This window comes from Lacerta agilis, chromosome 3, assembly GCF_009819535.1.
Source record: "Lacerta agilis isolate rLacAgi1 chromosome 3, rLacAgi1.pri, whole genome shotgun sequence".
Lineage (NCBI taxonomy): Eukaryota > Metazoa > Chordata > Lepidosauria > Squamata > Lacertidae > Lacerta > Lacerta agilis.
This window is the reverse complement of record NC_046314.1, coordinates 16,968,241-17,111,905: the sequence shown is the minus strand read 5'-3', so window position 1 is coordinate 17,111,905 and position 143,665 is coordinate 16,968,241. Positions and strand designations below refer to the sequence as shown.

General features: G+C 43.4%; 4 protein-coding genes and 2 long non-coding RNA genes across 8 annotated transcripts; 3 read left to right on the top strand and 3 right to left on the bottom strand.

The window, feature by feature from the left end:
- The first annotated feature begins 59,947 nt into the window (after positions 1–59,947).
- LAPTM4A (lysosomal protein transmembrane 4 alpha) lies at positions 59,948–76,830 on the top strand. The gene is made up of 7 exons (XM_033142921.1): positions 59,948–60,231; positions 69,021–69,141; positions 71,002–71,078; positions 71,169–71,291; positions 72,290–72,385; positions 74,346–74,444; positions 76,376–76,830. The coding sequence occupies exons 1-7, from the start codon at positions 60,133–60,135 to the stop codon at positions 76,448–76,450; spliced, it is 690 nt and encodes a 229-aa protein (XP_032998812.1). The 5' UTR covers positions 59,948–60,132; the 3' UTR covers positions 76,451–76,830.
- A 3,682-nt stretch (positions 76,831–80,512) lies between these two features.
- Positions 80,513–90,581, top strand: MATN3 (matrilin 3). The gene is made up of 8 exons (XM_033142920.1): positions 80,513–80,968; positions 82,896–83,465; positions 84,058–84,180; positions 87,732–87,854; positions 88,442–88,570; positions 88,659–88,793; positions 90,253–90,366; positions 90,497–90,581. The coding sequence occupies exons 1-8, from the start codon at positions 80,758–80,760 to the stop codon at positions 90,550–90,552; spliced, it is 1,461 nt and encodes a 486-aa protein (XP_032998811.1). The 5' UTR covers positions 80,513–80,757; the 3' UTR covers positions 90,553–90,581.
- Positions 88,654–99,082, bottom strand: LOC117043355. 2 transcript variants are annotated; one of them, XR_004426180.1, is made up of 3 exons: positions 98,897–99,082; positions 90,345–90,504; positions 88,654–88,765 (listed from the first exon to the last, which is right to left on the bottom strand). It is a non-coding gene; the product is annotated as an uncharacterized LOC117043355 (long non-coding RNA). The 2 variants fall into 2 exon arrangements; XR_004426179.1 differs by lacking the exon at positions 98,897–99,082 and having other exon boundaries at positions 90,345–90,536.
- Positions 99,083–99,150: 68 nt separating this feature from the next.
- Positions 99,151–103,363, top strand: TTC32 (tetratricopeptide repeat domain 32). 2 transcript variants are annotated; one of them, XM_033142919.1, is made up of 3 exons: positions 99,151–99,269; positions 100,093–100,247; positions 103,023–103,363. In XM_033142919.1, the coding sequence occupies exons 1-3, from the start codon at positions 99,190–99,192 to the stop codon at positions 103,148–103,150; spliced, it is 363 nt and encodes a 120-aa protein (XP_032998810.1). In that variant the 5' UTR covers positions 99,151–99,189; the 3' UTR covers positions 103,151–103,363. The 2 variants fall into 2 exon arrangements, with proteins under 2 accessions (XP_032998810.1, XP_032998808.1); XM_033142917.1 differs by having other exon boundaries at positions 99,151–99,329.
- Positions 103,364–104,841: 1,478 nt separating this feature from the next.
- LOC117043351 lies at positions 104,842–117,604 on the bottom strand. Its single transcript, XM_033142916.1, has 19 exons — positions 117,482–117,604; positions 116,559–116,705; positions 115,991–116,062; positions 114,977–115,144; positions 114,783–114,879; positions 113,564–113,781; positions 112,541–112,694; positions 111,509–111,717; positions 110,601–110,718; positions 109,584–109,789; positions 108,702–108,819; positions 108,181–108,347; positions 107,991–108,091; positions 107,783–107,913; positions 107,637–107,687; positions 107,138–107,526; positions 106,122–106,215; positions 105,813–105,938; positions 104,842–104,970 (listed from the first exon to the last, which is right to left on the bottom strand). The coding sequence occupies exons 2-18, from the start codon at positions 116,703–116,705 to the stop codon at positions 105,847–105,849; spliced, it is 2,532 nt and encodes an 843-aa protein (XP_032998807.1). The 5' UTR covers positions 117,482–117,604; the 3' UTR covers positions 104,842–104,970; positions 105,813–105,846.
- Positions 117,605–118,563: 959 nt separating this feature from the next.
- On the bottom strand, positions 118,564–119,089 carry LOC117043352. The gene is made up of 3 exons (XR_004426178.1): positions 118,965–119,089; positions 118,804–118,871; positions 118,564–118,675 (listed from the first exon to the last, which is right to left on the bottom strand). It is a non-coding gene; the product is annotated as an uncharacterized LOC117043352 (long non-coding RNA).
- Between the last annotated feature and the right edge of the window lie 24,576 nt (positions 119,090–143,665).

Genomic DNA, 143,665 nt, shown 5'->3' with positions numbered 1-143,665 from the left:
ATTGTCAGCTTGTTCATATAGCCTTTCCGCAAGGGTAACCAAGCGCGTCTTCCTCATTATATTACCAATATATGAGGCTGCACCGTGCGAGGCTAGCAATAGGGGGTCAAAAAAACAGAAGACCTCTCTTCCCGCAGCAGCAAAAAAAGGAAAGAAAGAAAAATAAAACTCATGCCACCCACCCATCCCAAGAGACCAACTTGAAGATCTTCCCGGTTCTTTATTCACTGCAATATCCATTTTGAATGGCATGGAGGGATCTAATATTGCTTCCAAATGTTTTATTGAAAAGCCATGCGTACAGGAGACTTTCGTTTGTATGAGATCAGCGTGTCAAACTCCAGCTCCCAGCCAAAAAATTATGCCAGTTTCGTGTGAGCTGATCTTTATCTCCTACAAAGAGAAATTATAGTAAAATAGGAATGATTGCCACTCTTTATACTGCAATCCTAAGCATGGTGATTCACAGGTAGGACCCTCTGAGCTAGCTCAGTGAGGTTTTCTCATTGAAAAGTCGGTTCATAATACTAATACTACTACTACTACTACTAATAATAATAATAATAATAATAATAATTTATTATGTATACCCTGCCCATCTGGCTGGGTTCCCCAAGCCACTCTGGGTGGCTCCCAACAGAATATTAAAAACACGATTGAACATCAAACGTTAAAAACTTCCCTAAACAGGGCTGCCTTCAGATGTCTTCTAAAAGTCAGATAGTTGTTTATTTCCTTGACATCAGATGGGAGGGCATTCCACAGGGCGGGTGCCACTACCAAGAAGGCCCTCTGCCTGGTTCCCTGTAACCTCACATCTCACAGTGAGGGAACTGCCAGAAGGTCCTCAGAGCTGGACCTCAGTGAACGATGGGGGTGGAGATGCTCCTTCAGGTATACTGGGCCGAGGCTGTTTAGAGCTTTAAAGGTCAGCACCAACACTTTGAATTGTGCTCGGAAACGTACTGGGAGCCAATGTAGGTCTTTCAAGACCGGTGTTATATCATCCCGGCGGCCACTCCCAGTCACTAGTCTAGCTGCCACATTCTGGATTAATTGCAGTTGCTGGGTCACCTTCAAAGGTAGCCCCACCTACTATTAATTCTACTACAGTATTACTACTACTAATAATAATTGATTTCTTATTTCTTATTGTAGCCTTATAGCACAATCCTATACATGTCCATTCAGAAGTAAGTTGCACTAAACTGAATGGGGTTTGCTCCAATGTAAATGAATATAGGATTATAGACGTTTGCACACTAACCTGGAGAAAGTTCAGCTGGAAACAGTAGGATTTACTTCTGAGAAATATACACAGAATACTGGTAGATGCTGTTAATCTGTATTCTTCCATACCTTACATTTGGAACATGTATACACACACACACACTCCAACCAATTGGGAGGTACTGAGTTTCAACCCTATATCTTCCAATCACCAATGTAAAATCTTAGATATTTGAATATCCAATTAGAATGCTATTGATATTTCCCTATTTAATTTTCCTATTTGCACAGGAGCTTACAACGCCTATTGAGGTTATATGATGGTATGTGTTTTGGATAATAAGGAGTTTCAAGTAAACCAAGTTTTTTTTTAAACTTTAAAATTATATGTATATTTCTGGAGAGGGATAGCTTTTAAATAATACCCGATTTCTAATTTTCATTCTTTTGCTCCATAAGTCTCTGAGATTTTGCTCAGGTTCTTAAAAGGTGTTCATACTCCCTCTCCCCTCAAACTATGACCTTCAAAATAACTTCAGATCATGAAATTGTTGGCATTGCATAGTAAATCTTTGCCAGGATAGAGTAGGATGAAATTCTGGGCAGTAGAAGTGATTTCTGAGACACAGAGTGCCCTCAGGCTACACACCAACTGGGAGTTGGGCATGCTATAGTTTGTAGTGCAATTCTCCAGCCAAAGAATGTATAAAAAATGCATTTATTGGGGTAAAACGTGCATAGAAATACATATATTAGTGGAAATAACATTCCAAAAAGTGCACTATATTTGGTAAAATTACATACCAAATATATATCTGTATGTTAGGAGAAATTTGCACTAAATGCTGATTATTTTTCCTGGGGAATTTTTTTTAAATCACAGACTGATGTTCAGAATTGAAAAACGAGACACTGAGAGAATCTGACATGGGCAGATTTCCCCATCCCTATGTGCAGAGAGTTGGAGAGCATGGACTACTTGTGGGGTGACCAGAGGCAAAGGAGGACTTTGCGAGAAGGCTCCTGAGAGGAGATTCCAGAAGGTGACACTTCCCTTGTGCCAGCGGCACTACGAGAGGGCAGGCTGCACCTGTTGACATTTCCTCTGCAGCAACAATGAAAGGTGTGTGCAGGAGCCCCATATTTTACTGAAAGCAGGAGTCGCCCTAATTCGAGTGAGCCCAGGCCCATGCTTTGGGGAAGAGCCCTGCAGTGGGGAATTCCCCCGTGGCTTCTTGAAACACAATCGCTCAGACAGCAGGAGCCACTCTCCTTCTTTTCCTGATGAACTACATGGCATGAAAGACAAGAAGGGGCACCTGGGTACGTGTTTGGGCTCAGACTCGGATGCTGTGGGAAGGCAAGCACAGCAAAACTATAGGATCTGGTTTAGGACACTATGTCAGCTTTCAGCATCCTGAAAAATCTCAGCTGTCTTCGTCAAGACAAATGTCTGCTCCACAAGTGAGCAATCTTTTTCTCTCAGGGGGAATCTGTTGGGGGTGCAGGAGACACATGCCAGAGGTGGGTGGGGTCAGAGCCAGTATTCTGAATTAATTGATCTGGGGTGCCGACCAGTTTGCTTCAGTTCCCACTACGGCTACCCCATATTAGAATTCCCTGGCCTATGGAAGAAGTCAGTCCAGACCAGGGGTCGGCAAATTTTTTTAGCCATGGGCCGGTCCACTGTCCCTCAGACCTGGTGGCGGGCCAGAGAAGCGGCATGGGGGGGAGCTGGAAGAAGAGACGAGGGGGGCAAGTAGTCCTCCTGCCCACCCCCCCAGTCCCAGCCTCAGCCGCTGCACTTACCTTGCCAGGGGCTGCTGCCACTGCAGAAGGAGCTTGTCCGCTCCGCTCTCTGGCCCACAGGAGCACCAGGGCGGTGGTGGCAGAGGGAAGATGAGTGGCGTGAAAGGGCTGGCTCTGGAGAGGGGCTGCTTAAAATGGCGCTCAGACAGCTCAGCCCAGCTCCCTTCCTCCTCTAGGCAGGGCGGGGAGAACCCGGGAGGAGGGAGGGAGGAGGCACCGCCGAGGTTTGTGAGAGGGAGAGAGGGGGGAATGGAATGGCACTGGGGGGGGGGAAATGGCCAGCCCGAACAAACAGAATCCCCACGCCGATCCACAGACAGTCCGTGGGCCAGATCCTGAAGGCAATTGGGCCTGATCCGGCCCGTGGACCTCAGACCCCTGGCCCAGACCCTCCAAGTGTCCCTATTTTACAGGGACAGTTCCAGGTTCACAGAAGCCATCCCAGTTTCTGATTTGATCCCGGAATGTCCCACTTTTCCTTAGGATGTCCCTATTTTCATCAGAGAAATGTTGGAGGGTATGGAGTTATCCAATCCCCGAACCAAGGAGATAAGTAACTAGACAACTTTTAGAAGACATCTGAAGGCAGCCCCGTATAGGGACGTTTTTGGGGGGAGTGGGGCAACAGAAAAATACAACTACTGTCTTGCAAAGCAAGTGAAAATAGCGCCTTTCTGACTTCAGCATGCTATACACAGACATATGCACACACATGGCAGACAGCAGGAGGAACGCCTTTTTTTAAAGGCAGGAAAACTAAGAAATGAACAGGAAAGAGGTCTGAGAGCAGTAGGGCAGAGGGTGGCATTGCTCACCTGGCTTCCTGATACCATGTGTTGCTACTGGTTACCATGGGGGAGTGAGGGCTGAGGCAGCGGGGACTTCGACGCAGTGCTGATTAATTTCTTTCCCTCATTAATACAGGTCTCAGAAACAAGCTTTTCCTGGTGCAGCCTTTGTCCTGTTGATGGATTTGAGTTGTGGACTCAGTTCTTTGCAGAGCAAACCTACCTGTCTGGGCCCTGCAGAGAGGTAGGTATGGGAGAAGCATGTGGCGCCAACTAAAGGTGAAGGCAGACACTGCAACCAAATGGAAAACTTGTTCTCCCTGTGTTCAGTCCAACAGTACTTTCTCCTTCCACGCTGGAGCTCTGGAAAAACGGGTTCCCCAAGGCTGCAGCACAAGCCAGCTGCAAAGAGCACTGATTGGCTGCTGACAGTGATGCCATTCCTAAATCTCCTCCCAATTCCCAGTTTTGCACTTTTTCTTTTGGGAAAAAAATGTAGGATTTTTTTGTGGAGGGGAGTTATTAATGTGTGGGGGGCACAGATCTGACATACTTCCAGCATTTTACTTTATCTTAAAAGAAGGCTACCTACCCGATAAATAGAAATAAAGGCAAGTGAAATAAACTCGGAGTCAAGTGTGAATTTCATGCTCTTTATTCAGCTCATAGTAGTGAGGAATGCAGTTCCCCCAAAACGTTTGCTTTATATACACTATTTACACAATGGGGCCCACGTGATTGGCTAATTCCGGGATACTCCTGTATGCCAATCGGAGTGCGGATTCACTTCCACCTGGAGCTGGATTGGGTGGCTCCTGCGGACCAATCAGACTGCTGCAATCTCAATCCTATTGTTCTAGGACCAACCAGACTGCTGCATTTTGGATCCTATTCAACTCAGTACATAACAGCTAGATTTATGGCTGAAGCAGGGTTTGCAGATATGTATGCCATTCAAACGGTGAAGCTGGGAAGAAGCCGCATTCAGATCATGACTAATGGACCCACTGTGAGTTTTCTGTCGGGGAAGAGCTGTAACTCAATGGCAGAAGGCTCAGTTGGTAGAGCTTGAGACTTGTAATCTCAGGGTCATGAGTTCGAGCCCCATGTTGGGCCAAAGATTCCTGCATTGCAGGGGGTTGGACTAGATGACCCTTGTGGTACCTTCAGCTCTATGATTCGATGATTAAACCTCCAGCATCACCAGATAGGTGATGGAAAAATCCCCCATCTGTTACCATGGGCAACCGCTGCCATTCTGTGTAAACGATGTTGAAGTAGACGAACCAATGTTGTGATTTCTATGATATTTGAATTATGCCTATCTGTACTCCCAAAGGGCCAATCAATCATAACTCACGAGAGCAAAACAGGGGAAGTGTTTCCTAATGCTCTTCAAACTTCATGTTCGTATCCCAAGGTTAGAAGGTTAGCATTTTGCCAGATTGGATAACCTTGAGCAATATTTTGCATAGTGCAACCACCCTGTGAGTTGTTAAAAAGAGACAGAGAGAACACCCTTTACCATGTCTGGGAACAACTTAAATCAGGTTTTCCCACAAGTGAACATACCGGCTTCTTACAGCTACCCTGTCACCTGGATAGGTATATTTAGAAGGACAGAAAACCCCACAGTTTACCTGTGCATCATTCTGTTAGTCCATAGGAGTGTGTGTGTAATGGCAAGAGCATTATTGACGGCACATTTTCAGCCCATTCTCATATGGTCACATTCTTTTTATACAATGCCACCTGTTTGAGTTAAAGATAAATCAGTGCCTTTTTTTTTTTTTAAAGGAAGGCAGGGGTTTGGCAAGCAGACTGGAGCGTGCTTTCAAAAACCCAGAGACAGATGCTTTGAGGCAGAGCTTATTTTTAAAAGTGCTAGGTTGTGTTTTTTTTAACTTTATACCGCTCAGGACCCCGTACAATTAAGGGTTGCAATATTTTGAAGAGCAAAAAAGAGGACACATTTGCCGACTTCTCCTTTTAACTGTGGGTGTAAGGTGGTTCAGTGGTTGCCCGTGAGAAATCAGCCAAACGCAGAACTTCTAAACACTAAGTTCTTTATTGTGCAGATATTTACAGTGGAGCTAAAATAAAGACGTCCAGCTCATCCCTCTGCAGCGTCCGGGAATGTCTGTTTCCGGTTCTTAGCCCAACATAAGAGGCGCGGGATCCTGAACCCCCGCCTCCCCCTTCTACGCCCTTCCTCTCTGCCCAAACGGGGCGACGGAAAGGGTTCCTCTCCCCCTCTTCCAGCTTGGTGCTGAGGCTCTCCATCCCTGCCACAGCCCCTGCTCCGACTTCCTGCCTCCATCTCCCCATCCCCACTGGAAGAGCGATCGCTTCCTCCACTCGAGGACGACAACGAACTGCTCAGAGGGGACGGGGGTTCCCTGTACTGCAGACGCCCTGGGATCGCTTCCCGCCGCGGTGAGGGGGGTTTCCTGACAATGGGTGACCGTGATGGCTCTCATTTTGCATACCCATGAAAAAGAGGACATGTCCTGGAAAAAGAGGACACATGGCAACTCTAGGATCACCTTTCCCCATATGAACCTGCCTGGACCCTGAGATCGTCACCCGAGGCCCTTCTCCAAGTGCCACCTGCAGAGGTCCAGAGGCTGTTCATAGAAATAAGAAGCCTTTTCTGTAGCAGCTATGAGATGCTCTTCCTTGAAAGGCCAACTTTGTCACCGTGTTTGTTATGGGGCAGGCAGACAGTGCTGGTGCCGGGTGCCGGGCACTGGTATTTTTCCAGAAGGTGCTGGAACTCACCCTGAACATCTCCCTCGTTCTCTTAGAATGGCAATGGTGCCCACCTGAGAGGTGCCAGAACTGAGTTCCAGTGAGTTCCAGCTGTGCAAAAGTCTGCTTTGTGGGGAGGCCTCCCTCAACACCCTAACCTGAACGAGGCAAAACATCCAAATTATCTTAGGCTCCATCTTATCTTCTTGTATACTCTATGGAAAGGTTAGGCTGGTGGGGTCCTCTTCTGGGCTTAAGACCCTGGCACATGTCAATGCTCCTTTGGGAAGGATAGAAATTTAATGCTCACAGGTGTTAAATGAACTAGCTCAGGGGTCCCCAAACTAAGGCCCGGGGGCTGGATGCGGCCCAATCGCCTTCTAAATCCGGCCCGCAGACGGTCCAGGAATCAGCATGTTTTTACATGAGTAGAATGTGTCCTTTTATTTAAAATGCATCTCCAGGTTATTTGTGGGCCTGCCTGGTGTTTTTACATGAGTAGAATGTGTGCTTTTATTGAAAATGCATCTCTGGGTTATTTGTGGGGCATAGGAATTCGTTCATATTTTTTTTTCAAAATATAGTCCGGCCCCCCACAAGGTCTGAGGGACAGTGGACTGGCCCCCTGCTGAAAAGGTTTGCTGACCCCTGATCTAGCTATTTTCCTGGAGTCATGCAGTGATGCAGTACTCGAAGCCCTAGTGATGAAGTCGACTCTACACTACACACAAGGCTTTGAAGATGACTCTTTTACTTGCAGGATGGCAACCATTACAAGCAGTATCATACACATATACTAAGTCCAATGCAATGTGTTTCACTCCCTTGAGCCCAAGAGACGGTCTTCTTGCTTCCAGAACTCCTTTGTAGCAGTGCATAAATTATCAGTCCATATCTTGTCTGTCCTCACAAACTCCTGCAGACACAGCATCTACTTGAAGTTTCCATAGTCAGCAAAACAACGGCTTAACAGCCAGCCAACTTCCAACTGCCACCCTTCCTATCTATGACACACGCACACATTTAAAGGGATTTAACAAATTAACAAGGCAATGATCCAGCATTTCCGTGACCTTAATTGGAGTCGCAAGATTTGCATTCCCATGACATAAGGTTTCTTTTCCCGCAGTACAATTTACTATTGGTAAAATACATTTTCCAATAAATATAGCACCACCAGAAACGTTAACGTTAAAACCCAGTCTGCTCACTGCATACTCCTTCTGCAGAGCCAACTTCACCTGAGTTCACCATTGCCATTTGCCTGGTGTAAACTCGGCTGGGTTGCTGACTTCAAGGGGTGAAATCATTGGCAACCGAGACTGATGAGTTATCTGTACTAAGCTCATCTGTGTGGCTGGTGGTCCTCTGCAGATAATGTGAAGCAGGGTGTAGCAATTTGAGCACTTGACTAGGACTGGAGGTTCAACCCACATCCTCAGACTTTAGCCTAATCAACACTCTCAGCCTAACCTACCTCATAGGATGTCAGGGACTGGGCAGAGGAGGAAGGGTGGAGACGGCCTCCCCATCCTGACCCTTCCAGGGAGGAGGAGGAGGAGGAAGAAGAAGAAGACAGTATAGATTTACAACCGGGGTTTGGGGGAGGTTGCAACTCAGAGACAGATGGGGGGGGAGTTGGGAAATTGTGGAAGAGTCAGAGCAGCAGCTGGCTGACACGTCATTAGAAAGCATTCAAGACCCTCCATCTCCCACAACCCGGTGAGCCTTAAAAGTAGGAGAGCAAAGAGCTCAAAGACAGTAGTGACACCCGTGGAGGAGGTGAGGAGGATGACGAATGAGGAAGTGGAAGAGACGGAGGAGGGTGGAAATTCACTCGGGACAATGCCATTATCCAAGAGGCTGGGTTCTATAGCCTCTCTCTGTAAAGACTGAAATTAAAAAAGGACTATAAGAAACTTTTCCTTGTCGTTATACTTCCCTGGGCAAGCAGCCGGGAGCTGCTGACAGCATCCTGACATAGGGCTATTATGAAGATAACAAGGGGCGAAAGGAGTTCATTGGAGGAAAAGGGGATGTAATATGTAATAAATAAATAATGGGATCTGTAGGTTGCAGTCAGAGGAGCAAGGGTTCACCCGAATCCTGGTCCCACCCAAGCTTGACACGTCCCATGGGTTAATTTTAGCACGTTGCTTAATGCCGAATGACTCATTTGGGTCACTTGGCTTAATGAATCATACAACCGCAGCAATGAGAATAGAATGAAAATATGAGTGGAGTAGCTGAAGAAAGAAAAATGCAAGTTGGAATCCTCAAAAGAGCAATCGAAGAGACTTTGAAGGAGGTGGCCATCGACAATACAGTGGAACCTCTACTCACGACCACAATCCGTTCTGGAGGCCCGCCCTTCTGACGAAACAGGTCACTGGGAGAGGCACTGCTGTGCGCAGGCGCGGGTGGCGATTGCCCCCTTCTGCACATGCGCGAACAGCAATTGCTGCTCCTGCGCAGGCACGAACGGCGGCAAACCTGCCGGTTACTTCCGGGTTTGCCGTGGTCGCAACTTGGAACGTCCGTGAGTGGAGGCAGTTGTAAGTAGAGATTCTACTGTATTATTGATCCGTGTGCTTGCTGTTGTAGGAACTACTAAAGTTGTAAGCACCTACCCAACAGCTTCTGATAGTTTGGTAACAGGCAGTGCTTTTTTTTTCAGCCGGAACTCGCCGGAACTCAATTCCGGCACTACTCAGGTGGGTGGCCATTGCCATTCTAGGAGAATGAGGGAGGTGTTTGCGGTGACTTCTAGAAAAATAGCACTGGTAATGGGTAAAGGATTCTATGTGAACCAGGCCATAGACATAGACACATAGTGCAGGGATGAAGAGGCTAAAGTAAGAAATTTAAATTTCACCTTTGTACAGTGGGCTATCTTCTGGACATATTTGCATACCCCTCTCTATCATCTATGCAGGCAGAAAGCCTCAGGGTGAAAAGCAGGGCCAGGGTGGAGTGTAGCTTGGAAGCATCCCAAGAGCCAAATAGAAAGACCTAGAGGGCCATATTTGGTCCCTGGGCTGAGGTTCTCTACCCTTCCCATAGTGCCTCCCTGCTCAGAGCCAACCCACAACATTTTGCTGCCTGAGGCATATGACAAGACAGCACCCACCCCCCAAAATTCAATGTACTGACATTTGCTGAATCTTCAACACTGGTGACAGGAAAGCATGCTCTGCTGCCCCTGAAGGCAGTAGACTAGTTTAGCCAGTGTTGGGCAATCTACATGATGCATTCTCCTCAGACCTCCAACACCTTACTTACTCCAACAACAGTTATTGGGCTTATCCAGGAGGACGATGAATCTGTGTATAGACAGGAAGTAGACCATCTTGTTTCGTGGTGCACCAAAAGTAATTGATTTCAGAAGGCACTCTTCCGTTCTGCCACCACTTTCCATTCTTGGTAACATGGTTGTAGTAGTAGAGTCCTTTAAGTTCCTGGGCTCTATAATTTCTTATAACTTAAATTGGTCAAGCAACATCAATAGTATTGTTAAAAAGGTCCACCAGAGGCTGTATTTCCTGCGTCAACTAAGGAAATTTAAATTGTCCCAGGAAGTGTTGATCCAATTCTACAGAGGCATCATTGAAACTGTTCTCTGTAATTCTATAACAGCTTGGTACGGTACAGCCTCCAAGAGAGACAAGAAAAGGCTCCAACGAGGTGTACGAATTGCAGAAAGGGTAATTGGTGTTAGCTTGCCTTCAATAGAGACAATTTATGCTACCCAGTTAGGAAGAGAGCAGAGAGAATTGTAGCAGATCCTTTACATCCCGGTCATCATCTGCTTGATTTACTTCCATCTGGACGTCGCTACAGGACTTCATATACAAAATTGGCCAGGCACAAGAATAGTTTTTTCCCTTGTGCCATTAAATTGTTAAATTCGTAGTTGTATAGCTTAAGGGGAGGTAAAATATGGGTGGGGTTTCTTTGCTTCTTTGTATTGTGAGAGGAACAGTGTCTGTATGTTTACATTGCAATGTAGCCGAAACAAATTCCAAGTATGTTGGAAAATGTACTTGGCCAATAATAAAAATTATTCCTATTATTATTATTCCTATTATCCCTATTACTCTCCCTCACTCCTCTTCCATGTTGGCTTCTGTATTTTCATTTGGGAAGGGGAGAAAGTCAACATTCGACAGCATCTGACAAGCTCCGAATACTGACTCTCCATAGCATTTGGTATATTTCACATTAACCTCAGTCCTCCCTTTAACTAACCTGCAAATACTCTTCTGGAAAGGTGGAAACCCCCAACCATCCAAGCGCTTGAATGCAAATTTCAAAGTTTGGAAAGCGTGCAAAATTTCAAAATTCCGTTCCAGATTTGGCAAATGATTTGGCAGATACTCTGTTCATCCAGTCTTTGGTTCAAAACATCAGTGCAACCCTCAGATTACCCTCCTTCCTAGCGCAAATAAATAGTACATTATGCCTCTCGGGCTTGAAATGTTCAGTAGCGCTAAGATTTTAATGAGACAAAGGGCTTTTGTTGAAAAGACAGGTTGGACTTGCTGCTCTTTCACTTCTTTCCTTGGTAAGAAAACATTGCTGGGACTAGGGAGGATATTTCAGCGGGTGCTCACTCGTTTCGACAGGTTTTCCTGGCTGCTGAGTTAATGTGTGCTCAGGCTGAATTTCAACCTCTGCACAACTGGAAAATTTAGCCATGGGATAATTCCTCACAAACAAATTACAGGGCCTGAATTGGTTCCCATCAAAAAAAAAAAAAGAAAGAAAGAAAGGAGGAAGGGAACCTCGTCAATGGAAAACATTGTTAACCTTTAAAAAGAAAGAAAGAATTGTGATGGGAAATACAACATCCACCCTCACAGTATATCTAAGAAGAGAAGAAGAGTTTGGATTTGATATCCCGCTTTTCACTACCCGAAGGAGTCTCAAAGCGGCTAACATTCTCCTTTCCCTTCCTCCCCCACAACAAACACTCTGTGAGGTGAGTGGGGCTGAGAGACTTCAAAGAAGTGTGACTAGCCCAAGGTCACCCAGCAGCTGCATGTGGAGGAGCGGAGACGCGAACCCGGTTCCCCAGATTACGAGACTACCGCTCTTAACCACTACATCACACTGGCTCTCTAAGAGATGAAGGGCTTCAACTTTTTACAGCATCCCTCTGAGGTAGGGAAGCATGCTTGTTCCCTTTTATATGAGATGAGCGGGAATTGGAGGCAGTGAGCCTATACTGTATTCAAAAGGTGGAGAGAGAGAGAACAGACATGCGTCAGATTTTGCTGAGTAATTTAGGACCATAACAAGAGGAAGAAACCCTTGGCAGTTCCTGGGAAGTTTTCTAGTTAAAATGTATAGGCGTAACTAATGGCAGGCGGGGTGGAAGATGGGATGGAGTGGAAAAGGTCTACCTCAGCACCCCAAAAATTATGTACATCGGATGACACATAATCATTTCACCATTACCACCACCTGCCCCATCAGGCCATCTTTGTGAGGACTGCTGGGATAGCTCAGTCGGTAAAGCATGACACTTCTAGTCTCAGGGTCGTGGGTTTGAGACCCACCTTGGACAAAATATTCCTGAATTGCAGGAGCAGATGACCGTTATGGTCTCTTCCAACTCTACAATTCTATGATTCCCCCCCAAAAGTCCATTTTAACTGTTTTGCAGGGGGATCAGGGCCCACTGGGGTGCACTCTGGGCTTTGTCCAGGGGTCAGATGTGCCCAATATATCGAGTCCTTAGAAGTGCTATGCAGTGACTGAACTTATATTATGGAAGATGTGCAGGCTGCATTCCTGTGCATGTTCACTTGGAAACAAGTCTCACAGCATTTGGTGAGTGGGCCTAAATTTGTAACCATGAAAAGCATCATTCCTCCAGGTAATGTTTCTGTATACAGAGGTCACATTTATGCAGCACTCAGAGAGCAATTCATTGTAATTATCTGATGAAGAAGAAGAAGAAGAAGAAGAAGAAGAAGTGGAGGAGGAGGAGGAGGAGGAGTTTGGATTTGATATCCCACTTTATCACTACCCGAAGGAGTCTCAAAGCGGCTAACATTCTCCTTTCCCTTCCTCCCCCACAACAAACACTCTGTGAGGTGAGTGGGGCTGAGAGACTTCAAAGAAGTGTGACTAGCCCAAGGTCACCCAGCAGCTGCATGTGGAGGAGCAGAGACGCGAACCCCGTTCACCAGATTACAAGTCTACTGCTCTTAACCACTACACCACACTGGCTCTCAAAAGTGAGGCTTTTGATTTAACCTGGCCCTTCATTCTATTTCTAAGCTTGTTCCTTGGTTGGTTGGGTTGCGATGAAATAACTGTCCGATCCTGAGGGATTAGGGTGAAATTTTGTACACATGTTCAGAGCAACAATTTGTTTCAAGGGGAGGAGAGAAAGTGCAGAAATGCCATGAAACGTTTTCCTTAAAAACGCCGACACCAGAGTAAAAATGGGTGGGCGCATTCAGGACACCATTCTGTGTTTCAAGTTCTGCTTGGCAAAATACAATTCAATAGCCAACTTGGAGGCTGCGATATCAGAATAGAAATTGTGAGTGGTGGTGGTGGTGGAGGGACATACGCAGGACTCTATCAAACCTTTCCAGTTTGAACCTTGCTCAGCCCATCACTGACAGCTTCTTTCAATCACGCCAGGGTGTAAAAACCACAATACAGTATCTTCACTGACATCTGAGGCTTGAAAAATAAAACATGGGAACCAGCCAGCATGCTCAATGGTCGGAGGTTACGGGAGCTGTTGTCCAGCAACACTTAGTACTCCCCAAAGAATTCCGTCAAGCTTTTTTTAAACTGATTTTACTGATGGTCCTATGATTCAGTTGGTGCTGTTTTTATTACACGTTTGTCCAATTTGGGTTTGTATGATATTTTTTAATTTAAAAAACCCCTGTTTTATTGTAAGCTGCTGCAAATGTCCTGCAATGTGCAAAATAAAATAAAATGAAGGAATAAAGATCATGTGAACATTGATAGCATAGCGTTTTTATTTGAAAAATAGTCATGTGACAGTAGAAGGAAATCCCTCAAACACTGTGCTTTCCTAGTTTGTTTTTGAAAAGAACTGTAATAGGAAGAAGAAGAAGAAGAAGAAGAAGAAGAAGAAGAAGAAGAAGAAGAAGAAGAAGAAGAAGAAGAAGAAGAAGAGTTTGGATTTGATATCCCGCTTTTCACTACCCGAAGGAGTCTCAAAGCGGCTAACATTCTCCTTTCCCTTCCTCCCCCACAACAAACACTCTGTGAGGTGAGTGAGGCTGAGAGACTTCAGAGAAGTGTGACTGGTCACCCAGCAGCTGCATGTGGAGGAGCGGAGACACGAACCTGTTTCCCCAGATTACGAGTCTGCCGCTCTTAACCACTACACCACACTGGCTAGGGAGAAGTGTGGCTCTTGTTTTTCAGCCTTCTCTAACCTGGTGCCCTCTTAGGATTTTAGATTACTACTTCCAACTGTCCCAACCAGCATAGCTATATATGCCAAGGATATTATCCATGCAACAAAGCTGCTCGCCTCCACCTTTCCATTCCTCCCCCCCCCCCTGGGGGTATCAGCATTACTCTGAAATTAGACGCAAATTCAGATTCTGATGTAATCTTCTGCAATTACCCTTTCCTCTAAAAATACTTCTCCGGAAGAAGTGAGAAGTAAAAAAATGCACACAGACCTTCCCTCTGCGAAATGTAAACAGTGTTTCCCCTTTGACCCTGTCTTTTGGCCACCTTTGGGCCAGGGAGATCAGCTGATCTGCTTGGCCTTACATACAGTACAACCTCTTCTGTGCGAGTAAAACTAGGATGTTGTGATTTTTAAATGGCTGCTTCCAGTATCCTCAAGCAGGCCTGGTTCCTTGAATTGCTCCATTTGGAAATACTGCCCAGGGCCTGTTAGCATGTCACACTTCATTGTGGGCTGGGGGCTGGGGGAGAATCTCCATGCTACTTTCATCTGGAGGTACAAAGTAAGAACCTATTGATCCGAATTGGATGTATAAGTTAATATATCTGCAACCTCCTGTAAAAATTGAGTTGCAGTCTAAGAGAGCAGACCATTTACAGCTTAGGAAATGCAGTTGGCTCCAGTTTTATTTTTAACACAATCATTTTTTTCATGGCATTGTTTATTTTGAAGCTGTTATGCCTGATGGTTCATTTGGAATATGTCACAAATGGACACAGATGTCTAGATATTGCGTTGTTATCTGAAGGCAACTTTATTTAAATTCATGGGATAATCTTTGCTTTTGACAAGTAATATTCTTTACATCTCGGTCAGCTGTCAGTTGTCCAGATGCCATTTTAAAGGGTCCCCCCCCCAATTTCTTTCCATCTGACAGCATTATTTCTTTCCATCTGACAGCATGATTAGATTCTAGTTTCTGTTGTCATGATGCAAGAATGTCCATTTGCTGCCTTCTGATGGAAAACATACACAAAGGATATTTTTGCATGCCACCCCAATCTCCACGCAGTTCAAGTTTCCAGGGGTTCCAGGCACTTACCCAGGGAGGGTTTGTGTTTACTTCAGAATCAGGCACAGCAGAGACTGTGGTGGTTTATTTACACATATATACAACCACTGAGCCTCTTGGGCTTGCCGATCAGAAGGTCAGCGGTTCGAATCCCTGTGACGGGGTGAGTTCCTGTTGCTCTGCCCCACCTCCTGCCAACCTAACAGTTCGAAAGTATGCCAGTGCAAGTAGATAAATAGGTACCGCTGCATCGGGAAAGTAAATGGCATTTCCGTGCGCTCTGGTTTCCATCAGGGTGTCCCGTTGTGCCAGGAGTGGTACATGGCCCGGAAACAGGGGTTCGCAGCATTAATACCCCAAGAGTGCTTTGTTTTGTCCATAGCCACGGACTTGGATTTAAACAGAAATCAATCATCACTCTGACTCTCTCCAGCTTCCCAGTCTGAAGCTTTTCTTTCAGCTTCTAGCTCACATCACTCAATTCTCTGTTCTCAACTCTGCCTTTGTCCTGAGGGAGGGGACCTCATCCATTTGCCATCTCTCATTTGTTCCTTTGTTCCTCTCATCTCTTCCTTTGTTCCCGTAATGGCCCATCACCCAGGCTATCGCCTCACCTAGCTATTCCAAGAACATAGAAGTTGCCTTATACTGGGTCAGTGCATTAGTCCATCTAGCTCCGTATTGTCTACCTTGACTGGCAGTGGTTCTCTAGGGTTTCATAGAATCATAGAATTGGAAGAGACCACAAGGGCCATCCAGTCCAAACCCCTGCAAAGCAGGAAACACCATCAAAGCATTCCTGACAGATGCCTGTCAAGCCTCTGTTTAAAGACCTCCAAAGAAGGAGACTCCACCACACTCCTTGGCTGCAAATTCCACTGCCGAACCGCTCTCACTGTCAGGAAGTTCTTCCTAATGTTTAGGTGGAATCTTCTTTCTTGTAGTTTGAATCCATTGCTCCATGTCCGCTTCTCTGGAGCAGCAGAAAACAACCTTTCACCCTCTTCTATATGACATCCTTTTATATATTTGAACATGGCTATCATATCACCCCTTAACCTTCTCTTCTCCAGGCTAAACATACCCAGCTCCCTAAGCCGTTCCTCATGAGGCATTGTTTCCATTGTTTCGGACAGGGGGGTCTCTCCCAGTCCCACCAGGAGATGCCAGGAATTGATAACTTTGAGCTCTGCATGCAAAAATATGTGTTCTGTTATTAGTCAATGATCACTACTAGTGATGGACAAATCTGTAAATCTGAAAGCCATCTAACCCACCTTAAAGGTAAAGGTAAAGGTACCCCTGACCATTAGGTCCAGTCGCAGACAACTCTGGGGTTGCGGCGCTCATCTCGCCTTACAGATGACCTATTCATTGTGCATCCTGATTCGCGTGTGCACAGTTTATGCAGAGTTTAAATCAGATGAGCCTAAACTGAGCCTTTGTTCTGATTAGTTTTGCTGGGACGTTACATGAATATTCCTCCTGCTTTCCTTCTGGTAGGCTGTTGGGGTGCTTATACATCTTCCTGTTAATCGTTCCTTCATTCCATCTGTTTCAATACCTTTCCTCATCCCTTTCAAAACCGTGAAAAGTTCCGTTGTTGTTTTTAAAGTGGGTTCATTCTGCTGGGGAACAGGGGGATTTAATCCACTTTAGTTGTGTAAACTTCCAAGATCCAGTGTGTGTTTAAATCCATCCTACAAAATAGTGAGAGTCTGGTGGGTACACTTCAAGTGAATGTCCACCAGCTCTACATCTTGTAACCAGGCACTCCATATTCATCAAATTACATCGTAGCAGAGTGAATGTAAATAAGGATAAAGAATGCAAGCTTTGAGATATACTGATATGGAAAGTAACAGCAACAATATTAATCTGGATTGCAACTTATTGTAATGGCTGCATTGTTATCTTCAAGGCACAGAGCTCTCCCTAGTGATAAGTACTACAATGGCCAGCTTTCTCTCACGCAAGGAGTTGCTCCACCTAAAATAGCTGTTACGGGAGTCAGGGAGCTAATCAAATGCCTCTTGCAGCAGCCATCAGTTTGTACATGTTGATTGGCTCGATCCCATAGAAATTTTGGGGGATCTTTGATCACCAAAGAGCCTTGGGTGGCATTCATCTAAGTTTTACTCAAAGTGGTCCCTTTGAAATTGACAAGCATGATTAAGTTCAGCCATCAATTTCCATAGGTCTACTCTGAGCATAACCTAATTAAGTGCCACCCCTTCTGCACATCTGAGTACTCTTTGACTTCTGAACAAGAATCTAGCATAATGCCTGGATAGCTCAGGTGGTTAGAGGATAGCTCACTTGTTAACAGCAAGGTTGCAGGTTCGAACCCCATATGGGACAGCTGCATATTCCTGCATTGCAGTGGGTTGGACTAGATGACCCCCAGGGTCCCTTCCAGCTCTACAATTCTATGATTCTGTGATTTGTGTTCAGGTTTGCCAAATAACTGACCCAAATCTTCCTCCAGGTTTCCTCAAGCCTTTGCCACAGACACAGGGTTGAAAGAGGGGGACCCTATGGCTCTCTCCTTCCTTGTCACTTGCCCAACAGGCCACCACAAAACCACTTGCTCGTGAGAAGGCCCATGACCTCCTGAGTAGCATTGTAACATTTGCAGCATTTTCCAGGCACTGCCTTCGCCTCCGCCTTCCCCAGACTCGCAGCAGCATGCCAACAGCCGATGATGCTATCCTGCCACATTTCAGAGAGGCGGGAGGAGGCAAGATGAATGGGCCTTGGCATATCAGGGTTTGGCTTCTTTCTGCATCTGTGTAACTGGAGCACACCGTGGGCAGTAATTGCCGGGGAGGTAATGCATAAACATCACTCACAGAATGGAAACCACAACCGAGGTGGCCTTGGCATGGCTTCTAGATCAGGCACTGGAGCATGAGTTATGTTTGTCCTGCAGTAGGTTAACAGCCAAAATGAGGCTTAGAAAAAGAGTTTCCTAGGGCAAAATGAATACAAAACCATTTATCACCACTGTGGTTTCCAACACAGCCCTCTGGTTCTCCCCAGTAGACAGCTCTCCTGAATGTTGGGCCTATTCCTTTTTACTTCATAACTATGTGTACATGCCATACATTTCAAGCACATTTCAAAGCGCATGGCTTTCTCCAAAGAATCCTAGGAACTGTAAAGTAAAAGTAAAGTAAAGGAACCCTGGACGGTTAAGTCCAGTCAAAGGCGACTATGGGGTTGCGGCACTCATCTTGCTTTCAGGCTAAGGGAGCCAGCATTTGTCCACAGACAGCTTTCTGAGTCTTGTAGCCAGCATGACTAAACCGCTTCTGGCGCAACGGGACACCGTGACGGAAACTAGAACACACGGAAATGCCGTTTACCTTCCCGCAGCAGTGGTACCTATTTATCTACTTGCACTGGTGTGCTTTCGAATTGCTAGGTTGGCAGGAGCTGGGAACAGGAGCTGGCGCAATGAGAGCTCACTCCGTCATGGGGATTCAAACTGTCGACCTTCCAATTGGCAAGCCCAAGAGGCTCAGTGGTTTAGACTACAGCGCCACCCACATCCCGCAAACTGTAATTCACTCCTTGCAGAGTGACGATTCTCAGTAGTTTCAACAAATGACAGTATGCAAGATTCTTTGGGGGGAGGGGGTGTCATGTGCTTTTAAAATGTTTGGGATGGAACATTGCACAAATACTAAGGTTCCATCAGAGCAAGATTTTTTGCTTGCCATAAGGAATGGTCTCCACTCTCTTCCATGTGCTGTTTTTTTTTGGGGGGGTGGTCTTCCAGCCCTCCAGAGTGGATTTGGAGAAGGCATGGAGGGGTGAAGAATGGGGTAAAGCCCCATTCCACTAGTGGGAGAACTTGAGCTGGCTTCTGCTAGCACCTCAGGTCAACTGAGTCTGGTCCATGGCGTGTACACAGCCTAGGATAACATTGGGAATTGGTTATAAGTATTTCGACATGTGTGTGTATACTGTGTTTTCTTTCAGCCTTCCTCTATTGATAAGAACATGAGGGCAACGTCAGTGGATGGAGCCAGCTGCCTTAATACAGCTGATACTGCTTCCCTGAAAGGTAAATCTGCAGTCCTTTGTGTTTTATCTCGAAGTATACCTTTACACAAACAATACCGAGCATGGGAACACAAAGAGCAAAGAGGAGGTGTAGAATGGAGAAAGGAAAGCAATTTCTGGTGCCTTGAGTTGGGAGAGGCCGCTCAGCGAAAGCTGGCACAAGTCACAGAGCCTGAGGGCTGTGAAACTGCAAAGGCGGAGCCATATCCCTTCCAGACTGAGCACAAGAGTCGTGGAACGAAATGAACACCTGATGCGGAAGAAAAGCAATGCTACATATCGTGGGGGGTGAGGGATCTTTCACAGCTGTATGGGATGTGCATGTATTGTGGACTTTAAAATGGAGAATGGAGGTCCCAGTGGAAAAAATGCAGTAGCCATTTTGCATTCAGGTGCCCCTATTTTCCAGGGACAGTCCTGGATTCACAGAGCCTTTCCCAGTTTCGATCCCAGGATGTCCCGCTTTTCCTTAGGACGTTCCTATTTTCATTGCAGAAATGTTGGAGGGTTTGGAATTATGTGACACACACCCTCTCCGGGGCCAAGGAGATAAGACATCTGAAGGCAACCCTGTATAGTTTTTATTATGTTTTTATATATGTTGGAAGCTGCCCAGAGTGGCTGAGGCCACCCAGTCAGATGGGTTTGGTATAAATAATAAAATTGTTGTTTTTGTTGAATAGAATGACCCTATTTTCCTTGGAGAAATGTTGGAGGGTATGTGGCTGGTGCCCATTTGGACTGGTGGGGTGGAAGCCAGGGAGGCCAACAGTAGGTGGATCCAGAGCCCAGGTGCGCCAGGTTCCACCCAACTTTGTGGACACCTGGCGTGTGCGTGTGACGTCACACACAGTGCATGACATCACAAGTCGTTGCTGCAGCAGAGATGGTGCCTATTCCAGAGCCAAAGACAGGAAGAGGCAACTAATTCAAGTTTTGCCCCCGTCTTCCTCCCTGTTGTGCTTGACAAAGGGGAACACTGAGACTTATGAAAGAGGAAACAGACCAGCACTGCTACCCCTTGGATCAGCTGCAAATATGAAGACTGCAGATGAGGGTTGGCTGAGGACAGACTGAGGTTGATATGCCCTAATGGAGCAGCTTCCACTGTTCAGGTTTAGCCTACTGCAGAAAAAAGGGGCCCATTGCAGTAGATGTGATGACAGTGGACCAGTAGGGGGTGTTACATTTTTTGACTCTCATATTCCAAAGCTCAGAGGTGCTAAAAAGTTATAACATGATTTGGATATTCGAAAAACATTTTGGTTAAATTAATGATTTAGCTTTGCTTGGTACGTAAAATGAGTGTGGAGTTGCATAGAAATCATTAAAAAGGATATCAAATAACATCATCATCACCATTATTATTTAGCATTACCTGACATTATTTAGCTAAATTGCCACTCCACCACCCCTGCTTCAAAGCTGCTATTAGAATTGAGAAGTGCTCTGGGGAAAACAACAAGTCCTAGCTTTGTACGCACCTCTCAATATTCCCCACTTCTCTGTCTCATGGCCTTCATATATAATGCATTGACTTTGTTTCCATTTTCCTTTCATATTACGAAAGTTATGAGCTGTGTCGGGAGTCACCGGCGTGTGTCAATAAATTGCATGGCCGTCTTGTATAACTTAAATAAGTAAGACGCAGCAGCAAGGTGTTTGCTATGGAACCGTTTAATCAGCATTTTCCATAAAGAGTAACATTATGTATATCTGTGGCTAAGCTGCCATCTTGCCAGCCTTGGGTGTATGCACGACAGGGCATGATGCAAAACCCTTTCATGGGCAAGACCAGATAATCCTCAGCCTTTGTGATGGAGTGGAATGGCAACAGGCATAAATAAATGCATCATTATTCTAGTGGGAGAGGTTATTTACTTAGGCTAGACATTCAAAGCCATTACTGGATACAGAGGAATAAAGCGTGAGATGCAAATGTAATTAACAAGTGGGTGACTGTATCATCTTATGACCATGCGCAGGGAAAGCACATAATTGCACCAGTACAAATAAGTGCAGGCATGGTTTATGACTCAGACGGGATTGGCTAACACATGGGAGCATGATGCGTCTTTGAGAATTGCAAAACTGCCTGAATTTTGCAAGCAAATTTTCAAAGCCCGTTTGTTGGATTTTGTTTGCATCAGGGTGGAGGAAACGTGGTGGCGATGTATTCACCGTAAGCTACCTATAGGGGTTTTCAACGTGGTTTAAAACACAACAGTATGATCTTTGTGATAAACAGTTGGCTTCAGATATTTTGAATGCTTACGGCGGCAAGGTTGCATGAAGGAAATGGCTCGGACGATTCTTAAAACGGCCTTCACGTTCTCTGGACTGTTGCTGTCTTAACCGCCCAACCCCAAGGGTTGAGTCACACATATGTGAACATCTCTTGATATCTCACCACACAATGTCTCATTCTGGACTAGTCTACACATGCAGCAGAATAACATGAGGGTGAGATGGTAGAATGGACTGCACCACTTTCGACTTGGGGGGGGGGAGAGTGTTGTAATATTTTTTTTAATGCTCTCCTGCCTAGAGGTTAAAAAAAAAAACCTCAGTGCAAACAGAAAACTAGTAAAGCAAGGAATGAGCTTAACTGGAAATTTCCTCCCTAGTGTGCCAGCGTGTTTGTTGTTGTTGTTTTCTTTCAGGGATTTTTATTACTAGGACTTTACTGAAATGCAATTTCTGCCCAATTTTTTTTTCTAATTTGAGGTACCAAGATGAACATCCAAAATGGGGAGCTGGATTTCAGGAGGGCAAAAAAAAAAAGTGCCACAATTTTCCGGCCTGGATTGGCTCCCAAAGTTGCTTACAATTAACATGCACTTTAAAAATGCAATAATAAAAGGAATGTGTGGCAAAATCTCTTGGTTCCTAGCATCTGAGGACATGGCCCGTACCTAGGCTCTTCCCTCCAGAGGGAAAGGTGGAGAAGACGTTGCAAGTGGGCTTGCTGGTGGTAAGAATACCAGGTCGCAGAAGCAGCCCCTTCGCTCATTTGCAGGATCTCTTGGCTATTCCATATATGCAAATCATGTCATAGCCAAAGTGATTATTATTATACTATTGTTGTTATTTGTCTCTGTCCATGGACTGCAAGAAGATCAAACCTATCCATTCTGAAGGAAATCATCCCTGAGTGCTCAATGGAAGGACAGATCCTGAAGCTGAGGCTCCAATACTTTGGCCACCTCATGATAAGAGAAGACTCCCTGGAAAAGACCCTGATGTTGGGAAAGATGGAGGGCACCAGGAGAAGGGGACGACAGAGGATGAGATGGTTGGACAGTGTTCTCCAAGCTACCAACATGAGTCTGAACAAACTGCGGGAGGCAGTGGAAGACAGGAGTGCCTGGCGTGCTCTGGTCCATGGGGTCACGAAGAGTCGGACACGACTAAACAACAACATTGTTATTATTATTTACTGAATTCGTTGGTCGCTTTATCTTGCCCAGGGCAACCCAAAGCAAAACGCAACCAATGACCAACATAGATGTATGATGTCTCCCTTGATGTACAAGGGGAATGGCATGTGAAAGAGCAACAGAAGGAAAGAAAGCTCGAGCACAATTGAGACAGCATGGGGAAATTGCTTTGTGTAAACTGTGGCTTTTGTGGCACTGCTGATTTTATTTTGTGGTTTTGCCCTCCTGTTTTAGTCTTTCAGTCTCACTCTCTCTCTCTCTCTCTCTGTGTGTGTGTGTGTGTGTGTGTGTGTTTCTTATTTATTGTTATGATTTTCTTTATTTGCAATCTGCTCCTCAGGCAGACAAGAAGTTATTTTATTCTTTATGCATGTGGATACGTACATATATGGCTGAGGTGGGGGACCCGATTGGGCCCGTAGATGGGCAAGGCTGCCCACATGTCAATCACCTGATGTCACATGGATGCCAGGCATTTGTTGTTGGGACTTCAAAGCACCATTCAGGGCTCATGAAGAGTGCAGAATGGTGCCTCAAAGGGCCATTGGTCAGCAAGCTTGAACACACCACCCATCAGCTGATGGGCGGTGGCTTCATTCTGCAGCCAATGCATCTGCATCTCTGCCTGTCACATCATATGTGGCATCAGGTGTGGGCAAGGTTTAGGGGAAACACCCCTGTAGAACAAATTGGAAACCATGCTGGGTTCTGACCCATGGGCAGAGGTTCCCCGAATCTGTGTGTGTGTGTGCGCGCGCGCATGTTATCAATATCTGTATCTAGATCTAGATCACACTGTATGTCTACAAGCACAATCCAATAATAAGGTACAAGATCCCTGCCCAATACCTACCTCTCTAGGCTTGAAGAAGCAGGATGCATAACCCAAACAATTTCAGGAGGCAATGAATCATCTTCTATAAGCATTTAATGAGCTGACAGTCACATCTTCAAATTAGTACTTCATCCTGAAAGCTGAAAGGAAATCAAGAGAGGTATGTCAGCGACTTGCATTGCATGACCTCTGGTTCCCTGGTGCCTTCTTCCCAAAGCCCAGGAAGCTTTTGCCTGGCTTAGGGAGGGAGGCATGAATGGGTTTCTACACATTCAATCTTGTTGCTTCAGTCTAGCAGATTATTATTTATTTTTTTTAATGAGCAGAGGAGCTCCCGTTCACATGAAGATATGGGACAACTCCTTCCAGTGAAGTAAACAGGGAAGCCTGCTCACACAAAACCTCCATGCTTACCTGCTGTATATATGAAATTAGCTTAAAACCTCGCAGAATTCTAGCTCCGTGGTGAGAGAACATGTCAGTAGGAAGGTCCTTGCCCCAGCCTTGGTATATGCGGGCCCAATATAAAATACACAAAACCGTGAAAGACACTACAATATGAACGACGATAATATTATGAAAATATTTAAACTAGAAATTATTTATATCAACAAATAGACTGAAATCACATAAAACATGTACGCAAGTATCTACCTGAAGGCATGATCTATGGCTTATTGTCCAAATGATCAGCTCTGAAGGTGCAGAGCTCGATGTGCAATATTTATATACTGTAAAGTGATAGGGCAAAGTCTCTCAGGCGTCCTCGCCTGTCCTCCGACGGGTGGCTAGCTTGTTGTCCCCCATTTCACGGTACGGTTTCATCAAGGAATGTACCTTATTTTTCGCTCCATAAGATGCACTTTTTCCTCCTAAAAAGTAAGGGGATATATCTCTGCGTCTTATGGAGCGAGTGGTGGTCCCTGGAGCTGAATTGCCCAGAGGCCAAAAGCAGATAGTGCTTTTTCTTTTTACAAAGAGAAAAGGGGGTGTTGAAAGGACCCGCTCAGCAGCTGATCAGCAAGAGATCGGGAGAGAGATAAGAGTCCCGGCTCCCTTTGGCCCCACCCCCTTGCCTAGGCCTCCATTGTTGAATGTGCTGCAGAGGGAGGTTGTTAGTTTCCCCAGCGACATGTGACTGGCTGATTAGATTATCTGTCTGGAAACTGTAAAAAGGGCTCCCTTTCCTTCAGAAGCTGCAGAAATGTGAGTTGAACTCCATAAAAACGGGGCTTTTCCTCTTTGCTTTTCCCCCTTTGCAAAAGGAGCTTTGCTTTTCCCCCTTTGCAAAAAAAGCTGCAAAACTTTTAGCTGATCCTTAAAAAAACAGGGCTTTTCCCTTTGAAAAAAAAAAGCTGCAAAACTTTTAGCTGATCCTCAAAAAACCAGGGCTTTTCCCTTTGCAAAAAAAGCTGCAAAACTTTTAGCTGATCCTCAAAAAAACGGGGTTTTACGAGGTGCGCCCTATGGTCCGGTGCGCCCTATGGAGCGAAAAATACGGTACTTCATCAAGAGGTATACAAGATTAACCCTGACTAAACAACTCCAACACTTCAATGGTTCATTTCATTAGCAAAGCCTTCAGAGTTGATCATTTGGATAATAAGCCATAGATCATGCCTTCGAGTAGATACTTGCATACATGTTTTATGTGATTTCAGTCTATTTGTTGATATAAGTAATTTCTAGTTTAAATATTTTCATAATATTCTCATCATTCATATTGTAGTGTCTTTCACGGTTTTGTGTATTTTATATTGGGCTTTCATTACCATGTTTGTCTGTTGGCTTTTGCATATTTTGGTATATGCAGGAGCTGAAGCCAAGGAAAAGATTGTGCCCGCCATCCCACCTGCACAAAAGATAAAAAATTAGAGGCTTGAACTGTATGTGACAGACAGCTGGCCTCACAAGTTTCTGGACGTGTTAATTTTGTTTGAGATTTTGGGCTGGGGTTCAGTGATGTATGGGATGCTAACCACTCACTTTGGCAAGTGCATGGTCTCTACCAATGGGTTGTATATGATGAATATGAACAGAAAAATAAGGTATTTTTTTAAAAAAAGCCATTTAAGTTATGTTCATCCCTGCTATAAAATTCAGAGATACGTGTTCAAGCATGGAGAACAAAAAATAAAATAAAAAACCTGCTTGATAGCAATGCATGGCTGAAAAATGTTCCTTCAGAGAAGCTACTGAGACAACCAAGGAAGGAATGGTAGTGATATGAAATGAGGGAAATAGTGACACCTTAGCTGTGGGAATATTTAGGGATGCAGGAGAGGATATATTGTTTAAGATACCCTATTCCAACTTGGGTTAACAAGTCCCAGAACTTAGCAGAGTTTTTCATTCCCCTTTTAAACACACTCAGCGGATAGCTTCCTCAGACTCGCTAGAGTCTCTGTAATAATATTGTCCTGGTATTTTCCCCTTTAATCCCTCCTAAAATAAGACACGACACAGTCTTCTATAAAAGCATATACAGTGGTACTTCGGGTTAAGAACTAAATTCGTTCTGGAGGGAGGTCCGTTCTTAACCTGAAACTGTTCTTAACCTGAAGCACCACTTTAGCTAATGGGACCCCCTGCTGCCACTGCACCACCAGAGCACAATTTCTGTTCTTATCCTGAAGCAAAGTTCTTAACCTGAAGCGTTATTTCTGGGTTAGCAGAGTCTGTAACCTGAAGCGTATGTAACCTGAAGCGTATGTAACCTGAGGGACCACTGTAAAGAGTTTACTTACAAGATATCATCTGTTCACAATCGGATCCCAGAAGGCAGACTTTTAGCTTAGAAAATAGTATATACATCATTAGGAGACTATTCCTTAAGGGCGATAGCTCCTTCTAGTCTCTTGGCTGGAGGCCAAGAGAGCTGCTTGCCTAAGCACATGTTGATCGGCTGAAAGACGGTCGGAAAGAGAGAGAAATGGTGGCTAGCCTGTGGTCTTGTATTACCTGCACAGGTGAAGCCACACCCATCTCTAGTTATGCAGAGGAAGCCCATCCCAGCCCAGAATAAACAGGAAGTTCCGGCTGGCAGACTGAGACCCCCTTCATGTCCACTCTAGCAATGTTGTGCTTGACTGCTCCTGTGTTTTACATCCCACGTTAGCATGGATGTTTCTTACTTACACTAACATGTGTCATATATTGAGATCAGTTCATAGGACTGATACATCAGAAAAATATGTCTGGGTGGAACAACTCCCCTGCAGTTTAGAAAAGAAGTTTGTTACCACATAGATTTCCAAGGGCGTGGATTTCAACTAACTAAGCCCCATTGACTCCAACACATACATGGACACAGGCAGAATGCTCCTCCTGATAATTCTCCTACACTTTTATTTCATGGCTCAGAACTGTGGTATCCCATCCTTGCACTTAATCATTTCTAGCTGATGAAGATACTGCTGGAATGATACTGCTGGAATGCTTAGCCTCTTTAAAAGTGCTGTAAAAACCTTTAATCCACATTATCTCTGTACAACGCTCAAATATTTTTGTTGCCATCACTGAAAGGAAAGTTAACTGCACGTATACCAAATTCCTGTCAGGGTCTCTCCCACTCTATGAGCCACCAGATTACATGGAGCACAGGGCCCCATCTTGATCCATTAGATCCTATTCTGCCTCAGTCCAGTGGCATGTGGTTATGGGACTAGAGCAGTGATGTCCAAACTTGGCCATCCAGCTGTTTTGGGACTACAATTCCCATCATCCCTGACCACTGGTCCTGTTAGCTAGGGGTGCTGGGAGTTGTAGTCCCAAAACAGCTGCATATAGGGTAAGGATTATCGTCTATGTTGTTGCACCAATACATAATAAAATTTCCCAATAAATAAATTATCAAGTGATCTGCTTTTGCTCATCCTTACAATAACAGAGTTTCGCCATTTGAGCCGTTTCCAATGCCCTTGGCATCCATTTCTCAACCACAGTGGCTTGCGGTTTCTTCCAGGTATAGCACAATTCTATACAATGAACAATTAATAAAAGGTGTCAATTCAATAGGGTCAGAGAATACGACTAACAGGTTTTCTGGTAGATCATATCCTTATAAGCTTAATTATATTTATTATGACTCTCTCTGTGTGAGGACCCTTGTCAGGGTCTGAAAGAAAGCCATTTCACGTCTGTAAAATATTTCCAGACGAACAGTGCCATGTTTAAAGTTTGATTCCTTTCTTTTCAGACTCTGCCATCTGCTGTTGAAATGGCGAAAACACACTGAATCTGCAATTCATCTCAAAAAATTGAACTCTTCGCTGGTACAACTATGTTATCCACTAAGATCAGATGAGACTGGCATCAGTGTTATCTTGGTGATGGCGGTAGTCCATTTTTTTGGGAATAATTTTGCCCATAATCTGTGCCACATTTTATTGCAAGACAATTCTGTAGTTCCCAAGAAAACCTTTAATAAAAACTATTTTAAAAAAGACAATCCCATATTTCCATAAATATTTTACCTGCCATTCAGTTTGCTCAAATTTACAAAGCAGGAAATTACAGCCAAGGGTTGTAGAATCCCCCCCCCCCCAGTGTTATAGTTTATAGTCCTTGTTCACAGAAATCAAACGTAGAATGATCAAAGCAGAGTCTGCAAGAACGGCTAAGTCCTAGAGGCCTTTTCAGGAGAAAGATGGCACAGTCTTAAATACAGTCTATGCATCTTAGACAATACATTGTTATAAACATAATGGAGAAACCAATGGCTTTCTTACAGAATGAGAGGTATTGTGGGGGACACACACAGGAGAGGTATGGGAGACTCGGGTTTTACATACTCACAGTTTTCAGTTGAACATTTTAAAAAATGAATTCACAAACACAAAATCTCATTTGCCACTCTTTTTTCCTTGCCTAAGCCACAGAGCCTAGGGCTTGCCGATCAGAAGGACGGTGGTTCGAATCCCCACGATGGGGTGAGCTCCCGTTCCTCGGTCCCTGCTCCTGCCCACCTAGCAGTTCGAAAGCACATCAAAGTGCAGGTAGATAAATAGGTACCACTCCGGCAGGAAGGTAAACGGTGTTTCCGTGCGCTGCTCTGGTTTCACCAGAAGCGGCTTAGTCATGCTGGCCACATGACCCGGAAGCTGTCTGCAGACAAACGCCGGCTCCCTCGGCCAGTAAAGCGAGATGAGCGCCGCAACCCCAGAGCCGTCCGCGACTGGACTTATCAGTCAGGGGTACCTTTACCTTTACCTTTTATAAACCACATTACCTGTTCACCAGTAAAGAAAAGCATGATGGAGAATTCAAATGGAGGTAGGCACAGAGGGTATAAATTCTACAAGCACATTGCCCTGTTTAACTATTATTAAGAGGTGTTTTTTAAAAAAGCAAATTTATTAGTAATGAAATCAAAATCGTTAGGCATCCAAACCTAAAACATGGCTAGAAAACAAACAATCTTCACAACTAAGATGGTAGGAAGAGATAAGTCAATTATCAGTACATGTTGGAGGGTATGGAATAGGACGTCCCTATTTTCACTGGAGAAATGCTGGAGTGTATGTCATCTGTATTCACCCGGGGTCAAGGTAAAATGTGTTACAGGATCCCAGTGGATGTAGCAAACTAGATTACACAAAGGATATACATCTCTCACACATAAACAGATGTAAATGTAAAATTATTTCATGTGATTAATTAAATGAAAAATAATGATCACTCAGAACTCTAGTCAAACCGCAGCTGCTTCCAACCTGTTTGAGGAGTTCTCCACTTTTGCTGTGTTATCGGTCAAATATCTCATAGAGACATGGGTATTTAAGTGCAAATATGACACATAAAATATACCAAGAGACTAAACGGTAACAACCCCTGTTAGTTTGTGTTTCATTAGCTAGGTATAAAGTTGTCTAGCAGAACAACAGATAAAGGGGGAAATGTTAAATATTTCACACATAATAAATAAACATCAAATGATTGGACTCAGAGCATGTAATAAACCAGGCTTGTACAGGTTTCAAATGAAATCAGCACATCTCTGGTTAACAGTGTGTGGGGGGGGGAGGCCTGATAATTTCTGCCTGCAGCATCCAGGTGTATCGATGCATCACAACAGCCAAACACCTGCTTCTCCTGAAGTGCAAACGTCTGCAGATAAAGTTCAAATAGTGAATTTCAAAAGGTAATTATCCCCCCCCCCCCCGGTCTGGGGGAAAGTTCTCAAATTGGCAATTTTCAAATTGTGGCGGGTTTTTCTCAGATTCCTTATCAAGGAAATTTGCTGCCGCTGCTTCTGGCTCTAAGCCAGGAACGATCTTCACCTTCAGAAAATGCACACGCTAACACCCTTCCGTTGGGTTTTGTGTTTTTTTTAATGTTTAATTTATTGTATACGACTACTTTTGTCACGTTGTAGTTAAGTATTTTTTCATGTTGTAAGCTGCCTTGAGCCAGTGTGGTGTAATGGTTAAGAGCGGTAGACTCGTTATCTGGGGAACCGGGTTCGCGTCTCCGCTCTTCCACATGCAGCTGCTGGGTGACCTTGGGCTAGTCACACTTCTCTGAAGTCTCTCAGCCCCACTCACCTCACAGAGTGTTTGTTGTGGGGGAGGAAGGGAAAGGAGAATGTTAGCCGCTTTGAGACTCCTTCGGGTAGTGAAAAGCGGGATATCAAATCCAAACTCTTCTTCTTCTTCTTCTTCTGTGGGAAAGCATCATACAATTAAAATTATGTATGTATGTATGTATGTATGTATGTATGTACATACGACTGAAGAGATGGTGACAGGGTGGGATGATCTAATGCCCTCAAATCCCAAGTCAAAATTCCCTGAATGTGGAAGTCTAGCATTTCAGGGAAGATTTTTAATCTAGCCTTCTACCTTAAACGTTAAGTGTCTTGAACTCCCCCCCCCCTCACATCACATTATAAACCATTTCCCAATATTTTTTAACGGACTTTTGTTAAAAAGCCAGAAGCTTTTTTTATGAGGAATATTAGGACAAGATATACCAAAGAAAATAAGAAGTTTATTTATGTATGCTACGACTGCGGCGAGAGTCTTGCTGGCACAAGGATGGAAGAAAGAGGAAATACCAACGAAGGAACAATGGCAAGAAAAATTGATGAATTATGCTGAGCTGACAAAACTGACAAATAAATTGTGTGAAAAGAACAATCAGGACTTTAAGGGAGAATGGGAATTTTTTTAAATAAGTTATTTAAAACAACAACAAACAGGATTAGAATCACTGGCAGGATTTGAATAAACATACACAAACTTTACTGACAGAATATGAATCCGAGCAATAGAAGGGCAATATTTACAAATGTACAATATGCTGCAGTAACATGAACGTGAATTAAGAAAACAGTTAAGGAAGCTGGGGGAAGTCCTGGAGGGGGGGAGGGGGGAAAGGGGAAAAATTTGTATGATGGGATTGGTTGATTTGTATGTATTGAAATTTTGTTTAAAAAGTTAAAAAGTTTTTTGTTTGTTTTTTAAAAAAATTTTAAGTGTCTTTGTGCAAAAATAGGTGGTTTTTATATGAGGAAGCTTTGAGTTGTGCAGTTCTCGCAATGCACTCTGTGGTATGAGGTGCCAACAGGATTTTCTGGGCAAAGTACATGGCATGTTGATTTGTAGCCCCTCAACAAATAAGAGAGAGTGGCTGGAGGTTACACCATGCTTTGCTATCTGCACAGAGCTACAGTTCTCAGAGAAGTTTAAAAGTCAATACCTCATCTCAGAGAACTCTGGCAATTGTAGTTCTCTGAGGAACTAGATAAAGAGCACCCATGCTGCTTAAATATTGTTTTTCATTCCACCATGGTCCTCTGCCTTCAAAACAAAGGTTTAGGACTTTTCTTCACCTCCGCATAAATCAAAAGAAAAGCCAGAATTTATAATAACCAAACAAAGCCAGAATTTATAATAAGAACCCAAAGGCGCTTAAAAAATGAAAGATCTAGAGCAATGTTCTGTGGAGCTAAGAGGATTTTCCTTATTCCATCCCTTTAGCTTTCCATGACTGCAACAAGTTTCGTTGGGGGGGGGGGTGTTTTACCAATAGGCCAGGGCACTCTTGCACATTGTTTAGCAACCATGCAGAAGAACAAAAGATTATTGATACAACTGATCATACAATTACATAAAGTGAGTTACGTATTTTTGCAGAATTTTATCAGTTCTAAATTACACACACACATCAGAAGAAACACACTGCACAAGAATAATATTGGAGTAATCATAGACTGTATATAATGTATACAATCACAATGTAGTAATATAATGTACTTAATATAACAATGTGTGTATATATGTAATAGATACTTATATAAATATAATAATGTGTATGTTTGTGTGTGTGTGTGTGTGTGTGTGTGTGTGTGTGTGTGTGTGTTATAGATACATATGTTTCTCAGTGTGCACATAGGTAAAGTTAAAGGGACCCCTGACCATCAGGTCCAGTCATGTCTGACTCTGGGGTTGCTGTGCTCATCTCGCGTTACTGGCCGAAGGAGCCAGCGTTTGTCCACAGACAGCTTCCGGGTCATGTGGACAGCATGACTAAGCCGCTTCTGGCGAACCAGAGCAGCGCACGGAAACGCTGTTTACCTTCCCGCTGGAGCGGTCCCTGTTTATCTACTTGCACTTTGACATGCTTTCAAACTGCTAGGTGGGCAGGAGCTGGGACCGAGCAATGGGAGCTCACCCCGTGGCAGGGTTTGAACCGCTGACCTTCTGATCAGCAAGCCCTAGACTCTGTGGTTTAACCCACAGCACCACCTGGGTCCCTTAATGTGCACATATGTATCATTAATAGAAAGAGGAACTGTGAATGGTCAACACTTTGCACAAATTTAGAAAAGAAAAGAAAACCTGGACAATGCATTGATTGCTAAAGCTTCTGTTCCACTTCAGCATCAAGGCCAGATAATTTGGAATTCAAAATCCAGGGGAAAAAATTGGTTGGGGAAATTTCAGAAGCCATCCTAATGTTGAGGTAGTTCGGCAGTCTTGGTCTTCAAACATTTTCTCCAAGATAGGAAATCTCTAGGGCAGTGGAAATCAAATATGACCTAATGGGTTTGGTGTTGTCTCTGAGGTCTTGACTTGATCAGCTAGCAGCTTATGATGGACAAAGATCCACACTGGATGTTGTGGCCAGGGAGATATATGCAATCAATTTTCCCTTGGCCAACTGGTCTCACTTCCAGAACCCCACAACATTTCTGGTTGCATAGGAGATGCATCTCATCTGTCAGGCCACAAGAAGAAGATTTGAAAAAAAGAGTTGAGGATCATTGCCCAGGAGATTCAATATCACCTGTCTATGAAATTTCATGTTAATCTGATAGAACATACTTCAGACTTACTGGCAAGACATTAAAAGAAAATGCTGCCACTACCCCCAGGCTCAATTCATCTTGACTAAAAGACATTAAAGGCGAGAGGTGATAAACAAACATTAAGGTGATACTTGTGTGGAAGGGGGAAAGCCCCGGGGTTTGATTGTGTTCCAAATAAAATAATTCTGTTAGAAGGCCTTGCCTTCACTCTTGACTTTAGAACCCTTTCCTTCGGTGTTTTCCCTAAAGTGAAGAGGGCTCCAGACAGTCTCAGGCTAGATGAATACTCTGGCAGGTTTTACCTTGAATTGACACCACTTGAAACTCCCCTGTGATTTGGTTTGGTGGCTCAGAGAAGGACCTCTTCATGGACAAAATACAAGATAATCATAAATTTGGTGCAACTGTACCGAACTTGATTTCTCTCTCTCATATGCACATAACATACCCTGTGTCAGCAGAAGTGCTACTTTTCTAGAAAAAGAGTTGCCGGAGCTCACCATGAATGCTTCCCTTGTTTTCTTATAATGGTCATGGTGCTCATCTGAGTGGTGCTGGAACTAAGTTCCAGCTGAAAAAAAGGCCCTGGACTCAGCAGATATTGTATTTGATTAGGGCTGCAATCCTATACCCATTTACTTGGAATTCAATAAGGCTTACTTCTGAGTAGACATACATAGGATTGCACTATAGATCCCACAAGGGGAGGGAGAGGGAGAGCGCACACTGGCCCAGTTGGTTCTTTGGCATGACCAGGTAATTGTTATTGTTGTTGTTGTTCAGTCGTTCAGTCGTGTCCGACTCTTCGTGACCCCATGGACCAGAGCACGCCAGGCACCCCTATCCTCCACTGTCTCCCGCAGTTTGGCCAAACTCATGCTAGTCACTTCAGGAACTCTGTCCAACTATCTCGTCCCCTTCTCCTTGTGCCCTCCATCTTTACCAACATCAGGGTCTTTTCCAGGGAGTCTTCTCTTCTCATGAGGTGGCCAAAGTACTGGAGCCTCAACTTCAGGATCTGTCCTTCCAGTGAGCACTCAGGGCTGATTTTTTTAAAGGATGGATAAGTTTGACCTTTTTGCAGTCCATGGGACTCTCAAGAGTCTCCTCCAGCACCATAATTCAAAAGCATCAATTCTTCAGCAATCAGTCTTCTTTATGGTCCAGCTCTCACTTCCATACATTACTACTAGGAAAACCATAGCTTTAACTATACGGACCTTTGTCAGCAAGGTGATGTCTCTGCTTTTTAAGATGCTGTCTAGGTTTGTCATTGCTTTCCTCCCAAGAAGCAGGCGTCTTTTAATTTCGTGACTGCTGTCACCATCTGCAGTGATCATGGAACCCAAGAAAGTAATTGTTATAGCTAAAGGTAAAGGACCCCTGGACGGTTAAGTCCAGTCAAAGAAGACTATGGGGTTGTGACGCTCATCTCACTTTCAGGCCGAGGGAGCCAGTGTTTGTCCACAGACAGATTTCCCGGTCATGTGGCCAGCCAGCATGACTAAACCGCTTCTGGTGCAACGGAACACCGTGATGGAAACCAGAGCGCACAGAAATGCCGTTTACCGTACCTTCCCGCAACAGCCGTACCTATTTATCTACTTGCACTGGCGTGCTTTCAAACAGCTAGTTTGACAGCAGCTGGGACAGAGCGATGGGAGCTCACCCCGTCGCGGGGATTCGAAATGCTGACCTTCCAGTCAGCAAGCCCAAGAGGCTCAGTGGTTTAGACGACAGCACCACCCACGCCCCGGTAATTGTTATATCACTATATAAACCAGGTGAGGGAATCTGATGGGTCTCAAACCCGCCGTGAGTTAAGAACTTCCCCTGCATGTGAAGACAGGATCTGGTGGGTGAGACCAGTAGTGGGCCAAAAGGTCAAGAAGGTGGTTTCTGCAAGTGCTGCTGAGGGAAGTGAGGAGTAGATTGGGCCCATGGACCTGGGAAGGTAGCTCATCAAGGAGAAGGAAAACTCTGGTCCTAAACCTCTCCTGCCTTGTGGCTATACTCATTTATGAGAAAGGCTTTGGGAGTAAAGACCAAGGAAACATTTGTACTTGTTGCCTTGTGGTACATCTTTGGGAGAAGAAAAGACAAAGGAGTAAACCCTACGCAGTTCTGGATTGGAGTCCCTTAGATAGTTGGATGGTGCCTTGTACACAGGGCCGTCTTAGAGGGATTGGCCGCCGTGGCGTGGCGATCCCTCGGCACCCCCGGCGTGCCGCCTCTCCGCCCGCCTCCCTCCCACGCTGGCCGCCCCTCGGGAGGGGGGGTGGGCGAGTGGGGGATGAGGGGCGTGGCGCTGGAGCGGCACGGGGCTTTGCGTGCCCTTCCAGCGCTCCAGCTGGGGCTCCGGGAGGTGAGGGCGGCCGGCTTGCAGCCCGCCCGCCTGCTGGCGCGCAAGTGCCCGCCCGCCCGTGGGGGCAGGGGCGGGTTGGGGAGGTGGGGCCTGGTATGCCGGCGGGCTCACGGGGGTGCCCCTGGGGGGCCTGGCGCCCTGGTGCGCCGCGCCACCAGCCCCTATGGACGAGACGGCCCTGCTTGTACACACCTACTTCTGGCAACTCCTGCAGCCCAGCTGGTGACAAACGCATCGCTCTGCTTTCCTTTGGACCACATCAGTGAGGCAAGACTGAGAGTGGGGGGGGGTCCTGTCCTCTTGGAAGCCTAGGACCTCCATATACATTGCACAGCCTTGCACTCCGGAGAGGTCACTTTGGTGCTGCTAACACAGCAAAAACAACATGGGAGGAAGTAGTTACAAGATACCAGTCTCTGCAGCCACAGCAGGTGGTGTGATTTTCCAGTGGTTTGACTTCACCCCCGGAGACGCACTCCACGTCTCTCAAGATAGATGGACGCCAACAACGTTATGACGTTCTCTGCACTCAGGATTCCCAGTATTTTATTTGACTTTTCTTAAAAAGCCTATTCCCAGTCTACGGATATCCCTGAGGGCAAACCCACGCACCGCTGGGTCCCGTGAATACATTTTTTTGTGATAAAGTTTGCTCATATTGTTTGGCAATTGCTTAATTCAAGTTGAAACAAGTTGGCCACTAACTATACTATAGCTATCCCCAAGCGAACCTTATCCTGACTGGAATGTTCAGTCTTAAAGGGTGTGCCCCAAATCTAGCAATATTGTGCATAACGTCACTGTCTTCATATTCTAAGACCCAGGGAATGATAAGCTCCTCTACTTTGCAGCTGCTTCAGAGCTGTGTACCTTTCTAGCAGTGTCTTCATTTGACCTAGAAACTTCCATATTTATATTTCATGGGTTTCATCTAAGTCCCAGGCATACCTACTGAAATCAATGACTCACGTGTCTAACTTAAGCCATTGATTTCAGTTGGTTTATTCTAAGTATGAGTTAGTGGGAATAACACAATGTATTTATTTTAAAAACAGATCTGCACCTTTTTATATATTCCCAATATACTTGTATTATTATATACTTACAGTATGTTATCACACCTTTTTCTGCCACATATTCTTGTTGAGCTGAACATGCTCCAGAAGACTGAAATGCTTTGCTCAAATATTGGGAAAAATTGTTTGTGTTCGATGAGTTGCTTATCCAAATACCATTTTGGGGGAAATCTGTAGGCCTGTCATTTAGAGAACACCACTTGTAACTCACCATCGGGTGATCTCTTTTACAAGATTCAGAAAGTGTCCAAAGCCATTTTTTTAACCTTTCTTTTGTCTGGGAAAGAAGTATAGTATTGTCTGCATACAGAAAACAGAAATAATTTTTGTGGCCAACTTTCAGACACAGCAAGTTGGAGATGATAGAAACTCAACGCTCTCATTTATTTATAAACTGAACATGACGGGAGCCAAAATACAACCTTGCTTTACCCCTTTAGTAGATAGTAAAGTCTGTTAAGATATCTACCTTTAAATTGTGAAATGACCTTGGGTCACAACATTTATCAAGCATGTTTTCATGTTTCATTCCGTTCTTAGAAAATTGCCAGGTTTTTTTCCCCAAGGCAGATTTTCCAGCCACATAAATACCTCAGCAGACATCCCACACTAAAACAAAGGGAGAAAAGAAAGGGCAAATGAACATAATGCATGCTTTGCTCCTTGCTTAGATACTTACTATCAGTGGTGGTTTCTGCATAGAAGACAGCAGTTCTTGCATATTACACAAAAATGTACAGGACAGTCCAATAATGACTGGATCGTAGCAGTGTAAATCCCAATTCAGTGACCCACCGTTGGATCATTCTGAAAGTTGTCTATTCCTGCTGCATCATCAAACTTGTGCTGTGACAATTGGTACTTCTCAAACCCTGGGCTTCTCTAGTTTTCACCAAGATCCCATGATACGCAAAACTCAGCTGGTGGCGGAAACTGGTCCATGTTACATTGCAGTCAGTAGGGCCTGCACCACATGTTACTATCGCTTGGGTGTTTGGGCTCAAGGCTAAGGAACATACATATGGATAAAAAAGAAACCAGGATCACCACTTCCTAACTCAGAACATCCCTGTATAGTGTCAGCAACAGACATTGGCTTCAGCGTGTCCTAATCAGCAAGGAACTCCAAAGATTGCCTATATTTTTCTTCCTCCCTTCTTGCTCAGCCCTTCAACCTTGGTTCTGCTAAGTTCTTGTAGTTATAATCCAGTTTTAGCAATCTCACACTTTGGAAAAATATCACAGGTCACGCTTTCTTAAGGGCCTGTGCATGTAGTGCAATTTTGCATTGGCTGAAGACGGGCCCGAAGCACAAACAAGAGAAGGGTTTAGGCCCAAATGAAACAGGGGTGACAAAGGAGATAAGGGGTGTGCAGACCCTCCAAGTGTCCCTATATTCCAGAGACAGTCCCTGATTTGCAGAAGCTGTTCCGGTTTCTGATTCGATCCTGGAATGTCCTGCTTTTCCTTAGGATGTCCCTGTTTTCATCGGAGAAATGTTGGAGGGCATGGGTGTGGTGTGGCAGTAGCAGTATGGGGAGAGATCAGGCATCCTACAAGGCTCTCTTCAACGGTATGATTCTTTTATTTTTACAAATACATACATTTGTAGTCGTAAGCATATGCACAATACTGTCTAAGGATCTATAAGATCTAGGGTTGCCATATTTCAATAAGTGAAAATTGGGACACAAAGGTTTTTGGGCTATTCACCAAAAAAATCAACACTTCCAATATGGGTTGCCATACGCCTGGGTTTTCTGGGAATTTTTTAACAATTTCTGGAAATTCCTCCCATACATGTCAGGCTTCAGGGAATCGGCTTCCTCCCCCACCAGCAGTAGATAAGCAGAACAAGGAAAAGGAGTCTTCTTACCAGTTAGAAACTTTAATAATCACAGTGAGAGAACAAAGAACACACCACCTAGAAATGGCGGTGCTCCCAATTAAGTTCACTCCCCTCTCCATCCCTATTAATCTACGTCACTCCTACGTTTTATAATCTGAGCATGTACCCCCCGCGCTTTCTGTTCTGCCACTTTCTGAGCTCTTCGGGACTTTGGGGAAATGGGGGTGAATACTATCCAGAGACTGTGAATCTGTTGACATTCTCTCTTCTTGTGTTTCTTCTGCTAGCTGTTCCCCATCCAGTATTTCCCAGCTTCTGCCTTCTTAGCTATGCCCCTCTGCAAACCACTGTTCCAAGTCTATAGTATCCTCCTGCTTCTGGGAAAATTCAGGATCGGGGGGTGGGGTGGCTCCTCAGTGCAGCCCTCCTCAGCGTGGTTCCTGACAATGCACTATTTCCAATGGATGGATCCCAGATACGTCCAGGAAATCCCAGATGTATGGCAGCCCTATAAGATCTAAATTGAAAATCTAAACAAATACTAAACACGGTCATAGACCTACGATTTCTCATTTATTGATTTATTTAAAATGGGGTATGCCCTGCTTCCCTGCCCATTAGGATTCTCGGAAAAGTTTGCAACATTTATTATTATTATTATTAATATTATTTTTAAAAACATACATTAAAATAAAATCTTGTGCTTGTGAAGGGGAGGGGGAGGATTGCTGAAAATAAAGCTGAGGACGTGAGAGCAGACTCTGCTGGATACAAAAAAGCAGAAGTAGATGAATGAAAGAGAAAGCAGCGAAGCAATGGTGTGGAAATAAAGTGTATGCAGGGCAAGAGCTGAAGTACAGGAAAGCACATGACAAGGCAAACGAGCCCTATAAGAGGATGAGGATGTGGAAAGATGGGAGTGGTTACCACGAAAGTGAACCACAGATATGAAACCTGACATCATTATTAGCTTGTGTAAAACCATGCATGGAAATATATTGATGTACAAAGTCAGCAGGAAGAGCCCCATTAGCTTCCTTCCTCCCTCCCTCCCTCCTCCTCCTCCTCCTCCTCCTCCTCCTCCTCCTCCTCCTCTTCTTCTTCTTCTTCTTCTTCTTTTCATTTTTAATGTGGTGGCTTTATTGGTGCTGTGCTAATTTTAAAAGCAGAAAATATATCCTTCGGGGTTCAGCAAAGCATGTTACTAGTTACAGATTACAAGTTCAAATGGACTAACTGTGACTAAACAATCACTCTGTTGAGTTATTAAGGAAGATAGCATCTTCTTTGCTAAAAGAACAGGGCACACGCTCATAAAGTGCTTGAGATACTGATTTTGTTTGTGCATGGAGTGACTGAAGCTATATATTGCTAGGCTTTAGCATACTGTTTGCTTAAGGAACAGGTCCACACATTTGTTTGCACATGCAGATCTTAAAAGTTCTGTTTTACACACAGAGAGAGAGAGATTCCTATTTCCTGTAAAGGTGGATGAGAAATGCCCTGAGACCTCATGAGTACTCTTCTTTCTTTGTACCGGTAGGACATGCACTGCTGGTTCTCTTGTTATCCTCAACCGTCTCACTCCTTGGTGAGCTTCCTTCTTCTTATGAAGCTCCCTTCTTATTATCGTCTTCTGCAGAGATAGAAACCTTTGAAGCATTCACCACTGAGCATGCAGTCATCATTTTCTTTAAGGACATCTGAAAAGGAAGGAAGGAAGGAAGGAAGGAAGGAAGGAAGGAAGGAAGGAAGGAAGGAAGGAAGAATGCCACACTCACACCATACATTCAGTGTGCTGTGGTTCCACCTTTCAAACACTTTAAATCCTGGGAGCTGGAAAATCCGAGACCAGAGGGAAGAAGCAGTGCAGGAGGATTGGAAGAAATTCAAAGACTATTTGAATTTGAAACAGTATGAAAAAATTGTTATTTGAGAATGGAATCAGAGGATATATAAGGTTACAGTTATGAAATTAGTTAGTTTAAGATAGGAAATAAGATTTAGATATTAGTATTATATGTTTATAAGGATTAAGATTAGATGAGAACAAGGATTATACAATGTTATGAAATTACTAAAGAGGATTTGCAATGAACGCTGAAAGAGAGGATGTGAGGAGGTCCCCAAACAATGTTAGTAATATTATAAGGATAGTTAAATAAGTGTTTGTTAAGATTTTTAGTTATGTTCTTTTTTTGGTGTATTTTTGTATTTGTATTTTTGTTTTTATTGTGGTTTTTGTAGTGTTTTGTTGTATTTTGTGTTTGTTGTATTATTAAAACTTAATAAATTCTTGAAAAATAAATAAATAAATAAACAAACAAACAAACAAATAAATCCTGGGAGCTGAAGTTTGTTAACAGTGCAAGACATCAGTTGTTAGCATCCCAGTCTCCCTCCCAGAGCTACAGTTCCCAGAGTGGTTTCACATTCAATCCGTTTTCACAGATGGGCAACTATAGTTCTGTGTGGGAAATAGGGGCCTCCTAACAAATACCAGCACCCTTAGCAAACTATAGCTCCCAGAAGCAGCTGTTGATTAAGCAATGAGCAACTGCAGGTACATTTTGTATACAGCAAAATAAATGAGTTGGGGGTGCCCCCTGCCCAATTTATTACTTTGGGGCTGAAAATATTTACATGCAAATATTCAGTGCATCCCCGCTTAAAATATCTACTAGGGCTTTGAGACAATCAGGCAGATTATCAAGGTTTTAGTGTGCAGCGAGATGCAAAATGTGCTGTTAGGGGGAAAGTGTGCAGTTGAAAAGTGGATAATATGTAGTTTAGAAATTGGAGATAGAAATGCTAAGCAACACTGATGACTTCCAACTTGGGTGACTTTAAAAGAGGCAGTTAACACTTCATCACATCCATGTAAGTATCCTTAAAGTTCTCCTTCCCTCTCTCTATGACCGGGGACATGAAAGAATGGGGCTTGCAGCAGTCAAAATAACTTCTGTGGTAGATATTTTTTAGATTTCCATTGGCATGTGCTCAGGGCAGTGACCATTGCACACAAAAAATAACAATCCTAACAAGCACAGACAGTTATCATATGGAATATGATTCTTGATGGAAACTTGGAGAGATTGATATGGCCACATCCTTTGTTAATGCTAGATAACAGACTTTCAGTAGCAGCAGCGGGGCTGCAAGATGGAGGGCTGAATAATGTTGTACCTCCCTGACAATTGACACTTGGAAAAAGGTTTTTTAAAAGGGTAAAAGACCCCTGGATGGTTAAGTCCAATCAAAGGCAATTATGGGGTGCAGTGCTCATCTCGCTTTCAGGATGAGGGAGCCGGCGTTTGTCCACAGACAGCTTTCTGGTTCATGTGGGCAATAGGACTAAACTGCTTCAGGTGCAATGGAACACCGGGACAGAAAATAGAGCCATTTACCTTCCTGTCGCAGCTGTACCTGTTTATCTACTTGCACTGGCGTGCTTTCAAACTACTAGGTTGGCAGGAACAGGGACACAGTGATGGGAGATAACCCCACTGCAGGGATTCGAACTGCTGACCTTCCGATCGGCAAGCCCAAGAGGCTCAGTGGTTTAGACCACAGTGCTACCCGTGTCTTATGTAGCTAAAACAGCGATGGGACATTTTGCTTTTGAATAATGATCTCCATTTCAGACTCCTCTAGGTGTGATTTCAGGACTATAGGTGATGGATATCTCCTTTGTAATCTGGCTAAATATTTGAAGGCTACATTGAAGACAAGCCAGGTTGAGTTTGCTCCCAGGCTGGCCACTAAGTAACTGTTCTAGATGTTTCTGGAAGATGAGGTGCTTCGGGGTTAAAAGTGCTGTCTACATGCTTCCCCAGTACAATCAAAAGCCCAGCCTGTCCTTGAAACAGAACTTGACACCAGAAATGGCGGCAAGCTTTTTATCCTTGAGCTTTGTTGTGTCTAATTTGCTCATTGCATCAGCACCCAGCACTCTGAGACAAGCTGTGCACATTTTCCTGAACTGAAAACAGCCACATTTATCTGCATTCTTCTCTATCGGTTCTATATACAACAAGAGATGGGCAAAACGTAGCGTGCTAGCACTACATTCCTTTTCAGCAAGTTTGGCCTTGAGGCTGCCTGGAGATTTTGCATGGTTTTCAAGGTGATATACTGTTCCAGAGAGCCAGTGTGGTATAGTGGTTAGCATGTCAAACTAAGGCCTAAGAATCCTGGGTTCAAATCTCCATTCAGCCACGAAGCTCATTGGAGCTTGAGCTAGTCACTGTGTCATGAACTGGCAGGACTACAAGGAAGAGGAAGAGCAGGAAGAAGTTCCCGGAGAGGAGTATAGTCCACAATGGGAAACACCAGGACAAGCTGGGGGTAGAGAAGGAGATGTTGGTGTAGGAAGTACTCACGGGATGACAGATGAAGATGAGGGAATGGGGGAGGGGTCAATGCACAGGAACCAGAGCAACAGGACCCATCACCAGAGTGGCCCCATCTTCATGTACACAGTGAGCTCTGAGGCATAGGAAGCAGCAGGTGGGGGACTCCAGGAGGCTGAGGCAAGCAAGGGCCCACAGCCCAGCTCCCTAGCTGGGTTCACTAGCTCTGGGAGGAGGTATGTGATTCCTCAGCTGGAGGAGGCTGGGAGCAGGTGAGAATCCCATGCCTCATCAAGCCCAGATGCTGCAGTCAGCAGACATAGTATAAAAGGGCAGCAGAGATGCAGTGCTGCATCTACCGAGCTGTTCATGTTGAGACACCTTGGCTTGGATGCTCCTAGCCCTCCATGGGACTGTGCTTCAGGTTTGAAGCGGGACTGTATGTTGACTGCAGGACTTGGCTACTTGGATTGACCCTGAACCTCGTTTCCTCACCTTTGGACTTTTGCTTGTGCTGATCAGCCCTCAGATTTTGAACCTGGACATGGCACGCTGACTTGTGGCCAGGTAGGCCAGGAGATCAGGACACACTGCTTCTCTACTTAACTTGCCTCACAGGGTTGTTTTGCAGATAAAACAGGGAGGAAAGAGGGATGTAAATGAAATTAATAAAATGTTACAGGAAGTCCCCCCCAACACTATCATATGCTTTCTTACTTGATATGGTTGAACCTGTCGGTTTGCCCTTTTCTGGCATTTTAGAGAAAGAGGCATGGAGACTTGTCTATTTGTATTGCAGCTTTCTCATATTCTGGTTTTTAACAGGATTTAGAGCTTAATTGCCTGTTCTTGTACTCTGCAAGATGGAACCACACAAGGCATGACATGAAGCTGAATGTGATGCTAAATTTGCCTCGTTCTCTAGACCAGATTTAAAGTTTGTTGAAGTTTACTTGAAAGCGCCATGCCTGTGGGACTCCAACATGCGCTCAGCAATGTATGCATAATCAGCACCATCAGATCACTGTGTTCCAATCTTGCTGGCCTTTGATGTTTCTTGCTCCCTTTACATTGACAAATTACATGCTCTGTCAACACAGTAGGAATGCTGTCATCACTGTGCGGTTGATTTGATCAGCGAGCTCGGTTTTGTTTGCTGCAGATGTCATGTTGAAAAACATCATCTGCTTATTAGAATCCTTTCCTTAATTTCAAACCTGAATGCATGAAATTAATAAACAAATACTTGGAAACCAAGTGCTTCGGAATACAGATTGTAGGCAACAGATATGACCAAAGTTGTTCGGAAACAGAATGTTCTCGATTATCAGTAGCTTATCAGCAGGCAAAACAGTTCATGACTCTTCTGGCAGCAAACTAACCTCCATCCTTCAGGGCTAAGCTATAAGCAGCAATCGAAGGGGATTCAGAGTCAGGAGATCCCAGCCCAAACAGGAAGACATTTTATAGCACTTCCTGGGTAGCGGAGACCAATCCAGAGTCTAAGAATACTTGCCTGCCCAGAAAGATGCTCCAAACTGCCATTCAGATAGCTCCTGCACAACATCAGTGCATCACACAATTGGAAGAAGACATTTAGATTTTGAGATTGCTTGTCTTTTTTTTGGAAATGTAGGCCAGGAGCCAAAGAACAATGGCACCAAGAATTATGTGGGAACTGAAGTCAAAGCTTCGGTTGCCATTTTTACTGCAGTGACTCCCTTCTGCTGAAGAGGAAAGTCATTGTTCAGCGACTGAACCAGGGGTCAGCAACCTTTTTCAGCCATGGGCCGGTCCACCGTGCCTCAGACCATGTGGTGGGCCAGACTATATTTTTGGGGGGGGGGGAATAAACGAATTCCTATGTCCCACAAATAACCCGGAGATGCATTTTAAATAAAAGCACACATTCTACTCATGTAAAAACACCAGGCAGGCCCCAAAAATAACCCTGGATGCATTTTAAATAAAAGGACACATTCTACTCATATAAAAACACACTGATTCCCGGACCATCTGTGGGCCGGATAGAGAAGGCAATTGGGCCGCATCCAGGCCCCCGGGCCTTAGGTTGCCTACCCCTTGTTGCCTCTCCAACAGCAGGGGCAACGTTCAGGACTGGTGCTAGGGTTTCTTGCGCCCTAGGCAGACCACCTTCTGGTGCCCCCCCCCCCGCCGCCCGACCCCCGCCAAAGCCTGCTTTAGCAGGAGGTGGGGGTGGTGGAGAGGCAAGCAGCAGTTTCTCCACTGTAACGGAGAAGCTGCTGCTTGCCTGTCCCACCGCCCGCCCCCCGCCAAAGCCTGCTTTAGCGGGAGGTGGGTGGTGGCGGAGAGGCAAGCAGCAGTTTCTCCGCTGTAGCGGAGAAGCTGCTGCTTGCCCATCCCGCCCCCACCAAAGCCTGCTTTAGCGGGAGCCGGGGGGTGGTGTAGGGGGCAAGCAGCACCTCTCCGCTACAGCGGAGAAGCTGCTGCTAGCCCACCCCGCCCAAGCCTGGCCAGTGCCCCCTCCATTTTGGCACCCTAGGCTAGTTCGCCTTAATGGACGCGCTGGCCCTGGCAGAGTTTAAGAGGCTTATCACTTCAGCAGAACCAGCACACGTATGTCCCTCTACGTTCAGGTGGCATCTAGCCCCATAACAGCTCTTTGATATAGATCCGATAGAAGGCCAGCTCTCGGTCCATTACTACCTGGGTTCACATAAGCAAGTACAAAAGTATTATTATTTTTTTGCAAAGGCATTTTATGTCAGATTGCCTGGCTCAGCTTTCCATGCATCTGTGATGCCATTAATCTGAGCGGGGGGGGGGGGGAAGCCCCATGCCTGCTTTCAGGTGAGGGTCACACACTGCAAGCAAGTTGTCCAGATCCAATGTTTCTATGAGTGTCGGGGTTCGGGTGCTGGAGCTCCTCGTGCACAAACTTAAGCTGCCCATGCACGAGGTACCAGTAGCGGGGAAAAGCGGCCAGCGTTCCACGTGCTTATGAGCACGGGCGCCGGCCAAGTCTCACAATCTGAAGGAAGCTGAGTAAGACGGAAAATGACTCCGAAGGTGTATGAGTTCTTGAATGCCTTCTAACTAAAATAATGCCTCGAAAACTAATGGATGCCTCGAAAACCAAAGGACGCCCTGAATCTGAACCATGTAAACCAAACCAAGGACATTGCGTTGAAATTAAAATTCTTAAAACCTTTACCCCCTTTTCCCCAAATGACGACAGACACTGGATCTTTCTTTTTTGGCTTTGGCAAAACCCGCATAGGCTCGTCTTCTGGCCCTAAGCTAAGTTTCCCTGAGCTCTAAGTCCCTGCGCGCCAATTCTTCCGCGATACTAAATTAATCTAAATCTAAACCTAATATCTTCCGCAATTCTAGCCCTAGGCTAAACCTAAAAGTCTAACTAAAGCTAAACCGAATATCTTCCGCGAACTAAACCTAACTAAAAGTAAAACCCATCCAACCCAACCAGCCCGCTCCCAAAATCCCTTAAACTAATCCTGAACTGAAAGTAAAAGTTCCCAAAAGAATAAAACGTAAAGAACGATTGACTAACCCAAACTGAACGAACGTGCCTATGCGGGGAGCCTCAGCCTTTTATTAGGGAACAGATGTGACATCACGATCGATGCCTCAACCAATAAAACCACTGTTGCTGCCCTCCAAAAAGGCGGGAAGCAGATTTAACGTTCATTGATAACTTCAAATATTGCCGGAACTACAAAGAAAAGGCGGATTAATCTTATTGGTAAACCAACTATTCATTCTTACTTTCACTTTTGCTTTCACGCGTAAAGATACTAAAAGTAGTTCTCAAAAACCCATTAAAGCAAATGAAACAACCGCGGATCTTTTAATGGATCCACGCAGCGTATTCCGACATATGAGCACAACAGGCACATTAACTTTTGCACATTCCCATTTTGTCAGCCTTAATGTTCATCCACACCCATGGGCAAAGTTTGATGGAATGTAGGTGCAGTGACAGCAGGTGGACGATGGCTTGTTTTTGCTTACTGGATTTCCTGCAGAAAGTACTGTAGAAATCTGGATTGAAATATATTCAACTGCATATGAAATGTAGCATGCTGATTATGACAGTACAAAACTTGCGTGCATGAGTGGCACCGATTCCACAATAGACTCCCATCTGAAAGCTCCCTAATTTAGGCTCTAGAAAATCTTACATGTCTCGTGGTTTTGCATATTAAGTGCGCCTAACCAAGATAGGGCTGTCATTTGCTTGCCATGCTGATGGCAAAACCTTGCAATGAAAAATGATCTAGAAGTTTGTAAATTTCAAGTTTCTTTGATTATATGACCTGACCTTGTAGCATAGCAGTGGTATTAGTACAATTAATAATAATAAATGGCAGAATCTATGCCTTTGGTTTCCTTCTATTAATGTAGTTCCCTTTCATTGATTTCCAGCTGGACAGGAAGTTACAGTTCTGTTCCAGTGGTGAAGCATTACATTTCATTGACATCTTGATTGAATGAAACAGTCCATTCATAGACTGGTGCTGTTATCTCTGCAGAAACTGCTTAATTGCAACAGGAAATGAAGGCAGTGTTCTCTCTCTCTCCCTCATGTTGCACTTAATTTTCATAATGCTTCCTTGGTTGGATGTTGGAAGAAAATAATGGAGCCTTTATATTTAGCTCAGCTAGTATTGTGGTGTTTTAGATTTTTGTCCTGTGGACTGTGCATTTAAAATAATCTGCTAGATGCTGTATGCACATATAAGGATTAGAGGATATGCAAAGCTTAGAAAGCAAAATAGATCCGTCTTTTAAGGGCTGTCAGTATAAAATACGCTCACTGCATTTACATTTAGCATTACATGAACAGCCTTAGCCTCCCCCTCCCCCGCCTAGCCTTATGCACTTATTGCCTCTGCCCTGGCATGTCTACGAGGAGAAAATCAAAAGCTTCCACTTAGATTAAGTGCAGTTTAGAGTACCATTATAGAATCATAGAATTGTAAAGTTGGAAGTGACCCCAAGAGACATCCAGTCCAAACCCCAACAATGCAGGGATCCAAACCCTCAAATTTGCTTAGAGAAAGCAAGTCAGATTTATAATACCGTATATACCCGAATATAAGCCGACCCGAATATAAGCCGAGGCACCTAATTTTCCCACAAAAACCTGGGAAAGCTTATTGACTCGAGTATAAGCCGGTTCACCTTTGCCGCTGTGGAGGAGGAGGAGGAACGAGCAGCCCGAAAGCAGCCCTTTGGGCTGCTCCTTCCTCTTCCTCCTTTGCCAAGTTTGCATTTATGCAAGCAGTTCAGGAATGGAACAAGCTGCCTGGGCAGAGTAAAGAACCACTGTTCTTGTACGCTTCTTAATAGAATGGTTGACTGGGGAGAGTGGGTGGCGGCACGAGCGGCGAGAAAGGGCTTCTTTCTCGCCGCCCCCACCGCCCGCCTCACTCAAGTATAAGCCGAGGGCAGCTTTTTCAGCACAAAAAATGTGCTGAAAAACTAGGCTTATACTCAAGTATATACAGTATATGGTTTGAAGTTGTCTTGTTTTCACTAACCATAGTTAAGGTTATCCACAGTTTTAACAACCCGGGTAGCTGTTATTAATCTAAAATAGAGGCAAAACTTCTGAACTTCTCACGGCCATGTAAGAAAAGGGAGAGGTGGCACATGAGCCATACAAATGTGACACTAGGTGGCGACAGTGAGCTATGCAAATTTCAATGTATTTTTCAAAACATTTTTTTAAAGCATTTTCACGGTGCTTTTTTATATGTGTGTAGATTCCACCACAGTCTTTCATATAGCTTGGACTTACACCATGTAGGACTTTATAGGTCATAACCAGCACTTTGAATTGTACCTGGAAACAGACAGGTAGAAGATGAGCGACAACAAGCCATTAAATCTAGTCATGGGAAGAGAAACTCACCAAGTTTATTTAGAAGTAGGCTCCATAGTGCCCAATGGGACTTTTCCCCTAACAAGACAACACAGTGGGACTTCTAAGAAAACATGCCTAGGATTGCACCACACAATAAGATCAATTGCAGGAGAGATTCTCTGCAGTCCACCCGCTGCATATGTAAGAGAAATAGCACTTCTATCGGGATTAGAAATAATAAAGATATGTGTGTGCCAACTTCCCTCCCCACCAGAAGTCTTTGTAAACCCTGATACCTTCCGGAGATTTTCATCCTCCTACCTTCACCACTGCGCAGAGCATGAAACCAACATAGCAATGGGCTAATTTATATGTAAGAATGGGACTTTCTAACGGTAGTGCTGAATCCAAAGCAAAGCGCAGAACTTGGAGAATCCCAAGTGAGCGGAAAGTTGGGGTTGGAGGCACAGAAGAAACACCAAGATTTGCAGAGGAGGAAGATGTCAGATGCGGGCAGTGAACATAAAGCACAGTGGAAAGAGAGTAATGTAAACACGAACCCTTCTTCTTCTTCTTCTTCTTCTTCTTCTTCTTCTTCTTCTTCTTCTTCTTCTTCTTCTTCTTCTTCTTCATCTTCAAGAAAACTCTTTCAAGTCTCTTGGCCATTTGCATTATTAAAAAAAATTGGGGGGGGGGGGAGGTGAGTCCATACCTTCCAACATTTCTCTGATGAAAATAGGGATGTCCTATTCCAGGGGTGGCCAACTTCAATCTACTCACACACAGAGTTAAAAACTGGCAGTGATCTACCCCCCTTTTGGGGGGTTCGGGTCAAAGTTGTTGAGCTTTTTATAGGGAGGGGAGCCATGTTTTGGGGGGTTCGGGTCAGAGTTGTTAAGTTGTACAGCTTTTTTAAGGATGGAAAGCCATGCTTTTGGGGGTTCATGTCAAAGCTGTTGAGCTTTTTTTTTAAGCGAGGAGGAGAGCCACAGGCCAAAAATGTAAAGCTTTTTTAAGGGGATCAACCAGTGATCCACCACAGAAGTCCAGTGATCTACCGGTAGATCACGATCTATCTGTTGGACACGCCTGTCCTATTCAATAACAACAACAACAACAACAACAACAATACTATTTATACTCCACCCATCTGACTGGGTTGACCCCAGTGACTCTGGGCAGCTTCCAACATATATAAAAACGTAATAAATCATTAAACACGAAAAACTTCCGTATACAGGGCTGCCTCCAGATGTCATCTAAAGGTTGAATAACTGGTCTTGAGAAGTTGCCAACAAAGGCTAGTCCCTTAGGGCATATGGGACCCTGTCCCACCAACCTCAGCCTACTGGCTTTCCACCACCTCACTTTCTTATTTAAAGCCAATCCAGGGGGTGGCATGGGCTCTACTGCCTTCTGCCCTACTGGTCCTAGGGCTTTTTTCTGGGGGTACTCAAGAGTATGTAGTACCAGCACCCTTTTTTCTCTAGAAGAAAAGCGCTGGTTGATCCCAACAGGCACCAGCCATTGCTGGAAGCTGCACAATCTCTATACGTAAGAGGTGGAGACACTCTTTTCATCCAAGGATCAAGCACCTGCAGGGCCACATATTAACGGTCGGCAGAGTCATTTGGAGTCACATCAAACTTTTTTTTGGGGGGGGGCCTTCATTGAAAATTTGTGGCTGCCCGGGCATAAATGGCACCTGTGATACACACATACAATGTGAAAAGCTCTCGGACATGGGGGGAGGTTTAATTGATATACCTCAGAAGTCAAACGGAATTTGTTCCAGGAGTCGGTTCGACTTCCAAAATGTTCGGAATCCAAGGCATGGCTTCCGATTGACTGCAGGAAACTCCTGCAGCCAATCGGAAGCCGCGGAAGCAATGATGGATGTTCAAGTTCCAAAGAACATTTGCAAACTGCAACAATCACTTCCAGGTTTGCAGCATTCAGGAGCCAAAACATTTGTCTCGCAAAGCGTTGGACTTCCGAGGTACGGCTGTACTATCAAAATATGGGCCGCACAAAAGTGGGGTGAGCCCACTGAATTCCATCCTATACATTTAAAGCAATTTCAAAGCGCTTTCTTTCCGTCAAAGAATTCTGGGCACTGTGGTTTACCCCTCACAGAGTAATAACTCTGAGCAATCCTTTATAAACTACGCTGACCAGAATTCTTTGAGGTAAAGACTGTGTTTCAAATGTGCTTTAAGGGTATTAGTGTGTACTTTCCAATTTAACATATGGAATAAGAGACCAAGAAGAACGTACGTTTAAAGAAGATTGGACAACATTCATTGAAAATATGGAGAATAACTGTATACGGCTGCAAACACTGGCAGCATTCAGATAAATTCAACAGAGTGAATAATTTCTGATGGATGTAAAAATGGAAAATTGATTTGAATAGTTGTAGTAAAATATGCAGGGATGTATGATATTACTGTAAAGCGAACCATGGAAAGAGAAGAAGGGAGTTCATTGGATATTTTAAAGGTTGTCAAATGTTTATTTGAAATTGTAAAACAGAAAATTTAATAAAAATATTATTAAAAAAATAAAGGTATTAGTGTGTATGTAGCCTAAGTCCAGTGCTATACAATATTACACTGTCCACACAAGGATAGGTCACAGGAATTTAGCTGTTCTGCATAACAAACCAGACCCAAATAATGGGCATCTATTAGCTTCCTGAATGGATTATTTGCGAGTTTTTTTTTTATTTAAGTATTGTGCATTGATACACGTTGTCAATATTAGAGTAATGTAACTGTCTCCAAAAAATTCAGGAAGTTTTTGCACACTTTTCATATGATGTGTGCGTTTGGGGCAGCGGGACCACTTTTGTTAAAGTGAGAGAGCCTTTAACAGGATTTTTTTTCCAAAGCAGTAACTTTTGCTATTCCATTTGTGCAAATATGAAGCTAAACCTTGGCGCTTACTTTAAAGCACATATAAAACATCAAAAGGAATAACACTCTGCAGTTAATGACATTTTTTTCTGCCTTCAAAGAGAATGACACATTAACAGCAAGTGCTTCAACACCAGTAAACTATCGCCCTTCATCCAGAGAGTCCAGAGAAAGTTAGTTGCTTGTATCCAACTCCCATTGAATTCCTGGATTTCTGGTGCATAGTTACACTCAGGGCACTTCTCTGCTATAGTCAGGTGGGATCCAATTACATAGCAGCAAATTCAGGGTGCACAATTATAGATGATTAGGAGATACTGCATATCGGGCCCAATTTCCCCTAAAATTGGACTTTTGTGGCGAGGAAAATGCTGGGGGACAGCACTGGGAAGTGTGGGACAACACTTGCTTGGTTGCAATATTATCTAACCCATGGGTAGGCAAACTTAGGCCCGGGGGCCGGATCTGGCCCAATCGCCTTCCAAATCAAGGCCTGCATGCGGTCCAGGAATCAGCGTGTTTTTACATGAGTAGAATGTGTCCTTTTATTTGAAATGCATCTCTGGGTTATTTGTGGGGCATATGAATTTGTTCATTCCCCTCCCCCTCAAAAAATATAGTCCGGCCCCCCCACAAGGTCTGAGGGACAGTGGACCAGCCCCCCGCTGAAAAAGTTTGCTGACCCCTAACCGCCCCACAAACAAATCAGAATGAATGTTTATTAAATAGCCAAGAACATCTGAGCTTCCTGCTAACAAATCAGGATCAATGTTCAATAAGCAGGTCATCTCAAAGTGCCCTCAGACACAATTCTCACCATGTTCAATGGGGCTTTACTGCCCCTAGTGTGTTTAGAATTGCAGCCTTACAATGCAATCCTATATATGTCTACTCAGAATTAATTCCATTTGAGTTCTGTGGGGCCTGCTCCCTGGTAAGTGAGCATAGGGCTACAGCCTGCAGAATCCACATGTAATTTATAATCAGATTAGGAATTTGTCCTCCTCCTGCAGACCAGTCAATGTAAGATCGTAGATGAATGAGATCAATTTAAAAAATGCACTATTTCCTGGGCAGATGTATTTTATCTGCTCTCAAATCAATATCTGGGGTTCTGCCAACAACATTTCACAAAGGTTTATATGAATTTAAATTGATAGATATGCAGAGAGGTATTTCATTTTCATCGACAAAGACTATGCTATGCTTTCTATTCACCTACCTACCTCCTATTACTGTACAGTATAAACTTTTCTTTGGTATCAACAGACATGGTGACAGAAATACTGGATATACTTATTGAGCCTCAGATTTATGCAGATCATACTTTGATTATGTTAACAACAGCAACTGGTTCAATAAGGTAATGTGTGTTGTATTTTATGTGTTTTTATTGCTAAAATCCAATAAATTTTTATGAAAAAGAAAAGAGAATGTGCCTGAACCCAGCTCCTCACCTGAGTCTGAGGCTGGTGGTCAGACACTGGAGCCCTCATAAGCTAACAGAGATAGAGTGAGGGCCCTCAGCTGTGTCTCCCCCTGAGGAATCATGTCCCCTGTAGTTCCAAAGTTCCACACCTGCTCAACAGTGCAGGGAGCCTACCAGACAGGAGACCATAGGGAGGAGAAGCATCTGTATTCAGACCAGGAATGGCCCTTTAAGAATCTGCATTCTTCAAGCAACTAGGTGATGCTTAGGAGGGGTAAACTGGATGCAGGGTTTAATCAGGTTCACAAGGAGCAAGGTGCTTGCTAGGAGTAATCTAAAACAGTAGTGGGTGGTAAATTGCTGCTCCCCTAAGGGCACCTCCCAGCATCCTTTCTATTGTGCACATATTTCATTGCCCAATTCCTGTTCCATTAATTGCAGATAATAGCTAGGTTCCCCCCCCCCCCACAAGTTAACTTTTTAAAACCACTTCAAGTCAAGTCATTTTATTATGGTCAATGACAAGTACCAAAACAAAACACTTGTTTTAGGTATGCATTTGTTCTCCCCCTCCTCAATGTAAGTACCCATCTTTGTACTGATTTTTTTTTTTAATTCAAAAACGTATTGCCTACAGTGACTAGCAATGGCTCTCTAGGGTTTCTGGCAGACATCTTTCCCAGCCGTATCTGGAGATGCCAAGGATTGAAACTGCAAAACGGATGCTCTTCTCCTAAGCTACAGCCCTTCGTCTAACAATATTTTTTCTATAATCGGATTTATTAAACTAGCAGAGCCTACTGGAAGCAAGCAGGCTGTTAAAACAGGCTGGAAAACTAACGATTCTACTTCAGATTCTCATCAAGCAACGGGATAAACTATCACAGGTCTCGTGTGCTTTCAATCTGGCTCTCTTTCTGTGTGGACAGATGAAAAAGAAGGCTGGGCTTCTGCATCTTTAGTTGTAAAGAGGGAAGGAAGCTAATCTTGCTAAAATGCCTTCTTCACAACTAAAGGTGCAGGAGCTCCACCCTCCCTCTCTCTAAAAGCTATTTACCAGCCTGTCTAAATTCAAATGGGAACTGCCTTCAGTCTTTCTTTCCCCCAAACTTAAAAGGGTAGCAGATTTTCTAGGTTGGAGGCAGATTCTAGACCACGCATAGGCAAACTCAGCCCTCCAGATGTTTTGAGACTATAATTCCCATCGTCCCTGACCAATGCTCCTGTTAGCTAGGGATGATGGGAGTTGTAGTCCCAAAACATCTGGAGGGCCGAGTTTGTCTATGCCTGGTCTAGGCCATTAAGGAATCTTAAATCCTTTTTGTTACATCCCTGAACTCGTGGCGTTTTCCTGATAAATTTGATGAGGATATGGCAATTCACAGTAATCAAAGACAGCCAAAGTCACAACTGCCCTAATTTAAATAAGGTTGACATCTTTTTAACAGTTCTTCCCCCCTCCCACTATGTATTCTGTAGCAGCTTGATGTGCAGATGTTACCACATGGTAATATTCATCTCCATGGGGAGCAAGGCTTTAGCTGCTTATTTTCTGAAGATCAAATGCCTGTGAAAAGCATTTGAGTGGGGCAGACTATTTTTTTTTCCTGATCTGTTGGAGATCCAAAATATAAATAGCTCTTGATACAGAAAAGATACGAGGAGCAGGACTCAATGGAAGAAGGGAGCATTAAAAATCCACAAAATGAGCAACTAGTAGCAGATGGTAACTTGTGAGATAACCTGCTGAGTCATTAGAGAAGTGACTGCTTTGTTTGTAGTGGCAACGAGAGATGGAGAGATGCATATGCTGAAGTCACGTTTAACTTTGAGAATGTTGCTTCTACTAATCAAAGGGCATTTTTTTTTTTACATATGGGACTTGCTTGGAGCAGCTCTTGTTTCAATCAGTTTGCAATGCAAACATAAAACTTGCATTAGCCAGAAAGCGAGTTTATATTAACAAGAGCTTCTCTTCCACAGTAACAAGAAGCAGATGTTCACATAAATAGCATGTTATTTAAAGGTTATTTAAGTCTGTCGGCAAAATATGTGTTGCCTCTATACGTCATTTCTCCTTACAGATTTAGAATGCAGAAGTGATACCAGCAGTGCATTTGGAGGCCACTGTAGTAAGTTGCCCCTCTCTAAAAACCTTTATCCTTGTTATTCCCCTAATAAAGCACCAATGGACCTACTTCCAACACTGCATATAGGTAAAGGTAAAGGACCCCTGACCATTAGGTCCAGTCGTGTCCGACTCTGAGGTTGCGGCGCTCATCTTGTGTTACTGGCCGAGGGAGCTGGCGTACAACATCCGGGTCATGTGGCCCGCATGACAAATCCGCTTCTGGCGAACCAGAGCAGCGCACGGAAACACCATTTACCTTCCCGCCAGAGCGGTACCTATTTATCTACTTGCACTTTTTGATGTGCTTTCGAACTGCTAGGTGGGCAGGAGCTGGGACCGAGCAACGGGAGCTCTCCCATCGCGGGGATTCGAACCGCCGACCTTCTGATCAGCAAGCCCTAGGCAAAATCACTGATCTGGTTCTGAGATGCCAGATTCCAGTTTAGCCACAAACAATAGTTCTTCCTCTATCACTAAAGCAAATTAGCCATGTAAACACCCAGTATCAGAGAAGAGGCACCCCACTATCTGTAACACACATCCTCCAGTGATAACGTGCTCTTTAAATGGAGAACTATGTCGCGTTTATACATTCTGCAGTCGCAAAGTTATTTCCAATATCCAAATCTCGGCAGGATTTCAACACATAGTTCTGTAACTGAACCCTGTGGAATAGTAATGCTTGATCTTACCAGTGACTCAGCTAGTTGCAAACAAGGAAAAACATTTACTGTGGGAAAGTGTACCAAAAAAAACCTTTAAAGGTATGTCTGCCCACAGCGGGGAGAAAAGGAATAGCAATAGTACTTACATTGCAATTTTGATGTATACCTCTTTAATACATGAAAAGATTTTTTTTTTTTTTTTAACTTCCAAGCATTTTATGCATCAGCCCAGGACAGTTTTGAAACACAGGCTGGTAAAATGCCTGACTCATGAAGCAGCTGAGATGTGAGTTTTATCAGAAAAATGCCCATTGCATACCCACCTTTCCTCTTCTCTATACATCTGTTGTTGTGGGCCCTGCCACAATTCCCCAGGATGCACATGAAATAAATGTACAGTCATACCTCGTGTTATGCTTGCTTCACGTTGTGGCTTTTCAGGTTACGAACGCGGCAAACCCAGAAATGTTTACTTCCGAGTTCGCCGCACATGCAGAAGCGATCTGCGCGCTTTGCACATGCGCAGAAGCGATCTCCGCAATTCACGCATGCGCAGAAGCGGTCTACCTCGCTTTGCGCACGCGCAGAAGTGGTGCTCTACTTACAGACTTTTCGGGGTGCGAACGGCACCCCAAAACAGATCACATTCGTAAGTAGAGGTACCACTGTATCCTTATTTACCTCAAAGCACCAACCCACATATGCTCTCACCTTTCTTCAACATTTAAGCCAGAAACTTTCACTCTAGCGGCTAGCCTGTTAAAACAAGGAAAACCTAAATTTCTCTGTGGAACTATGTATAAGATCGCTTGTAAATGTATGATTCTTGAGCCTATATAATGTGTCTGTGTGTGTGTGTTTTATTGCATTGTGGGAATCTTTGGGTCTTCCATAATCCCTAAAGCCTAGGGTCATGTAGGTAGGATGCCCATCAGGGAAGTGCCTAAAGGAGTTCCTCTTCCAGAATCTGCAAACACTATTGTGTTAATAGCCCTAGAAGGTTGTCCCTGTTTGCTCAGGTACCCTACACAAAAGAAATCTCTGCATCCTGCTGAGCACGGCTGTTATCATGTAGACTACCTTAAGAAACTCTTATTTCCAGTGTCAATACTATGTGTAAAGTCTGTCTGGAACTGTGTGAAAACGTGCTAATCTTCAGGAATGTGACACCCCAGTCTGCCTGACTTCACCTAGTATGTAAAAAAGAAAAAAAGGTATCTGATGTAACCATGACAAGTATCCCAAGTGACCCTGCAGAAGGGGATGTCCTCCTCCATGCCAAAATGCAAACCTTTCAAGAGAGTTGTTTTTTCTTTGTTTTTGGGTTCTTCACCTCCTGGGGTGGGCTGGGGGACTTTGTTGCAACTGATAATAAAAGATCACCTTTGCTTTCACTGGAATTCTGCCTCAGCTCATTCATCTCTGTCCAGTAACAAACTTGGGGAGTTGGGCCATCAAAACACCCAGGCTGCTTAACTTTTAGCTATTAATTATCTACCTATTTGTAGATAGGAACAAATGGCTTTTTTTCTTTTTACAGAGAGGGACAGGCCCCCTGCCTCAAGGGGGTAACAGTCTCTAAAGGTTGGCACTAAAAGTTACTTTAAAGAGGTGCAAGTCTGAGAGCATGTACCCCGTTAGCATGCCTTTTCCTGATACAACAAATGAAGGTAGAAATTAATTTTTGTTGTTCAGTCGTTCAGTCATGTCCAACTCTTCGTGACCCCATGGACCAGAGCACGCCAGGCACGCCTATCCTTCACTGCCTCTCGTGTTAGTAGCTTCGAGAACACTGTCCAACCATCTCATCCTCTAGAAATTAATATTCAGCTGAATAAATATTTCCTATTGTTTCAGTGGGGTTGGTTATTGTGGGGAGGGGCAACAAAGCAGTGACATTTTAGGTGACCATATCTTGGCTTAGCCCTTCCAGGAGGAGTGTGGCGCTCTTTTGTTTAATGTGCAATCGACAAGAGAGGATGTCAAAGATTTGAGAAGTGAAAAGAGGCAGAGGCAGCAGTCAGTGGATTTACAGGTGTTGCAATTCATCTTGCTTGAATGTGCCATAGCAGAGGTAATGTAATAGAGGTGATCTCCTTGCCTCTCCAGGCCAAAGTAGCACTTTCCTTATCAGGTACAGGCTACCTTTCTGGGTTTACGAGTTACGAGTACTTTATGACATTGTGAGCAGACTCAACGCACATTTAAAACACATGGCTTCCCCATAAGAGCTGTGGTTTCCCCATCACAGAGCTGCAAGCCTGGCATCCTTAACAAACTACAGTTCTCAGGATTCTTTGGGGGAAGCCATGTCCTTTAAATATATGGTGCAGACGCTCACTAGAGGAACCCCCTTTGGAGGATGACCTGGAGTGCCCAGAGTAAAATACCACAGAGGAGCAGCTTGTGTTGAAGGCCCACGAGGGAGATATGCAGCCTCAGGGGAAGCAGCAATTCAACATTACCCCTCAAAGGGCAAGTTGCCCCATGTCAGGGACAGAGGCAGAGGCTGACCCCTAAGGAGTGCAGGTGCTGGCTCAGATAGCTGCAAAATGCCAAAGTCCTGAGGATTCCTCAGGAGTAGATGAATACTTCCAAGTAAGCTAGTATATCAAATATGCAAGCAAAATGGATGACTTGCAGCTGTGTTCTGAGGGCTCGGATCTAAAAGCCTTCAGTTCCAGTCCAAGCATGCTATGACACTATCTTTGCACCAGCTCTTTAGTACCCAGACAGTACTCACATTTGTTTTTGTTAGCCATTTTCTGCTGGCACCCTTGGCCCTTTTATCGATATATGCATACTAGTACCTCAATTGTATCAAAAACTGCTGGTACCGAGTTTTCCCTGACCCCCCACTCCGTTTTGGATTTCAGACTGTTTTTGGACCTTGGTTTTCCTGTCACCTTATGTTATGACTTTGAACTGTTTATTGACCTTGCTTCCTCCGTGCCGCTCTTGCATGATTAAACTTTGGCCTACTGTGATACAGGGATTGTATCTTGTTAACTTTCAGTCTCTCCGTGTGCCACATTGTAGGCACATTGATGTAATGTTCTTGGAAAAAACTTAGCAGCAGCTGTTTCAATGAAGCTGTTTTAAAATGCATGGTTCCAGTTACAGGTAGGTAGCCGTGTTGGTCTGCCATAGTCAAAACAAAATAAAATAAAAAATTCCTTCCAGTAGCACCTTAGAGACCAACTAAGTTTGTTCTTGGTATGAGCTCATACCAAGAACAAACTTAGTTGGTCTCTAAGGTGCTACTGGAAGGAATTTTTTATTTTATTTTAAAATGCATGATTAGAGTATAAAAGCAATTGCATGGTTTTAAAAGCTTGTGTAAATTTCCCTGGGAGGGGAGTTGAATGAATGTAGACTTTTCAAGGCGAATTCTTAGCAATCAAGCTGTGGGGGAAAGGGAAGCAGTTTCATTTACTGCAGGTTGCTGTTAAAAGTCACCAAAGCACAGTTAACAAGGAGAGTTGGAAATCTTATGCTAGCCACTTGCTTAATGAATTTGCTGAGTATGCTGGGTGGCAAGGAGGCAGGACACTGGCACCTGCAATGGTGCATAGGAGACAATTTCAGACACCCTAGTATCTGCTGGCACTAAGTTTTCACAGAAATTATACATTCTGCAAGGTTATATATACCACAGCACATCGAAAGCAAGTGCTAGGCCCTCTGCATTTCTCTTATCAGTTTCCTTTCCAAAAAAGGCACATACAAATGGCTTTTTTGTAGGGTTGGGGGAAGAGAGAAAGCGGGTTTCTTGTGCCAACAAGCGTCAAAACCATTCCATCTGTGTTGCCTAATTTTGCCAGTATCCTACTTTAATAGTATTTCAACTTCTTTTTTGTGTGCGCAGGGGGCCGGAGATTGAGAATGGTTTACTATGAAGGATGCACACAGGTTTCTCCCGGCTGCCTCCTTTCCGCTTAGTGTATATTTGTACCAAAAATGGAGGACAGTGACAGGCAGCCACTCCTGCCTCACACCCTGTTGTTGTTGATGGATGGGGCCCATAAAGAACGAAACTTCCTCGCTCGGTCTGGAGGTTCCCAAAGAATGCCAGTCGGGTCCCAAGGGTCATCTAGTCCAGCCCCCTGCAGTGCAAGGAACCAAGGGCTTTATCGTCTCGGTTTGTTTGTGCTTTTAACGGTTTGCTGTTGTATCTTTTATTTATTTACTAGATTTGTCAGTAGCAGAGCAACCCAAAGCGAGTAACCCCTGTGGGATCTAAAGCAGATTCCTCCTCCTCACGTCAAGGCCGCAAAACCTCTCAGCATCCTCCACTAGGAAGCCACTAATCCGACTGACAGTGATGGCGGGGGGGAGGGCGGGGCTTAACTCTGAGGTAAACGCGAGCAGGCTCGCGGCGCCAACGGCCGAAGCGCGCGCCTGCCCACATCCAGGCCGCGACCAATCGCATAAGCCGCTCCTCGCCCCCTCCCACCGCGGCCACGAGACCCAGCCTCTTTCTTTCTCCCGAGTACAGTACTGTCGTGAGGCGTCGGTGGGCGGGGTTGCATATCCTCCGGGAGCCTCGTGAGTGGCCGGCTCGCCTGCCAATAGCGCGCCGTGGTCCCGCCCTGCGAGCTTGATAAAGGAAGCCCTTCACTTCCTGATCCGCTGGCTGATTGGTTTATCCGGCCGCGTAGGGACGCTTTAAAGGGGACCCCACAGCGCCTTCAGCGTTCCGTTCCGAGGTGAACGAAGCGGGCCGACGCCATCAGCGACACCGCCATGACGTTCAAGCGGGCCCGCGACCGGCTCTACAGCACCCGCTGCTGCGGCTGCTGCCATGTCCGCACCGGCACTATCATCCTGGGCACTTGGTACATGGTAAGGAAGGTCTCGCTGTTAAGGGGAAAGGGCCGCTTTTGTCCGTTCGGAGGGGTTGTGAGGCGATGTTCCGGGTGATGGGGATCCTTTACTGCGCGTGCGCGCAGCCCAGCCGTACAACGTCTTTTTTTTTTCCTCGGGCGCTGACGTGCCCTGTGGAGCGGTCGCGCATGCGCGTTTCTCCTCCCGGAGTGTTTTCCAGAACTTTGCCAGCAAATACGTAAGACCTTGGAGAGCGGCGTTCCCGGAAGGAGACTGGATTGGCCGCCTGCGGTTGGTCTTTCTTAGGCATGGCTGCCTGGGAAGGCTTAACTTCTTCGCTGCAGCGTTGCAAAGACGTTTGAAAGCAACTCTGCAGCTGCACCTGCGCACTTGTTGCTATGTGTTCCCATTTTTTTCCTCCAAGTAGCTCAGGGTGACGTATTGTACCTGGCTCTCCTCCTTTTTATGCTGGCGTTAGCCCTAAGAGACCGTGGCTGGCCGAAGGCCACCCCAGTGAGCTTCATTGCTGAGTGAGGATTTGAACTCTGGTCTCCCATATGCTAATCCAAGGTGAGAGCCAGTATGGTGTAATGGTTAAGAGTGTTGGACCATGATATGGGAGACCAGGATTTGAATCCCTGCTCAGCCAAGAAGCTTACTGGGTGACCTTTGGCCAGTTACCATCTCTTTCAACCGAACCTACCACACAGGGTTGTTGTGAGGATGAAATGGGGAGGAGGAGAACCACGTACACCACCTTGAGCTCCTTGGAAGATAAGAGTGGTATATAAATGTAGTAAATAAATAACCCGACACCCTCTCACCTGTGAAATCTTTACGCTCATGGAGGTAGTGTCGCAAAGAGACTTGCCAAGGTTTGTGTGAGAGAATTGGTTTGTGTTCCTCCTTCGGATTCTTCCATGCTACATGCCTGTTTTGTCAATTGCACCAAGTAGAGTGGGCTCTGAGTGCTAAACATTTGTTCTTACTCCCTTCCCTTTCCAGCTGACTTTATGCTTTATTTCCAGATGGTAGTGGATATATTATAAGAGGATGTTACTGAAAGAGTTAATAAAACCAGACAATTGGCACTTTTGTGCTATAGAGAAAATGTTGACTGAGATAGCATTGTGGCTTTGAAACAGCAACTTGCAAGGTTGTAGTTGTGAGCGCAATTTTAATTGAAATAGAAATTAACTCACTGCTTCTTGTGTAACTTGCTACAAAGTTCATAATATATGTAACATTAGTTTCCACTTCTGTAAGGAAATGGGGAAGTCACTTAGCAGCGAGTGTTTCTTGTAGGTCAAACTCTTGTGCTACCGTAGTTAGCATGGAGGGGGTTGGGTGAGTCTTCAACACAACTTTGTATCACTTGCTTGTCTTCACAAGATCTTCTGTTTTTGATGTTTTCAGCTGCTGGTATGCAGGGAAGTGTTGGCATGCAGTCAGTTGTCCTTTCCATGGTGAGGGTGACCAGTCACCCTTATGATGCTGTTTGTGTTGTCTCTGCCTTTCAGCAGGAAGAGATTGCATCTTTGTACTAGGTGGGAGGGAATATTGGGTCAATAGGACACTTCCCACGCAGCAATAGTTACAGAAGGCGTATCCGGCATAGCATCTCATTAGCTAGGTTTCATAAATGTGCTCAATACTGTAAAGTTACTTTTTAAATCTTTCGATTCCTTGCCCCTCCCTTGAGCCTGGCATGGGTAGGATTTTTTTAAAGAAGCAGAAAATAGTCATCTTGCTGCTTTCTGAGACTTTACAGCAGGGGCAAGGCCCCCCCCAGTGCTGTAGTGTAGCAGAATTGTGCTTTCAGAACCTGCTACTTGATTATGTTTCTTATGACAAGACCCATCTTGAAAAGAGTACACCTTTGTCAAGCTCTCAAGACAACAAAAAAGTGAAAAAAATGTTAATTGGGGGACATTAGTGCAGGTCAAGCTAATTCCTGGCCAATGCACCAACACTAATTAGATCTTTGAATCAGAGTTTGAATTTGCAACCCGGTTAAGTGAGGAATAAAGCCATAGGCTCAGGATTGTAACTGAAATGAAAAATTTGGATTATGGATATACAGTGCTATGAAATTTTCAAACAATAAAACTTAAAGGAATGTAATATAATAGAAAATAATATATGTATTTTTTTATGGCACCAAGTTGCAAATGCATTGCACAATCAGAGTACTGTAAGTCATTTTCTCAAGCTTGGATCTGTAGTCCAACAACAGCTGAGGACCCAAGTTTTATAAACACTGGAGTAAGTAGTATTGTTAAAATAGTCTCCTCCCAACTTCCCCTAGCCCATCTAGTTGTGAAAATTGTTAGCTCCCTAGCATCTTTGCATTTTAGAATAAAGTTTATAGTTATCAATCCAAGGCAGTAGGCCAAGATAATGGGACCTTTACTTGGGTATAAAAGCACATGAAGCAGAGATGGATAGATAATAGATAGCAGAAATAATGGGGGGGGGGGAGATGATTCTGAAATCAGGCACAGCATTTTCAAGCAGCTTGCACAGAAATGACAGTTGTACATTTTCAGCCATTTTGATCAACCATGGCTGCTGCATTGTAGGTTTGAAGTTTGCTGTAGTTGTTCTGGCATATTAGGGTTCAGATTAACAAGGATTAGCTGATGTTTGGCCTTCAGATGTTACTGGGGTCAAAGATTTATCTTTGGTCATGCTGGCTAGAGCTAATGGTAGTTGGAGTTCCACAACATCTGGAGCACCACAGCTCAGCCACCTCTACTATAGGCTGTAAAAGTTAAAACCTATGCACACAAAACTATGCACTGTTGAAATCAATAGAGATTTGGGACATGAATGTTGGCATTGTCTCAAGACAGGTGGATGGCAACATAGCATTAAGAAAACTGGTGTGATAGGGTTGCAGTTCTGTTGTGTGTTCTTCTGTGGAAGGAGATGTCAGCTCCTTCAGATTCTATGAACTAAAGTAATGTAGGAAAATTTATGAGATGTGGTTTCTTTCATCTTGTTGATTAAAGCAATGGGAACTATTGGTATTTATATTGTAACCATATAGTGACCTTATGGACTGTGTAGGATATTTAATGTGTTCTCTGGGAAAGTACATGGGAAGTTAACACTTTAGATACTATAGTAAGGAAATTTAAAATACATTGACTTGAAGCTTCTGTCATAAATGCATCCTGAAATTGGAGGGGGAAGGAGAGATAATAGTACAGAGAAGGTGATAGAGCAGGAAAATAGTGAGGCTTCATACAGCTCCTTCGAGTGCTGCAGAGATTTTCCCCCCAGAAAGTAGTTGTGCCCTCAAAGCTCATACAAGCTCCTTAGCCCTTTGCTACGTGACCAGTTACTATGTTGCTTGCAGATATCCTTTGAATTGCAAGGATTTTTCTCAATACAGTATGTGACAAAAGGTCATACTCCCTGTCCATATCAGGGTGCCTGTAGGCAAATGGGTACAGCCATCCTGAAATGTGCAGTTTCATGGAATGTTATTTTCCTTTAATCTGATGTTTGGCTTAAACAAAATCCTGTTTATAGCCACCAGCAACTAACTTTGTTCTCTTTGGCAATCTTGGCAGAGCTCACATCCCACCTCTTTTTATTCACATGATTTACATTGATTGCATTACAGTAGGTAGTAAAATTAAAAAATGTAACCAAGTGTGTATGGATACATTATATTATTGAGATCGTCAAACACTTTTCAACAAAATTGTAGGTGCACGACCTTTCCTACAGCTGTTTTTGTTTACTTTAAAACTATAGAGTGTAGTTTTAAACTGGAATCATGATGAGTAAGACAGATCAATACTCAGTTGAGGGAGGTACGTAATTATAGAGATTTTATCCAGATAAAAATGTCCAGATGTGACGTGTTATATAGTCACATACTTATACCGGTATAATGCACATAGCCACATACTTCTATACAGTGGTACCTCTAGTTAAGTACTTAATTCGTTCCGGAGGTCCATTCTTAACCTGAAACTGTTCTTAACCTGAAGCACCACTTTAGCTAATGGGGCCTCCTGTTGCCGCTGCGCCACCAGAGCACGATTTCTGTTCTTATCCTGAAGCAACGTTCTTAACCTGAAACGTTATTTCTGGGTTAGCGGAGTCTGTACCCTGAAGCGTATGTAACCCGAGGTACCACTGTAATGCATAACATTGTTAATGAGGCATATACATTGCATTAATTTTATAATTTTAATAGTTTTGCAATTAACTAGGGATCCAATCCTATGCACATTTACTTATAAGTAAGCCCAGTTGAACATTGAATGATTTCTGAGTAGGATTGGGCCACACCTTGAGTTTTCATAACTAGCATAAGTCTTTAATTGTAGTTGTGCTAAATAAATGCTTTTTAAATTGAGGGTTATATGTAACACTGCAGTTTTGCTCATGCAACAAGGTTCCATGTGGACAATGGAACTGCCCTTTCCTCTCTGTCACTTGCAGTCAGGACCATTATGGGCAGATTTTGGAACAGCCGGAAGGGAAGGGGAAGTCCTACTGTTCAAGTGGAAATCCACTTGAGTAGCACTGGATGCAACCCTTGACCAGTGTTTGATCATATTTCCCCAGTAAGTTGACCAGCTCCTATAAAACCTTTTTGGTACAGTGAACCTTGTGTTCCTCTGTTTTAACCTAGAAAAACACTTATTAAATGCAAGGCAAAGTGCATTTGAGTCTCTGTTCTTTGGTAAGGTTATAATAGGGAAAAGTTCACTGGCTGCTTGGAACACAAATTATTACATAATGCCTGTCTATTCATGAGGCACTTTTGTTTTCTGTTTGTGTTGCGGATTATAACAAACCTATTAAGATTAGTCAAACAAAATCCTCTTTTGCAAACTTAAAGGAAAGTGTTGCGGTTCATTTTATAAAAGTGTGTCTCAATTCTGTTCAGTTGCTGCCATTTGATTTCTACCCCTCCTTCTATTAAGCTAGAATACTTTAAAACAATCACATTGGGGGTTTGTATGTGCAGTTTAAATTTTTAATTCATGCTCCCTGAAAAAATATTTTACAAAATATTAAACGCTATGCCATATTCGTATTTTCTTAGGTGGAAAGATTGTCAAACCATCCAAATCCTTTGAAATATTTTAAGTAAATATTTTTACTACTGCATTGGGCTGATAGAAAGATTTGAAGCCAGATTATTGCTCTTTATATTTTTCCAACTGTCCACATTCATATTCAGCCTCTCCTAGATATATAGCTCATTTTGCAGTGAATGCGAATTCCTGTTACAAAACCCACTTGCCTATACCTCTTTGGTGAATAGATTGCCGTGACGTTTGTATTTCTAAATTATTCATTGGTGGTGATCATTAAGTGAGATGAGCAGGGTATAATAGTATCACAATTGTCAGATACAGAATGCTGTACCTAAATTGCTTAACTGTTGTAATAAGCTGAAAAAGATTGAGAGAGGCTTCCCAGTGTGACTCCTATTATTTGGGAGTCGGTCTTGCTGATTTCATTATAAACTAAATATGTTGCATTGGTGAAATTTATTATAAGGTGGGGAAACATTTTTAATACCGGTTTGGGAGACTGAAGGTAGCATTAGAATTTGTTGAAACAGCCATTTAGATGGGAAAACAAGACCTTTTATGTTACAGAACAATTTTTAGGAGGTGGAAATACTGGTCCTTAAATGGTTTAGAAATTGTTAGCAGTTTTGCAAAGTGAATATTTTATATTGACTCAATGCCTCTTGTATGTAAATATGATCTGAAGTCAACAGAGACAGAAACTCTACATTGTGGTTTTTGGTGTAGTGCCCATGGGCACCCATTTGCTTTCAGGGGTCTTCTTTGCTGCCTGCAGGACTTCCCCACCCTGTCTGAAATTAGTCTTGAAACAGGCATTCTAATGTAACCAATATTGATTGTTGCAAAATGTAATGTGGTGCCCATGAGTTTCTCCAGTTTGCTGATGTGCCCAAAAGCCTCACAAAGTTGGTAATGTTTTCAGTTAATCCATAGGGAATGCGGAGGGAGCAGGCATGAAAAATGAAGATATTTCTTGCCAAGATTCATAACATTTGGTGTGTCTAGTACATCTTTACATCTTAAATTCAACCCATGGCCTTGAATTTAGTGTTCCAAAGTTTGGTGTTTTTGGAGACTGTGTTAGAAACTGAGATATGAAAGCTAGAAGCTAAATGGCACCTTAAACCTAGGTTAGGGGCGCAACAACAGAATGTCTGGATGTGCTTTTTTATAACAGGAATACAAAGCTGGAAATGCATGAGCTGTAGCTTAAAATATTATGTTCATTTTTCACATAGCCTAGTCCTTCCCTTGCTCACCCCCCTAATATTTTTAAGAGAGTCTCTTCTCCAGTCTTCAGAGAGTAACTGGAAGTGGGGAGTCATGAAAAGGTCATCTTTTCTTTCCACTCTGCAGTTTTAATCTGAAATCTTAGGCTCAGTACTGCGCCCAGATCTCAGAAACTGCTTGCATTAATGAAATTATGTGTTGCAAAAGCAAAATGTGCCTGGAACAATGGGAGTTTCAAACACTGTTTGGAGAGTTGCACTGGTTTTTTCCCCATAACCAGAACTATGGCCAGTACTTCTTTTGGGGGACCAGACTTAAAATATAACATTTGAGTCTGTAACACAGTGTTTCTGTAGGAGTGTACGGGCATTTCATTTCCTTTGTACAACACAGGTGGTATCACCTCTGCCTTCCTTAGCTCAGGCTTTTATACCTACAGCTTGTTATCTTAATGCTCGTAAAAGTTCTCAGGAGTTAGAAAGGTCTCATCACAGCATCAATATACGGTATATTAATAGCTCAGTTAAGTGTAACAAGAGTCGCTTGTGTTTCATTAAAGTGGTATTACTCATACAAGTTGTTCCTTTTAGCAACCTTGCCACTTGTCTCTGCAAGGGTGATTTGCATGACAACTTGATCTGTGGGATTGTCACAGTTTCTCATCAAGTTTCCTTCTGGCACTGGTTTGCTCTCCAGCTTTCACTTTGTGTTGTGTGAGCCATTTGGATAGGCAAAATAATGGAGAATTGAATGTTCCCCTTGCCACTTGTCATTTATTCTCAGTATCTTGTGGAGGTCATGTAACATAATGAGTTTAGTTTGTAGTTTGTTGGGAGAATGTAAGCACTACTAGATCAGGCCTAATCCAGAATTCTGTTCTTACAGTAGCTAACAAGATGTTTACAGAAAACCTGCAAGCAGGACCAGCAACACAGTGTTAGAAACTCATATATGTAAGTTAGGCACAAAGTGACTCCTTAAACCAGAGTTGCAGTCGCCAAAACGGAATGTCTAGTTGCCATTTTTGGGTAAGACTGCTCTAAAGTCTTATTTTTCAGATGATGGACTGACTGTGATTGATTCTGAACATCTGGCTAGTTCAGAAGACAACCTTGAGCTAGGTTAAGAGCTTTGACAGCTTAAAGAAGAAAAGTCACTTGATCCAGGGATAGTCCACATTATGTTGGCCTATTTTGACCTCTTCTTCTTAATGGTGACTACTCCTGCTCAGGCTGCACAGAAAAAGCATTTTGGTTCCAGAAATTCATTCCAATTGTACAGATAAAATATAACTGATAGAATTCTACACAATGGCACCCAGGCATCTTCACTTGGTCGCAAGTTATCAATAGCCAGGTGCAAAATGCGCCTGGAGCCTGACTAATTTCAAACACTGACAACACACTCCCCTCTTGTGATTCCCAGCAACTGGCATGCAGAGGCAAATAGCCATTGGAAGGTAATCTTATCCTCTGTGAAACTTAAAACTCTCTCTTCATTGATAACTAGAAAGCATGGGCTGTGCTGTGCTTGAGAGCAGAACATATTCTGGAACAGCAGCTTCTGCATCTCTTCGGTCCTTTCTACTTTTACATTCCTTTCCTTTAAAAGCCTTGTTAAGTCCCTTAGAGACCTCAAGGACTGGCACAGCCCCATAGAAATGATGCCAAGAGCAAAAGAAGGGGGTGGGTCACATTTGTTGACGTGATGAAAGAAGCATAGAATTGTAGAGTTGGAAGGGATCCGAAGGGTCATCTAGTCCAACCCCCTGCAGTGCAGGAGGAGCAAGTGGAAGTAGGAAGACCATATTTTCTTTTCTTTTAGTCTGAGGCTTCCATACTCTAAATAGATGAATTAAGTCCGCCCCCCCCCCCCACTATCTCAAGCTTGCTCACCCTGTTCCAGTTAGCCGCAGTCTTGACATGCAAAGCTGAAAAAGTGGAGCTTTTTAAGTGCTTGTGTTGTAGAAAACAGGAAAAAATAAATACAAGTTAAGGAATGGAAACCAGAGTAAATACTGAACTGAGGTGAGCAATCTATGGCCCAGGGGCCAACTGTGGCCTCTGCCCGATTGAGTGCAGCCCTTTGCTTGATTTCTTGTGGGTGGCACGGAGCAGAAACTGGAACAAAATGAGAAAAGTGGATCCGCTACTCACTACTAGCTGTTCTAGTTCTTAATGGCAAATTAGAGCTGTTTTGATGTCTTCGATATAGTTGAAAGAAGCTTATCTAATGTAAGCAGGCGGTCTGCTGTTAGTAACTTTTGTATCTTCTGTCCCCCAGCATATCTGACCTGCCAGATTTTAGACAGGGAAAAGAGTCACTGAAACCTCACCAGATGACAAGTGGAAACTTCAGACACAAATGTGCTTATTAGGGAGCCTTCCTTGTTGAACCTTGTGGGGTTTTGAGTAAATATACTGAGAAAGCTTTGCTATATAAGTGGTTTGTAGTATAGTATTGCTTTTTCTCGTTCTCCTGTAGTAGCTTTTGTTTTGTTTTTTGCAGGTAGTGAATCTGTTGATGGGCATTTTGCTGACTGTTGAAGTTACTCACCCTAATACTGTGCCAACAGTGGATATCCAATCTGAAATCATTGGTAGCTACTATCCCTCTGAGAGGGTGGCTGGTAGGTATATATATTTTCTGGAGAGCAATGATCTTTGATATAGTGTGTTGTGTGTTTTTCAGAGTACATAACTCCATATCAAAATGTGTTTTTAAATTCATTTGTGAGGTACATTATCAGGGATCAAACACTTCACTTAGCTTGCCAAGCCATAATTTGTGGCTTTCAGTAATTTCTCCTCTTTTTTTGCATACGCCACAGAACATGGGGAAACATGTCTGTGTTTCTCTTTGGTGAGAAGATGATTGATTAGAACAGGTTTCCTCAACCTCATTCGTCCCTCCAGATGTTTTGAGACTACAATTTCCATCATCCCTGATGACTGGTCCTGCTAGCTAGGGATCATGGGAGTTGTAGGCCAAAAACATCTGGAGGAACGAGGTTAAGGAAGCCTGGATTAAAAGATCCCTCACCACTCCACAAGTCCTATTTACATGAGTTCTGTTCACATTGATCTCTCAAATTAGAATAGAAAGATCTGTATAGAAAACAACACACTCCTCAGCTGGAGACAGAAGAAACTTAACTAATGCCTTTTTCAGCTAAGAATTATGCTTGTGACTAAGTGTTGCCTAGCATTATCTTTTAGCTTTCTTCAGAGAAATAAAACTCGAATGGCAAAGTATCTTCTATCTCAAGTGACATTAAACGGTTCAGTGGTACCTCTGGTTACAAAAGCTTCGGGTTACAAACTCTGCTAACCCAGAAGTACTGCCTCAAGTTAGAAACTTTGCCCCAGGATGAGAACAGAAATCGCACGTCGGCGGCAGGCCCCGTTAGCGAAAGCGTGCCTTAGGTTAAGAACGGTTTCAGGTTAAGAATGGACCTCCGCAACAAATTAAGTTCGTAATCCGAGGTACCACTGTATCTTATTCTGTTTGTGTAGAGTCAAGCTGACTTGGTCAAAAAATTGATAAGCAGGAAATGGAGACTGAAACTCAGTTGGCCTTCAACTGGTGGGTCCTGACCCATGGTGGGTCACAACAAGAGCACTGCCGCTATGACCATATATTGTAAAAGATAAAGAAATGGGTCCCCAAATGCATATTTGGGTCAAAGGTGGGCCATGGGTCTAAAAAGGTTGAAGACAGCTGCTCTAAAATGCATAGCAGAAGCCGAGGTGCTCCCTCCCTACCAAGTGACATTGAGATGCTCAGCAGAAGAGTAGTATTGCAAAGCTGTCTAACAATGGTGAAACTATAGAGAACATAAAAAGAAAATGAAGTATTCTTAAGGAATATGCATTGTTAAACTAACTTCTCCCCTTGCAACCAGCATTATTAAGATAGATAAAATAATTCAGTTTGGAAAATATCATTGTGGTGAAAAATTCATGAGTGTTAAAATTTGTCGAAGATGTAGAGAGTTCTGGTAGCTTAGAAGTGGGCTCCATTATGCCTCTATATCAGTGTTTCCTAACCTTGGGCCTCCAGCTGTTTTCAGACTACAATTCCCAACATCCCTGACCACTGGTCTTGCTAGCTAGGGATGATGGGAGTTGTAGTCCAAAAACATCTGGAGGCACAAGGTTGGGAAACACTGCTCTATATTAACATTTATGCCTACATACTGATAGATTGTCAGTGTGCTGTAATATCCCCTTTATGTGATAGAAATTCTTCATCATGTATATTTAAAATGGTGGTTCAAAAAGCAGTTAATAGAGAGGCCTACAATACTTAAATTTGTTTCTTCTGCCACATTCTGATGCGCTCTGCTGTTAACCAATGCACAGTGCCTTTGCCATTTGTGTTAGTTTTCAGTCCATTTTGAGAGGTGCTTAATTGGATGTTCGGCAAATATAAATCCTTAATGTACTTTTATTGTTAAAAATGACTCTTGGTGTTTTTCTCCCACCAGAAAATGCATGTGTTCTCTTTGCTATCTCGCTCCTCATGTTCACAATAAGTGCTATGATGGTGTATGGAGCAATTGCTGTAAGTATATATGAATGGTTTTCAGCACTTAACTTTCCTAGATTCGATTCACTTCAGAATTAATGAATTCTTCTTGTTTTGCACTTTTAGCATCGAGTTGGCTGGCTGATTCCATTCTTCTGTTACCAGCTCTTTGACTTTGTTCTCAGCTGTCTGGTGGCTATAAGTTCTTTGACATACTTGCCAAGAATAAAGGACTACCTGGATCAGCTGGTAAGTGTCTAAATGTAAATGTTGTATTCTGACACGGAGACAAATTTATTCTTTTCCTGACGAAGGGGGTGGTTTATCAGAGTTTGATATGCAGATAAAAGCTGAGTTTGCATGGTGAGAAGGAGCTGGAGAGAGCCTTGGGCTCCTGTTCCCCCCCCCCTTCTCCCCCTTGCCCACAACAAGCCGTTTGGGAGCTTTCATGTCTAATTTATCATCACTTCAGCTTGTAGTATAAAGATTAACACTGTGTGTGTTTGAAACAAGCTGGCTTTAGATCATGGGTTATGAAGCTGGCTTGTTTACAATGTAGATTTGAGACAATATACCAAACTGGTTAATAAACATTGGAGGCAAAAACTTCCAAACTCATGGCCGCATCAGAGGAGCAGAGGGAAATGAGTGAGGGGCTCATTCTTAACAGTGACCTCCATACATGCCCAGTATGTTTGGATCCTAACTTCTGTATTTCTAAAGAAAAGTTATACATTTGTTTGTTGAACAGCAGATGTTCTTCCTTATATCATATTAATTGAAATATATTTAGTAGCTGTATTTTAGTGGATGAAAATTACAGCTTGGTTGAATGTCATTATAACTTAAACTCATTTTTAAAAGAACAAGTCTGACATCCTTGTTCTGGTTATGACTGGTGTATTCCTCCCTTCTGAAACTTTTGAGGAAAATCTTTGTTCCTTGGATTCCATGCTAATGAAACACATCAACTTCCTCCTTGCTTCCCAGGATGGATCTGTGTCATATTTAAATACGTCAGGAACTTGTATGGGCCTGCCTTCTATGGTATCTGTCACAAGCTAAATGGATACTCTTATGAAACTGTTTTCATTTCATCTAATTTTCTTTACAGATAAAGTAGAGCTTAGGAAGCATAGGTTTTTTTTTCTTTAAAAAATAACTTCTAAGTACAAAAGACAGCTTTTGAAGTTGTTGAATAACGTTATCCTGGTCTGTATTTAAAACATTGCTATTTCCTTCACTAGCCAGAGTTTCCGTACAAAGATGACCTCCTTTCCCTTGATTCAAGCTGTCTTCTGTTCACTGTTCTGGTGTTTTTTGCCTTGGTGATCATCTTGAAGGTCAGTTTTTGGATACTATACATTGCATCTTTTAGGGAACACATCTTTTAGTGTTGTTGCTGAATTTTCTCTATAGCCTTCTTCAAGTGTTTAACTTATGGCTGAGTAAACAGGGTTTTTAGCAATTAGAGATGAGTGTGCTAATTCCCTTGTTAGCTAAAAGGCAATTTTCTGAAGTACTTGAGGTTCCTTGTGCATTTGATGAGTACAAGGGACTCCTCACTTCACAAGGTCAACCCCCACAAATTGAAAGGTGATTGGGATTGAGCTAATAAGCTCTGCCCAGCCCCCCCCCCAATGTTTACTAAATGTGAGAACAAGTTTGTGAGGTCTGCCCCTATTCTTCTTACTTTTCAGCTTATGGAGTATGGCCTTGTTAAGCAGAGAGTCTGTTGTACTAGGTCAGAGTTAAAAAAAGAAGACAATTACTACCAATCAGACTAGTATAGTAACTTTTAGGATGTTTTAGACACATATTTTTTTCTGAACTATGCATTGCAAGTACATGTCATCCATACAGTACAGTGGTATCTCGACTTACGAAATTAATCCGTTCCAAAGGCGCGCTCGTAAGTCGAAATCTTCACAAGTCGAAGGCGCCACCTCGGAACGGGGAAAAAATTCGTATGTCGAAAAAACCGCATTCAAAACTTCGTAAGTTGAGGTATCGTGCCGCCATTTTCCCTTCGTAAGTCAAAAATTTCAGAAGCACCGGCCATTTTTTTCACTTCCGGAGGTCATTCGGAAGTCGAAAAATACGGAAGTCGAGTTGCTCGTAAGTCGAGGTACCACTGTATAAAACTATGTGTATGATTAGATTGGAGATAATAGATTACCATGCCTGGTGTTATGTGATAGCCATACGACAGGCAGGTATAGTTTGCCAAAATGCCCTGGTGGACCAAGTTCAGGAACCTGGAAGACATAATTAAATATACAGGCTAAAGATTCCCCACCCACTGCTAACAATTAGGAGGCAGCCTTTTTGCAGCACCAGGTTACCTAGTTAATACTGCTTTCCCCTTTGTCCCACCATCCAGGAAAGGGTCCACACTTTCTAGGCAGTGGAATGCATCAGGGGTTCCTGGCCTGTCTTTTAATTTAATTTTCTGCCTACAAATTAGTTTGAGGATAGGTGTGGAGGTCTGTTGCATGAAGCTTTTCCACTCAGAGAGGCATGAGATAATGCAGGGGTGGCCAACTCCCAAGAGACTGCGATCTACTCACAGAGTTAAAAACTGGCAGTGATCTACCCCCTTTTGGGGGGTCCAGGACAAAGTTGTTGAGTTTTTTCAGGGAGGAGGTGAAATGTTGAGCTTTTTTAAGGGGGGGGGCAGTTATTTAGCTTCTCTGGGGGGAGCCAATGATCTACCAGTGATCTACTGCAGATGTCTAGTGATCTACTGGTAGATCACGATCTACCTGTTGGACATGCCTGAGATAATGGATGCACTCAACACCATCCCTTTACTTCTTCATTTTGATAATTTCAGCTCCTTTCATAGCAGTTTCAGAATCTAGTCTAAAAGTTTTCTGTTTGGTGCACTGGACCTGTTTTTTTTTAAGCACAAAGAGTACACAATCACAGTTAGGAACTGTTGAAACAATTAAATTCCATCTCCCCTGCAATTCTGAAGTTTACATTCCTCTGTGCTTTGTTTTGTTCTCCATATACATTATGCTGATGTTGGCATGCTATCCAGCTAAAATGAAGGTATTTTAATTTGATGCACTAGAAGTGCTGGCTCTGTGACAACAAGGTGTTTGTCCTGTAGTTTTAGCTGTAGCAGCCTTTAGTTACTTAGAAAATGATAGCACTTACTTTGTGCTGGAATAAACAACTAAATAAACTTACATAGCATGTCCACTGAATGGTATGTATGTATGTATGGTTTTACTAGAAATGTAATTCACAAATATGCTATTGTATTATTTTAAAATATTGTTTGTCCCCTTGCAGGCCTACCTAATTAACTGTGTGTGGAATTGCTATAAATACATTTGCAACAGAAACTTGCCTGAGATCGCAGTGTACCCTGCATTTGAAGCACCTCCACAGGTAAAATCTTGACAAGACCAAAATAAGCTGCCAGTTGTAATTTTGAGTGACAGGGCTGATGACATTATATGTCTTTGAAAAAGGGGTCAGCAAACTTTTTCAGCAGGGGGCCGCTCCACTGTCCCTCAGACCTTGGGGGGGGGGGGCTGGACTATATTTTGAAAAAAAAAATGAACGAATTCCTATGCCCCACAAATAACCCAGAGATGCATTTTAAATAAAAGCACACATTCTACTCATGTAAAAACACCAGGCAGGCCCAACAAATAACCCAGAAATGCATTTTAAATAAAAGGACACATTCTACTCATGTAAAAACACACTGATTCCCGGACCGTCTGCGAGCCGGATTTAGAAGCGATTGGTCCGGATCCAGGCCCCGGGCCTTAGTTTGTCTACCCATGCTTTGAACCAACTTCATTTTTTACAAGTGCCAAATTAGCATTATGCTGTCAAGCATAAGTGTTTGGATGCAAAATGCAACAACATGAAAAATCTAATAGCTACCAGCTTTGGTATCAAACTGACAACAGTGTATTAAGGCAAATGTTATATAATGGTGGTCTTTGTATATCAGGGTTAGCCAAGCCTGGGACTATGCAAACATACAAGCTCCCAGAAAGGATATTGCAACTGCTTTATGCTTCTCTGGGCCTTTTTGCTACAGCACCATGCTGAGTTGAGCTAAGGCTTGACTTAGTGTGTTATTCAAACATGGGTTTCTGGTTAAGCTTTCTCCAGGCAAACTGAGTTTCAACCAAGTTGTGGTCTTTGTTACAGCTTGTGGTTAGTGTGGAGAGAACTTTACCCATGAGCTTGAAGAGAGTATTTCAATGAGGAGCAAAGCAGCTGCAAGTTCCTATCCAGGAGCCCACATGATCAGAGTTTTGCTATGCCATGATTTGGGCTAGCATGATGTACAAGCAGCCACTGCAAACATTTTAAGGCAAAGCCACTGCTACTCTTAATCTTGAGAAACAGTGAAGCAAATGAAAAATGTTTGGCAACTCCAGATCAATGAATCTACTCATTATTTATGGCCTGGATACACCTGACAAATGATTAAATTAGTAGCTGCTTCAAATTGTATCTGTGCCTACTGTTAAAGCAGTACAATTCTTGCAATAGCTGTAATGGGTTTCCCTGTGTAAGCGTCTGCTGTACAATCGTACCTCGGGTTACGTACTCTTCGGGTTGCGTACTTTTTGGATTACGAACTCCGCTAACCCGAAGCATGTGCAGAAGCAGTTTTTTCGGGTTACGTACTTTTCGGGTTACGTACAACAACCCGGAACCAATTAAGTATGTAACCCGAGGTACCACTGTAATGTATGCTATAACAACAACAAATGCTTACATGAAGTGAACCATGTAATGAATTGGAATAGGGAAAACTTTTATTTTAGTATTTATCTTTGAGTGTGTGATTCTGAAGGAAAGTGAACTTTTCAGGAGGGATGCCTCCGAAATCACATTTTCCTCTTAACTATTATTTATGCTGTCACTCTTGAGGTGGAGCAGTCACCCCCAAGCAACTTACTTTCTTTGATTTCTGCGATAAAGTAATAGCACAAAATGTGAGCAATTTTCATTTTATGCTAATTTGCAATCTTTTGGACATTGGGCAAAGGAGTTCTTTGCAAGTCCACTCATAACACAAGCCAGGTACTTGCTTGACCAGGAGACACAAAGTGATAGCTTCATCTAAAATGTTTATGTTAAGGGTAAAGTTGTTCTGAATCCATTGGATTTAATGTCGAACTCTTAACTGCAGGTATCTTGACACACACTGTTCAGCAATAAGCTACTTCATTCTGTGGACTGTCCTAAAAAACACATAGCAGTGAAACTTGCTCAAGGCTATCTGAAATTGGTTTCTCAACTTCCTCATACATAAATATATATTTAAAATCTGTGTTTTCCTTCTATAGTATGTCCTGCCAACCTATGAAATGGCAGTAAAGATGCCGGAGAAGGAACCTCCACCTCCTTACATACCTGCCTGAAGAAAACTGAAAACTTGTGGTTGAACACCCGTACCAGCTTCACTTTTTTATATTGCCAGACTGCTTTAATATTCAGGGCTTTAGGTGCAAAGCTACATGGTTGAGAGGCATTTGATATAACCTTACTAAAATCCATATGAAAATCATCCCCTTGCCAGTAGTTTGTAATTTCATTGATCATCTCAAATCATTTTACACAGTTATGCCTTAGGGTTTAATTCTGCAAGTACCTCTATATTTGTATATAACTTCATTCATACGCATTTACGCTTTCATTTAATTTGATAAATAAGGATTAGGATCCGACGTAGGTGTTCACATGATCAGGTATTTTACAAATACGGATTAGTTCTGAAGGACAATCTGATCAGTTGGCAAGATAACAGCTTGTGTTTTTCTTCATTTATATTGTAGTGGGAAGTTCAGATGTGGTATATGACATATATATATATATACATGCATATATATATATATATATATATTTACTTGCACTTTCTCTTTTCTTTCTTTATTGTTATTCAATGCCTTGAAACAGTATGTTCAGGAAGCCTACAGCTGGCACTAATTTGAAGTTTTTCCTATATGCTGTGAATCCAGCAAAATTGCAGCAAGAAATTACATTTGTGTCAGTTGCATGCTTCCAATCTGTGTGCATTTCCATCTTTGTTTATAAATGATGTTTAATAAAATCTTGTTAAAAAAAATAATCCAGTGGTGTAAGATTTCATTCGTTGTGTTCATTAAAGCAATTCTTGATTTTTTTTGTCTGCTAAAATTAAACTCATACTTTGAAATCAGTCCTGTAGCTTCAAGCAAAAACAATTAATTACCAGAGAATATACATTCATTTTTCATTGTGGTGGTATAAGAAATTGCTTTCATATCTATTTTCTTTTGTGCCAGTGCTAAGTCTATTTTATCACTGGAGCCAGGGACAAATGTTATTAACTGTGGGTTGACCTAGGAGACTGTATCTGTATGAGAGTTCAGTTGTATCTCATGTTCTGTTTATCTGAAGGCATAGCTTGGATTCCCTCTCTCTCTCTCTCTCTCTCTCTCTCTCTCTCTCTCACACACACACACACACACACACAGAGAGAGAGAGAGAGAGAGAGAGAGAGAGAAAGTAAAAAATAAAGATACCAAGGCAGTTTTAAATACCGTATTGGCACGCATATAAGCCACATCTTTAAAATTCAATGGGGGGGGGGGGGAGAGAAAGACAATACCTGAATATAAGCCACTCCCTTAAAATTCCGCAGGCACTCACACCCATTCTGTTTTACCATATGTCTGTTTCAGCAGCAATTTTGTAAAAGTCAAATTTTTGTAAGGTCACAGATTTAAGCCGCACTTTCACAGTCAGAATTTGGAAAAAAGTGAGGCTTATATTCAGGCCAATTCGGTAATACATTTGGGTGTGGGGTGATGGCAGGTGTAATATTTTGCAGACTATGCTTTAACTATGTATTTAACATGGACCGTTAATTTTAGCAATACTTGCTTTACACAGACTTTGAAATCAAGGCATCAGGTTTCCCTTCTCTTGGACTGAAAAAGTGAATTTTGCAATACATTCTGTCTGCATGTGCTTCCTGTGTCTCTCTAGTTACATTAAAATTGCACATGAATGTTGGCTGGGACTGTGATGAGGGCACCATTCTTCAAGAGGGAAGTGGGTTATAAGGACTGCCTCCTGCTTGGGTTGAATTGTTAGAAGGCATGCCTTGTGCCAAGGTAGTTCGTGATCTTCTGGCAGATTGCGGGGTGTTCCTGGTAGACATTTGGTTCCTCAGTGATCTTCCCCCCCCCAAAAAAGGGGGGAAAACAACTTAGGCTTCCTAAGAAAAGCTCAACAACTTTGGCCCAGTGGGTAGATCATCGCCAGTTTTTTATACTGTGAGTAGACAGTATACTGTGAGTCTGTTGGGAGTTGGACGTGACTGCTCTAGATGTTAGGGCATGCTTGGGGAAGCACCTTCAATAGACTTGTCCACCCTTTGAGAGAGTAGGAACATGGGTAAAGACCACCACTGAGCCTACTCCAGAGATTTTCCTTGCCCACCACCAACTGTCCTTTGGGAGAGGATCCCAGGAGAGAGTTGGGTGGTTGACAAAAGTCCATATCAAAGCCTGATCTGGATGGAAGGAGGGATAAGCCCCCTCTTCGCTGTTATGGTCCCAATCCAATATCCCTTAGCTGCTTTGAAGAAGACCTTGGGAGGAATTCAACGTTACACTAAGGTGATCATTCCATTAAGGGAAGCATTTTGGTTTGCTAGATAGAACAACCCTACCTCCCTTCCCCCTACATAGTATTATGGAGGTTCTCCCAATTCCTACCCCCCCCCAGCCAATTTCAGGAGGCCTAGGGGATTAGAGGGGGGAGGGAAACTTACAGAAGCCCTTATGCAGGTGATCAGACTCCTTAGCGGAATCCCATCCCCAATATAGATCTGTCTAATGTCTAATTTAGCCCTCAAGACATTGCAACATGTATATTTTCTTTTCCCATAACCATAAAACAGGTGTGAGGTACAGGCTGGGTATCTGAAGTTGAGATATAGAATTCTGCTATAAACATAGTTCACAGCAATCTCCCAGTCTTCAAAACAGATTCCTTTCTGTTTGTGCTATCTACATTCAAGAGGGTGTTCAGGTTTGGTAGGTAAAAACACAGTCCTGAATATGCACATCAACTTTAACCGCAATATCTCAATCTTCATGGCAGATACCGCATAAACATTACTTTTGCAGCGTTCCCCATTCACCAGGCATAGGCAACCTTCGGCCCTCCAGATGTTTTGGCCTACAACTCCCATGATCCCTAGCTAATCGGACCAGTGGTCAGGGATAATGGGAATTGTAGTCCAAAACATCTGGAGGGCCGAAGGTTTCCTATGCCTGCCATACACCTTTTAAAAACAGGTGCAAGGAGGGGTTTAGTTGGTCTTCAGATCTCAGAACTGCTGTTAAACATTGACTCCTAGGCTGATACCTCAATCTTCAGGGTAGATATTGCACTGTGCTGCACGTTTCAATTTTTCTGGCTTTAATTAAAAGGCTATCCAGAACAGATCCATTAAAATTAATGGACATGACTGAAAGGCCCATTGATTTTCAGTGGGTCTACTCTGGTTAATACGTAGTTGGCTGCAACCTTCTGATATGATGGCATAGCCCTCTGATGCTGTCACGATGGGCTCACCTCTTGAATACTTTTCTGTTCTTATGTACATACCTGTGCTTGCGAGAAGTCTGGTTATATTTTTAGGAAGCAGAAGGATTTCAGCTCCATTTGTATCACTGACGTGGATCCTCAAGATTTCTGAATGTGGACTATTGGTCATCTTGGGAGTTTGTACGAGGGTGGTCCATGTAAACAAGCCAACACTTGCTCCTTGGCTCTCTGTCACTGTGCCGAGAACAACATGTGCAACTTCATTGCCATTATCTAAACATTGATTTGCTTGAATGTGACTTACCTATATTCAGCATGCAGCAGGCATGTTGAGTTCAGAGAAGGTATGGGAACTTTGCTAAAAGGGCCGTCGGGCAGAAGGATGCAGAAAGTCACGGGTTCAAGCCCTGACCTCTCCAGATCCTTGCCTGAAACCATGGAGAGCTGCTTTAAACATTACTTGAGTAGCTTAGGCATCGCTTAGCAAGATAAACTAGTGTTCTGACACAATTCAAGCCAGCTCCCCATGTTCTTCCAAAATGGTGATACTATTTTACTTTCCAATTAGCTGATTACTTTAAATCTCTCAAGTTAGTTTGAGATGCATGTACGAGTTTCCCCAAAGATGTTTGGATAGGGGGTGGTGGGGAGATAAATTCACTTTCCTGGTTGTCCAGTTACCTATGAATTTAAATAGGATGCTAGTGCCAATGAATTAAATACATTTTTTTTCCTACCCTGCCCTGCATTTCTCTTGGAAACTGGCTTCTCTTTGTGCCCTGTTTTCATTGCAGCTGATCCCCTTTCTAAGTTGAAGTTGGCCACCCCAAAACCTGACAGCTGAAGCACTTGATTGATGAAGCTCATGCTGGCTTTGATTTCCCCCTTCTGATGAGTCTTAACACTGCGATTACTGAGAAGGCTACTGAGGGAACGTGGGTGACTCAACGGAAGAAACTCCTGCCTGGGAAAGGGTGGAGTGAACTGACTCTGCTTTCTCCTTGCCCGCCACACACTTGCTCTCTGGCCAGGAACTTAAAAAATAAAATAAAACCTGTCTCAAGGAAAAGCACACAGACAGTGTCCGTGAGGCAGAGGAACTGGTGTTCAAACCAAAGCAGCTGAAATGCTCTGGCTACTCAAGGCTCCTGGCGCTTGCCTTTTCCTACTACTGCCTGCCGTCCTAGGGGTCAGGTACAGGTTTCCTAAGCGCTCAGTTCGGGTAGGTTTACGCTCCGTTCCACTGCAGGGCAAGACATTCATTGGAAAAGCTGCAGCAAGGGCCGATGAACCCTACTCCGGAGATACCGAAGGTTATTCAACAGTCTCCTCTACAGGTAATTTAGCTTCTGTGCTATGGGCAGAGGGTCTGGAGAAATGCGTATCAGGCATATTTTCTAGGTGTTGGCTATATGCTCCATGTCTTGCATTCCCAAATATTCAGTATATAATAATAATAATTATTATAATTAATAACAGGAGCTGGACCTCAGTGTCTGGGTTGAATGATGGGGGTGGAGTCGCTCCTTCAGGTATACTGGGCTGAGGCCATTTAGGGCTTTAAAGGTCAGCACCAACACTTTGAATTGTGCTCGGAAATGTACTAGGAGTCAATGTAGGTCCTTCAGGACCACGTTATATGTTCTCAGTGGCCACTCCCAGTCACCAGTCTAGTTGCCACATTCTGTGTTAATTGTAGTTTCCGGGTTACCTTCAAAGGTAGCCCTACATAGAGCACATTACAGTAGTCCAAGCAAGAGATAACTAGAGCATGCACCACTCTGGCGGGCAGGTAGGGTCTCAGCCTGCGTAGCAGATGGAGCTGGTAGACAGCTGCCCTGGACACAGGATTGACCTGCGCCTCCATGGACAGCTGTGAGTCCAAAATGACTCCCAGGCTGCACACCTGGTCCTTTAGGGGCACAGTTACCCCATTCAGGACCAACACAATCTCCTTTTTTTCTGGCAGGTCTGCAGGTGGGACACAAATTGTTCCTGTGTATCATTTTTTATTGACAAGAGATGTGATGATGGCAGGCATTCTATCATAACCACTGAGCAACCATATTGGATTGGTGAGAATTCCTGGTGATACGCTGGGATACTTTTAGGCCAGACTTTCTCAACCCTGTCGCCGAGATGTTGTGGACTACAGCTCTCACAAGCCTATAGCCAACATGACAAATGATCAGGGATGCTGGAAGTTGGTCGCCCAAAGCATCTGGAGGATACCAGGGTGCTTTAGAGAAAAGCCAAGTAGTAATATAAATATATATATTATAAATACGCATGGAAATATAGGTTAGAACTTTTAATTATGCCCTTGTGAGTTCCAAAACTTCCCCCTTCCCCTAGCATAGAAGAAGAGGGAGTTAAAAAATTAAGTTAAAAAATTGGTTCACTTACGAACCCTTCAAAGGTCCGTTCCATGTGCTATTCCATACATCCCTTGGAAAAGTTGCACAGGCAGTATAACTTGACTTAGTTGCAAAGTGGTGAAAGTTCCCAAATCACTGGTATACAGGAACTCAAGAGAGGCTTGTTAGAGCCATGCAATTAAGCTGCACCAATAAAAAATAAGGCAGGCAGGGTGGGGGTGGAGAGAGGATAGGGAATTTGAAGAAGCTATAAAAGTTGCACAAGTGTTAAATATTCTCCCTGACTTGCTACCGTGGTTGAATCTCCAGACAAAGAAGTTGTTGAAATATCACAAATGGGTCATTGGTGACATGTTTGTGTGTGTGTGTGTGTGTGTCCTGCTTTCAGATTTTCTCCAGAATTGGTAACTTCATATTAAATGGGGGGTGGCGGGACATCGCGAAAAACTTGCATGTGTGAGGTGTTTCAATCCCACAATAAACACTTATCTGAAAACACACTATTCCAATTGTGTCAAGCCTGTTGTGATGACCATTAGTGTAGAAATCATTTTTTTAAAAAAGCACTGATATTCTCAACACTTTCACAGCGATAAAATCATTAAAGTCTTGACTGCAAACCTATACTCACATGAGGGGAGTAAGCCCTATTAAACTCCTATATTCTTCTTAAATGTACTTCTGAGCAGGCCTAGAACTGCACCATTTCTCCTGAATTTTGTGCTACACATTACTATTCCAGGCAGGCAGATTTCTCGATTTTCCATTTGTACCACACTGGAGTCCAACTTGTAAAAGAAAAAGAAAAAATCAGGAGTGGTTTGTCAAAGTCTCTTTTTAAGTCCAGCCACTTAATTTGGAATATTGTGCTTCAATTGTCTTGCAGAGGATATATGCCGGAGTCGCCCCATAGACCTTGTATTTATAATAGACAGCTCCCGCAGTGTCCGGCCTCAGGAGTTTGAAAAAGTGAAAACCTTCTTGGCCAAACTGATTGAAGCCTTGGATGTGGGGGAAACAGCGACTCGTGTGGCGGTGGTGAACTATGCCAGCACAGTCAAGATTGAATTTAATCTTCAGAAGTACTTTGACAAAGCTTCCATGAAGAATGCCATCTATCACATCTATCCGTTGTCTGTGGGGACTATGACTGGCTTGGCCATCCAGACAGCCATCAACGAAATTTTCACCAGAGACGGAGGGGCAAGGGATTCTTCCCATGATGTCCCTAAGGTGGTCATTATTGTGACCGATGGTCGGCCTCAGGATCAGGTTCATGATGTGGCTTACAAGGCTCGAGCCTCTGGAATCGAGATTTATGCCGTTGGGGTTGACCGAGCGGACATGGAGTTCTTGCGGCTGATAGTGAGCGAGCCGGTCAATGAGCACGTTTCTTATGTGGAGACCTACGGTGTGATAGAAAAGCTGGCATCCAAATTTCGAGAAACGTTCTGTGGTAAGATAATCACTACATGGTGATTACTCCCTTTTGTTTCTGCTGCTAGGATAAGGATATACAGTCGTACCTTGGAAGTCAAACAGAATCCATTCCGGAAGTCCGTTCGACTTCCGAAACGTTAGAAAGCCAAAGCGCGGCTTCTGATTGGCTGCAGGAAGTTCCTGCAGCCAATCAGAAGCTGTAGAAGCCCCGTCGGACATTCGGGTTCCAAAGGAACATTCGTAAACTAGAACAATCACTTCTGGGTTTGCAGCATTTGGGAGCCAAAATGTCCGAGTTTCAGAGCGTTCAGGATCCAAGGTATATTGTTAGGTAAGTCAATTTCCCCCCCTTTTTTTCTTTTTTACTGTATTATATGGTTTTGTTGATGGAAATTGCTTTCATATATCTTTTCATGATACAGCAGTATACAAATGTTTAAAATAAATAACTAAATTCCCCACATAAAAACTGAACTGTGTCTCTCTATGAGACAGTTGTGCCACCTCAGCCAGGAAATGCTTACCGGTAATAAGTTATTTGACCAGAGAGCATTAAATGTTTTCTGTGGCACCATCGGACATAACTCTTCTGTACACTCCTTCCCTAGCTGGGGATGTTTGTGCCCTTGGGACCCACAACTGTGAGCAACTTTGTGTGAGTAGCGATGGCTCCTGGCGCTGTGAATGCTATGAAGGATACACCTTGAATCCAGACAAGAGAACTTGCACAAGCAAGGAGTTGGAGGCACCTTCAGGTAACATGTTTTGTGAGGAGATTTGTTTTTGTTTTTTAAAGTAATTTATAATTTAGTTATTAATGTAATTCCTTATTATCTGTCCTAGCTGGAGAGGGTTGTGCATCTGGAAGCCATGACTGCGAGCAATTGTGTGTGAGTAGCGATGGCTCCTGGCACTGTGAGTGCTATGAAGGGTACACACTGAATCCAGACAAGAGAACTTGCTTAAGAAAGGAGTTGGAGGCTCCCTCAGGTAACACATTTTATGAGGAGATTTGGCTTCTTACTAATTTATTAATTAGGTATTAATGTAGTTCCTTAATATATCTCCTAGGTCAGGAGACCTGTGGGCCTGGGACCCACAACTGTGAGCAACTTTGTGTGAGTAGCGATGGCTCCTGGCATTGTGAGTGTTATGAAGGGTACACACTGAATCCGGACAAGAGAACTTGCTCAAGGAAGGAGTTGGAAGCTTCTTCAGGTAACACATTTTGTGAGATTTATTTTGTTTTCCATGTAATTTATCCGATTTCTTGTTCATCTATTACTGTCATACCTTGGAAGTCAGATGGAATCCGTTCTGGAAGTCCGTTCAACTTCCAAAGCGTTCGGAAACCAAAGCACGGCTAAAGATTGGCTGCAGGAAGCTTATCCAGCCAATCTGAAGCCCCAGAAGCCCCATCGGACGTTTGGGTCCCAAAGAACGTTCACAAACTGGAACTCTCACTTCCAGGTTTGCGGTGTTTGGGAGCCAAAACGTCCAAGTACCAAGACGTTTGGGATCCAAGGTACGACTGTAATGTAATTCCTTAACATCTGTCCTAGGTGAAGAGGGTTGTGTATCTGGAAGCCACAATTGTGAGCAATTGTGTGTGAGTACAGATGGGTCCTGGCACTGTGAGTGCTATGAAGGGTACACACTGAATCCCGACAAGAGAACTTGCTCAAGAAAGGAGTTGGAAGCCTCTTCAGGTAATATGTTTTGTGAGATTTCATCTGTTTATCAGTTTGTTATCTAATATTAATGTAGCTGGGGTGTATGGGATGTTACGAGAGGGGTAGTACCTCTGCTGTGCTCCTTCTGGAGTAGTTTGTCCACCTTTGGTCCCCGCCCTGCACTCAGCTCTCAGCTGTGGCTACTAGAAGCCATCTTCATGTGACAGCGGGCACACCTTGGTTTCGACTGGCCAGCTAAACCAGGTGAGGAAAGCCGATTGCTCTCAAACGCTTGCTCTGCTTTCCTTTGGACCACATTAGCAAGGCTGAGAGGGGGGGTGGGTCTTGTCATTTGGGCAGCCCAGGACCTCTATATACACTGCCCAGGCTTGTACCCCGAAGAAGTTGCTCCGGTGCTGCTAACGCAGTGGCTTGACTTCATGCCCAGACCACATGCCATTGTCTCTCAAGACAGACGGATGCCAGCAACAATTAAGGTAGCTTCTTCATCTCTGTCCTAGGTGGAGAGGGTTGTTTATCCGGAAGCCACAATTGTGAGCAACTCTGTGCGAGTACCGATGGTTCCTGGCACTGCGAGTGCTATGAAGGGTATATTTTGAATCCAGACAAGAGAACTTGCTCAAGGAAGGAGTTGGAATCTTCTTCAGGTAACATGTTTTTGTGAGATTTCTTTTGTTTTCTAAGTAAGTTATCTATTTATTATTCAACTATTAATGGAGTTCCTTAACATCTGTCCTAGATGGAGATGGTTGTGCATCTGGAGGCCACGACTGTGAGCAATTGTGTGTGAGTAGCAATGGCTCCTGGAGCTGCGAGTGCTATGAAGGGTACACATTGAATCCAGACAAGAGAACTTGCTCAAGGAAGGAGTCAGAGGTCCCTTCAGGTAACACATTTCATGAGATTTCTCCCATAATGAGTCAATGTGTCATTCAACTATTAATGTAGTTCCTTGACATCCATCCTAGGTGGAGAGGGTTGTGTATCTGGAAGCCACGACTGTGAGCAATTGTGTGTGAGTACAGATGGATCCTGGCATTGTGAGTGCTATGAAGGGTACTTCTTGAATCCGGACAAGAGAACTTGCTCAAGAAAGGAGTTGGAGGCTCCCTCAGGTAACACATTTTATGTGGAGATTTGGCTTCTTATTGATCTGTTATTTAGTTATTAATGTAGTTCCTTAATGCCTCTCCAAGGTCAGGAGACGTGTGAGCCTGGGATCCACAACTGTGAGCAACTTTGTGTGAGTAGCGATGGCTCCTGGCACTGTGAATGTTATGAAGGGTACACACTGAATCCGGACAAGAGAACTTGCTCAAGGAAGGAGATGGAAGCTTCTTCAGGTAACACGTTTTTGTGATATTTCTTTTGTTTTCTAAGTAAGTTATCTATTTATTATTCAACTATTAATGTAGTTCCTTAACATCTGTCCTAGATGGAGATGGTTGTGCATCAGGAAGCCATGATTGTGAGCAATTGTGTGTGAGTACAGATGGCTCCTGGAGCTGCGAGTGCTATGAAGGGTACACATTGAATCCAGACAAGAGAACTTGCTCAAGGAAGGAGTCAGAGGTTCCTTCAGGTAGCACATTTCATGAGATTTTTCCCATAATGAATCAACGTATCATTCAACTATTAATGTAGTTCCTTGACATCCATCCTAGGTGGAGAGGGTTGTGCATCTGGAAGCCACGACTGTGAGCAATTGTGTGTGAGTACAGATGGATCCTGGCATTGTGAGTGCTATGAAGGGTACTTCTTGAATCCGGACAAGAGAACTTGCTCAAGAAAGGAGTTGGAGGTTTCCTCAGGTAACACATTTTATGTGGAGATTTGGCTTCTTATCGATCTGTTATTTAGTTATTAATGTAGTTCCTTAATGCCTCTCTAAGGCCGGGAGACCTGTGAGCCTGGGATCCATAATTGTGAGCAACTTTGTGTGAGTAGCGATGGCTCCTGGCACTGTGAATGTTATGAAGGGTACACACTGAATCCGGACAAGAGAACTTGCTCAAGGAAGGAGATGGAAGCTTCTTCAGGTAACACATTTTTGTAATATTTCTTTTGTTTTCTAAGTAAGTTATCCATTTATTACTCAACTATTAATGTAATTCCTTAACATCTGCCCTAGGTGGAGAGGGTTGTGTATCTGGAAGCCACGACTGTGAGCAATTGTGTGTGAGTAGTGATGGCTCCTGGCTCTGCGAGTGCTTTGAAGGCTACGTCTTGAATCCAGACAAGAGAACTTGCTCAAGGAAGGAGTTGGAGGCTCCCTCAGGTAACACGTTATGAAGGGAATTGTTGTTGTTTTTAAATCATTATTTAGTTATTGATATAGTTCCTTATCCAACCTAGGTGAAGAGAACTGTGTACCTGGAACACACAACTGTGAGCAAATCTGTTTGAGTAGCAACGGCTCCTGGCATTGTGAGTGTTATGAAGGGTACACCTTGAATCCGGATAAAAGAACTTGCTCAAGGAAGAATCTGGAGGCTCCTTCACGTAATACATTTTCTGAGGGTCTTTTTATTATTAAAAAAAAATTAGTTTAGCATTGAATTATTAATGTAGCTTCTTATGTGCCCTAGGTCAGGAGAGCTGTATACCTGGGACTCACAATTGTGAGCAAATCTGTGTGAGTAGCGATGGCTCCTGGCATTGCGAGTGCTTTGAAGGCTACGTCTTGAATCAAGACAAGAGGACTTGCTCACGTAAGAATCTGGCAGCTTCATTAGCCAGCACATTTTGGGATGGGAGGTTTTGTGGTTTTTTTGGTTGAAAAACATTCAGCAATGCGATTTCTTAATCACATTTGAATAATCTTATTGTTCTTCAAAACTATCTTGTAAGGTAGTTCATTATTATTTATTCCCATACTTCTGGTGAAGGAGGGCTGGGTCTGAGAGAATCGCATCCCCAGAGTTCCCCATGTCTCAGGTGACAAACTTAGCTATTATGTCACATCTGCACTCTCTAAATACCTCGAGGGTGATTCAAATGGTTTTCCAATTTTCCCCCCAGTTACAAAAGTCTCTGTAAACCAAAAACTCTATCTATCTATCTATCTATCTATCTATCTATCTATCTATCTATCTATCTATCATGGCTGTGCAATAGTTAAGAATGTTGTTTATGGACCATGGGGATTGTTTTGAGGATAATAAAAGAGGTTTCGGTGAGAACCAGGTCACACCACTTTGAGTCCCCTTGATGGAAAGGCAGGATATGGATGTTCTAAATAAGTAAATGTGTCTTCGTGAAGACCAAGTTACACAGTATATCTCAACTCCCTCCCTAGCTAGAGAAAAGGATGTTTGCACGACTGGAGACCATGACTGTGAACAGATCTGTGTCGCCAGTGGTGACTCTTGGCACTGCGACTGCTTTGAAGGGCACACCTTGAATCCGGACAAGAGGACCTGTTCAAGTAAAGATATGGCAGCTCATTCAACATATATTTAATGAGAAAGGGAGGGTGCAAGCCTATTTATCGTGATTTTCTTTTTAAAAAATAGTTCATTCTTCAGCTTTGGACGTCTGTGCCCCTGGAACCCACGACTGCCAACAAATCTGTGTTCCCAGTGGCAGTTCCCATCGTTGTGAGTGCTATGAAGGATTCACCCTGAATGCAGATAAGAAAACATGCTCAAGTAAGAATCTGGCTGATGCAACACAATGCTTTTCCTTCCTGGTGTTTCTTTTCCCCCAGTACATATTTCTGTTTGGTTGAGAAACTGCATTCTTAGCAGGCCTACTGCTGTTTTTCTTGGGAATGGTCTCTCTCCCCTAGGCTGCATACGTACCATGCACTTAAAGCACCCACCCCTCAAGACTCCTGGGATCTGTAGTTCACCCCACACAGCATCCGAGCAAACTACAGTTCCCAGGATTCTTTGGGGTGTGTGCAAATGTGTTTTTAAATGTGTGGTGTGTAACAGCTGCATGACAGGACGCTTACCCTTGAAGAGAGATGTACTGAAGAGGAAAGCTATGCTGTCATGATATCTTCTGTCATGGAGACGTTGCACGGTTTTCTGTCCAGGACATCTCATTTTGGGGAGCTGTGCTCTCCCATGGGTCATGTGACTCACATGGGAGCGCGGCCCGGAAGACACACATCCCAGTTTTGTACTGGGACGTTGGAGGGCATAGTGGCACCATTCGCATAGCAAAAACTACCACAGAGATATCAACATTTTCAAAAGTAAGGGGGCCCATGACTCGGCCTTTTAAAAAACAGGGCGTCCGCAGTACTCAGCTAATTGGGAACCACTGGTTTAGATGCTAATGTTTTATTTATTGTACCATGGGCGTACCCAAGGGGGGGCAGGAGGGGGCACCTGCCCCCCCAGAAGCAAAAAATAATAATAATTAAATGGTTATCGGCAGCCTAAAAGGAAAAAAAAGCTCTCCTAAAAAACTCAACTACCGGTCTTTCTCCCCCTCCCAAAATCTAAATAACAATTGTGCTCTGCCGGCTGTGTGTTGCGCCGGCTGATCGTTGCAAAGGAGCTTTGGAAACAGTTCCCTTGCATGGTGAGTTGCGATGGCTGAGGATCCTACGAAACTGAGTTTTTCAGCCATTTGGGGGCTTTCTGTTTGGGGGGGGGAAGTTTTTCTGTTTTCTGAAGCTGTTTTTGTTTGCTGTCTACATAATATGGCCAGTAATCTAAAAACGAACCGAACCCCTAAATAACGGGACATTCCTCATCTCCAAAAAAGGTCAACAACTTTGAGCTGAACCCCAAAAAACGGGGGTAGATCACTGCTGAAAGTAGATCACAGTCTCTTGGGAGTTGGCCACCCCTGGTATAAGACATGTAACTAGAATAGAAATTTAAAAAAAAAATTCAAGCAAATAATTGTAATAACTACCGTAATAAAGCACTGCTATAATTATATATAATTTTCCTAAAATTTTGGTTTCATTCGCCTTTCCGTGCTGAAATGTCACAACCTGAACGACCATGGCTTGCCCTCCCCAGTTTTGATCCTGGGTACGCCCCTGTATTGTACCCTGCTCTGAGATTGCCTGGGGCAATGAAGAGTGGGTAACAAATATTGTTAATACATAGATAACCGAAAGCGTATGTTTCATTTTCTCCTCAGGAGTAGCAAGAAGCCGTCTTCCTTCTATGACAACGGAAGAGGCCTGTAAATGTGAATCACTTGCTAAATTTCACAAGCTGGCCACTTCATACCTTGAGGCAATATCTACAAAACATATCCTTTCTCTTGAGATCTTTTCAGTGGTGGATGGATGTATTGCTGTTTCGCGTGCTTCCTTGTGCGGCAAACGTCTTTGCAAAATCTGATCTGCAACCACGTGATATGTTCCTTAACGGTTGACCACTAGATGATCTGTCCAAGAAATTAGAAGCATACGAGTATGGAGCACAGCATGTCTAGAGCTGAAGAACCAGCTGCAATTAAAAACAATTCCTTCCTATTGCACCTTGCAAGCTTTTCTTTCAAAGGAGTTGCTTTGTTGTTAAAAAAAACAAAATATGTGCAAATGTGTGTAGTGACGCCACTTGTGTAATGCACATAATTGTGTCTAATCAAAGAAAGTTCATTCTGCATATAAATCAATGTACTGTGCAGTGCATATTTCTACAACTATATTTGAATGCGGTGGTTAAAACTTAAATCTGCCCCTCTCATATCTAACCATTTATAGGTACAGATAAAGCCATATAAATAGTTGTGGCTGGTATGGTGCATTGTAATAACCTTTCTGCATCTGGCAAAGTAGAATATAAATGCTATCTCCTATCTCTGATTTCCATTTAAACGATATTTCTTTGCCCTTAGAGACATATGTGTCCAGTGGGACAAGCTGCTCTAAATGACATTCAGGTCCCTTTAAACCCCCCCCTTTTTTAATCCAGAAGGACTTAAAATATATCAGCAGAATGGACTGGCTCAAATATCACTACTATGTGGATGAAACACAATGTACAGTGGAAGGTTAAAAGCCCCTGACATTATTTGCCTACGGCACATGTTAATGTAATTTACATCTTGCAACCTTTCATTTTAATAAAGATCAGCATACACAGGAAAAGTTATCTTTTCTTTTCTATGTAGCTCTGTGAGAATGTATACAATACATTAAAAAAACAGGAAATTTGTTTGTCACCGTGAAAGCGACTTAGCCCATGGTGTAAGATTCACTGATTCAATGCGAGTTCTTATCTTAATATAGTTGTCCCTTATTCTCTGTTACAGGTCCTTAGAATAAACAAATGTTTTTGTATCTGAATAGCAAGTTTCGATTTTCCCACAGGGACCCTACATGCATGGCACTGCTTACTGTTCACTAAGTTAGGGTTGCCATATTTCTAGAAGTGAGAGTCAGGACACAAAAGTCATTTAGCTTCTTTTCAGGCAACAACCTCCTAGATATTTTGCCGATTTCCCAAACTCCCCGCCAGAATTAAATCCCGGACACATCTAGGCAATTCCAGACGTATGGCAAACCTAACTGTGTGTGAATATATGTTCATACCCTGAGGTGGGAAAAATGAATTGCACAGATACAAACTGAAGCAAGGGAGGAAGTAGACTAGAGAGTTCCTAATAAAGGCTCTGTGTCTCTGATTTTTGGGTACTTAATGTCAATGCAGAGAGATACACTGAAGAAGGGAGGTTAAACCTGTAATAATAATAATAATAATAATAATAATAATAATAATAATAATAATAATAATAATAATAATAATTTATTATGTGTACCCTGCCCATCTGGCTGGGTCTCCCCAGCCACTCTGGGCGGCTTCCACCAAACATTAAAATACATTTAAAATATCACAGTTAAAAAACTTCCCTAAACAGCGCTGCCTTCAGGTATTTTCTGAATGTCAGATAGTTGTTTATTCCCTTGACTTCTGATGGGAGGGTGTTCCACAGGGCGGGTGCCACTACCGAGAAGGCCCTCTGCCTGGTTCCCTGTAGTTTTGCTTCTCGCAGTGAGGGAACTGACAGAAGGCCCTCGGCGCTGGATCTCAGTGTCCGGACTGAATGATGGGGGTGGAGACGCTCCTCCAGGTATACAGGACCGAGACCATTTAGGGCTTTTAAAGGTCAGCACCAACACTTTGAATTGTGCTCGGAAACGAACTGGGAGCCAATGTAGATCTCTCAGGACCGGTGTTATGTGGTCCCGACGGCCACTCCCAGTCACCAGTCTAGCTGCCGCATTCTGGATTAATTGCAGTTTCCGGGTCACCTTCAAAGGTAGCCCCACATAGAGCGCATTGCAGTAGTCCAAGCGGGAGATAACCAGAGCATGTACCACTCTGGCGAGACAGTCTGCGGGCAGGTAGGGTCTCAGCCTGCGTACCAGATGGAGCTGGTAGACAGCCGCCCTGGACACAGAATGAACCTGTGCCTCCATGGACAGCTGTGAGTCCAAAATGACTCCCAGGCTGCGCACCTGGTCCTTCAGGGGCACAGTTACCCCATTCCTCTCACACAGCTGTCAAAGATGTTCAGGACTTGTGTTAGGTAAAATAAACATGGGGAGTAGTAACTCCAGCCTCTGGGTGGGCAGACACAGAAGTTGCACTTGGACAACCAAATCATAACTGGTCATACAGCTGAGCTCTCCCTCTGAGGGACCACCTCACCCCATTTCTTGCTTTGTCCCTCTCCATTCTCAGCAGCCCCCACTACTAGCTTCCAAAAGCCAACCTTTAAGGGAGCCCATTATAGGGAAAAAAACCTTTTGTTTTGTAGTAGATCACCCCAGGAAATGGTTCCTCATTTTTTAAAGTAGGAAGGTTGCCCACACCTCAGAAGCATAGCTGTCAACTTTTCCCTTTTCTTGCGAGGAATCCTATTCGGAATGAGCGAATTTCCCTTAAAAAAAGGGAAAAGTTGACAGCTATGCTCAGAAGGGATGGATGGATGGAAATGAAAGCCATGATAAAAGAACAGGTGCCAGGTTTGGGTGGAAAGGTGGGGAGAGTGAATTTTGGGGTGGGGAGAGAGAACCAAACTTTCCTCAACATGGAACTAGAGCAATTTATCCCTGAAATATCTGGCTGCCTCTGCACAGGTTTCTCCTTGCATGGAGAACTCCACTATTGGTCAGTATATCCCACTTTTTATGTATATATCCTGTTATGGAATACCAGTGACCCTATTTAATCTGCCATGCCTAAATGTTAAGTTACATTTACATTTAATATAATATATGAACATCATTTAAGAAATAAATCAACCAAGTGCATTCACTGAATTGAATGATTCCACATACGTAAATGCATGTGCATTCAGTATTTTCTGCTAATAGATGAGCACATATAGTATCAAATGTATAATAAGCCAAACTCACCCTATTCACAGTGGCTTGGAGCCTAACTTCCATGTGTCATCTGTTAAAAATACTAGACGGCAAATATCCACCACCTTCATAGAATGGTAAATACCGGAGACTAGGACTATTTACATTTTTTAATTGCCAAAGGTTTCTGTAGCCTCACTAGTTCAGACTTAACAAACATCACTTTTCATAAACACAGCAAAATAATTAATGTTTTTTGTCTTGTGGGTATCCTGTCAAATATCGCCTGCCAATTTTATGAAAAGGTCTGGCTATTTTTTTTAAAGGCTTTGAAATACCTGATTTTGATTCACATATTTTTCCTGCTTCGCTGTGTAATAATTTAAGATCCTCCTCTGGTTTTCTCATTTTCCAAAGTGGTGGGAAAAGGCCCACAGTACTTTTTTCAGAGGGAATATAAGGTGAGTTGAATTTAAAACTGTTTTGGCTCTTTCTTTATCTTCGTTGTCATGGAATGCACCTAAGGCAAAAAATGGTCGAGGCTGCTTGCTAAATGCACATCTATCAGCCCCCTTCACCTGTGCATCGCATGAGGGAATTCACTGGAAGAATGGGGCTGGTGCCTCTGGCCCCACTCTCAGTATTGCATAGTGCCGATGATTTCTACTCCGATTGTTCACATATTAGCTGTGGACATCAGAGGGATGCCATGTGACTTCAGGTACGGGACCAGACGTGCAGCCCCATTCTAAGCATGTTCCCCCCCACCCCCCCGATGCACACCTGAAGAGCAGTGCCGGTTTTACATACAAGCTAAACAAGCTATAGCTTAGGACCCCACTCTCTCGGGGCCCCCCAAAAAACTTAAAGGAAAAAAAACTGGATGTACATTTCCAAAATATAAGATAAAATACATATTTTGTTGTGTGCAAATGGCTTTAGATACCTATTAGGTCCATAAATTACCACATAGCATATATTCAACACAAAAAAACCAGCGACAATTTGTTGTTAACAAAGGACAGCTGGAGATATAAAGGGCCCCATTTACCTTCAGTAGCTTAGGGCCTCATCAAACCTAAATCAGGCCCTGCTGAAGAGGGCTATCGATTTTCATAGCAAAACCCGAATGGCTTTAAAACATGATTAGACAAATTCATGCAGGAGAAAAGCTACCAGCGACCATGTTCTCCCCTCCAGTGTTGGAGGCAGTAGGACTCTGAATGCTAGTTACTGGGAATCACCAGTGCTGTTGTGGTCAGGTCCTGCTCAGGCCCCCCATTGGCGTCTGTGGAAAAAGGATGCTGAACTAGATGGGACGGTCTTCTTCTGGCTGATCCTCTTATGTTCTTTATCTTGCACAATGCTTTGATCAGAGGTTAGGACTATCTTGTTTTGCGATGTGTGCCTCCTTGCCCTAAATTGTTTTTACTCTTTCCAACATGGCCCTGTTTCTCCTGCTTCAAAATCCAATCTTCCCGGTCGACCATCAACACTTCCTTGTTTTCTTTCAGAGTCTACAATGTAGATGGATGATATGCCTTTTGAACGACGCCCAAAGCCACCTGGTTAAGCTGGGATTTCAATCAATACTTTATTTTGCCAGTCTTTGATGAAAGCTACGCGGGGTTGCTGTTGCGAAAATAAAACTGCCCAAGATCACCTTTGGGCGAATCAAATACTTACAACTTGAGAGATGCTTTATTAACTACTATCACAAACATATTAGTGGTTTTTGCTCTGCATCTCTCTCTCTCCCTCTCTCTCTCTCTCTCTCTCTCTCTCTGTGTGTGTGTGTGTGTGTTTTAACTTATCCCAATTTTGATTACCGGTATTTAAATAACAACATTTATATGGTTTCAGGGAACAAGGAACCCAATTTGTCCAATAACAGCATTTATAACAGACAATTATTATTATATAGTGATCTCCCTGGGGCACAAGTCTGGGCATTGTGTATGGAGGTCCTGGGCTGCCCAGATGACAAGACCCTGCTCTCGGCCTTGCTGATGTGGTCCAAAGGAAAGGAAAGCAATACGTTTGGCACCAGCTTAGCTGTGGGGGTTGCCAGAAGGAGGAGTAAAAAGGTGAAAGGTCAAGGACCCCTGGATAGTTAAGTCCAGTCAAAGGCGACTATGGGGTTGCGGCGCTCATCTCACTTTCAGGCCGAGAGAGCCGGCGTTTGTCCAAAGACAGCTTTCTGGGTCATGTGGCCAGCATGAATAAACCACTTCTGGCACAACAGAACACTGTGACGGAAACCAGAGTGCACAGAAACGCAATTTACCTTCCTGCCGCAGTGGTACCTATTTATCTACTTGCATTAGCGTGTTTTCGAACTGCTAGGTTGGCAGGAGCTGGGACAGAGCAAGGGGAGCTCACTCCGTAGCAGGGATTTGAACTGCCGACCTTCCCAATCAGAAAGTCCAGGAGGCTCAGAGGTTTAGACCACAGCGCCACCTGCGTCCCAGCCAGAAGGAGATGACACAAGATGACATCCTACTGTCTTAGGGACTCCACTCAGATTTGTGTAGGGTTTACCCCTTAGCCTTTTTCTCTCCCAAAGATGTCCCACAAGGCAGCAGAGGTTTAGGATAAAAGTTTTCCTTCTCCTAGATGGGCTATCTTCCCAGGTCGACGAGCCCCACCTGCCCCTCATTTCCTCCCCCCCCCTACAGCACATGCAGGGAAAAAAACACCTTATTGACTGTTGGACCCACTGTTGGTCTCGTCTGCCTCCAGAGAAGACATCAACAATATCTATCAAAGCCACGTCAACTCAGGAGAGTAGTTTTATTTGGTTTTACTATTCATTTCCAAGGCCATACCCATTTGGGTTTTTGACTAGGACTGTTGTGCATACACTTTTTGAAAAGAAAAGAAAAAAAGCAAGAGTTTCAAACCAGGTCTGGAAACTTATGCAATGGTCCATCGCTCAGAGTAAATGTATCACTGCCATAGTAAACAAAAAGTTGGTAGTCAGACCAAAGTTCTGTGAGGTAGACTGAGAGGTGTTTTTTTTTAAAAGCTCACATTTGTTCAGATTTTCAGAATAATTTACAGCTTTGTTTTGGGTATTCTTATGAGTCATTTTTGCAAACCCCGTTTGCTGGCTTGACCTAATGTGTATTTGTGGCTTCTCTTGTGGCCCTCAGGTTATAGAAGATAATTCTGCAGAGAAAAAATAATAATAATCCTGGTTGAAATATGTTCCTATAGAAACAACAAAGGAAATTTGTGAACGGGCCAGTAATTGGATTTCAAAACTGCACTGGTGACATGATTAATAAACTCAGCAGCACTAATAGGATTTGCAATCTCGCTATGTCAATATCTTACTTGTAGGGTTAATTTCCCTTTCCCACATGCTAGTTTAACTCAATATAGAATCATTTCACTCCATGTTCACTTCTGGCGGTTCCCTCACTACGAGAAGCCAAGTTACAGGGAACCAGGCAGAGGGCCTTCTTGGTAGTGGCACCCGCCCTGTGGAATGCCCTCCCACCAGATGTCAAAGAAAAAAACAACTACCAGACTTTTAGAAGACATCTGAAGGCAGCTCTGTTTAGGGAGGCTTTTGATGTTTAACAGATTATTGCATTTTAATGTTCTGTTGGAAGCCACCCAGAGTGGCTGGGGAAACCCAGCCAGATGGGCGGGGTACAAATAATAAAATTATTATTATTATTCTGCAAAAAGTATACTGCTTCAGTGTGTTTAGCTGGAGAGAAGGGAAGCTTCTAACATGTCTTTCCTGTCATATGGTATTAGTTCTGGGATTCTACACACCTGATGGGTATAGTCTGAAAAGTTTAGAAACCCATTAAGGTGGTTAGAGGACAGAATGAACTCAGAAAAAAGCAATTTAATGACGCATCCATTCCTGCAACTGAAATGATCTGAATCTTTTCTTCAAATCTGGCAGGACACTTTCTTAACATAAACGAGGTCTGAGACGTAACACAAACAAAATGAATGCTTGTCCTGTCTTTCTCTGGTTACCTGAAGTCACTCTCTACTTCACAAGGCCTTCCTTCTTCTTCTTTTCGTATGGACACTATATACTGGGCCAAACAAGTTTCCAAAAACATTGGAAGGAAAGAATTTGTGATGGCAACACATGCTTAAACAGATCAGACACTCACAGCAGCACATGGAGTGTATTTTTCCAAAGCTAGAACACCTTCAAATCAGGTATTGGGTGAAGGCTGAATCCACGTTCTGCCCAAGCAGCTGATCAGCAGAATATTAGCTATTTTTAAAGGCTGCATGTGAGAACTACATACAGAGGATGCATTTTGTAAATTCAATTTTCAACCCAGGCGAGAATACGCACCTGTAAGCTTATTTGTGTATGTGTAGTGCCCCTGTCCAGACTGGGGTAAAGGGAAGGCGACCAAGATGTTAAAGGTGTGGCAACCAAGCCTTCTGAGGAACAGGTGAGGGAGTCAGGCATTGCTAAGCCTGGAAAAGAGAAGACTGAGAGGTGATGATAGTGATCTTCAAATATCTGAAGGGCTGTCACGTCGAAGTCGGAGCGAGCTTTTCTGATCTAGAGGGTAGGACCTGAGCTGATGGAACAAAAGAAGGCATTACAAGAAAAAGGAGATTCAGACTAAACATGAGATAGAGCTTTTCTGAAGGTAAGAGCTTTTGGACAGTGGAAATGTGGAAATGTGGAAATGTCTTGGAATGCGGTGGACTCCTTTATCGGATATTTCTAAATAGAGGTTCGATAGCCGTATATAAGAGATTCTTTCGCTGCGATTCCTGCATTGCAGGACCCTCCTATTTTCCAGGGGGGTCCCTGATTTAGAGAAGCCGTCCTGGTTTCTGATTTGACCCCAGGACGTCCTGCTTTTCCTTAGGATGTCCCTATTTTGATCAGATAAATGTTGGGAGGGTACAGAGTTATCCACACACCCCGAGCTGTCTAAAGGTGGAAGTTTTTGTTTTTTTTAAAAAAAAGTTTAATGTATTATTACGTTTTTTATATGTGTTGGTGCAGCCCAGTTAGATGGATGGGGTAGAAATAGTAAAATTATCCTTATGCATAATGGGACGTCCCTATTTTCACCGGAGAAAATGTTGGCGGGAATTGCTCAGGGTCCTTTCCAACTTTTTGCCTTTTTAAATTTAAAATTCTATGATGTGAGAGTTGGAAGGGAACCCCGAGGGTCATCTATTCCAACCCCCTGCAATGTAAGAATCTCAGCTATAGCATCCATGACAGAGGGCCATCCAACCATTATATATACAAATAATAATACAGTATTAATAAAGTGTTCGAGATATATCTATATCTATATATGTGCTTACATACTGCCATAAATACTATTAGTAATATTTCAAATAATAATAATTTCCCCCCGTAATATTCCGTAGCCCAAACCCATAAAAAACCGCATGGACGTTCCCTTGTGCTCCGTTTAGCTGCCATCCGAGCGAATATCCCAAACTAACCCGGAAGCTCCGAAACGTTCGGCAGTCTTCATTTCTTGAATAGATCTATGGTTGGGGCCTTCCCGATGACGTCAGAGCAGGAGAGACGCGCGACACTGCCTCAGCCCCAACGGCCGCCACGAAGGACGGTTGGGCGCGAGCGGGCTAGCGCGCACGCGCAAGGGAGGGAGGGAAGGGGCTCTGCTCCCAATGGTAGATATTTTGTGGCGGGTTGGGGGGAACAGCTGCGTGCTGGGAGTCGCTGAGTAATACGACCAGCGGCCGTTAAAATAATAATACTGTACAGTACAGTAATGGACAGAGGCTCGACAGCTGAGTCTGCGCCTGCGCTGAACGTCCTGCGTGATGCGCACGCAGCGTTTCGGGAGAGACGGTACGAAAGGGCGGAAGAGCTGTACAGTAGCTACATCGAGTACTGCGCCTGCGCCGGCAGGTGGGGATTCTAGTTCCAATAGACGAGATTAATATCATGTGTGTGTTTCGCAGGGAAGCTGTTAGGTACTTTTTCTCTCCCCCCCCATCCAAAATCCTTCAATGTCTCTACTGCAGTAATGAACTTCACAGCCCCTTTCCCTCTTTTTTTTAAAAAAAGGGGGGGAGGAAGGGGAGGTAGTGTGGTGTAGTGGTTAGAGTGCCAGGCTGCGTGATCTGGGAGAGCAGGATTCAAATCCTCCCACTGGGTCAGTCACTACTGCCTCGTAAACCTACCTCCCAGGGTCGATGTGAGGATAAAATGAGGAGGGGGAGAACTACTGACGTCACATTGAACTCATTGGAGAAAAAGGTGGGATATAAATGCAAGGACATGAGGATTTGAGAAACAGACCTCCATGTCGTTTACATGGGGATTGCTTGCAAAATCACTTCCTAAGGCTGCAATTCTTTGTACTTTTACTTCAAAGGCAAGCCTCACTGGACAATGTGATAGTGCTGAGTAAACATGCACAGGATTAGCCCTGGGTTGTTGCTTAAGATGTTGCAATATATTTGTGACTGTGTGCATCTTCCTGTAGTTCCAAAGTGTGATGGATTTTAAGCAAAAAAATGTTGTTTTATTCACCTAATTTTTAAAATTCACTTTATTTCAGCCGTGTCTTATCTTTTAAAAATCTTGACAGATTTTCTGTGTCATTTTATATTTAGGCAGCACAATTCTTTGTAGGTGACAATAACTCTCTTCCCTTTCTTTTTATCAGTCAAGATCTGGCAACAGCATTTAACAACAGGGGACAGATCAAGTATTTGAAAGTTGACTTCTATGAAGCAATGGAGGATTATACATCAGCCATAGAAGCCTGGCCTGAATTTGAAGTCCCATACTATAACAGAGGATTAATATTATATAGGCTAGGTATGGAAGTAAGCTTTCATTATTGGATATTTAAATGCATTTCTTTGTCCTAATTTAACTGACAACATTCAGAGTAGGTTCTCTTGACCCATGGCTTAAAAACTTTCTACCTTCTGGGAACCTTTTCCACTTTGTTGAGGAACCCCTGTCCATCAAGATTCTGAGGCAGATTCTTGTGTGCACATCAGTGGTCATCAGGCCTCTTTGACTTGACTTGTATTAAGTGAGGCTGCACCCTAGCACCATCATCATAATTTATTATTTATACCCTGCCCATCCAGCTGTGTTTCCCCAGCCACTCTGGGCTGCTCCCAACAGATTAAAAACAGAATAAAACATAAAATATAAAAAACTTCCCCAGACAGGGCAGACTTCAGGCTTGCAGGATCAACCCCAAGATCCACATAATAGAGGCTAATTCTAACTTAAAATTAAACAATTCTATGGTGTGCTCTGGTCCATGGGGTCACGAAGAGTCAGACACGACTAAACAACAACAACATGTGCAGGAATTAGTTTTGAGCTGAACTTCTGGTTAGCCCCAGCTTCCTTATATTCAACAGTATAATTAAAGGTTCTGCTGCTAAACATTTGAGAGGGATATACGGTACTTTCTGCTTTTCCTTGCCCTAGCACAGTGATGGTGAACCTTTTAGAGACCGAGTGCCCAAACTGCAACCCAAAACCCGCTTATTTATCGCAAAGTGCCAACACGGCAATTTAACCTGAATACTGAGGTTTTCGTTTAGGGGAAAAAAAACAACTCGTACATTAACATCTTTTTCCTTAAAAGAAAAACACAGTAACAGCTTTCAATGATACAAACCACTTTTTATTGAAAGGTTAAAGTTTGCATTTGGCATGCTTTTGAACAATTCATGCGAAGCCTCAACCTCGCAGCAGGAGGAGGAAGGCGGCTGCTCGGAGCTCTCGCCCATCAATGTGGCAGTGCGTCTCAGAGCACTGCGCCCTCCCCACCCACAGCGGAGGCTCCTCAAGGGAAAACGCACGCCCTGGGGGTTGTGGCTCCATTTTGCACCCATCCAAGGTGCTTCTACGCAGACAGAAGTCCCAGGATCCACGCCCAGCCTCTGAAAACATGAGCGCGTGCTTGGGGATAGTGTCACGTACACCCAGCCCTTCCTGGCCCCGAGGGCGCCTTCTTGGTCTGTGCATCCCTCGCAGAGTGGCTAAGCAAAAGGTGTCCTAAAGGCACTGCAGCAGACGGGCCAGTTTGGAGATTTCAGCTCTTTGTAGCTTTGCATCCAAAACTGAGAGCCCACCAAAATCATTGCCGGTGCTATTTCACAACCTGCTTGTGCAAAATACTAATTGCCACAATATGCTCTGAAAGCCTCCATGCAATTGGACACGATGAACTCAGGCCAAAGAATTGCTGCGACCCCCGTTTTGGAGAGAGTTGGCGCCCCAACAGGCATCACATCCTGCGCCAGCCTGCCATGCACATGGCACTCCGGCTGCCAAGTTGAGCTGAGGACTAGACATGCTGTCCTCACTTTCTGCTGGCTCTCTGCTGGGGCAATGTCATGCATGCCCACAGAGAGGGCTCTGAGTGCCCCCTCTGGCATGTGTGCCATAGGTTCGCCACCACTGCCCTAGCACATACCCAGTGCTATCCTGTGGTTATGCATTGCCAGACCTTATTGCTAGTGTAGGTAAGCAGTCTTTCCAGAAACCTTGTTGCCACTATCAGTTCTTTCACTGAGGAAACCCAGATTTCAGCAGAACACAGAGTAAGCCCCCCTCCCGAATGCCAACACATTCCCTTTAACAAATGGAATAAAATGTTAATGCAAAACTAACGGTACATTTCATGATTTCCTTTGGGTTTACGTAACACCATATTCCCCAAAGATTCCACTTTAGAAACGCAGCACTAACAATAAAGTGCTTGTGCAATGTTTGACCGTAGAACACAACGACCCACTATCTGAAAGGGCACAGTGTCCATAATGTGTGTTGACTTTGTAAAAGCTGCTTTGTTTCCAGATTATGCCCTTTTACTTGTGTGCTGTGATTTATTAAAGTTTTATGAAGAAGATTCAAACTAATGTACCTGTATCAGAAATAGATCAGTTCAAAGTATGATGGCCGTGAATGAAACCTTGCTTAATCTCCTGCTCAACCTAGTATACTTCTATTGTACATGTAAACAGTTTACTCAAAAATTTGGATAGTTCCTAAACACAAGTCTACACAATTGCACTGTAATACCCATTGCTTTGCCTTATTGGGCCTATGAATTAAGATTAGTATTGCTAACTAATATATGAGGTGAAAACACCCACTGTAGGCAAAGGAACAGTGCACTGAAATGGCCTCAGAGGCAAGAGGGGGACTTAAATGCTTTGTAATCGATTCTATATCCTACATTGCAATTCTGTCTACTCATGCAGCCAGATGATTGAAGCCTCAATCACACAGACATACAAACATAAATTAGTTCAGATTTTATTATTCAGTATATTAAATCATTACACTATACCAAGGAATAGTTTCAGGTGTGCACTTTTTGTGTCTTTGGAAAACATAAAAGGGTGCAAATAATTATTATTCATTTATGAAATTTGTTAGGGCAACCCAACAAATTTGGGTTTGGTGGAGGGTTCTGCGAGAGACAATGAAAGTAAGGAGTTGCAGTTTCTGCAGGGCAATAAGATTAAATATACTGTATTGATAGAAGAGATACAGAAAAATAGTACAATAGTCATATGCAGAGTAAGACAAAGGCATCTTTTTTCTTTTTTGAGGCAGGTTTCTTTGATGAAGCTATGAAGGATTTCAACAAGGTCTTGGAGCTAAACCCTAAGTTCGAAGATGCTTCTCTGAGTTTAAAGCAGACTATTCTTGATAAAGAAGAAAAGCTAAAAAGAAACTATTGAAATCCTACTCCAGATGAACCTGGACGAACTTGAGATTGGATTACCTGGTAATAGGAACAAACATATTTTCTCTGCCTTAGGTTCCCCACCCCACTCCACTATGTTAATTTGTTAAATTTAAAGTCAATTAATTTGAAGTGTAACCTGTTTGTACTGTGGATGTTTTCTAGTGACAGAGCAGATTATTTTTTAAAAAGTACTATATTAACCTTGTCTCGGGTTCTGTTCTTCGTAGATATTGGAACCAAGGGTGGGTAACCTTTTCTCTCTCAAGACAAGCATTAAATTCCTTCAGGGGCCACATTCACTTATTTAAGGATTTTGCATAGTATGATACAGCCTGCCACACTTATGACATTAGACAAATGCGACAACAAAGTCACATTGGCTCTTACAAGCAGGTTTCATAATCATTGTGTAAAGCCTTCATAGACTCATTAGTAGAGAGACTGCGAAACACCCCCCCCCCCTACATTTTAATAATATATTTCCAACGGAAAAGAGCCTGCTGAGCTTCAGAGAGACAATAAGCTATAGAGATTCTATAGAAAAATAGATCAGCATGCAGGATTACAGCCTTCCAGCGCTATATGACAAATACATGAAGCAATTCTGGCAGTGCCTTTCATAGTCCTGTGGGCCTGTAAATTTAGCAGATGGGCAGCTGCTGATTTGTAGGTTTGATGAACTCTCCCTTGGCTATGATGTCTTCAGACATGGACAGTTTATGGGAAGCCTTCGGCTATATTGTAAGAAAAGCCTTAGACTGTCCAGAAGAATGATGCAGATTATTTTATGCACTTCTCACGTTTCTTCTAAATTGGGATGCATCACTTCCTATAAGATCTGCGCTATTAATGTCAAACAATGGCCATACTTTTGTCTGGTGATTCTACTATAGTTGTCTAGAAGTGGTTCACTGCATTACATAAGGCTTTGTTTTATTCTATGAGGTAGTTTGGCCCACATACACACCTGGCAAGAGGTCTAAAGTAGGCTGTTGCTTGACAGCCAGCTATTCAACTCTTGGCCTTACAAAATGGGGAATAAAGTTACATTGGTGTTGCTTGAAATGGCAAAGGCATGGGTTGTTGCAAAATTTTTACTAGCTAACCCTGGATATTTGCCAAGCTGTCTAGTACAACTGAGTAGATACAAAATAATGTGATTTTGCCTCCAAGAACAAATGAATTTGTCATGCAGAATGAGACAGTTTGATTCTTTCTACTGTAAGACAAATAAGGCATTATAAGTCGAGGTTCTCATTTTATCCTTGTAACTAAGGCTATGCAAGAAGGTGATAGCTTAGCATGAAGTCCATTTGACTTCCAAAACGTTCGGAAACCAAGGTGCGGCTTCCAATTGGCTGCAGTAAGCTCCTGCAGCCAACTGGAAGCCGTGGAAGCAGCGTTGGACATCCGGGTTCCAAAGAACATTTGCAAACCGGAACAATCACTTCCGGGTTTGCGGTGTTCAGGAACCAAAACCTTCGACTCGCAAGGCATTCGTCAACCAATGTACGACTGTATCCTTTGGCAAACAAGGGTCTTGACCCCCTCACCAATCCAGCACTGAATATATGGGTTTGTAACTGCACCCCACAGGCCTCTTGGCTCCCCCTAAAACTCAAAATTATTCAAAATGCTTTTGTAGAAGTAGCAAGTTCTGTCCTAAAATAAGATCAACTCACATTTTGCACCTCCAGATTTTTATTTATGAAGTGTTGCCATAGGAAGCCAATATGTACATTTTAAATCAGTCCCAGGTTAATGCACCAAATCCAAAGGCCAGCCATAGCAAGTAGGGTTGTGTAGCTATATCTGGAAAAGAAAATTAATTTTCAGTTTGCCCCCTTATACATGTGGGTGCCTACTAGATAAATACATGGACCACACAGACTTGCTCTTGTTCCACAATTCAGCAAGTAAGCATGGATCTTATACCAGGGTTTGGGTTTGTTTGTTTGTTTGTTTATTTGTTTTGGAGAAAGGAGGACCTTTTAGATCTTGCTACTAGAATAATCAGCAGTCGATGGCATGTGAAAGTTAAGTCAAACTTCTCATTCAGCAGGTGTGGCTACATCAAGCAGGTAAATTTGTCAAAAGAGGTTTCTGGATCCAGGTGGTGGGCCATTGTCTTGGACTGTTGCCTATGCCTGTTGCAGGATGAAGAACAGGATTGATAGGCAAAGTGTCCTCATCTTCACACCAGCCTTGTGGGTCTGTGATCACGGGATTCATTTTTATGGTTTCAGAGTCTGGGAAAAAGACTCTGCCCAAAATTCAGTCTAGAATTAGACATGCTTAAATCTGCCATCAATGAAGTTCAGACAGCTTAAATCTATTTGTCATCAGCAGAACCTAACTGCATATATATTGCAGCACCAATTGTGGCCTAGGTTATTGATCTTAAGACCGAAGGCATTATTTTGACCTGCATACACAGCATCACATCTTGCTATAAGGCTGGGGCCTACAGCTGAGTAGAATGGATGCTTTGTATGCAAAAGCATCCCAGGTTCAATCAGCGTTCAAGGTAAGTATGAAAGTTAGGTTGGAGAACCCTGGATTGCCACAGGCAATCAGCAATACTGATGGGTGCACAATTCTATATAAAAAGTAATTTCTTCTGTATATTGTTTATTGAATTTCTCCAAACATACCTTATATATCTGTGTGTCCGACTACTTAATTTGTTCAGGAGTGAATAACCAAGACTGGTCCAGCCACTGCGTAACCATGGATTTCAGAACGCTGAGCTGAAGTTTGGCAATTATAGTCAAATGTTCCTGGAATTAATGGGTGCATATTTACCAGGAAGTTTTAAAAGAGCTGGTGACCCCCCCCCCCCCATTCTTTCATAACATCATTACACTGAAATTATGGAATAAGACAAGTAACCTTACAATATATTAAAAGTTCAGCAGCTGGTTAATGACCAGCATCTCCCGAGTTTTCAGTGGTGCACCTACCAAGCTTCCTTCCTTGTAAACATTGTCCTTCTGGAAGACCATTACCAGGCAGATGAAGGCAGGTGCTGACTTTTACCGTACAGTGGAAGTATACCTAGAAGGGGAGGAGAGAAATTAAAAGACCCCTTTCCCAGCCGGGTTTAGAAAATTGCAAGAATAAGTCCTTCAGCTGAACATGTACCCAAGTGCTCTCATTCAACAAGCCGTATTTCTAGGGAGAGAATATCCTAAGTGGACTTAAAAAAAAAAAGCTTTATGAAAAAATGCTAGCTTTGTTGCAGTGAGCTTTTACATTTTTGTTTCAAATAGCAATATACTAAGTGCCAGCATTTAAGAAGTTGCTTAAAAGTGACACACTTCTGACCAGTGCTTGGATGACAACAGTATAGAGCAGTCCTGCGTGACTGTGATGCATCAAAACTCTTTTTGTGTGAGAGAAGGTACTCACTCAAGAAAAGCACTGATCAAGCCTAACCAACACAGCCTCCTCTTGCATTCCAAGGCAAGGGGGTAGGGAATCATTAAAACGATTGAGTTCTCTGCATTTGACCTGATGGATCACAACTTGTGTAGGCCAGGTCTATGCCATTCAGAACTTTAAGAGAAAAAGACCTACTCAGACCTCCCATCAGTGTTCACTAGCAAAGAGGGATGATGTTTGTGTTGATACTCTAGGGCTGCTTATTCCGTTTCCCCTGCATGACATCATTTGCACTGGCCCTTTGTGTGCCATTTCTGGTTTTATTGAACTTCAGTAGGAGTTTGGCTTAAGCGGCTTTTGCCATATAGAATGGAATCCCAAAGAAACTAAAATAAAGTACTGCCCACCAGGCAACATTATCATGCACTTCACCCCCAATAAATTTGCAAATGTGGGGCGGGGCATTTGATTGGGAATGCCACAGTACTTAATTACTCATGCTCAAGTAAAACTGACAATTGTGAACTGATAGCCTCAACTATGGGAGATGCACAACGAATATTTTCTAGTCCTGTCTGTTTCACTTGGATTGTACCTTTCTCAGAGGAAGAGTCTGCATCCGTATTCTCAGCCTTTTGAAGTGATTGGGATATTTCACTCTGTCACTTTTAGTAACTGGGCTGAAGCTCACAGATCCACTGTCCTTCCTCTCACATCTGTTTGAGAGAGGAGACATAAGAGTCATCAGTCCACGAAGCTTGATCAATATGCTTATAGAACCGTTGTTTAGAGCCACTTGCCCATCTTCAATGAAGTTCCATTGGGGAGTGGCGCCAAACTCTTCAGACCCAGCCATCCAGCAGTTATCCAAGAACAGTTCAACACCAGGAGCTTCGTCTTTTAGTTCAACTTCAAGATAAACAGGTTCGCTTGAGTATTTGAGAGCTACTGAATGTTGCCCATAGGTTTCTGTGAAAGATTCATCTGCCAACAGCAAGAGCAATAAAGAGAAGGAGATCATTATTTTTAAAACAATTGATACATTCAGTTTTAGTTCTAGTATAGCTCTCCTTCTCCCTTTAGGAAAATGTTACCTTTGAACATGCTTGAGATGATATGTAGAACTTGCCTTGCTCTTCGAGAGCCTATAGGAGAAGAAAGTATTTAATGATTCTCTTGCACACACACATGAAGTTACATACGGTACTTCCTGGTTTTTGCATTTTACAACATTGCTTACCTGCCACATTTGTCCTAGACATCATTGTGCCATAGCCAGTAGGAAGAGGTCCAGAAGAGGAGGAGGAGCCATAGATCACAGCACTTTGAATGAGCGTCTCTTTGATTGGGTAGTAGCACAAGATAGTCAGCCTGCAACAGAGGGGCATTTCTTAGATACAGTACTAGAGTACTGCTGGTTTCATTTTTTTTTTTTAAGTAACTCCTACCTGTATGCTGGATCTCTCGTGATAGTTGGTGGCCCCTGTGCTGGAAGAGTCTCTTTTTCAAATAATAATTCATTTTCATAAATAAGGTGATCCCCTTCAAACTGTCGGGAAAAATATTTCAGGTTCATCATGCTTGGAAAGAGCACACCTTCCCCCTTCTGTTCTCCACACCCTTTGCCCAAGGACTAACCCTTAGTGAAGTGCCACAAGTGGAAACATGAAACTGGAAGAAGACTTGTTCCTTTGTAAACTCCTTAGGCCTACAGGTGCTGTCCTTAAGCCTAGTTTTGCCCATGTCAATGGATGGCACGGTCTTCATGAGAGCAGATACGGTTACTGTTCCATTAGGGTAGCACACTAAGAAAAGCCCATGATAATAAATCAGATCATAAGAATCATTGAATATTTACAGATAAAGTGTAAACAGATAAAAACATTAGCAGGATTATTGTAATAACCTGCACTTTTATGAGAGTATATATTTACAATACATAATTAAATGAACAAGTTAAATGAATTTGGATCTGCAGAAGATATTAAAAAATAAATTTAAGGAACCGCAGAAAAAGGAGGAAGAAAGTCAAATTTTGGAATGTGAAATGTATAAATTTGGAAAGTATAAATAAAAAGCTTTTTAAAAAAGACAATAAATCAGATCATAAGACATCTCCCCATTGTTTTAGTGATAAACTGGACTGGAATACAGCTCACCTATGAATTGTGAAGAGCGAAAATTGCATCTAACAGAGAAGATATCCAAAGTCTCCATAGTGCTTGTTTTCTTCAGAAGAAGATCAAACCTGGCTCGAATTCTCTCAAATGACACTTCCTTTAAACATGATAAGAAGAGGAAGAAGAGGAGTTTGGATTTGATATCCCGCTTTTCACTACCCGAAGGAGTCTCAAAGCGGCTAACATTCTCCTTTCCCTTTCTCCCCCACAACAAACACTCTGTGAGGTGAGTGGGGCTGAGAGACTTCAAAGAAGTTTGACTAGCCCAAGGTCATCCAGCAGCTGCATGTGGAGGAGTGGAGACACGAACCCGGTTCCCCAGATTACGAGTCTACCACTCTTAACCACTACACCACACTGTATAAGGATAACTTTTCATTTATATATTCTAGCATTAGTTAAAAGTTAAGCATTTGAGCCATCATCTCATCAACCAAAATAAATTAAAAAAACCCATCATCAGTTAAAACCCATATGTCTAATAAACTAGGATTGCTTTGAAAGGATAATAGCCCTAGCTTACACAGTCCTGTGAATACCCCTTTCTCCATACCTAGAACCTGTGCATGGCCCACCCTTGCCATCATCTGAGGCACTGTCCACCCTCCCTGGGCATCCATACTTTGACACACATATCCTTGCAGAAGAAAAACCTATGGGGAGCCTGTGGACCTTCAGGTGATTTTGGATTACAGCTCCCCATCATCTCTATTAGCCCTGCTAGTTGGGGTCTGATAGAACTTGCAACATCTGGAGTTCTGCTGGCTCCCCATCCCTAGAAAATCACATTAGTTATATCACTGCTTTTTCAATCGAGTGAGATAAGGAAGCTTTAGGTGCCAAGGCCTTCACGTTGTATACCTCATAAATAATCCCAACAGCAAAGAGAGGCACTTGCAATATTAGATGAGTATCATTTGTAGTAACAAAATACCCATCTGCAAGGGCAGTGGCTTGACTTAGTGGCATACTGCCTACATATAGGCTCCAGTATTTGTATAGGCCTGCAGTCGGAACAACTAAATACATGTTCTCTTTGTCGCAGTACCCAACGCCTTCTGGTAGTTCTGTAAAGGAAAAATAAAGTTGCTAAGTGAATGTTGTTTTTTGAAAAAAGCTATATGAAAAGAGATCATCTCATGAGGCTTCTGACAGAAGTGGCTTAACAATGAAATGCCTAACAGAGACACCAGAAACTGCGTCTCTGTTGGGTAACTGCTCTCCATTTGGTTGCAAATATAAAGAGTATCAATATCAGGGATGGGTAACTTGGTGTCCTTCAGACGTTGTTGGGACCCCCAACTCCCTTTGGCCCCAACCAGCATGGCCAATCGAGTTGAAATCCCTCAACATCTAGAAGGCCACAGATTTCCCACAGTTTATCTGCATACTTGATCTTCCAGCTGGTGGTACATAGTCAAATTTGGGGTTGTGCCCTAGATGGTTTACACTTTAAAAAAAAGATTAAATAGTGCATCTAAAAATAAAAATGGAGGAGTCGTAGAGTGAGAGAAAAGAAAAGAAAAGTAGAAGTACCATAGATTCTTTGTTTCAAATTAGGATTGATGGTGGAACCTAGAACCTAAAGAAGACTGCTTTCATACAGTTTGAGGTTACGTATTGCAAATATTTGCTTCTCCTTTGGATAACGAGACCTCTTTAGGACATGCTATGAGAGTTTTAAAGTCTTAAAAAGCAAAGAAAGAAAATCTATCCAGACAGTTTACTGGCTCATCTACTCAGTTTCACACAGATTTCATTGCTCCCAATGGTTTATATTTCTAGGGGATACAATAAGAATTGTCTTGCTATCGTGCATGCAACTTAAACAAGCCATTCAGGAGTTATAACTTTGTCAGTTTAGACAAAACAACTTACCAACATCTGCAATTATGCATTCTATGTCGGCAGGGTGGTGATACAACTTCAGCTCAGGCCCCACATTCAGAGCGTAGTTCACATGAAGGTGATACTTGGTTTCATTTTTGTTCACATACTTTAAACAAGTTTTATAAAACCCACAAAGAGAGAGAATTTGACAGCATTAGCTTAATCAGACCGGATTTTCAGGGCAATAGTCACATCATGCCAACATCGCTTTGGAAGGACGACAATACAATAGAAAGATCTCTAGTACTGCACAGATGTTTTTCTCCCCACTGCCATATTCTAGGTATGAACCTCTCCCACATGTACCTTCATATTAGCTTTCAACACCACTTCCCACCAATATTTTACCATAAGATGCTAAAAAGCACAAGATCAAGCTTATTGAGGCAAATGTTTCCCCAATACTCTCAATACTTTGAGTGGTCAGTGCAGGGGAACACATGCATATTTGCCAAGATCAAGTTAATTATATGCACATTTGTTTGGTTAGAGTTAATGTCTAATTCTGGGATCAAGAAAATACATGCATAAAGAGGAGGAGGAGGAGGAGGAGGAGTTTTGATTTGATATCCCACTTTATCACTACCCGAAGGAGTCTCAAAGCAGCCAACGTTCTCCTTTCCCTTCCTCCCCCCCCCCCCACAACAAACACTCTGTGAGGTGAGTGAGGCTGAGAGACTTCAGATAAGTGTGACTAGCCCAAGGTCATCCAGCAGCTGCATGTGGAGGAGTGGAGACACGAATCCGGTTCACCTGATTACGAGTCTACCACTCTTAACCACTACACCACACTGGCTCTCGTGTGGAGGAGGAGACTCTAACAGCTTTTGTATCCAACCTACTAGTAGCCCAACCATTATGTGTGTTCAATGAGATGTCATGCCCAGCTGCCTTACCTCTCTTAAGATGTTGGGATCGTCAAAAGGTACTACCAGTTTAAAGCCTATTGTTCCATTTGGGAAGTGAATGTCGGAGATCTTGTAACCCCTTTGCTGTGCTTCCTTACGGGATAGAGGTTCCTCTCCTATTTTAAGTGCTACCAGAATGACATCAGGAAGGAAGACTCCCAAGGTTACATCAAAGAGTCGTGTTTCTGGAACAGTGTCTGTGTTAAGACACAAAAGCATTTTGTCACTGGGAAGACATGAATATTAGAACAGTGTTGTTCAGCCTAAGGCACCCAGTTGTTTGTTGGAGATCATGGGAATTTTAGGCCAATTATATCCGAGGACTCAAAGTTTAAGAACAGTGCATTAGAACACAACACAGTTTATTTCCCATGGTCTCCACTTTGAAAATAAACTCTCAGGAGACTTTACTACTAGCTTACCCTCATTTAAGAATGCGACTGGGGGGGGGGAATATTCAAGTTTATGTAAACTGATCTACATGTCTTTTGTAACTACCGTAGATGATGGAAGTCAACTGGTAGCCACGGGTAATAACTGGTAGGTTTTGTAAACTGACTCCCCCAAACTTTCCATGCAGAAGAAAGGGTCTTCTTTAAGGATCTATATTCTGCCTAGGGGGTGTGTTCTTGGCTGTATGTTGCAAAGGAACCTACAAAATAAACTTGTTCAATAGGAAATTGGGATCTTAGTCTTGTCCCTCCAACAAGACCCTTTACCACAGAACTGTTTTCCTCACCTTTGAGACAAAAAAAGCTACAAGCCATGCATTTACACCCTTCCACATACCATCTGAGTCAAAATTAGACCCAGGACTAGGGGGGTTAGATCCCAAATGGTAAATTAAGATTTTATTTTAAAAAAAACAACTCAGCAGAGGAACTAATGACAGTACATTCATCTCTTAATAAAAAAAAATCAAAATACTTTCTCAGTAAGGCACAAGTTTGTACAATGGCCCAGCAGCAATCCTATGTTTTACATGTAACTGAAAAGGAGATGCATCTTAAGCCCACTTACTATTGACTACTCTTGGTATTCTAGGCATGAATGGTGTGGTGATTGACTTAATCACAGTGTACTTTGTCAAGTGCCAATCTGTATCTGTCCAGGTATGCTCCAATAATAAGTCAATGCTATATACTGCCCCATAGACACCGTTGGATACAGTGCTCTACAAGAGGGGGAAAAAGTGTTAAGGAAAGTAGATTCATTTAGACGAACAGCAGTGAAAACCACCTGTACAGTTAAGTAGTTATATGCACTTGAACTCAAAACATACAGGGTTTGTATCTTCTCATGTTCTGTTCTGCAGTGCTATATAATTGTCTCAAATAACAGAAGTTTAACACTTCATATTTATTGACTTCAAAGCTTGCCCCATCCAGAGGGTTCTATATAGATTAATAGTACATGACACTATCCCAGGCCAAAAGCTATTCTGAATAAAAATATACCACACTGCTTTCTGAAGGCAGGCTCAGAAAACTCTAGAGGAAGGGCAATCCAGAGCTACAGAGCAGCCATCAAGAATGTCTTTGCACACCTTTATAAAAATCTGATTTGGTGCATAGATATATTTAAGAGTACTCAGGTCAGCCTTATTGATTTCTGAGGTATGATGATTTCAACCATCTAAGGCTTCCTAGCACTTCAATGGCAATATGAAGTCAATATGAGCACTCTAATCTTTCTGCCGCATGGTTTTAAGTGACCTCATTCCTTCAGAGACCCAGAAGGCAAGCCACAGTGTTGTACATGAGCAGAAATTTCATGGGGTGAGTTTATACTGTTTTCTAGTTTGTAAACCCATATCATGAGGCCTCAGAGTTCACCTACATATGCAGAACAAGTCAGGAGACAGGCCTACCCTATGCCAGCTGCGATATCTATATGCAAAGGAATTAAGTAGTTGGGTTTTGCTTTGCTGCAGCACTGATCTAACAGCTGACTGAATTAATGGAAACTTCCATTGCATTTTTTTTTGCCTACCAATTCGAGCCTGCTTCCATATTGTTTGATTTTTATAAAAATCACATTTACCTTTAACCTGCCCCCAGACGCTCCAATTGGGATAGTCGTTACAATGTGTGTGTTGTTACGATCCAGCGTATAACCGAAATGTTCAGGATTCTCTATTCTTTGCCCATCAACCGCCATTGATATATTATGGGATGTAAAGGTGGGTTCTTGAAGGACCAATCGGGGGATCACGCTTGGTACAGTCCATGTTATGACAGCGTCCGTAAAGCTGGTACCATCTGCCAATTAGTAAGACTCAGATCAGTGCCTGACAAAAAGCAGGCAAGATCAACAGGAGGTAACATTTTAATGTTTGTGAATCACCTTGGAATCACCACCCATGCACAAGCTGGCCAAATCTTATTTTAACACCTAGTACTCATACATGCATTTTTAAATATACCGTATTTTTCACTCCATAGGGCGCACCGGACCATAGGCCGCACCTCGTTGTTAGAGGAGGAAACCCAGATTTTTTTTCCTGGTTTTCCTCCTCTAAAAGCCCCGTTTTTTTGAGGATCAGCTAAAAGTTTTGCAGCTTTTTTGCAAAGGGAAAAGCCCTGTTTTTTGGAGGATCAGCTAAAAGTTTTGCAGCTTTTTTTGCAAGGGGAAAAACCCTGTTTTTTTTTAGGATCAGCTAAAAGTTTTGCAGCTTTTTTTTGCAAAGGGGGAAAAGCAAAGAGGAAAAGCCCCATTTTTATGGGGTTCAACTCACAGTTCTGCAGCTTCTAAAGGAAAGGGAGCTTTTTCTACAGTTTCCAGACAGATAATCTAATCAGCCAGTCACATGTCTTGGGGAAACACAACCTCCCTCTGCAGCACATTCAACAAAGGAGGGCGTGGCAAGAGGGCGGGGCTGAAAGGGAGCCGGGACTCTTTTCTCTCTCCCGATCTCTTGCTGATCAGCTGCTGAGCAGGGTCCTTTCAACACCCCCTTTTCTCTTTGTAAAATAAAAAGCATGATCCTCTTTTGGTCCCTGGGCAATTCAGCTCCAGGGACCACCATTCGCTCCATAAGATGCACAGATATTTCCCCTTACTTTTCAGGAGGGAAAAAAGTGCGTCTTATGGAGCGAAAAATACAGTATTTTTTTACGAACACAGTAAGCATACAACTCAAGTTGCTGTAGGCCCTGGCTTGTATTAACATTCATGTAACAGTTTCCCGAAAAGAATCAGGTCACATTGAATTGTAGGAATGAACTATGTTTTTTTAGGGTAAGAGAAGGGAGGTACTCACCAACTGGGCATGACACTGTGGTGTCAATCAACACAAGCAGCCACCTTTGTCTGTACATGGAAGTGGAGCTGATTGTGCTCATTGTGACCCCATTAGCCTATTGGAAAAAAAAGTTTGGTAAATTTTTATTAGTCCAGCTGGAATATGAGACCTATCTGAGCAATACCATATTCTTCCTAGTAGGATTAACTCACCACTGAATGTTCCGTTTCATTTGTGGAGTATGGAGAGCGGAGGAACACCCTCGCCAGCGTATTATTGAAGCTGTAGCCAAGCTTGTCAACGTCACTCACCAATATTTTCTTTCTCCCCGAAGGAGAATAGAATATCAGCTGCCATTTATGATACAGAACTTTTCGTGCCTAAAAGGGTGGGGGGGATTATTAGGCTAATAAGCATTTTCAAACGACTTAAGCTTCAGAGCAAAAACGAGCAATTTTTCAATTTCGTTACAAGCTTTTAAAGAATGTTATGCAAGGTCTAGACTTCAGTACAAATCTTCAACCAGCCATAATATCTACTGGCATTCATGAGCTCCAGAGGAATACACAACTATTTCTGTATTAGTAAAGTGTGATGGGTACTTTTTTTGTCAGTGGGTTTGAAGTGGCTTAGATTTTTGTAAGCTAGGAACATAAAAGGGGGTTGTTTCTATCTAGTTAAGGCTACAGAGCCACCAAGCAGAATGGAAATATTCCTTTCAGTAGAGTGGGCACTTTGAGGTTTTGGAGAAACTACGCCATGACCAAAACTGATTTGTCATAGCAGACAAAATACTAGATGTTGCCCACTGAGACTTGGGTCTGAATACATGCTACCTCACTAGGTGACTTTGAACCAGTAATTCTGTCTCAGTCTAACTTATCTTACGGCTGTGAGGATAAAGTTTTAACCACTCCCCTTCGCTTTTTAATAAATTAAAAAATCAAAAACCACTACTTCAAGTTCCTTTGGTAGACCACAAATAATGACAGCACTTGGCTCTGCATTCCATCATATACACATAGGATGGACAGTTTATTACAAACCATTTCTTTCAGAGGGAGAAATGGACACACAGAGAGATTTCAACTGATTTTTCATTGGATTTAAATTTAAACTTTTCTGTTTTTGAATTGCCATAAGTCAGTTCTAGAGTGTTTCTTACCATGAAAGGCAGGTAATAAAACTTACAAAAACCAGCATATCAAATACTTTCTCCCTCTCACCTCAGGCAATGCAGACATCCATTCTGCAGTCTCATAATCCGAAATCACAGGGACATCGGTCTTCACTGATACCTTGAAACGAGATTATATTTATTTATAGAATGTGCAACAGGTTATGAGGTCCAAATTTGTTCAGTTCCCTCCTAGCACTTTCCTTATTTTAGAGATCTTAAGTTTCCAATGTTTTTATTTGTTGTGCAAAGGAGGAAGGCTTGCTCACATCCTACACATGGCAGGATCATCAGTAGTACAACTCATTCTCTCTCTATATATATACATATATATATATACACACACACACACACACACACACACATATACTCTGTATAATGTTTTACTAGATTTTACAATTTAATATTCAACACATTTATCATATAAAAGAGAGAAAATAAAAGAAAACTCCCCCCACCCCGTGACTTCCCTCAACTTCCCCTTCTGCTTCTTTAAATTATTTGCTACTTCTGCTTAATTTTTGTCTTGTTTTTATAATCTTTCAGCTAAATGCTCTTATATTCTTATCATTTTTATACCAACCCATTCTTAAGAAGCATATCGAACCATTTCTTACCTCCATGTAATTCTCTTCACACATAATTTCCCTTGGAGCCCATGAAGAATAAGAGCAGTGCATGGGGTGTTGGTAGGTTGTAGCTGCCCTCAGGTCTTGGAATAATGACACTTTGATGTTTAAAGTAAGAGAGAACTTTTCATCCATCTGCAGTCATTTGGGATATTCGTTTGGGAAGAAAACACTGAATTTAGTGATAGAGATGCAAAGTGAGCTTTTGTGTGCTGGAGGTATCTGAAGAAGTGTGCATGCACACAAAAGCTCATACCAAGAACTAACTTAGTTGGTCTCTAAGGTGCTACTGGAATGAATTAAATATTTTATTTTGTTTTGACTGGAAATTTAGGTTTGTGCAATTAAATTGGATTGGACTAGAGTGCTCTAACTCTAGTGCAGCAAATATTTTTTTAAGTGGGCTTTTCAAAGTCAGGAAGGGACATAGGAATGCATTGAAGAGAGTCAGATGAACTAATGACTAACAGGAAGAACATTATAGGCAAATCAGGATGAATGCCCCTCTGAATTATGTCTAAGTTACATGTAAACTTTGTTCAAATAAATCAAGATAAATGCTCAGTGTTCACCCAGAAAGTCCCCAGTTGGGTAAGGGGAAATTCAACATCTCTGGAAGATCAAATCCAGCCTCTGCTTCTCTTTCTCTACCATCCATCCTCCTTTGAGCTAGGGATCCTAGCGTTGCAAGACTCAAAAGCAGCTACCTCAATGTAAAACCAAAGATTAGATTGAATGAGGGGAGCTTTCAAAGTCAGGAGTCCCTGCCACAATTCTCGGAAGTTTCACAGATCCGTACACAATGTTTTGTTTCATTCTGGTAGGGGGCACCGAACAGTAATACTGCACATTAACCTTTCCTGCACTGCCAATACTGAGAGTATAGCAATCAGAGCATTAGTTTGCCTCACCTCATTTATTACGTGACAGCCAAGAAAAGAAGCTCGGAATATGGTATTACCCCACACATCATTTGACAGGACATAGCCACAGCGAGCTTCTAGCTCCTCGTCAAGCAGAACCGAGACACCAGAGGGATCTAGAGAGAGACAGACACACATGAGAGTGTTAGCTGCTGGTTTATTCTGGTCAAACATGCCATCACAATTAAGAATGTACTACCATCTTTAGATACTTTCAGTGGAGTTTGGAGCCAATTGTTTATCCCAACAACATATTTAATTGCAAAAAATTGCCTTCAAATGCAGTGTTCATGGTGTATGTCCTCTGGGTTGTTTGTGTGTGTGCGATTTAAAAAGAAGATATTGTTTTAAGACCCATAATTTCAATTTAGCATACTTTTGTCATTGCAAGGCTTGGATAAGCAGTTTTTGGAAATGGGATTATGAATCCACCCATCTCGCCTTCAAGGAAAACTTTAGTGATGAAGATGGACACTAACAAACTTGCTTAACAGACAAGACACACCCATCCTTTAAACACTTGCTCAAGTGTTATTTTAATGCAACTGAAGGGTTTGTAGTTTTCAGTTCAGTCTTCCTACCCACAGTAGGAACAGTTATTCATAATCAAGATCACCCAGGAAGCCAATTTTGAACTTGGCCATTAAACATTTGCCCTTCACAAACTCATTACTTCATGGCTTCCCCCAGTAATTTATTAGATCTCTGTCTGCAAGAAACTCCAGGAATACATGTAAACGTAGATGGTAAATGAACTTTTCAGGTTAGAGCTACTGAATTCACAGTGAGAAAAACCTATGTCCTCTTGTAAACAGCTTAATTGGTTCACACTTGCTTCCAAGTAAGCCCCATTGATAGAAACTAGGGTTTCCCAAGCTTGAGGCCCCAGCTGTTTTTGGACTACAAATCCCATCATCCCTGACCACTGGTCCTGCTATCTAGGGATGATGGGAGTTGTAGTCCAAAAACAAAGTTTGGGAAACCCTGATATAATTGAATGATACTCCCAAAGGAACATGTACACATAGGAGAAAGGCTGCAAGCATGAAGCGACACCCTCTTTATCTTTTCCCATGGATTACAGCTCACCAATTATTTCAACTGTGAAGAATTTGTCCTGAAGAAAGAACTTATCCAGCTTCACCCAAAATATACTGGAGGAACAGGTGCTTTCTATAAAACCTAAAAGGGATTAAAGGTTTTACAGTTACAATAATAATACAGTAATCACACCATGCGAAGATACACAATTTCTAGAGTCCCCCTAGAGCCGTGGTTAACAGGGCAGGAAGCAATTGAGTTTATCCAACCTGGAGGAGTAAATGCTGGTCCATTCCTCCCGACTCCAGACTGGAACCAGAGAAAAAGCAGTAATATTCTACGACGAAGAAAGAGAGAAAGTAACCATGTAAATAGATCAGACAAAACTGAGTATGTGTGAGAGAAGGAGCCCACTCTCAAAGCACTTTACCTGCAAAGCAGTTTTTCTATACTCTTCATGTTTCCAAAGGAGTGCAGTCCAAGTTCATCCAGTTCTTTTTACAGGATAGCTCCTCCCTGACACAACACAGACCACAAAGAAAACAAACATATTCTAAATGGTGGAATCCTATTGGGTCCCCTATATAAAGAAAAACTGTCCCACAATTTCACTGAATTAGGGGCAGGTGCTGCAGCAGCAATTGTTAATCACCGGAAGGGATAATGTCGACCTGTATGCAATCCCATGGGAGGCTTTCGGAGCAAAACCAACCTGGGGCCTAAAATCAATTGAACTCAATGAGATTTACTTTTGAGTAAATATATTTAAGATCTGGGATGATTATTGGGGCTGCCTCACCCCTGTGATTCTGATAGCTGTCCCCAACGTTTCACCTTCCTCGCCACAGAAAAAGCCACCTGCCAAGTCCCCATTGTTAAAGGTACAGGAGCAGCACAAAGTATTTTGGGCTAGTGCAGCGGTGGCTAAACTCGGCCCTCCAGATGTTTTTGGGACTACGGTTCCCATCACCCCTGTCCCACTGGTTCTGTTAGCTAGGGGTGATGGGAGTTGTAGTCGCAAAACATCGGGAGGGCCGAGTTTGGCCACCCACTGGGCTAGTGTGGGGCTGGTTTCAGATGATCCGCAGTTTAAAAGCTCATCATTCTTCAGAGAAGCGGTCAGCCTCCAGCCACGTGGCTTAGCCTAGCTATGCCACCCCCTGTGCTATCACATTTCTGAGTTGTTAGTAGGATTTGCTCCCCAATAAACACACGAAGCTGCAAACTGCAGTCCTAACCAGCCTGACTGCTTCATATTTACTCTGAAGTAAGTCCAACCAATCTCAAGTTGAACTTGTTGCCACCTGTCCAGTATTAATACAGGATTGTCCCGTGTTTCAATGTAAAGTGTGACGTCCTGTACTGATAGTTTTGCCCTGCGTTTCATGTCTTCTGTCTCTCCCAAGTTAGAGATCCTCTCCAAATGCATGTGTTTGAAAGGTCATGCATTTAAGCCAAGCACAGACAGATTTACAAATTCTGTTTCAGTGTATCTGAAGAAGTGTGCATGCACACGAAAGCTCATACCAAGAGCAAACTCAGTTGGTCTCTAAGGTGCTACTGGAAAGAATTTTCTATTTTGTTTCGACCATGGCAGACCAACACGGCTACCCACCTGTAATTACAAATTCGTGTGTGTGTGTGTGTGTGTGTGTGTGTGACAAATTCCAGAGGAGCCATCCCATTAAGCTGCAATAAAATGTAATGGATTGCTTTGAAGACAATTTAGCGCTAGATTTTTTTAAAAAAAAATTAAAAACACCCCAACCTCCCCACTCAGTCCTGTATTTTGCCGGAACAAAGGTGGCAACCCTACTCCCAGGTAAACTTGCACAGGATTGCAGTTTTATTTGGAAATAAACGAAACTGAATGAACTTTAATTCTGCATTCTTAAGTTCCCACTGCAATGTTGCATTACTAAGCATACCTGCCAGTAAGTCACGGCTACGGTAGTCCTATTGAAGCCAGAAGCTTTCCTTCTGAGTACGCATGTTTTGATCTGGGATATTTATGGGTACCTTCTGCCTTTTTGCCACCAGGATCTTCCTTGTGTAATTCTGTTTCCCTCTGAACCAGCTGTATTATTTCAAATGCTAACGTGTTGCAATGAGGTGCTTCGGGACCTTTGCCCTAATGTAACATTATGCTATTTATAGGCCTGTGTTTGCAAAGAGCAAAAGGTACAAATAAATGAAGCTATATAATTAGGTATTATTATTATTATTATTATTATTATTTTAAAAAACACAACAACACCAAAACCACTTGGTGTGTGTCCCCCCCCCCAATCTTTCATGTTTGTGATCACTTTCCTAAACAATATAACACTGTGTTTCCCCCCTGTATGAAAATTTAAAACATCTGGGTTTTTTTTTTGCAATATGAAATAGTTATTTCATTATTTTTCTTAAAAAAGAAAAAAAAGCTGGCCTGCTCTAACTAAATACCAGTCCTGTGTCCATAATGAGTTACTATTAATATGTGGGAAAGGCAATTGTCCAAAGCCAGTGTAATGTCAAATAACTGGCAGAAGTATGCATTTTATTGCCTAAAAGTGACAAATAAAAACGTCAGGATTACAAAAACAATATTTGTTGGATGAGTAATGGTCCGTATAGATGTTCCCTACAGTCATTTGAACCAGCTAGAATAACCTTGTGGTTAAAGTTAAACACCAAGGCTAAGATCTTCTACAAAACTTTGGTTATTTGAATCTTGGAGGTTGTGCGAATACAAAGTAAGTACTGTATGGCAGATGGCTGTGCGATCACATGTTGGCTCAGGAGTTGAAACTCTGCTTGTTTTTATGAGTTTCATGAATGCTCGTGGGAAAAATCTCTTAGGCAATGGGTTCAAATCCGAGCTGTGGTGGTGGTGGGGGGGCGGCGGCATGTGCTGCAGATGTGCCATTGTAAATTCACACTTACAGTCCAATTCTATCAGTGTCTACTCAGAATTAAGCCCTGGCATCTTCTGTGGGGCTTACTCCCAGGTAAGTATGAGGAGGATCACAGCTGTAGAGTGAGCAAAGGCAAAGACAGTCAGGGATCCTGTGTGTTTAATAAGGCAAAGGCAGTCAGGGATCCTGTATGTTTAATAACTGAGGGAATTTCAGCAGGTGGAGTTTGTCAGAGACCATGAGTGAAAGACGGCTATTGCGCTCATGTCTGTTTGTGGCCTTCTCATTGGCTTCTGGTTAGCTCCTGTGAGGAAAACAAAAATGGTGGACTAGATACGCCTTTGGGCCTCAATGAAATTCCCCTTCCCATATGATAACAATTAAAAGTACAGAAGCCCTCTTTTGCCTCTATGTGTGAGAAAGTGTTTGATGGTAGTAGCCAGAGGAATGCTACACTTTTTACGGTCTCCCTTCCAAGTTGCTGTAAAGTGAGAGTAACATAACACTGACACCCTATCATTTCCCACCGTTTTCCATAAACGCAGCTCATTCGGCCTCGGACTGCATTGCGGTTCCTCTCCACGGGATGTCTCCCTTCTCCACATTTGAGGCAAGCAATTTTCTCTCGCATGTGCACCTTCTTGTCATAACTGGAGACAAGTGAGTCTCGGTTTAAACAAACCTGAACTTGGAAGAATGCAAGTCAGGGTTATCTTTCGTACGGAGGTAAGTTTTTAAAGCAACATGAGGGTGAAACTCTCCTTAATTCATGGAATGTTCAGGCTTAAGGTTAGGATAATAATGTACCAGAGACAGACATTCTGACCTGTTTAAGAGCGACTCTTGGGAAACATTCGGCAGGTCAGGGTGAGCGGGTTATTTTTCTTGGCCTTTCTTTAGTGCTGAGCTATCTTTTTTTTCCTTTTCCCCTTTCTTTCGGGGTGAGGTGAGACCTGAATACATGCAGCTTAAACTTTGAAAAACTCTGCACTGAAACTTTGGAAAAAAAAAAGTGGAAATGAAACAAAAATGTGTTGCGATACACGAAGCTTGTTCCCGTGCTGTGTGTTCCTTCAAACTGGAAACAAGTCCCACTGCATTTCCGGGGGCTTCCTCTCCAAGTAAGTGTGTGCAGGATTGTCACTTTAATGAGCTACATTTTCTGTAGGCAATTAGTGGTGTCCCATGCATGAAGGAGGCTGTGAATGTGTATGCAGTTGAACTTTGTGTACGGTTTTGGTTTTAGCCGAGGGTGAGGTGTTTGAGAGAAACAGTGTGAGAGGGAATATAAAGCTGTTGCCATTGCACACCTACCCACACACGATTCCAATACATTGTTATTGCAGAGAAAAGCACACACATATTTACATTATGCCAAAAATATCCCCAACAGTTTAAATGATTTTTTAAAAATGCATAACATCCACAGCAGCAAAGTCCACTAACACAATGCAACGCAAAAGCGGGACATTCCGGGATCAAACCAGAAACCAGGACGGCTTCTGCAAATCTGGGATTGTCGCTGGAAAATAGGGACACGTGAAGTCTGCACTTCTGATTAGATTTAAATCAATCAGTCAGATACAATGGAAGCAGAGTTCTTGTAATTTTTAATAGATGTTTAGAAAAGGTGCAACTCCAGATTGTCTCACCTCATTCTCCAGCTCTGTGTAGGTAGTAAGCCTGCACCTATCTAAATTCCCTCTTTGAAAAAAGGGACAAGCTCGGCTCTTTGCATTTTGGTCACCATGGGTAAGCCATACAGGATCCCCCCCCCCGATTCTTCACTGAGTCCAATGTCAAAGATCACATGTCTGTGGCATGATGGGTAGTAGAAGCCCATTTTCATGCTGTGAATACTGAACAGCATTTCAGTACCCTCTCTACTCTGTGTGCCATATCCCAAGAAAGAGCGAAGCAGGCTCAACAAATTTCTACAGAACTAGATCACTGAATTATTATTTTTTTTTAAAAAAATTGGTCAATTTGCTTGCTGGCCTGCAAACCTGAGCTGACTAAAACAGCCCATATTGTTTTCCAAGTGCTCACCTTTCAGAATCACCACATCCATCAGAAAAGGAAAAAAACCTATGAGAGGAAAACTATCGTAGACTTGTTGCCCGAGCTCAGAGACAAAACCTCCACTGTTCTAATGCTCTTGGTCGCTGCTAGCCTTTGGCATGAAGGAGCACATGAAAGGAAACACAAAGTGGATTAAGTATGATGGCAAATAATCTCAGTTAGGAAACTTGCTTGTCATTACCCTCTGATTTCGGTTCCAAACCTTGAAACATTTATTAGCTGCCTTCTCCTACTATGCTTTGCCACAATTGCGCACAGAATGTAAAAGGATCTTGGACCAACTAACATAAAAGGAGAAATCATGCACACCAAAAGATATCTTCTTGAGTCATCCACGTGGTCTGCCAGTGATTCCTCATCAGCAAACTGAGTTGTTCCTCACTCCCTCCTCAAGTCGTTCCCTGTTACTGTGGTGCTCCTTACCCAGGTTGGATAAGTTTTATGTGTCCATAAGACGACAACAGCCAGGGAACATCTTATCAGCCAGGGCTCTTGTTTTTGTTCTTTGGTCTCTTTGTGATTCGAGAGAAATCTTTAGCCAGTGACTTCATAGAAGGGAGATCTTTCTGTCTTCATAGATTTGTTTCAGCATTCAGGGAGAAAAAGGGGCTGTGCTGCTGCTGCTTCAAGACTGCCTGCCAACCAGCTGCCCCACTCCTTCCACCTGTCCTAGTTTGTTTTTCTTTATCCTGTTGGGAAAGCTACCTTCACTGCATAATGGTCACTAGCATAATTTCCACTTCGTGTTCATGCTTAAACAATGTAGGCAGCATATGCACAGTAGGGGAGGTAGGCTGTTGGTTTTATCCAGTGTACCATTTTATGCACTATTCATCTCCCCCAGCTGCAACAAAACATGTCTCTCCCAGATCGGTCTCTACAGCCACAGAAGGTGCTGCAACCATCCAATAGCTTGACTTCACCCCCAATGGCACAGATGGTTGTGGGATCTTCTGGAGCTGTCTGTTTTGGGGTGGGGCTGGCAACAAGGGATAAGACGAAGGGGAATGCCACCCATGAAGTCTTGGCTGCAACCCTGGGCTCATTTGGGAGGAATTGTAGAGCTGGAAGGGATCCCAAGGGTGATCTAGTCCAACCCCCTGCAATGTAGGGATCTCAGCTAAAGCAGAGTAAAAATTTAATAACTAAATAAATAAACCCTAAATAAATAAACAAACAAACGGCTCAGTACCGCAACACCTCAGGGACTGCCTCTTTCCATATGAACCTACCCAGACCGTGAGATCATCTTCTGAGGCTTTGTGTGCCTCCTACTTGAGAGGTCCAGAGGGTGGCAACACGAGAACAGGCCTTCTCTGCATTGGCTCCCCGTCTGTGGAATACTCTCCCCAGGGAAGTTCGCCTGGCACCTTCATTATACGCCTTTAGGCGCCAGGCAAAAATGTGCCTTTTTAACCAGGCCTTTGGTTGACCCGATTGACATCCTATGCCCATTTCAACTGTGGCTCTCTCTCTCTCTCTTTTTTTGGAGAGAGGGTATTGTTGGGTGGTTGTTTTTATTTTGATTAAATATATATTGTGGTTTTATATTTTGATTTTTGTTCTGTGAACCGCCCTGAGACCTCCGGGTTTAGGGTGGGGTATAAATAAAAATTAATTAATTAATTAATTAAATATTAAACAAAAGTTTTAAAAAATCCTGCTTGAAGGACATGTCGACAAGTAATATTTGGATGAAATGCAGATGCACAATAAAGGCATGATCTAGTCGCATTTAAGCGCTTGTGAATCCCACATATAAAAGTGGGAGAGATCTAGGCCTATGCTTTAACTCTCCCAATGAAAATAGTGTGGGACAAATGCTTTAACTGTCTAAGGCAAAGTTTGTTTTTTTTATCTTTACAAGCCTGGCGCATACATTTTTTAATCTCCTGGAAAGAACCAATTCAAACAATGTGCTGTTCTTTTTTTTTTTTTAATGTACATCAATGTTATTTAAAAACAACCCTTAGATATTTTCCCGCCTTAAAGTAGATCTTTTCTCTTACCCGAGCAAGTTTGCCAAGAACTGGCGCCTAAGATCTGGAAATACTTCGCGATCTTCTCACGAACGCTCTTTAGAAAACTACAGGGCTCGTCATTCAAATGCTTTTACGTTTAAACAGAGCTGAAATGGGGGAGCTCAAAGCAAAACGCAAAGGAAGCTGAAACATAAGCTTATTCATTCTGTTGTCCAGTATGTCGGGGAAAGAGCGAGCGATAGGAACACTAATCTCATTGTTGATTTACATCAGAGTCCTTTAACTTCTTAGTCTGGATAATTTTCTGTACCTGTTGGACTGAGTTTGTAAATGTAGATTGAAGGAATAATTTATCTAATTATCTTGACAAGCAGATCAATCAAGATAATTCATTTAAAATGTCCATTAAAAAAATCAGCATCCTAGAAGCAGTTCCTTTTCATTTCATTTCATTTTCTTCAAACAAGTAGCCATTAGTGGCCGAGGAAACAGGACATGGATGCCAACTTTCCTCCCTCCCCCCCCTTTTGCCCACCCCCTCAAGTCTCTTTTCTAGAAAACAGATGTAATGTTAGTGCTGTTACTTTCACAACTGCAATAGTTGGAGTTGAGAAGTTCTCCCTCACCACATCTCTAGGATTTTAAGAAAAAGGACCATTGAACATTTATGGCACATACCAAAAAACCTATAGAGGTTGCAGTGCATGTTTTCCATAACAGGGGTGCCAACTTGAATAAAATATAGGGGGACGGGACGGGGACAGGTAAGCTGATCACACGACACAGCACATGCACACCATTTGAATGGCAATGTCCATCAACTTTGGGGTACCCCCAGCCTCCTCAAATATTTTATAGGGGGGCGGGGCGGAGGAATCTCAGCCCTTGGGAATTGGCTCCTATGTTCCACAATGAGTGAGCAAACCTTTCTCCTGCAACTAGAAGACAAATGACTGATGTGTGGTCTAAACCACAGAGCCTAGGGCTTGCCGATCAGAAGGTCGGCGGTTCGAATCCCTGCGATGGGGTGAGCTCCCGTTGCTCGGTCCCAGCTCCTGCCAACCTAGCGGTTCGAAAGCACGTCAAATGCAAGTAGATAAATAGGTACCACTCCAGCAGGAAGGTAAACAGCGTTTCCGTGTGCTGCTCTGGTTCGCCAAAGCAGCTTAGTCATGCTGGCCACATGACCTGGAAGCTGTACGCCGGCTCCCTCAGCTAATAAAGCTAGATGGGCGCCGCAACCCTAGAGTCGTCCGCGACTGGACCTAACGGTCAGGGGTCCCCTTTACCTTTACTAATCTGAAATGGTGAAATGGTCATTGTACTGCCTCCCCCATGCTATTGGTGGGCTGTCCACCTTTTTTATTTTTTTTAAAGGAGATAATATTCATTCCTCCCCATTTTGAAAAGAACAACAACCCAAACACTGTGTTTAATGTAGCAATGGGGTTTGATGTAGCAAGCGCTTGCCCATCCATTTAAAGAAAAGCAATGGAAGTCAGCATTCCTCTGATTTCAGTGGAATGCGATCCTGTGGATAAACATGTTGAGTATCGCGAACGTGGCCAAGGACAATAATACACATTGTTTAATCCAAATATATTTGAGCGTAGTGCCCTTTTCAGGCTGCCTTCAGAAAGCAAAGGACAAATCGAATAAGTAATAATGATTGCGTGTGAATGCCAAGTACTGAAAGACTTATAAAGTTTCACTTCGGCTAAAAATGTTGATACACTGCTGGTCTAATGAAATGAAAAAACACCATCATTGCCCAGTTCACCATTAAGGAAATCAAGGAGACAAGTGGCTGTGTAAACTAACCCCTGTTGTCTGTCAAAGGAGCTGTCCAAAAACCTTTAACCCCCCCCCCCAAGAAAAACCATAATGAAATTTGATTGTGGTAACAACTGAAACTAAACCTCTTAATGGAAGTCCTCGCTCATTTTTAATTTTTTTTTATATTAAATTTGGTAATGTTAGTCAGTTGCATTCCTACAGGGCAATAAGTCCTGAATGGAAATGGATGCCATGGACCTCTAAAAACCAGCCCATGTCTGTAAACTTTATCTGTGAGAATTGGCACCTTCAATGGGACAAAGAAAGGCTGCAGTTAGTGTGCTTGTGAGGTGCTCTATGTAGTATACTGGTGGTCTATTTGTGGTATACTTGGCTCCCCATTGCTTAAAAAATGTACATGATGGACTGATAGTAGTAGGGAAGCAGAGAACAGAAACCAAAGGGAGCAGTGTCGTTCAATTCGCTCCACACCTCAGTCTCCTGCGGCATAATTCGTACAAAGTGTTCAGCAGCACATATTAGTGAAGAAAGCAAAGCAACCAGAACCTTTGAAATTAGAAGTAATTAAGGATAAAATCAGAAAAGAAGCGAATATGAATATAGAAATGTTTTGTAATTTCCCTTTGGCTAGCATCCGTTTGTTCAAATTCAAACACGATTATGCTTTTGCATATTTCGTGGTGATGTTAATAGACTCCTATCCAATCATTTAGTAAGATGCAAAGATAAATATTTTCCATGAAAGTGGCGTATTGGAATGAAAACGAATGTCAAAGTTTTTTTTTTGCAGTTTCTATGTAGTATGGATTCAGCCCTGGAAACAATGAGGAACAGGAAACCTATCAAGCATTCATTGGTGTTCCTAGACGGATGTGAAGGAAAGTCTGAGGTAACCTTCGGTCATGGATATTTATTCTTACTTTTGATCATGAGTGGCTTTTTCAAGCTATATCTTTAAGTAATCAGGCCCAGTTTCGGGAATCAGCACCAGTGGGCAAATGTCTTTTTTTTTTTTTTAAACAGAATTTATTGACATTTTCACAAAATAACACAAACCCAACCCCCACACCTACAAATATCAAAACAAATACAAATACACATAATGTCAGGATTCTTCTTCTTATCTGTATACCTTACTGAAAAAAAAAATTCTAGTTCCAAATCTTGACGTTTGACTTCCCCCGCCTATACACCTTCGGTTTTAAAACAAAACACTATTTCCTTAACAACTTTTCTCTATAAAAATTTAACTTTACTTAAACAAGCAAAAACACCTTTGTCTTAATCTTTGCATTGTAACCTAAAACTTAACCAAATATTCTTACAGCTAAACTTATTTCTTCTATCATTTATCATGCTGCTTTTGACTTAAATTCAATATCTCCTTACTTATATAAAATAAACTTGTAATTAACAGACTTCACACTCCGATCTCGGATGCCATGGCAGACCATCTATATTATACATTGATTAGTTCAACCCACTCCCCTTCTGTCCATTATCTTCTCCTGTCTTTCACCAGAACCGGATCTCCTGTTATATTCTTCTGAATGTCCACAGATCCAGGTTGCAACCACAACAAACCCTGCATCGAGCTCCAAGATGTTCATCCTCTCCATTCTGAGTTTCTCCGTACCTTTGTGCCATACTTCTTCTTCTTGTAGAAATCTTAATTCTGTGTCCCTCGACCCCGGGCTGCCACCTCGGGGTCTGGATATTAAAAATCTTTCCGTTCCAGGGCTGCTGCCACCCCCTGAAATCGGCCCCTGTTCTATTCGGATTTGCTCAGCCATCTCAAACCATCCTTCCAACACATCTTCCAGCTGTTTGCAAAAGTCTGTTTCCATTGAATAAAACTTTCGAAAAGCCTCCTCTGTGGAAAACAAATTCTTTCCATTTATAATCGCACTCAAGGCTCTTAATTTTCGATCAAGCAGTTCCAGTTGAAAGACAGTAAGCTTTTCCTCATCCTCCCATTCCTTCAATGCCAACGTAAGCGCATAGCCCAACATCTTCGGGGGGAGGTGGGTATCAAGTTACGTTTCCTGTCTTTCCTTCCTTTGTCTCAATTTTTTCCTACGCAAGTCCAAATCGTCGCCATTTCTTCCGAAGCCGGGGTATAAAGACCAAAACTTCAAATGGAGATATTTTTTCCTCAGTTAACCCCCAAAAGGAGATCTCAACAGACTCAACTTTCAAATTCCAAATACTTTCAATTGATTATTGTAGCAGCAGTCACTTAAAGGGTTAATTTCTTTCACTGCCCGAAGGGAGAGAGGCGGGCTGCCTGTTCTTCTTAATCCCAGAGCTTTCCCGGAATACAAAGAGTCAGTCAATTACTCACAGCTTCTGGTTTCTTAGCAACTCCTTAATGACAGGTAGAACAGAGACGCTCATCACGGACTTTGCCGCCGCATGTAAACATCCCGGTTGGGGCATTTCCCCTGAAGCCCGGCTCCGTGGTCCCTTCACCCCCACTCCCCCTTTACAGGGGGCGCGGGGGAAGGGTTCGGAGCGCAACGGGCACTGCCGGGGAGCCCAGGGCACGGGACGCTCTTCCCGCGCCCCAACCGAAGCCCCGCTATGCGGCTGCAGGGCTTCTGACCCCCGGGATGAACTGGGTGCTTCGCAGCCGAAGCAGCCCACGACCATCCATCATGGCGCCAGCCGCCGGAAGTCCCAGTGGGCAAATGTCAAGGCCCACACACCAGCAGGCACCCATTGCCAACTGCTGGAGCCATCTGCTTTTAACACTCCTTTCTGCCTCGGCCTGTTCAGTTGTCTCCTCTATGCAAGGGAACAGTGACAGGAGTTAGGAAAATGAGCAGCAGCCTCCATTTGTCTTGCCATTTCTCTCTGGGCTGTTTTATGGATTGGGCCCAAGGGGAGAAAACCCAATGGCCAGTGCCAATTTGCCAAGTGGAAAAATTCCTGCCTGGGCCCGCGTACGGTGCAAGCCTATAGGTGTTAAACCTGAAGTTAAGTCCCATCATGCAAGTTGACATTTCTCAACCTTCGTCTGCAATTTCACAAAAATTAAGTCTAACTAAAAACTAATAAGATGGAAAAACCAAGTCTTCAGTGATGCTTAGACACAGCTGCCCCCTGTATCATAAGCCGAGGAGGTTCATTATAACAAATGTCTGTGACCCTTGAACAAAAGCCCTCAGCTTGGGGGGGGGGAAATATGGTAGTTAAATGGGAGAGAGAGTGAGAGAGAAAGAGAGAGAGAGAAGTGGGGAAGGGATGGGTTATGCATGCTGTCCAGGACACACGTATGTCTGTTCCATGGGAATAGCACCAAGAATACCTTTTAAATTAAGCATGCCTCCCTTTCGGGGTTACGCCATCGCTTGATCAAAGTCCACTGGAAACAGCTGCTACAAGACTGTAATTCTCTGTAACTCTTCACTGGTGAAACTGAAGAAAGGAACGGAGATTTTGGAGGGAAATGGGGGTCAAGTGTTGTGATGGGCTTTTGAAAGGAGGGGGTGAAGAAGGCAACACTCTTGAACAATAATTAACTTTTTGGCCGGATCCAAGTTCTGGCAACAGCACACCTGTTTTTCGACAACCCCCGCTTCCCCATTCCACCCTACTCCCCGAACCCTGTTTGTGCCCAGCAAATAGGCTCCGCTTGGGGATTTTTTTTTTCTTTAATGCAATACAGGCATCACAAAAATTTCAACATCTTATTTTGGCACCCGCAGGCAGATACATTGTCATCAGCTGCAGTGTGCTGACAAACTCGATAGAGTTAAAGAATGCCTGGAACCTTCCCCACCCACCCCCTTCTTCTTCTGGTTGGGTTTCTTTTCTTAATGAAAGTCTGGGCAATCATCGTGTCTGCCTGGCAGCTCGCGGGGGACACTTTGCTTGTAATTATTTCTAAGTTAAAGTGTCTATTTGACCCCAGACTACAAACAGCGAATTTGTATACATTTTATATGGTCTATTTCCATTATAAGATGCCCACAAATTAGGTTCAGCCTGACTTGGCAGCATGCAAGGGTCTCCCACTGCCCCCACCCCTTCCCACGACATACGCTAGCGTTAAAGATTAACACAACTTGCGAGAGGTGGGGGAATGCTAAGGAGCTTACTAGATCTTCCCTCAATGCCTCATTGTTAAATAAATAACAGTAGGGTCAAAATGGGGCACCCGTACCCACTTTGCCCAATCTTCTCCCCAAAACACATTTCCTTACAGAGGTCTAAATGCATGTTTGCAAATGTCTGTTTGGAACCCTAACTGCATGAAAGTGCATACCCTCCTGTAAGGTTCTCGGTTAGTTGCTCATGAGTAAACAGCCAAACCTCCGAGTTTTCCTTTTAAGTTTTATTGTGCAAACTATGTACAGTGCTTCATGGAGAGCACATGTTGCGGTGGGGGCCAGCAAGTCTCCCCTTTGTTGCTGGGCGGGATCATTTAGATGGCCATTGCTGTGATTGGGCTCTGGGTGTCGTTGGGGAGATTTCTATGTTGCAATCGTTGATGGACAGCCCAGAGCTTATATACGTCTTTGCATGCAGCATGAGCTTCCTCTTCGCTGCGTGCGTTGGATCACCCGCCCTCCCTCCCTATTATTAGGCTTCTATGTATGACCTTGCTATGCCTGTCATGGGGTCGTCTGCTTTGGGGGCAGGGGTCTGGTAGGAATTTTTCCATTTGGCTGATTGGCTGATGCCATCTGGTTTTCGCCTACTGCAGTAGCAACTAGTCACAACTTGTAAGGTTGGCGGTTTTGTTGTTGTTCAGTCGTTCAGTCATGTCCGACTCTTCGTGGCCCCATGGACCAGAGCACGCCAGGCACGCCTATCCTTCACTGCCTCCCGCAGTTTGGCCAAACTCATGCTAGTCGCTTCGAGAACACTGTCCAACCATCTCATCCTCTGTCGTCCCCTTCTCCTTGTGCCCTCCATCTTTCCCAACATCAGGGTCTTTTCTAGGGAGTCTTCTCTTCTCATGAGGTGGCCAAAGTATTGGAGCCTCAGCTTCAGGAACTGCCCTTCCAGTGAGCACTCAGGCCTGATTTCTTTAAGGATGGATAAGTTTGATCTTTTTGCAGTCCATGGGACTCTCCTGGAGAAGGAACTGGCAAGCCACTCCAGTATCACTGCCAAGAAAACTCCATGGACAAAGACAACAGGCATATAAAAGGTTGGCAGTTAGGCATTGGTTATTAATTTGGTTGGTGGAGGGGTCAGGATTGACTGTGGCTGCCCCTCCAATACTGCTGCTGCATGGGGAATTCCATTAAAGGAATCCAGGGGCTCGCCATGCTTTTGTCCGTATCCCCCGGTAGGGGGCCAGGGCCACACAAGAGCCCCTGGGAGCATTAGGGGAGAGTTGAGGATCAGACCCCCAGCTCCCATTCTCCCCCAAAGTGTTTTCCCTTTACTGACTTCCACAGTCGGGTGGATGTCAGTTCTGTCCCCAGTGGGACAGATAGTCTGAACCAATGCCTAAGCAACCACTCGCATATTTTGTATTTTAATAAAGTTGTGGCCAAAATTATGCCCAAAACCTTAAACTTAAATCTCTGTGTAAAGTGTGTTTCATTTGAGGGGTGGTTTGGGGACCTCGACACACAAGTGCAAAATAAACATCGCAGGGGGGAATGCCTGTATTTCCCCCCCTTCGAAAGTTAATTGGCTATTGACGCTTCTGTAGTGTTGCTATCTTCAGTGTAAAATCTACCCACCCATGCAAGAGGCTACTGAATTGAGGCCAAAGAGGGTTTGGTAATTTCAAGAGCGGGAATTATTTTCAGCCCGGGGGGGGGGGGGATTGCACTTAAGAATCCAAATGATGTGAGAAGAAAACAAGTCCTGTCCTTGAGAGCAGTGTTGGATTTGTTGCAGGGAAGGACCAAGGTCAGGGTACATACAGCATGTGATTTGCTGCAAAAGGTCTCTGGTTCAACCCCTGGCAACTGCAAGATAGGGCTGGGATAGACATGCATCTGAAATGCTGGAGAGCCACTGCCAATCAATGCAGAGGCAGCACTGAACTGGGTGAACTAATACTCTGACTTGGTATAAGGTAAAAACAAAATAAAAAATAAAAAAATTCCTTCCAGTAGCACCTTAGAGACCTACTAAGTTTGTTCTTGGTATGAGCTTTTGTGTGCATGCACACTTCTTCAGATAGGGAAGCTCATACCAAGAACAAACTTAGCTGGTCTCTAAGGTGCTACTGGAAGGAGTTTTTTATTTTTATTTTGTTTTGACTATGGCAGACCAACACGGCTACCTAACTGTAATTGGTATAAGGTAGTTTACCTATGTTCCTGAGTCTCTGTTTCTGCATGGATACCGCAGTTCAGGATTCTGTCCTCGGGTTTCCCTCACGGCAGCCATCTGCGGTCCTTCTGAACTGAATCATGCCTAGCACGATATTTCTGCGCTCTCCAAAGCAAGAGAGAACATGCAACAATTATTTTAAAATAAACACCAGAGGGGCACAGGCTTGTGTTCTTTGGCTTTGTGTGTATCTGGATGAAATCATTGTTCTGAGCAGGGCTGCCAAAAGTTTCAAAAGTTTCAAAAGCCTGAGGTTTGGAAAAGCTTCGCATCCATCGAGAAAGTGTGTCAGCACCAGGAAAACCGCAATCCTGAGCCAGCCAGCCATCAGTGGCAGTGGCTCGGGAGTGGAATTGCCTCATGGACAAATAAAAGTCCACGATTCACAGCTTTTGCCGGGGTCTTCTATAAGTAGCATCTCAGAAGCCTGCCCTCCAACGTTCCTCAGAGTAAAACAGGGATATTTTTCATTCCCTGCCCACCTGATGCTCCTCGAACCCCCTCATCTTTTTGTCGCACCCCCTTTTCTACCAGAAGAACGACGAGGGCCACCACCGCTCCACCAACATGCCTTCCATCGTCTGGAGAAAACCCCTTAATCCCAAATTTATTTTATTTTATACTTTGGTAGATTAAAAGAAAAGAAAAAAACACACCAATAAAGAAATTTTTAGAAAGGGGCAAGATCAGACGCTGATGCACAAAGTATTTTTTTTTATAAAAAAATTAAATCAAGACTCCTTGTGCTCTGCTCCCTCTTTCTTCCTGCCCAGGGCGACCCAGACCACTGCCTGCCCCTCAGAGATGGCAGACAAAAGGTAAAGACCCGCTGGACAGTTAAGTACAGTCAAAGGTGGCCGTGGCGCTCATATTGCTTTTCAGGCCGAGGGAGCCGGCGTTTGTCCACAGGCAGCTTTCTGCGTCATGTGGCCAGCATGACTAAACCATTTCTGGTGCAACGGGACACCGTGACGGAAACCAGAGCACAGGGAAACGCCGTTTACCTTTCCGCCACAGCGGTACCTATTTATCTACTTGCACTGGTGTGCTTTTGAACTGCTAGGTTGGCAGGAGCTGGGACAGAGCAACGGGAGCTTACCTCTGTCACGTGGATTCGAGCTGCCTAACTTCTGATCAGCAAGTCCAAGAGGCTCAGTGGTTTACACCACAGCACCACCCGCATCCCCTCAGAGACGGCAAATCACGCAGGGCTGGGCCTTGGTAATGGCAGCTCCTCCTCCTCCTCTCCCTCCATTCTGGCACTTTAATTCCACTTACACCTGTTACATGTATCTCCAGCTTACCTGTACCGTGAAGGGAATTTCTATCACTTCTATATGGGACTTAGTGCTGCCCACACAGCTGGAAAATGCTTAGAAAGGAACTGGGCTGGGTGTTAGGCTAGGAGTACCCTAGGCCAGGGGTTCCCAATCTTACCCCACTCCCGCCAGACAACTTGAAAATTTCTGTGGGTCTTGGCAGGCCATGAAATGTCCCCCCCCCCGCCTGTTGCAATGGTCTGCGTTAGGTTTTTAATTGCGCTTTAATTGCTTCTTTTATTTCTTACACGTGGAATTTTATTGCATTGCAATTTGAATTCCATGGAATTCAAATTGTAATCTAGTCAAATCCAATGCAAAAAAGAGGAAGCAACAAACATAAGAATTGAAAGCAATACAAATATTTAATGCAAAGGAGTTGCCATCTCTTAGCTTCAACAACAAATTCAAGGAAATGCTGCAAACCCCTTGAATGAAGCATGTGAACAACAGTTTGGGGGCCCCTGCCCTAGCCATTTTTCAGCCTCCATGATGAAATGCACATTGGGACAAACTGAAACACTTGTTAGATTGGAGTGAGCTTTTATTATTTATTAATTTTTTTAAAAAATTGCAAGTTCATTAAAGAAAAAACACAACACCCAAAAGGGGAAATCAACAAAAACAAACTAAAAAGTCATCACCTCTCATTCACAACACAATAAATATCAGCACATCCTTCTTAACAGACACATACAATTTGATATGTGCCCTCCAAATGTTCGAATAGGTATGTTGGTGTTTATAGAAAGCACCTTCAAATCTAGCAAGGGCATTACGGTCTTCATTCTGGCATTCTGTATAATAGATCGTGAATATTTATCCTTCCAAGCTTGAAGTATATGTCTCTCAGCAACCAGAAGGGTTCATAAAATCCTTACCGCCCGCCCCCCGCCATTAGTCATCATATTACAAGAATGTAATATAAATTAAATTTACATCTGTGAATATCAAGGATTTTGCCAAGACAAGATTAACAGGGGCAGCAACTTCAGACCAAAACTGAGATATCACTGGACAATCACTGGAATTAGCTTTTTAAAAAAACAATAGCAATTGATAGGTAACATAATGAGATGGGCTCTGCTTCACATAGGTAAAGTCACTTGCTTTACCTCTCTAGGCAGAGCTAATACCGCAGTGCTGTGTTTGCTATAACACCTGTGGCCAGCAGCTCCAATGGCCAATTCATATGTTTCTTGTGAAGTTTCTTCTAGATGCTCCAATTATCCGACTGCTGTTTTGTTTTACTGTAATCAGTAACCGGATCAGACGATACAGTCGAAATCTGATTCCTAGGTCTCTTTTGATGTCAGGCTTTACTCAATAGAACTAAAGCCGGTGTTTAAAGTGCAGTTACTCCAGAGTTGAAACAGATTAAGGATTGCAAATTAAAATGTTACTAGGCAGCCACTCCCTTGCCTTTTATTGGATCAGTTTTTGTCGAGTTGATACAAAAGGTAAAGGGACCCCTGGCCATTAGGTCCAGTCGCGGACAACTCTGGGGTTGCGGCGCTCATCTTGCGTGACTGGCCGAGGGAGCCGGCGTACAGCTTCCGGGTCATGTGGCCAGCATGACTAAGCCGCTTCTGGCGAACCAGAGCAGCGCACGCAAACGCCATTTACCTTCCTGCTGGAGCGGTACCTATTTATCTACTTGCACTTTGACGTGCTTTTGAACTGCTAGGTTGGCAAGAGCTGGGACTGAACAACGGGAGCTCACCCTGTCGCCGGGATTCGAAGTGCCGACCTTCTGATCGACAAGCCCTAGGCTCTGTGGTTTAACCCATAGCGCTATCTGCATCCCCTGAGTTGATATACAGTTCTCCTTTTGACCATTTCTGAAAGTAACTTGTTTGCTAATTTTTCCATTTCCCCCTACCCCAGGGAGGAAAAGAGACACAATTCTAGAACCCTTTCAATGGCAGAAGACTCCTCTACAGGGAAACCTTTGGCCAGCTCTCAAAAAGAGCCTAGGACTTCTCAGAGCCTTGCAGGTATGTCTCCCCAAGCAAAACACGACAATCTGGAGAGCGATATTCTGACCAGATGTTTCTCCTGCAGTTATTTCTCAGTGTTGTTCTGGTATGTGTAGAATTGAGCAACGCACTCGCATCTGGTTGAAAAGAAGAGGAGGGTTTGTTTTCTCAGCCACAAAACTTTTGATGCACAGTAGCCTTTGAGGAACGGCACCCCCCTCCCCTCAGAACCAAAGCAACTCAGTCAATCAAAGTACATCTGCTCAGTTTTAGCCATGTTTGTCAGCCAGTTGTTGGAGGAAACTGTTACTTGCCAATCTGTGGGAAATGAGTCATGAAAGAAGCTCAGATGCTGGGGACAGTTCCAACGCGAGCCTAAAACAATGTTCGCTATGTTTGGGAAGAGTTATTTTTTTGCGAAGGTTTTGGCCCATCTCTTGATTGCGCTCCCCTTTTCCCCGTTTTCCCCATGGTGTGTTTCAAACCCTGTGCCTTGATTTATATCTGTAAATAAATCCCCTTATTTATGACGATGTAATGTCTCTGGGGGTCACCAAAGCCCCAGCCACTTCATCGTGCTGAAAGAGACGTTACCTAAGATATCCATGATTCAGAATTGGAGCAGATGGAGGGAGCTGTTTTTCATGTAAAAAAAACAAAAACCCACTTAACTCTTGGGGAAGGTTGCCCAAAAAGACAGGGAGGGGGGATGCCTGCAGAGGGGAGAGGGTGCTGGCCTTTGGGCTTGCCTATGAGTATTACACTCTGGCTATTTCAATGACCTGATCTATGTCTAAGAGAGGATGAAAACTTCACAAGGACAGATGTGTATTAAATGAGTTTTCTATGCAAGTCCTGGGTATATTCATTATGCAGGTGCTCTTTAACCAGTTCAGTCCCTGGAGCTCTTACACCAAGCAGTGATGATGTTCAGACTGAGATTGAACTGGGCAGGACAACAGGGAGGAGGAAGAGGAGAAAGAGGATCCCGGAGAGGGAAGTTGCCAGGACTGGGACACACTGGGGATGGGGAAGGAGAGGTTGGCGTAGGAAGTACTCACAGGGTGGCTGAGGATGATGAGGGGGCAGGGGGCAGTGAGCAAAAATCAGAGCAGCAGGACCCATCACCAGAGCCAGGAGGCTCCTATCTCCATGAACATGGTGGGCTCTGAGGCATGGGGAGCAGCAGGTGGGACACTCCAGGAGGCAGAGGCAGGCAAAGGCCCACAGCCTAGCTCCCTAGCTGGCCAAGTGGGACTCAATAGCTCTGGGAGGAGGTGTGTGATTCCTCAGCTGGAGGAGGCTTGGCGCAGGTGAGGGTCACATGCCCCTTGAAGCCCAGATGCTGCAATCAGCACACAAAGTGTAAAAGGGCAACAGAGATGAGGCACTGTGTCTGCTCACTTGCTCATGTTGATGGACCTTGACTTCGATGCTCCTGGACCTTCATGGGACTGTGCTTTGGATTTGATTCTGGACTGTACACTGACTACTGGACTTTGGATTGATCCTGAACCTCATTTCCTTACCTTTGGACTTTGCTTGTGTGGATAGAACCATGGACTTTGAGCTTTGGACTTGGCATACTGACTAGGTAGGCCGGACAGATATCTTACACAGAAACTGGAGGCTCCACTGCTTCCTGGTCCTCTGCCATGTTCTGATCCAGGCAGGTGTTTACATGAATGTTTTTTCTCTCCAGTCATGTTGACCTGCATGTGGGCTAGTTGGGCACTTTGCTGGTGGTTCTCAAGCTCCTGCTTTCCCCTGTTGCCTCCTCTCCTCTGGCCTCAGGGTTGAGGAGGGAGGGATTTTGAGAACCAGCCATGAACCCAGGCAACTGGACTGGAAGACATTCTGTTCTGCGATTGGAATGTCTGGGTATGGAGGCTCCTCAGGACTGTTGACTGTGTAGGGGTCGGCTGGAGTTCCTTCTCCTGTTTCTCTCCTCTGAAGAGGCCCCAGGTTCCAGGTCTGAACCCTGACAACAGGGCAGGGAAAAGCTATCTTAGAAACAATGGTCTGATATCGAAGGGAGCAGTTTGCTCCTGCCCAAAAGAAAAGAAAAAAATGCATCCCAGCCAAACAGAAGTGTAAGAACTCAAACAGCCAGAGGGGGTAGCATGGTTTGCACAGCATGTTTTATGGGAGCTTCCCCATTGCTGGAAGGGGAAAGAGGCTATCGGGAGCTGCTGTGAAGAATTCAACGAAACAGTTGTTGTTGTCCGGAAACACTGTTCAGAGTTGGACATCAGAATTGGACATTTGCTGATTATACAAAGCTTCACAGCTTGTTCTCCGCCGGGTAAAGTCTGGCATCATGATTCATTTAAGGACTTTCAGAGACTTTCAGAGACTTCAGTTTGAATATATCAGGAAGACCTGGTTGCTCAGGCAAGGGTGAATGGAGCCAGTCCAGAGCACAAGAGCGTACATTCAGTGTCCAGAAAGGTGCTCCAAGGTGATTGAAATTTGGTACAAATTCCTGGCCCTGAAATATCATCTGGGCTTGCCCTGCCCATCTAATCCAGTCATTGGGCATTCCTGAACAGGAAGGGCTTTAACAGGATTCCTGTTTGGGCTGGACATCGCCTGAGCACTGCTATGTTTCGGTTCAATTTGGCTTTGGCTCCATCTCCCTGGCTTACCTCTGAGAGCTGTTTGCAGCTCAGCTTTGACAAAGCCTCATACACACATACAACAGCACTCTCCTTGTTCAGCAATGGGAGCTGTGTTTGTGCAAACTCTGATTAAAATAGTGTCCTGAGTTTAGGAAAAAAACCCGCTAATAAGGGCCATATTTCCCTTATTATACAGGTCCTCTTTCCTTAGTTGAATCAGGAAAACCCCGAGGGAACTGAGAACCTGCTGGGAAAGCCATGGGGGCAGAGCATAGTCATCATGGCCAGTAGACTTCTAAATTAAGTACTTTTTTCTGACATAGACCCTCTGACATTCAGCATCATTGCATGTCTACAAGTTCTAGTGTCATGAGAGAGGCAGAAAAACATTTTTTGCTATCCACTTTCTCTAAGCCACACACAATTATACGCTTCTCTTACTCACCTTTTCTCTAAAATAAAAAGTCCCAAAGGCAGCGACCTCTTCTCATAGGGGAATTGTTCCGTTCCCTTGATCATTTTGGTTGACCTTTTCTGAACCTGCCCCAACTCTACAAGATCCTTTTTGAGGCGAGGCAATCAAAACTGTACACAGCATTTCAAAGCATTTGCACCATAGATTTGTATAATGGCATTACGATATAGGCAGTTTTATTCTCCTGCTAATGATCTCTACCAGGGAATTTTCCTTTTACACAGCTGCTGAGCATGATGGGTTTATCCATATATCAGGACTCACAACTGCTAGCTGTGAGCACCAATAAACAGATGAAGTTCAGCTCCAGAGGTTTTGAAGTAATCCTTCTTTTATTTATAAGCTAAACATATAGATATATACAGACTATATGAGTTTCAGTCACCTAGCAGAGATGAGAACACATTTTACCTCAGGACTCTCTCTTCAGAACTGACGGTTAAGAACAGTTCCTCCCCGCCTCTCTCCACTGAGTCAGGAGATTGACAGAAAGGGAGGGATGGCTCTGGGTCAAAATCTTCAGTGAGCTACCCACCATGCCCCCAAGTACTTCTTCCTGGTAAGTCACTGCCTGTTCAGACCCCATGAGTGTATGTATGCCTGCATTTATATAAAACATAGATTTTGTATTTAAACAAACAAACAAACAAACAAACAAACAACAACAAACAAACAACAAATTGAGGGTTTTTGACTCTCTTCAGTTGTTTGGCCAAGTTGTCTGCCTTTTTGGGTCTCTAGCTGGTTTTTTGGGTGGTGCTTCACCTGTTTGGGGAGGACTTCTGAGCATCATCAGTCCCCCCCCCCCCCGTGAAATGGGTTTTCTGTGGTGTCCGCATGGCTCTTTTATCAGCTGGAGCTCACTGGAGCTTAGTTCTGGCATCTTTCAGGTGGGAGCCATTGCTATTATGAGAGTACAAGGGAGGCATTTGTGTTGAGTTCCTTCCAGCACCTTTTTGTCTAGAAAAATAGCCCTGAGTGTCCATAACAGTTTCTTAGGTTTCCTAATGTGCCCCCCCCGGCCTGAAAAACTAGTTTAATTTGATGACCACTACTAGTTGGCCTTAGAATTGTTGGGCGCAGTTGACTTACACTTGCAGGTTTCCTCCATGAAGCTGGTAGGCAAATGGCTTCAGGAATGGAAGAGCGGGGAGAGGAAAGAATCTGCTTCCTCCCTCTTCTTCGCCAACTGAATTATTGTGGTTCCTTACATCCTTGTAAGGAACTAGAAGGACAGATCCTGAAGTTGAGGCTCCAGTACTTTGGCCACCTCATGAGAAGAGAAGACTCCCTAGAAAAGACCCTGATGTTGGGAAAGAGGGACGACAAGGAGAAGGGGACAACAGAGGATGAGATGGTTGGACAGTGTTCTCGAAGCTACTAACATGAGTTTGGCCAAACTGCGAGAGGCAGTGAAGGATAGGCGTGCCTGGCGTGCTCTGGTCCATGGGGTCACGAAGAGTCGGACACGACTGAACGACTGAACAACAACAACAACATCCTTGTATGGTGTGCTACATAGTGATGTTCAGTTGTTACCCAAAAAGCACATGTTGAACCTGAGGTTCCTTTAGCAAGGGGCAGAGGCAAATTGAAATTCTCTGACTTCCAGGAACAGATCACCAGGCTGTGATGACAAGGAGCATATTCGTGTGCAGAGTATTGTTGAGGAACAAAGACCCAGAGATGCCTCTTGTGTGACATACTTTCCCCAAAAGCCAGTGTTGAGCAACTCGGCATGGATTTAATTCATGACTTGGAGAGCTTCATTGTGTTGGGAGAGTTGGGCCATTGCTGCACTTGGCTGAATTCCTCCCTTCGACAATCTGGCATGGATTATGTAACTATTCTGACAGGGTTTTCAGAACACAGATTTGTATAACCCAGGGAGGTTATAAAGGTTTCAGCCATGCGAACAATGAAACCCCCCATCAACAGGTCTTGAACTGGGGATATGGATTTCTCAAACTGTCTGCGGACCTTCTCCAAAAAGTAGATTGGGGAGGGGGTGAAGGGAGGAGATGAGGCTAGTGCAGGCTTCCTCTACTTTGACCCTCCTGATGTTTTGAGACTATGATTCCCATCATCCCTGACCACTGGTCCTGCTAGCTAGGGATCATGGGAGTTGTAGGCCAAAAACATCTGGAGGGCCAAGGTTGAGGAAGCCAGGGGTAGTGTGTAGGGCTGCCATACGCCCAGATTCCCCCGGACATTACTGGGATTTCAAAGGTGGAATTGACGTCCAGGGGGGGATTTCTGAAGGGTGGTGGATCTATAGGCAAGTCAATTGGAAAATTATTTTGGCATCAAAATCTTTCGGGTTTCCCTAAAAAAAAGCTCAGCAATTTTTGGTTGTTTGAAATATAGGGCCCATAGATGGTATATGAATAATTAGTTGATCGAACAAGTTAGGGTCTTTAAATACCTTGGTATTCAACAGGGGGATGGGGAGCACATCAGAAATATGCAAAGGACAAAGCATCTCAAAGCACCAAAATTCCGACACGCTTTTTCTATACGAAAGGTGGCAATCGCATATCGTCAGCACCTGAAGTATTTAAAGCTAAACCCTGAGCACAGTTATTATATGGGGCTCAGATTTGGACAGATGCTCACCTTTGATCTACAGAAGCTGTTCCTAAGGCACCCCCCATCCCCTATTTCATCCTGTGTTCCAAATACTTCCTTGCACGTAGAGGCTAATATCCCCTTTGATGTATAGTTAAGTTTTTTTTTACCTCTATCCACTATGGCTAGTGGCTGATGCAAATAAAGATTCTTCTGATTCTGATACTTTTTGAAATATGGCAACCCTACTGGTGTGACATTGCCAGTTTTAGGAGACTAATCCCATCGCTTGCCTTTATTGTCTGCCTGGAAATGTGCCAACAAATAAAACCCAAACAAAATAGTGATGTCTACAGAAGATACAAGAAGTAAAGCTGCAAGTTTGATAAAGCGGGTTCACCTTCATGGAGAACATGTGTTGCGGTGGGGGCCAGCAAGTCACCCCTCTGTTGCTGGGTGGGATCGTATAGATGGCCATTGCTGTGATTGGGCTCTGGGTGTCGTTGGGGAGATTTCTATGTTGCAGTTGTTGATGGACAGCCCAGAGGTTATATATTTATTTGCACGCAGCATGGGATTCCTCTTCGCTGTGTGCGTCGGATCACCCACCCTCCCTCCCTATCATTAGGATTCTGTGTATGACCTTGCTATGCCTGTCACGGGGTTGTCTGCTTTTGGGGCAGGGGCCTGGTAGGAATTTTTCCATTTGGCTGATGCCATCTGGTTTTCGCCTACTGCATAGCAATTAGTCACAACTTGTAAGGTTGGCGGTTAGGCATTGGTTATTAATGTGTTGGTGGAGGGGTCAGGATTGACTGTGGCTGCCCCTCCAATGCTGCTGCTGCGTGGGGAATTCCGTTAAAGGAATCCAGGGGCTCGCCATGCTTTTGTCCGTATCCCCCGGTAGGGGGCCAGGGCCATGCAACAGCCCCTGGGAGCATTAGGGGAGAGGCAAGGGTCAGACCCCAGGCTCCCATCCTCTCCCCAAAGTGTTCTCCCTTTACTGACGTCTACAGGCAGGTGGATGTCAGTTCTGTCCCCAGTGGGACAGATAGTCTAAACCAATGCCTAAGCAACCACTCACATATTTTGTATTTTAATA

Bases quoted from the DNA above. Each gene is read 5' to 3' on its own strand.
- LAPTM4A (XM_033142921.1), top strand. From the start codon at position 60,133: ATGACGTTCAAGCGGGCCCGCGACCGGCTCTACAGCACCCGCTGCTGC. The intron at 69,142-71,001 runs GTAGGTATATAT...TTCTCCCACCAG, and splicing joins TCCCTCTGAGAGGGTGGCTG to AAAATGCATGTGTTCTCTTT. The intron at 71,292-72,289 runs GTAAGTGTCTAA...TTCCTTCACTAG, and splicing joins AGGACTACCTGGATCAGCTG to CCAGAGTTTCCGTACAAAGA.
- MATN3 (XM_033142920.1), top strand. From the start codon at position 80,758: ATGCTCTGGCTACTCAAGGCTCCTGGCGCTTGCCTTTTCCTACTACTG. The intron at 84,181-87,731 runs GCAAGGAGTTGG...TATGTGCCCTAG, and splicing joins AGACAAGAGAACTTGCACAA to GTCAGGAGAGCTGTATACCT. The intron at 88,794-90,252 runs GTAAGAATCTGG...TTTTCTCCTCAG, and splicing joins AGATAAGAAAACATGCTCAA to GAGTAGCAAGAAGCCGTCTT.
- TTC32 (XM_033142917.1), top strand. From the start codon at position 99,190: ATGGACAGAGGCTCGACAGCTGAGTCTGCGCCTGCGCTGAACGTCCTG. The intron at 99,330-100,092 runs GTGGGGATTCTA...TCTTTTTATCAG, and splicing joins TACTGCGCCTGCGCCGGCAG to TCAAGATCTGGCAACAGCAT. The intron at 100,248-103,022 runs GTATGGAAGTAA...TTTTTGAGGCAG, and splicing joins ATTAATATTATATAGGCTAG to GTTTCTTTGATGAAGCTATG.
- LOC117043351 (XM_033142916.1), bottom strand. From the start codon at position 116,705: ATGGATGAAAAGTTCTCTCTTACTTTAAACATCAAAGTGTCATTATTC. The intron at 111,718-112,540 runs GTAAGTGGGCTT...GTCTTAACACAG, and splicing joins AATACCAAGAGTAGTCAATA to ACACTGTTCCAGAAACACGA. The intron at 108,348-108,701 runs GTGAGCTGTATT...GGCTTTTCTTAG, and splicing joins TCGCTCTTCACAATTCATAG to TGTGCTACCCTAATGGAACA.